Source organism: Cinclus cinclus, chromosome 28 (genome assembly GCF_963662255.1).
Source record: "Cinclus cinclus chromosome 28, bCinCin1.1, whole genome shotgun sequence".
Lineage (NCBI taxonomy): Eukaryota > Metazoa > Chordata > Aves > Passeriformes > Cinclidae > Cinclus > Cinclus cinclus.
The window spans coordinates 3229399-3357669 of record NC_085073.1 but is presented as its reverse complement, the minus strand read 5'-3'; the positions used below and the strand labels follow the sequence as shown (position 1 = coordinate 3357669).

Here is a 128271-nt window from a genome sequence, read left to right as displayed (position 1 = left end):
AACAAAAATAGGCATTAGTGTCAGGAAATAACCCAGGAAGGAGAGGCTGGGGGTGAGCTGTGGGTCAGAACTGCTGTAGCCGGTGGCTGGGCTGGAAGCCGGTGCGGCCGTGCTGGGGGCAGTGATGTGGTGGCTGATGGAGAGCAGGGAGCCTGGCAGCAGGCAGTGCAAAACACAGCCGGGACTGCCAGAGGAGAGCAGCAGAAGCTGCAGGGAAGGATGGAGGATGGAGGGTGAGGAGGCTCGGGGGGCTGAAGGCCACATCTGTCTGGCTGTCTCACATCTGGGCCCTGCTCACCAGCCCCAGGTTGGGAATGGTGACAGTACTTCGGTTTTGTCAAGTTGAAAACTTTGATGCTGAATTAGAACAAAAATATTCTGACAAGGAATTAAATATTGCATCTGCCTCTGTGACACCCAAAACTCAAACTGCACGAAACCAGAAACTGGACCAAAAAAAAACTAATATGAGGCAGTGCTGCAGTTGGCCATGAAGAACTGGAATTTGCATCCTTCATCTTCAGGGTCTTTGACCTGCATGTGCAGAGAGATGCCCTCTGCCATTTTCACCCTGGCCAAAATTTGTATTTGCTCATGTAACCATAGAATTCTCCAGAAGGATCTGACAGTGTTTCCTGTTTCAACAGAAAAAAGCTGAGACTTCTGTCCTTAGGACATAAAGTGACCGGATCTCCATCCTCTGAGCCTTCTCACTGAGAAAATCACTTATCGGATTTGGTGTGGACGGAAGGAAGGGCAAGAAAGGAACTCTGTCAATCCATGACGTGAAATATTTTATATTAAGACATTTGGCAAAGGATTTTGTGTGACTCTAAACAGGATGAGATAATTTTCCAAGGTCAGCTCTCCTGTACTCTCAGCTTTAGGTTTAGTCACTGAGAAGTCAATCCTGTAAACCTTTGCAGCAACATCCTGCCAGTGATGCAGAGACTTGGCTGTTGTTGGCTTCAACAGCAGCTCTGCTGCATCTTCAAAGGGCAGGAGGCTGAAAACGTGCAAATTGCCTGGGGAGAAATGTGTGAGCAGGAAAGAGTGCCTGGCAAATTAATAAAAACAGCGCAATCCTGTAGCTCTGGGTAAGGTAAGAGGTAACTCTTTACCCACTCTTGTTCACAACAACTCTTGTTAAGAGAGGGCCACAGTGAACTGGTGGAGCAGAAAGTGGGAATTCTGACCTCAGCTCAGCCTCCACGCTGCTGTGTGGCTTTGGCTCCTGAACTGGTTTTCAAGCAGTTTAGTTCTTAAAACAGAATTTACCAATGGAACTTCTTGGTGAGTCAAGTGCTCCAAAGCTCCTTTTGGGCACAAAATTTGTGTTCCTTGACTATTCCCAGGCTGGTTAATTAGTGAGGAGCTTTAATTTGTATGGCTAAAGATACACAGCTTAATACCCACCCGTGTGTTCCAGTGTAGAGAGAAAAGGATGTATTTGTTTTTCAAGGTGTGAAGTTTTCAGCAAGCTCCATGTGTTGGTGTTTGGGAGCTAAGCTGGGTTCTCTCTCCACAGACACTTGTGACAGTTCAAGGATGTCACTGCTGCAACATTCAAGCTGCTTTACAAAGTCATTGTCCCTACCTGTTTGTGCAAACGTGGTTCCTGCTCCAGGGATGGTCTTCCAAGGACTTCAGTATGAGCAGCATTGATCTGGAGGAGGGATCTGTTGGGAAATTGGCACTCTTTGGTTGGTTTGATATGGAGGGATCTGTAGGACAGAATAAGAGACCTTGGACAAGGGATGGAGGGACAGGACACAGGGATTGGCTTCCACTGCCAGAGGGCAGGGCTGGATGGGATATTGAGAATTAGGAATTGTTCCCTGGGAGGGTGGGCAGGCCCTGGCACAGGGTGCCCAGAGCAGCTGTGGCTGCCCCTGGATCCCTGGCAGTGCCCAAGGCCAGGTTGGACACTGGGGCTTGGAGCAGCCTGGGACAGTGGAAGGTGTCCCTGCCATGGCAGGGGTGGCACTGGATGGGCTTTGTGGCCCCTTCCAACCCAAACAATTCCATAATTTAAGTAAGGAATGGATCAAACCAAAATAAATAAGTCTTTGTAGGGTCAAACAGATTGATACACTCTGTTGCAAGTCTCTCTGTACTTATTTTCATAGGAGGATTCAGATCTGACCCCCCATGGTCTGTGACTGTCACAGTTCATAGCAGACCCTTGTCCCTGCTTATTTCCAAGTTCTTTTAACTGAACCATAAAAAATCTACAGTGGAGAGAAAGAAATGTGACTGTTGCCAATATTTAATATATCAAAATGGTGATTTTAGTAGCTTCTTGAATCAGGAGTTAAAGAAGAGCCTGCATTGCAGCTATTAGGAAAAAAAAAGAGTAAGCAGGTGTTGGCTTAGTTTCTAAGCACCCACATTGCTTCTGTTGGTTTATCTGATTGCAAACCAAGTGCACTGTAGCATGATGAATATGTAGCAGTGAATGTATGGGAAAGATGCTGGAAAGGTTGCACCCTGATGTTCTTAGTAAGTAATTAGAAACTAAAAATAGTATTTTAAGGAAAGATAATAAATCTCTAGCCTTTAATCCTCATGTGCCAATGTGTAAGCTGATATCATTATTGCATGAAAGCCAATGAGAACATAAGTGAGTAAGCAAGAGCAGGTTGCTGATACAGTCACAGTATAAATTCCACATAGCCCGAGCTGTCCAGGTGATGTTTGACTCTGTCTGTTTTATGCAAAGGCCCCAGTCATAAAGCAGGTTAATTTGCAAGCAGAGAACACATACTTTTGTTGTTCATTTCCATTCCTTGACTGTCCTTACTTCCTGAAGGAGTGTGGAATAAGTGGGGCTCCAAGTCTCTCTGCACTTGTCAGCTCAAGGCAGCAGTGTGAGTTTGGGAAAAAGGGACAGAAATGGGGGAAATGCCTTCCCATGACTGTGGTTCTGAGGCACCAGTGGGCTGAATTAAGAGCTCCTGTGCTGTGCAGACACACATCTGCTGAGCTGATGACAGAGAAAGCATCCCCACTTAAGCAGAGCCTTTCATCTCAGCATTTAAATAGTCTGCAAATGCCAAGATGCAGTTATTGTTGCACAGGTACCATCCCAGCTAATCCTGCTTACGCTGGTGGAATCAGGCCACCAGCCTTACCCTGTCCTGAGGGAAACCTCAAACAGCGTCGGGGGGTGAATCCCAGCAGCAGAGCCCTGATTTCACTGACCAGCCCTCCTCTCATTCACACTGTCTCATGTCCCTGGGACAACTGCAGTAATTCTTTACCTGGAAAAGCAATGAAAAGAATTTTAAATAAGGTAAACTCATAGTGCAATTCAGTGTCCAGACAAAGGGGCTGAGGCACAGTGACCTGCTGGTCACCACTGCCTGCCCAGGGGCCCTTAATGTCATGTAGAAGTAAGAGATCTGTTGTAAGCTAAAGATGGTGGGATGAAAATTTTAAAGAATGTCTATTTGCCAAGCATTTTTGAATTAAAAAAGGCTTTATTCCAGCAGTTTATAACTCATTTGTCTCGCAGAAATGGCTGAAAGCAAGAGCCAGATAAAATTACTGGAAGTTGCCAGGAAACGTACTGTCATGGCTTAACACGAGTGCAGCGCAGAGATGATTAAAAAAAGGCACCAAACGGTGAATCCCACTGGAAAAAAGAATCATCAATCTGCAATGGCTCTTTGGGCTCTGTGATACTGAAAGCAGTGGTAGATGTTATCCTCATGCCAAGCTCTGTCTAGCTCCACAGCAATTCATCCTTTCCAAGAGGAGGAGGAGGGACACGGGCACAGCCAGGGCAGCGGCCCTGCTGCCAGCACTGGGGAGACAGAATCCCAGAATGGTTTGGGTTGGGAGGGGCCCTTGGGGACCATCTCGTTCTACCACCTTCCACTGTCCCAGGTGCTCCCAGCCCCAATGTCCAACCTGGCCTTGGACACTGCCAGGGATCCAGGGGCATCAACAGCTGCAATGGGCACCCTGTGCCAGGGCCTCACCACCCTCCCAGTAAAAACATTTTCCCTAATCGCTAACCTAACCCTAGTCTCCTTCCATTTGAACCCACAGAGAGGTGAGCCTGCTCAACTCATGCGTTTTACTCGCTGAACGCTACCGAGGCCGCAGCGGCTCCTCGGGCAGCGCCAGCAGGGCTGACAGGGGGCCGGATGGGTGGGTGGGTGGGCGGACGGACAGAAGGATGGAGGACAGACGGACGGACGGACAGAAGGATGGACGGACAGACGGACAGAAGGATGACGGGCGGCTGGGTGCCGCCGCTCCTCCCCCGGCCCGGCCCGTCCCGTCCCGTGCCCGCGCTCCGCGCCGCCTCTTGCGGCCGCCCCGCTCGGCTCCCAGCTGACGGGGGCAGCCCCTTGTTTACCGGCCGGGCGCCGCCGCCAGCCCGGCCTGCGCTGGAAGGGGCCGCCGGGCCGGGGCCGACACCGCGGGCAGGGAGGGGCCCGGCGCTATAAAGGGGCTCGGCGGGGGCTCCGCCGGCGATGCTCGGCCGGGCCCGGCCCCCGCGCCCGCCCCGCGGGCTCTGATTCGCGCCGGGCGGCGGCGGCCGCGGCAGCGGCGCGGGATGGGACCGAGAGCGGCGGCGGCGGCGGCGGCGCTGGCCGTGGCCGTGGTGCTGGGAGCCTGGTGCGGCCGCGGCGAGAGTGAGTGGGGGGGGCCCGGCCGGGAGGGCTTGGGGGGTGGGGGGCGGCGGAGGCGGCGCGGGCCCTGCCCCGGCCCCGGCCCCGCCGTGCCCTTTGTACCTGCGCGGGGCCCGCGGGCAGCGCGGCCGCGGCCCGGAGCGCTCCCGGGTCACCTTCACCCCCGGCCCGGGGCCGTAGGGGAGGGCCCGGCGGCGGCCGAGATTGGAGCGGGCGCAGCCGCGGGGAGGGCAGCGGCTGCCCCGGAGCGTCCCGGCCCGCGGGGTCCCGAGCGGGGCAGGCGCCGGGCCGGGGTCAGCGGGGGCCGCGCACGGGGCAGGGCACGGGGCAGGGCACGGGCCCCTCTCCGGTGCCGCTCCCGAATCCTTCCAGGGACGCTTCCCCCGTCCCTTCGCGCGGCCCTTCCTCGATTCCTCCCCGGGTCCCCAGCCCAGTCCCCTCCCCGGGCCCTGCCCGGGTCTCTTCCTCGCTCTCGTCCCCGGTCCCTGTCTCGGACCGCTTTCCGGCCCCTTCCCCGCGTCCCCTCTCCCGATCCGCTCCCCGATTCTTTCCCGTGTCCCTTTCCCAGGTCCCTTCTCGTGTCCCTTTCTTTCTCAGGTTCCTTTCCCGAGTCCCTTCCCCGGTGCCCTCCCCAGCCCTGTGCCCCCGCCGCTCCTCGGCTGCCTCAGAACCGGCTCCGGTTTCAGGAGGGTTTAGTGTGGCCAGACGCGGAGGTTTTGTCTTTAACCGCTTTTAGGTAGTGTGCCAAATCCACAGGTATTACGATGGGAGAGCTCCGGGGGGAGGCTCTGTACACAGGGCCTTGTAAAATACAAGACAGGGGTATAAAGATGTTGTGTTGGAGGTCACAAGCTTGTTAAACCCACGGCTGGCTCGAGGTTAAGCCTTACGAGCTGTTTTGATGGGTGGTAACATTAAAGAGAGTTGCTCAGGAAGTCTTTTTAATGAGAGGTTCTTCAGTTTAGGGTGATCCTTACAAATTTTTTTGACAAAAGGAAAATATTTATTTAAAGACAGCTAACTGGATCCCTGGGTCATGTCTCCCATAGACAATCTGCCTGGTGGCTTCCCCATCAGAAAAAGCAAGAGTGAGAGAATCAGTACAAGTACAGACAACACAGTGATGGACATTACTGGGATATGTATGGGTTTCAGGAAATAAAGCAGGATTCCTGTGAGGCAGCCTCTTTTCCCAGCAATAGGACAAGTCACGTATTTCACAAATAACCCAGTTTCTTCCCTCGTAGGGATTTTTTACATTTGAAACCCTACAGGAGGCCGGTGACACTGTGTTACCTTGGGAGGGCCAGTCCCAGCTGCTGTGGGCAAACCTGCCCACCTCCAACAGAGATGGAAAAGGGAGTTGACATGTAGCACTAATAATAAATAAATACGTGTGCAACTGGAGTCCAGCAGTTCCTAATTTGAAAACACTATTATTACTGCCACAGCGCAGCTGGTGATTTGGTTATTTATTTAAATCATATTTGTTTTTTGGGGTTCAAGCATGTTTATGTTCTAAACTCCTAATCTTTGCTGTGTTTAAACAGCGTGGTAGGGAAATGCACTCTTGAGTTCATGGATGGAGGAACAGGGACACAACACTGCAAAGCAAAGCCTGGGCTGGAACATTTCCGTATTGTTTTTACGGTGCAAGTACCTAATGAAGTATTCTGCACACAATTTGGACCATCAGAGCCCTGATTTGAAAGGTTTTCAGCTGCTGTGGTGTTTGATTCTATTTTCGGGGGGCTTGGCTCTGTTTCCTGGGAATGGTGAGGCCGTGGAGCGGTGGGGATGGAAAACAATGTGGGACAGGCACTGCCTGGCTGGGGAGAAATGCACGGACCAGAACTGCAAAAGGAAACAGCTTTCTGAGCTGTCTGATGGAGGCAGCTTTCTTGGAGATCAGTTCCCACAGACAGGCCCCCAGGTAATGCCACTTTCCAGGACAATATTCCCCCCATCCGTGGTTTTCCTTGTGCCCCACAAATTTCTCTCCCCTTTGGTGCCTTTAGGCAGCGTTGGGGAAAAGCAGCAGGTACATGGAGGTGGTTCAGGAGGCAGATGGGGTGACATGGTAAGGTTCACGTTTACATCCAGATTGAGGTTTTCCTCATCAGTCCATCCCATTTTCCTAAATATTTTAGGAATACATCATGTGAGCACTCTTCTTCTCTTACATGTGGTTGAAGGTAGTTGCTGAGCTCAGAAATTGCTGACAGGAGTAGAAGAAAGGGTTAAGGAAAGAAGGCCTGACCTGTGCATAAAATGAAGATCCATATATCTTGTTTTGGGAAGAAAGACAGGTTTGCGTATTTTTTTTTTTACCACTGTGTAAACATAACGCGAGGTCTTGAAATAAATCTTGCACATGACTCATGCCTGTCAGTTCATTAGCTCTGGTATTTGGGGTGGGATTTACCTCACCTAGTTTTAGGCATCTGCTAACGGAGCACTTACTTTGGGCTCCTTTTCTGGTTAATAGAAAACTGATCAATGCAGTCATGGGAGTTTAGAGTGCTCTTCTCCCCTTCTGAACTCTTCCCCTAAATTTGGGAAGTGCTCATGTGCTCCAGTGCCTGCTGCTGATGTGGGAGTTGGGGATGCAGTTGAGAGATCTCTACCTAAGTCATCCTGTGGGACAAATTTCACTGTGTATTGCTGTAGTAGGTTGCTTCTTAGTTGGTATCCTATCTGGCTGACAGAGATATTTTTGTGCTTGTAAACTCATTAAGAAACTGTTCCCTTGTCTCACCTCAAGCCTCTCTTAATTTTTTTATGTTGAAAGACTTGGTGTAGAATGAAATTTTGCTCCTGGGAGAATAAAAGTAGGAAAAGTGAGTGCAGAAGGGCAGGGCTGTCCCAAACCCAGGCCCCAGCGTGTCCTGTCCCTTTCTTTGGGGAGAGGCAGCACAGTGGCTGCCTCTGTAAAGCCCCAGAGCTTTCTGGAGGTCAGTTTTGGGGTGACTGCCTTGTGGGATATAAGTGATGCTGATATGGGCAGGGTGTAGAAGCTGTTCCTGCTGCCTTTGGAGCAGGGGGGATCCTCAGGTGTGTCAGCACTGAGTGATCCCAGTGCTCCCAGGGTGCTGTCACCCCAGCTCTGGTTATCTCTGCATGGAAATGGGGCAGGACGAGTTTGGGTTTTTGCTGTTTGGGTTTTGAATCAAATGAGGGGAGCATAAAGACAGCCCAAAACAAGCTTTAAAGGCCAGACTTTGAGGGGTTTGCCCTCGGCTCGGTGGCACCAGCTGGAGCACCTGGGATGTTCCCTGGGGCTGGGGGTTTGTAGGGGCTCATTTTGGAGTCCATATCCAGTTTGCTCAGCTCGAGGTATGTGAGGTGCAGAACTGAAGTATAAAAATCCGTATTACACAGTTAGATGGTTTTTGTGTTTATTAAACAATTGCTGCAGTTGGCTAGACACTGTGTCACAGTCCTTCCCTCTGAGCTGTTACCAGGAACTTTTCCTGTCTCAGCAGTTATCCCAAGAAACACCCAAAAATCCTTTTCGAGTTTCCTAAAGCCACTTCTCAAAATCAGCCTTATGTGGAATCGCAGTGCTTTTGACCCAACCCAAGCAAGTGTAATTTTTCTGCAATAGTTTGTTTATTCAGGAGGCAGCAAACACTACAAAAAAAGGGCAGAATTAACTAATAGTTACCTCAAATGGTTTGCAATCCTTCTGTGCCAGGTTACACTGGCCTTGATTGTTAAAGGCCAGAGCTCTGAAGCAGTGAATCATTAAGGTTTGGTATCCACATGATTTACTATAAACAAGGTTTAAGTTCCAGCTATTTCCCTGGTTAGACTCTATCTTGAACACTTAACCTCTAGCATCAGATCTGGTTTCTTCATTCAGGACTTGAAGGTTGTTACCAAACCAGTTTGTCCAAGAGGCTTTGGCATCTTGGGGTTTGTTTGTTTGTTTGTTTTTTAAAAAAGCGTGGCTTCAGCTTGGTTTTCTGGGGGGCTGATGGAACATGTCTAGGATGATTTAGTAGTTTTTTCAGTGAGTAGCTTGGTAGCAGGGATGGAGCAGTGCTTCCTCTGGCAGCTCAGAGCTCTGCTGCTGTTTCTGCTGAAATTTAGGAATTTATGTGTAGTGGAGGTTTTGCCAGTAGTTCACACAGGAGCAGCTTTGGGCCTACTACTGGAGAATCAATTTGTGATTTTTTTATTTCCCTGAAAGCTGATTTATGTGTTTTTTTGAAACCAGGTTGTCTGTGTTATAATTGATGGCTCAACTTTGCTCTCCTTCTTCTGGGATCAAACCTGCCTTGCCTTCCTACTGAATGGTTGATTAATTCCCCTGTCCCTGCAGAAGAAATACTATTGAGAGAAGCTGTGGAAAAACACTTATTACTTTGCTTAACACTGCTTCTTGTTGTCTTGGTAACAATAAATTTATGGGGTGACTTAAGCTGCTACTGCATGAACAGGAGATATAAACTGCTGAAAATTCAAAGGCATGAAAAGATGGAGAAACCTCTGACTAAAAAGCATATTTTGTTTCAGATGTTCTTAATTCCTTATTACTCTCTTTGATCTTTGAGATCTTAAAAAGAAGGAGCTTAGATACCATTTATCTCTTAAAAACTAAATTGAAGTAGAACCTGAAAAATAAATCTGATTTTTCTCTGAATGTGAGGAAAAGTAGCTGATGAATGATGGGCGTTATACTTCCAGCTCTGGTAGATTTATATTTTTAACTCTTCAGAAGCTTCACTCCTCTCTTTTTAGATTCACCTTTAGCTAACCTTTGTTCTTAACACATCTTTTCAAACTATTTGGAGTTGTTAGCCTTTGGTCACCTTTCCTGCAGCATCCAGTGGAGAATCTGTGTCAGGATGGGGAGAGCTGGGAGGGAGGGAGGTTTGTACCCTGTGGGGGTGTTTAGATGGCTTTGGTGTTTTTTGTGGAGGTTGGAAGATCTTACAGCAGCTTTTGGGCTGTTTGGACCAGGAGCAGCATGGTTCATGTTAGTGGTGATCTCCAGAAGCTTGAAAGGTTCAGGAGAAGAGTAATTTGACTGGGTTTGAGTGTTTAAGGAAAGGGGTGAGTGCTGTGAACTCCAGGAGTGCCAGGACACAGGGAATGGCTTCCACTGCCAGAGGGCAGGGCTGGATGGGATATTGGGAATTAGGAATTGTTCCCTGGGAGGTGGGCAGGCCCTGGCACAGGGTGCCCAGAGCAGCTCCTGGATCCCTGGCAGTGCCCAAGGCCAGGTTGGACACTGGGGTTTGGAGCAGCCTGGGACAGTGGAAGGTGTCCCTGCCATGGCAGGGGTGGCACTGGGTGGGCTTTGAGCTCCTTCCCACCCAGCCAATGTGGGATTGAGATCATCCTCTCTGAATCCTTGCTGGCTGTGGATCTGTGGATCCATTCCTCTGCCAGACTGGACTGTGACTTTCCTCAGTGCTGGGCACTGTGTGAAGCAGCAGCTGCCCACCCAGGGTAACTCCTCCAGACCAAGCTCCTTAGCTCTGTTCCTGCAGAAAAGGAAGATTTCCACAGCCTGAAAATACAGCCACAGCACTCCTGTGGCTTTGTCCTGACTTACCTGACTGCAGATGTTTCCCCCCCTGCTCAAGGTGCCCTGTCCAGGCAGCACACCTGGGATAGTGTGGGTGCAGGGCTTGTGTCCAGCCCCTGGTGACTCACCTCATTCTACCCAAAATGATGAAAGACAGAGGCAATTGTGCTCAGGGTATTCATGCATCTCGTGGCCTTCAGCCACAGCAATAGCCTGGAGCTCTGACTCTCAGAAGTAATTCCTGGTCTGTATTTTTTGACCTTTCCTTTTCCTTGAGGTCAGCTGTCCACTGCAGCAGGCAGTACATTATCCTGTGGTGGGCACCACCCCAGCACTGCCTGTGTGCCCCACAGTCATGAGAACCAAGAATAAATAACAACCAAGATGTTGGAGTTTGAGTTTATCTGGTAATTTTGGCTGCACTGGTGGCTTGTACGTTGAATTCCATCTTTCATTTCCTTATGTGTCCTTCTGTTACTTCTCCTTTCACTGTCCTGACCTGCCATGCACTTGCTTCTTTAGAAATACCCATGTTATTTATTGCAAATAAATATCCAGAGCATTTAAACTTAATCTGTTGCTCTCCCAGGTCTTTTGTCCCAGGTTGGGATGTGCAGCAGTACAGGTTGCTGCTGGGTCATCAGGTTCCTTTTCCCACTTTTTCCAAGTACATCCTTAATCCTTGAGGCACTGTGTGCATTAGCTTTTTTCTTCCAGAAAGCAATTTATGAAACTACTTGGATATACTGCCAAAAAATCACATTGGGCAATAGCATTGCTTCAAATCCCATATTAGTATTGCCAATTTCTTTTTGTCTTGTAGTCAGTAGAGCAAATTTTTGAATAATCATTAAGATATTTGCATAGAATTTGGTTTTAGCCTCTACAGCAGTGGTCTGTGTTAAACCAGGAGGAGTCAGACAATCCTAATGATGAAATATTTGTGTTCACATCAGTTTTGTAAGGCTGGGTGATCCCTTGGAACTGTGATGTGGTGGTTTTATAGTTGGTGAACTTTACATATAGTGAGGAAAAAAAAAAAAGAGGAAAGAGCCTGGTTTTTTTTTGCTCTTAAATGCAGAGGGAAGACACTGGCCCAGCTGTAGACAAAAGAGAGAACCCTTTGAGTGGATGCAGTCTTCAAAAAGGAAAAATTCAGGAGGAATCCGCCTGGATTTGAGTATTAAGGCCTGCCTGATGTTTCTATGGAGTTGGTTTCAAAAGGGTTGTCACAGGGAGTTTTATTGTGCTGTAGAGGGTGGGGCTGCAAATTTTCTTGATTTCTTACCTGTGCTTAGAGTTGAAAAAATATTTCCCTATTCATTCTGTTTCGTTTTGCTGGGGCCTGGATTCTTCTTATTCAGTTTATCTTCTAATTTATGCTTCATGTATTTGTTCACTTTGCCAGTTCTTTGGTTACTGGTTCTATGAAATAATCTGCCCAGATAGTCAGGACAAGGAGATTTGCACCCTTGAAAAAATAATAACAAAAAAAGCCCCAACACCTCATCTGAGAAGAATGCTCAGGGCAAAAATTACTAATTCAGTAAATTACTCCTGTCAGCAGAGTCTGGGCAGGAGCGTGGGCTGTGCTCCTGTGCATTTCCAGGTTTTCCTGCTTTCTTCCCAAGAACTACCATCTCTGGCCATTATTCTTTTCCTATCTTCCCCTCCCTGCAACCATTCAAAATGACTCCCTCTAATCCCTGGCATTAATTGCACAATCTGAGATGAGGTAGGTGTGTTGCTGGCAGCTACCTAGAGAAAACAGCACAGACACCTCTGCGCTTTGTGAGTGCCAAGTGATGTTCCAGAACTGGTGTTACCACTGCAGTCGTGATAGAGGCAACAGGCAGGGACTCAAGATGGCAGAAAAAATTATGAAATGCTTTTGTTTTGTAACCATATACCAGGGAATGTTCCCCACACTGGATTTCTTAACACTTGATGCCTGCCTTGCTGAGGGGGCCACGTGTCCTGAGCGGAGCTCAGTACGGTTGGACAAAACTGAGCATTTAGAAAACGACAGCAATTAACCTTCTGTTAAATAAATAAACTGTCCTTTGCCTCCCAGTTTGCAGGAGCATGGATATCCGCAACAACCTGACCAGGCTGAACATGCTGGAGAACTGCACTGTGATCGAGGGCCACTTGCAGATCCTGCTCATGTTCAAAACCAAGCCCGAAGATTTCCGTGAGCTCAGCTTCCCCAAGCTGACCATGATCACAGACTACCTGCTGCTGTTCCGTGTGTACGGCCTGGAGAGCTTGAAGGGCCTCTTCCCCAACCTCACTGTGATCAGAGGGACTCACCTGTTCTTCAACTACGCCCTGGTGATCTTTGAGATGGTTCACCTGAAGGAGATTGGCCTCTACAACCTGATGAACATCACCCGGGGCGCCGTGCGCATTGAGAAGAACAACGAGCTCTGCTACCTGTCCACAATCGACTGGTCCAGGATTTTGGATTCTGTAGAAGACAATTACATTGTGGCCAACAAGGATGACAAAGAAGAGTGTGGAGATGTGTGCCCAGGCACCGTGAAAGGGAAGAGCAACTGTCCCCCCACGGTGATAAATGGGATTTTCATCGAGCGCTGCTGGACACATGATCGCTGCCAGAGAGGTGAGTGCACACTGAGGGGTCTCAGCTGGGGCTTTGCTGTCAGATTTTGACCTGTGAGGTCCTGGCAAAGGGTGCCCAGAGCAGCTGTGGCTGTCCCTGGATCCCTGGGATTGTCCAAGGGCAGGTTGGACATTGGGGCTGGGAGCAGCCTGGGACACTGGAAGGTGTCTGTGCCCATGGCAGGGGTGGCAGTGGATGAGCTTTGAGGTCCCACCAACCCAAACCATTCTGTGATTCTTTGAGGCCTGATAGGTGCCTACTGATTGCTATCGGTGAGCACAGATTCCTAAAATCAGAGCTGAAAATTGATATTAGAAGGTAAAGAGAGAGCCTTTGGGGTGGGTTTGAGCAGTTCCTTCACCTGTGTTTATAAGGCATCCAGAATTCTGCGTTTGGTTCTTCTGCAGAGTCAGGAACTGCCCAGAGTTCACCATTTTAGTGGACTGTGAGTGTCCTGTACAACAGTTGATACTCAGAGTGTGTTTATTGGGGTTTGGATAGGCAGTGAAAGTCCAGACTGACTGAGAGGCTGCAGCAGGTGGAAGCACAGCAGTGGGGAAAAGTCTCAGTGCAATAAACCCCATTCTGGAAAAGTGTAATTTCATCTGTACCAAAACCTTCCTGCCATAAAAGGTCTGTGGATGAGTGAGCAGGATTTGCACAGAGAAGAAGCTGGAAGACAAGTCATACCTGGAGGGGAAGGAAGAAGGAGGAGAGAAGACCTGGATGGGCTAGAGGGAGAAATTACAGGGCTTTGAGTCCGGGGCTTTGATTCAGGGGAGAAGCTGTGCTCAAAAAGCTCACTGCTGCTGCCACCCCAGTCCTCAAATGTATTAGAGTTGCTTTTAATTTCATACAGATTTGTTTTTTTCCTAACTTGGAACTGACCTTAAGCTTAGCTTTAATTATATATTGGCTTTGATTTATGTTAAATCTGACCTGACGGGGAGCAAAGTGAATTGAGGTGAGAGTGACACATTTAGGGTTGTCTGCCTTTCTGGAGGTCATGCATCCAAACGAGCCAGTGTGCCCTGAGACGAAATTAGGAAACTTGTGGGCTGGAGAGAAATTCTTGCCAAGCTTTAAAGGGCAGCTCTGAGTGCTAAGTGCCAAATTTGAGGAGGAATTCCTACCAGTATGCACAAACTAATGCAATTAATGTGGTTTCTCCTCTGCTACTCCTCACCCCAAAATCGTCCAGCTTCCTTTTAAAGAAAGTGGTTATTTTTTGTGGCCAGAATAACAGGGTATGAGCAAGAAGATGCAAGTGTGTATGTGTGTTCCTTTTTTAAAATGAAAAATAAGATTGTAAAGCATTTTATTTATAAACTTTCAGGTATGCAGTTACATCAGCACTGAAACCTGGTTTCTTACACATTTCATATGCTATATTTTCTGTTGTTTCTTAAGGTTAAAAGTCTAATTGGCACTTTTTTAGTGCCTAGACCATAATGCCTCAAAATTCCTGTGAATTTTCTGGGGCTGTGTTGCAGCAGACTGGAATGGATGGTTTTCTCTCCTTTAAAAATTGCCTGTTTCCATAAAACCTGGAGAAATGTAATATTTTAATGATAATATTTTACCATTGGGACAGAAATCTGAGCTCCTGAGCCTCTTGTGCAAGAGTTTATTGGAGGGCACCTGTCCAGTACCTGCCTCAGCTCAGTCTGTTTGACCCAGAAATTGAGATTTTAATCAGAAGATGCTTTCAAAAGGCACTAAACACAGATGCTCTGGTTTTGTGTGTCCCTTGCAGAAGGACCAGTTGGGAAGCTGTGCTCCTGCATATTTTGTGCAGTGACTGGAATGCACTTCCCAAACCACTTAACAAGCTGAGCTTATCTTTGTTTTGAACGTTTGGATTTGGACTTTAATTTTTTGGTAGCCGCTGTTTTGCCCAAGCTGGGATCTGTGTGATCCCGTGCCTTGTGACACCTGCCCCTGTGCTTCTGCAGTTGTTTTGACAGCCTGAGAGGTTTTTTTAGACTTTTTTTTGGTCTGTTTGTGAGGAGCCTTTAGACTCTGAGCACACGCTGATGGTGGAGGTGAAGTGACATTTATTTAGGAGCCTGCCGGTGCAATCGCTGCCTCCTCTGTTCTCGTGCCAGCACTTATGTATCCTTAGCATGTGTAATTGTTTTGTCAAGATTATTAAAAGCTTGTGTGAATTGTATTTTGGCTTTCCTTAGCCTGAAGAGCCTCGCAGCAGCTCCCAGTACCCAGGGTATTAATGTCATGAAATCTTTCCCTCTGCCTTTCTGCAGCTTATCTGGGAATCTTCAGCAGCTAATACAGTGCTGAGGTCTCTTGGCTCTCTGGATTTAAATGTATTCTCTTTTATTTCTTCTCTTTATCTTCTGACCAGAATGAAATGTAGCAATTTCGGTATCATTTTCACAGGGAAGTTTGGTTTTGTGTGGAGTTTTTAACCTAGGTTATTTGTACCCTTGGTTTGTTTAATGAAACTTGTGTAGAATCTCCTGGTTCTGTTTTTTTTTTTTTTTTTTTTTTTTTATTCATTTTTTTGCATTTCAGGATGAGAAGTTGTTGCTGTCTAAACTGCTGCCCTGGGACTGGGAAAAACCCTTAAAGGATATGTAAATATTGATTGTTTTGATTTGACAGAGTGGGTGTCAATTGACAGAGACAAGTCCCAAGCTGACTGGCTTTTCCAGCCTGCTCAGCTTGGAGTCTGGCTGGAAAATATTGGGAGATGGGCAAGAAATGTGGGAGAGCACCTGTGGGAAGGCTTGAAGATGTCACAGAAAATGAACCCCCTGACAGGAGGGGACAGCCTGGGGTCTCTTCTCCCAGGAACAAGGGACAGGATGAGAGGAAATGGCCTCAAGTTGCCCCAGGAGAGGTTTAGATGGGAGATTGGGGAAAACCTCTGCTTGGGAAGGTTGTGAAGCATTGGAATCACTATCCCTGGTGCTCAGAGGCAGTGAGGGTGTGGCACTTGGGGACAGGGGTTAGAGATGAACACAGTGGTGGTGCTGATGGTTGGACTTGGTCTCAAAGGTATCTTCCAGCCTTAAGGACTCTGTGATTCTCTGGAAGGTCTTGAGTGTGTGGGAAGTGGCAAAGTTGGGGCTGGAGTGTCCCCCATCCCTTCCACACCATTCCCTGCCTTTCCCCTGCCAGCTCTCTGTGGTTGCTCCGTGTTATCCCTTCTTTATTTAATTATTGCTTATTTAATCACTGTAAGTATCCCAGTTGACTCCAAAACTAACTTTTCAGTTACAGCATGGAATTATCTCCAAGGCACACATCCAAGCCTTTGAATCATCCCTGTAGCTACAATTCCAGCCTGGAATTTATTTTTTTTTTTCAGTTGGTGATAACGTGTTCAGGACAACAAAATAAAGGATCTTCTTACAGACATTGGAGCAAAGGTTGGGGATGGAACCAGTGGGGAGCAACTGAAACCATTTGTGGGCAGCTGCACCCTTGGAAAAACCAGGGGAGTATTGAGGACTCTGTGTCTGAGTGCAGGGATGTGTAGGTGGATGCACAATGGATTGAGATCTGTCAGGATGTGCTTCCTCAGAATTTTCTCTTTTTTTTCCCTAAATCATTCTTGTTGGTGTGAAAACCAAGTCGGTTCAGTTAAGGCCAACTCATGTTATATTTTGGGTAGGCAGGGAGGGAAATGTGTAGTCTGTTTGGAATTTGGGTCTAGCCTGATGCTGTTTATGGCAGCCAAGTGCTGTTCCTGTTCTGGGGGTTTTGTACCTCTTCACTGACATTTTTAACAGGGTTTTTTTTTTGCACATACACAGTTATTTTATTGCCATCAAAATGTACTTCTTGGCTTCTTGGTCCTGCACTGCAGAGACCGCCTTTGCTGAAGAATGCAGACAACAAAAATGCTGGAAATGCCACGTCCTAGACCTCAGTCTGGATCTGCCAAACATGATTTTCATATTTTGCATTTTTTCCACGTCCTTTTTTTTTTTTTCTATACGTCTGTCACTCCTCTTGCGGAAGGAACAATTCCCTCTGAAATAGGATTTCCTGCCAATTCTCCCTGCAGCCAGACTGCTCTGTCCATACAGAACTTGCAGCAGCGTGATGGGTTTGACAGTCTAATTATAAAGACAGGTTCAGCCTTTTATTGCATGTCAGGTCATGTGGAAGTGGAGTAAGGCAATAGGAAGGAAAAGTGGAAAGGCCAAATAAAAGTTACCAGCAAAATGATCTGCAGTATCAGACTAGTCCCTTGGTGAACACTGAAGGGCCACATTCCTGGAATATAAGGATGGATATCTGAAATAGTTTTTACAAGGCCAAGCAGTGATAGGAAAAAGGGAAATGGTTTTAAACTAAAAGAGGAAATATTTAGGCCAGATGTTAGGGAGAAATTCTCTACTCAGAGGGTGGGCAGGCCCTGGCACAGGGTGCCCAGAGCAGCTGTGGCTGCCCCTGGATCCCTGGCAGTGTCCCAGGCCAGGTTGGACATTGGGACTTGGAGCAGCCTGGGACAGTGGAAGGTGTCCCTGCCATGGCAGGGGTGGCACTGGATGAGCTTTGAGGTCCTTTCCAACCTAAACCATCCTGAGATAAACTCTGTAATTCTGTGAACTATAGGCTTCATTCATTAGAAGGTAAGATAGAATTCAAGTTCCCTTGCTCATCCTGAATGAGACCTTTGTAGGAATCTGTTATCCTCTTGATCTCTTCTTGCTACCAGGAAATTTGAGTTACTATGCATGTGGGCCATTTCAGGTCTGTCAGCAGGCTCCTTTTTTCCATCTGTTGTCTCATTTTCTATGATAAAAACAAAAGTTGTTCCTCCATTAGCGCAGTTTAGAATTTGTGGCAAAATAATGATTGGTGGAAAGTAGATGACACAGTCTGTGTCCATTGAAGAGGATGTACATCAGCAGATGGAAAGGATGAGAGTCTAGAATAATTAACATGCGAGGAGTTGCTAAAGAAAGGTGCTGTGTGAAAATAAGAATGTTTTTCCTGGTTTTGGTGGGATTTTTGGGGTTGTCCTGTGCAGAGCCAGGAGCTGGACTCGATGATCTTCGTGGGTCCCTTCCAAATCAGGACATTCTGTGATTTTTTTTTTTTTTTCTATCATGTTGGGAAACAAATCTAGAGACAAAGGGATACAACAGGATCTCTCTTTAATTTCCCTGTGATTTATCTGGGGAAAATTCTGGGACAGATATGGGACAGGTAAGGAACTGAGGAGTTGCTTTGTTCCCAGGTACAAGCAGCACAACAAAGCCCTGAGAAAAACATTGCTCAGTCTGAAATGTCTTTCAACTGCTGTGAAACAGCACTGAGCACTCTCAGCAAGCCCAGTGCCAGCAGAAATTCTGCCACTCTGAACATCTTCAAGGCAGCTTTGAATAACAAAGTTCAGAGGTGTGTGTGGGAAACGCTTTGTGATGTTTACTTAGGTAGAAATATTACTTAGCAACAGCTTCCTGTAATTTTTATGTGCTGGGAATTTCTGTAACCATGAGCTTGGTTTTATTACCTTTGTATGGGAAAGGGGTCTCAAAGTGCTGAGCAGACTCAGCCAACCTCAAGGGCAAAGATATTTTTAAAGCTTCAAACACAAAGGAAATTTTTCCAGTTGCTACTACATGAAGTGGAAGTGCTTCTTTTATTTGGAGATCTGATAAGGGCTGCCTTTTCTTCTTTTCTCTTGCTCTGACAAATGCCAGATGGAAGCTGACACCGGATAATCTGACTGGGGTGTCTGTGCTGACCCTGCCAAGCTCCAGCTTTATTGAGGGCCCATAGCTGGGGCAGTGGTGACACTTTGCCAACGCTGAGACATCCTAAACTAATTCACTTGAGCTTATTAAGAGTAGTTAAGAGATTTATGGTGCTTGGGGTTGTGATACAGCCCAGAATTGGGGGAGAAGGGGTGGAAACAATCCCTCCATACAAATGACTATTTAAGGCTATGCTCCTTAGGAAACACCAAACAAAACTGGGGAAGAAGCATCTGGAGCAGCTTTTCCCCACTGAGCTGGGGTGATGCAAGGCTGTAGGATTTCCATACAAAGGGTCTCAACTTGCTGAGAAATCCCCACATGTGCAGCTGAGCTGATGTTTCATGAGGTTCTTCACTGCTGCACCTTTACTTAAATTGGGGGTTGGGAAGTGAGGATTTTCTGCTCCTGTCCCACTTCCCAAGCAGCACTTCAGAAGCAACTGTCATCTGTAGAAATGTAAATACACAGTAAATACAGAGAATTCCTCCCCATAGTTAACAGATATGAATTCCTGTACAAAAGTCTTGTCAAGGCAAAGAGGTATTTTGCTGCTGCTGAGGTAAAAACTGGAGAAGTTTTCACCTTGTTTGGTTCAAGCTGATATTTTAATTCTTTCACCTTTCTCCAAAACCCTTATTTGTGTCAGAGTCTGGGCCCCTGGGGAGGCTGAAAGGAGTTCAGTGTGTGGTGTGCAGTGGTTCAGCACTGAGGATACTCAAGGTGTTCTTAAATCTCTGATCCTCAGTGCTGACTCCTTGGGAGTTCCAAGAGTGTTTCAGGTGGAACTTTTCCCCCTTCAAGAACGGTTCCAAATTACCTTTTTTTTTTTTTTTTTTTTTTTTTTTTTTTTTTTTTTTTTTGTTAAACAAGGGAACCTGCACTACCCCTTGTTAGATAAAAAAGCAGGGGAGCTGGTAGACACATTCTTTGGAAAATGCTGCTGTCTGGGTGTGCAAGGGGGAGGTCAGCATGTGAAAAAACATAATAATAGTGAGTGACAGAGTTAATGTGTGTTGGTAATGCATGAATGGGAGAGCAGGAAATGGTTCACCTGATGTGATGTGTTTGCTCAGGGAGGAGGAGATTTGTTTCATTCAGAGCAAATCCTGCTGGATCTTCAGGGTGCTTTGGTGCTGTAAGCAAGGATGGGGAATTAGCCAGCTTGTTTATTCTGTATGTTTTCTTCCCTTTACACCTCTTTCATGAAGGCAGGGCAATGAAATTCTGCATTTTAAATATTTTAATTATTGTAAAAATATTCTAAATCGAGTGCAATTCTGATGCTCCTTCCCAGATTTAGGCAAAATGAGACAAATAAATGTAAGCTGTGTGATGGGACAACAGTCTGATTTTACAGGGAAGGGACTGGAAATCTTTGTTCAAGGCTGTGAAGGGATTGTGAACTATTGGGTCTGTACAAAGAAGTGCATTCAGAGTGTGTGAGCAGACCAACTGAAATATGTCACTTGGCAAAGCACTCCTAAACATCTTTCCCTATCAGGAATTGGATTTGACAGGGGTTGCCTCTGTAAATAATGGCTGTGCTTAAAAAAAATCCCAACAAAACACAAAATCTCCAAAAAAAAAGGTCAAAACCTCCCAGGTGTGACCAGCAGAAAGATTGTTTCTGACTGAAAGGTTGAGGATTTCAGGACCTTTTGATTAATTACAGAGCTGGGGAATAACCAGCCATGTCCTGGAGGAAGCAGCACTCACCCTCCTCTCAGCTTGTAACAATAGTTGGGTACAAGTTCAATGATTAGGCTTCCCAATTATATCCTATAATTGTCTGCAAATTCCCATTGAGGGATGTGAATGAACTTGCTGGGATGTTTATGCTGCTTAATTAAGACTGTTGGTTAGGTGGGAAAGAAAAAAACCCTTGTGTCAGGGGAAGTTGTGGGGGTCCTGACTGGGATTGCCTGCTTGGAATGAGCCTGTAGTTATTTCAGTTCCTGCTTTGACCCCAGATTTTGTCTGGCATTGCATAAGTGTGCAGGGAGATATGGATCACAGCCATTGCCTTGTCTTTATCTCAGTTTTTTAGATGAGGGTACTGGGGGGCACTGGGCTGACTTCTCTTTTGGCTTGTGACGTGGAAAACAAACAGAGAATTAACTTTGGCTCCGTGCAGTGCTTCAATGCTGGCTGAGTGCTTTAATGGTTTTGTGTGAAGAGTCTGGATTCCTTGTGAATCTGGGTTTAAAGTGACAAAAAAGGGCAGGATGCTCAGCACCCGTTTTTGTCCACACAGTTTTATAGTTGGAATTGGATGCTCTGTACTAAGAAGGAGCTTCTGTACCCTCAGTAGGAATTCCTTAATTTGAGGTTGTGTTTATTTTCCTGCCTCCTGGGCACCTTCAGGGCTGAAGGCTCTGAGGAAGATGATGTTTTGAAGGAAATCCCACCAAAGGGTTGGAAAGTCCAGTTAGAATAGCATTCAGCAGAATATTGGGATTGATTCTCTTCAGTGAGATTTTAAAGAAGCCAGGGTGTGCGTGGTTTTGGTGCACTCCAGAAACAAAAATGTGATTTTAATCTTGTTTATTAGGTCAGAGGTTCCTTTTTCCAAAGATGCCAAGAACTACTGCTCCATTTGGGCAGTTTCACCTTTTGCAGAGCTCAGCTCTCACACTGCAGTTGCTGATGCACTGGCAGGTGCTGGACAGGTGAACTGTCAGGAATTGTGACCCTTCTCAGGAATTATGCCTTGTTCATAAGCATAAGAGGGTGGCAGGTATTTAGCAAGATTGGTCTGATGAAGAGTGCATAGCTTGCAAGGTTTTTAGGCTGTTTTCAGTGCAATTTGGAGGTTTCTGGAGCTGTATGCATCAAACGCTGGTCACTTAGGACTCCACGGGATCAGTGCTGGTGTGTGGCCACTCTGGAATTTCAGGGCCCTGATGTGATGCGCTGAGCCTGAGCTCAGCTTACAGCATAAGACTGATGGTTTTTAAGTCAGGGTTAAGGGAGCTTAGGGAGCAGGTTTGCCAGAGATCAGAACAAACACCTGCGAGCTGAGCAGCGACGTCTGCGGTTCTGCCTTTCTCCTCCCTCGTGCTCCTCTCAGCTCACTTGGGTCTGACCCCTGGGCATGATTGCTCATTTAATGGTTTTTTGAAATGTGAGTTGTGGGGAGCAGGGAGGGAGGAGGTTGGTCACAGTGCGTTCATCAAAACAAAGCCTGTTGGACTGTAGAGTGTGAGGAAAGGAAAGTTCATAGGGTAGGGGAGCAGGCAGGTTTGAAGTTGTGAAGCCATAATTCCCAGCCCAATTTTTGATGTTTTTCTCTGGTTTTGTAGCTGCGGGAATTGAATTGTGCTGAGAGCTCACAGCATTATTGCACTGCAAGGCTCTAACCTCATGAGCAGGGGTCCCAGGGCAGGAGCTTGGGCTCTCCACAGTGTTCCAGAGGTGCAGGAGCAGATGCTCCTTCCCTGCAGAGAGGAAGGAGTTGAGTGCTGGGATGTGACATTCTCCCATGGCACTTTGATGACACAACATGAGGCTGATTTTTTTTTTTTTTTTCTCTTGGCTGATTTTCCCCCGTGGATGTGAAGAGCCCAAGTCTGACACTGGGTGTTCCAGGGATGGATTATTTGGGGTCTGTGGCAGAGCTTCTGGACTTGGCAGTGTCACTTCCAATAACGTGAGTGAGACGCTGTCAGCTTCTGAGTTGTTTGCTCTGAAATATCTGCAGTAACTGAGAGTTCACTCAGCAATCTGCAGCAAAAAAGTCAAGTTCCAGCTATTGCACTGATCTGGGCACTGGGAAATCCCTCACACAGAGGCTCCAGACAAACTCTGTCATATCAGCAGCATTTTATGATGGATAAAGTACATAAAGAGTGTTTGCACATGAAGGTGGGCTTGATTAGAAAATCTCAGGAATTGTGCAGGAAGCCCTATCCCTGTGTTTTAGTTTCCCAGGAGCATGTGCAATTCCACAGACATCACAGGATAACAAAGCATTTTTCTGTTTCCATTTTCAACTTCATTAAGCACATCCATGTTGCGTTACGGCACTGCAAGGATTTTAATACTTCATGAGCAATGAAAGGATTCATTAAATTTGAGTATCAGACAAATGTTCTTCTTGTCTTTTCTACGAAGACAATCCAATTATATACTCTGGGTAGTACAAATACAGAACAGTGGTTTAATGAAATGAACAGGACTGCTTTTTTTCTGGTCTTCAGTCTTTTCTGGATGTCATCTTTCTGAAGTCAGGCTGATCACACTGATGTGTTTACACAGCTTCAGTTTGGGATGGAGGAGCCCAAGAGCTCCCTCTAAGTACCCCTCAAAAGCTCCCAAAAGCCAGAGAGGAAATGGAGCTCCTCAGTGTGATGTCTTGAGTGTCTGAGAGTCTCGCCCAGTGGAGCCTTAACAGGGCTTAAAGGAATAAGGCTATTGTTTTAAAACAGTACTTGAAGCAAAGCCTTTAAAGCTCAATAAACCTGTTCTCTCATGATTCAGTTCTGTGGATTTTAGGCTCTGGGAATCTGAACACTGTTTCTGGGAAGGGGGAGCACATAGTACACAGGACACAGTCTTACCTGGAGACTTAAGGATAAAGCAATTTATGTAGAAACTAGTGCTTTATCTGAAACAACTTCTCATCAGCATCTCTACAATTATTAAATTAACAAAAGAAATGCATTGTGTAGATCTCCTTAAGCTTCTCTTCCACACTCCAATAACCTTATCTCCAGAGCTGCTTCAATAATTCATGTAGTGTTTGGCTGCTCTCTCAGTGCTTGGATATCGAGTTTCTAGTCCGCAAAACCAGTCCACTTGAACTGGGTATCTGCATCGAGCATCAGTTTTTGTTCTGGGAAATATGAAATGTTGTGCTTCGAGCCTGTACAGTGTGTGAATTTGGTGGGTGTGATAAGAAAAACGTTCCCGTGTTTTGCATGGCAGAAGGAGGAGCGGCCCCGTGACGCTGCTCGCTCATCAGCACCAGGGAAGAGCCTGTTGTTTTTCCACATGCTTTAATCTTTGATAACAAAAAGAACTCCAGATTGTGTTTTTCAAACGTGCTGTGGGTCTCTCGGTGCTCAGATTTGCCGGTGACTCTCTCTGCTGTGGGAACACGTCCTTCCACCCAGAGCCTGATTTGAAGTGGCTCTGGTTCAAATCCTCGCCTTGTTTTGGTGCTGGAGGAGGCTGAGCAGGACTCAGCAATCAGCTGGAGCCAAGTGTTTTGCTTTGCTCTGGGTGTTTGCAGAGGGTCAAGTGCTGGATGGGCACTGGGGTGCTGCCAGTCTCTTCCTGGCACTGACAGGTTTTGGGCCCTGCTTTGTGACTTCCATAAACTTCAGCTGGTGCGAGAAGTGCTTCGAGGCAAAATTTAGTTTTAGGATGGATTTACACAAGCAACCATGAAAAATGTCCAGGTAGAGTATTTGAGGTGGTCTCAGACAGGTGGATGGGCTGGGTGGCATCTCCAGAACTCCTTGGGCTCCCTTCCATCAGCAGATTGATTCTGGTGCCAGCAGCTCTGAGCTGGGACTTGAAACTTCTGGAGTTTGGTGAAGAAAAAGACTCTTTGTCCCCGGAGAAACCAGCTGTGGCTTCAGGTTACTTGTAGAGGAGAATTCTATCTCTTTTTCTTGTTAGGTAATGCTGATTTGTGTCATTTTTTTACCCCAGAGGGCTCTCTCCATTGTGAGGTGATTTCCACCCTTTCCCCAGTAACTACCCCATGAGGCTGTGGCATCAATTAGAGAGCTCTGAATAATCCTAATTGCTCTGCAGTGGACAATGCTGATGGCAGCTGCTGATTAGACCATATCTGAGTCCTGTGCTGATAAAGTGAAGGTTTTTAGCACCGTGGCACACGCCTGCAGGGGTGGGGGATGTCAGCAGATCCTGTTTGTCCCGATGGCCCAGCACAGCCTCACCAATGGATAATGGGATTTTCACTACTCCTGCACTTCCCCGTGACCTCAGTGGCAGTCAGTTTTATTTTAAGAGCTTACCATGGTGTGAAATAAAGCAGAATTTTCACATTTCTGACCATTGACAGTTGGAGCCATCAACTGTTCTGGAAGGAGGATTGAGAATCAAAGATCTCCCCTGAGTTCAGTGTAACTTTGGGTGATTCTGTTCCCCTGTTGTTGGCTTTGTTGAGATGGCACAACTGGTTTGGCATTAAATGCCTTCAGATTACAACTTTCTCTTGCATAATTTACAAGGAGAGACAGATTAATGGCTTGTGCAATTTAGTTAATGGTTTTTGTGCTCATCTCCAGTCGTTTGGTTTTCCTCAGGGTTGTTATTGTGTGACTTTGGGTCATTTTTATCATTTCTCATTTGGCATCTAGGTTAGAACAGCAGAGGGATGTAGCACAGTCACAAAAAAACTCCAGGGACCGGTGTGTTTGTAAGGAGAAGCTGTTAAGTCAGTGGATATCTGGGAAGAGCCAAGCTGGATAATTTGTGCAGTGCCACATATTCGTATACAGTGAATTACTTGAAAATGGGCATTGCTGGTATGCCAAGGATGATGAGGGTGAGTAGTAAATAAAAATACATTGCACATTGCTTGGCTCTGCAGGCAAACAGTATCTATTTCAGTCCTGCTAAGGAAATTCTTATGCCTTGAAATAAACTGTGGCAAGCATGTGTAGAGCTTTGGGCAAACAGGGGAGGGTGAGGAGAGGAATGGGCAGGAGCTGAGGAGGCCACAACGACTCAAAGAGTTGAGAGAATGTTATACTGGATTTGATACTGGTTAACAACATACTGCATCCATTTTTCCTTTCCACTTTGCTTTGGAAAAACTTACTGTATGCTCAGGGAAAACTGAAGTGACACCTGTGAAGCGTATGAAGGCACAGTACAGCATGGAGCACGGTGCTGGGGATCAGTGGAGGATGGATCAGTGCTCCTGCTCCTGGTGAGCCTGGATTAGGGCAGCTTGCTTCATGACTGTGCACTGAACAGTTTGTACACCCTGGTAATTTCAGAAAAAAAAAAAAAAAATCTGTTTGGTGGGCCAGTTAGCTCTGCCCCCCAGAAAAATCCACTTTTCTTTGCACAACTGGCCTTCAGGTGATGCTTTGCCTTTCTCTCTCTCCTCATCCTTTCTGGAAGGTGAGGCTGGAAGGAGGATCTGGAGTGAGTCCCCTTCCTTTTCCTTCTCAGTTTTCAGTCTCGTCACCCACAAGCACAAATTTAGTTTCAGTATCGATGTTTACAATTCATGACTGTGCCATGAATTCTGCCCAGATTAAAATCTTAACCTCTGCCTGACATTTCTGTGTAGATCATTAGTTATCAGCATAATCTCCTTGTGGTTAATCTTATACTTCCTCCCATTCCATTACCTTTCTCACTCATGGACAGCTCAATTTGTGCTATAAACTGTGCGTCTGTTTTGGTGTAGATTTGTTGTTTTCTGTGTCAGGATTATGTTTATATAACGTATCTAAAATTCCATCTTTCCTCATGCCCACGTGTCAGCATAGCTTTCGTTCTTTCATGCCTTGTTTACTACAACATCCTTCCCCGTGGCCTTGAGGAGAGGAATCTTGTCCCTCCCTTATCTCTGCAGAAAGCAGAACTTGGATGTTTTGCCTCGTGCCTTGATCATATCATTGTTCCTCATTTTCAGGATGGGCTTCGTAGGTAAAAGTAATAATCTGTGTTTAGAAAAATCAGGTGGACCTTGTTCTTAAACTATCCCCAAGTCCTTGTGTGTATCTCCATTTGTCTCAGTTTCTCACATATCAGCTCCTAGAATCATTGCATTGTGGAGTGTCCTGAGCTGGGAGGGACCCTCAAGGACCATCACTTATTTTTGGGACGTGCCTGGACCACTTTCCTGTGATTTGGGGTTGCAGTGAGTGAGCAGGTTTGGCAGGAGCAGGTTAAAGGGAACAGGGATGTTTACAAGATGCTGTACATTGGAGAGTAATAAATAGTTAAATATTAACAGGAAACTTTTGTGAGGCTCCCAGGTGGCATCAACCGTTGGATGATAACACCAAATCCTTGGGTTGTAATAAAGATTGAAATTTAACAAACCATAACAACAAAATAACAGCTTTATTGTTGTGAGTAAAATTACAATCAAAGCTTTACAGGGAGATGCCCCAAATTAACGTTAAAGATTCCAGTCTTGGTCTAAATTACAAGTTGTCTCTTCTGCTGTACAGAATGAAATACAATGTTTTGCTTGGAGATGTGGAGTCAGTTTTGGGGCTGGCATATTAGAAAAACCCATCTGCCAAGCAGAGGTGGGTGGTTATTTCTGATCCCTTACACTAAGCTGCCATGTAATTTTGAACACAAAGTACAAGGAGCAGGCTTGACCTGCTTGCCAGAGAATGGCACAACAGCACTGTTGTAGACACTGGGTGAAGTATTTACAGCTCCTGGTTGCTATCCTGGTGTGCCCTTTGTGACACTTGTCCCACCTTTAACAGTTGCTGCTGTGTTTTCAAATCAAACTCTGTATTTTGGTAGTTTGGCCAACAGCTTTGCTTTATTTCCTCAAGTTGTTTTTATCTGCATGGGGAATCAGCTCGACTGAAAGGTGCCAAGAGAATGCAAACAGACCTAGTCTTGGGTTTTAGTTTCTTTATTACTTCTTTTTTTTTTTTCAGTGTGAGGTGCTTTGCTCTGTAAGTCCTGTTTACAGGGGTTTGCAGCCATGGTGTGAGCACAAATGCTTAAAATGCACAAAAGGAAATTGTTTCTTTGATCTTTGTTCTGTCTGGGCAATAGTAGGGATACTTGGATGGGAAACATTCAGTTCTCTGTGTGAATAGTTGAGGTGACAGAGGAGAGCAGGAGTGAAAACCTTGAAGGGAGAGAAGCAGAAAGGTCCATGAAAATGAGAGCCTGTCCTGAGAGTTCAGTGGAAGATGAGGACCTTCCATAGCTGAGGTTTGTAGCCCAAGAAGTCCTGTCCCCAGAAATCAGAGATGATATTGGGCTGTCAGACCCCATCCACGGGGTTTGAATTTGCACAGGACTTTGCACACCTGAGCCCTGCCTTGTGCCTTGGTGTGGAGCTGGAGAAGCTCATTTGCAAAGGCTGTCACTTCTAAGGAGATGAAGAATGAGTGACCAAAGGCATTGTGGGTCCATTGAGGTTGGTAACTCATGTTGAGATGACCTACATATACTTCATATATTATATAAGTGAAATGTGTGAGCTGCTCTTAGCACATTTCCCATACTGCTTGTCACAATTCACATAGGAGTAAATATGTATTTCCAGAGAATGCCCCACCAGCAGGTGTAGTGCAGAAGATAATGAATTACTCCTCAGTTTAAACAGCAGAAGGATGGCACAGAGGAAGCTGTTTCTGGAGAGATCTCCTGTTATCTGCCCCTTTCTTCTGTAAACAGCCAAGCTCAACCTTTCCCGTATCTCCCATTCAACAACTTCTTCCACAGACCTCCACTATCGTGGCAGGACAAGGTGGCACACGGCTCCAAACTCCTTTATCTTGTTTAAACTCACATTTGCTGATCCTCGCAGGTCCAGCATCCCCATGGGCTTCGTCTGTTCCTGGCGGGAAGCGGCCGAACCCCAACTTGGAATATCTGAGACATTCCGTGTAGCTCCAGTTGAGCACGTAATTTGTGGAAGGGTTGGGAGGAGAAACAGGTTTTTTTTTTCTTGTCCTTTCTGATAGATGAGATAAGAGGTGTAATGTTGTCCTGAGAAATGTCAATGGGAAGAGTTTCCTTGACGTTGTAGTAAGTGTGTTGTTTTTGGAAGTCACTGTCCATGGGAAGGGAGGCACCTGCAGTTAATTTTATCTGTTCCTGTGTAAATACAGACCTCCTAACGTTCCCAGCTCACAGTTCAGAGGGGTCATGGCATTATGTACTGTAATATCTTATTTTATAAATAACACTTTATTTTAGTGCTGATTGTAAAATCTGGGATTTATTTGGCACTTGCTCCTTCCCGAGCTGGTGCTGAGAACTGCACCCTTTGTTGTGGGTTACAGCACTTGAGTCGATGCATTTTGGAAGGGTTGCTCCTTGGTTGTTTTTGGGGAAAAGGGAGGGATGAGTGTTGTTAGAGCAGCTGAGCTCTGGGAATAATTTACATCAAATTTGCTTGAGCATCTCGTGATTATTTCCTGAATTTTGCTTGACCACTGCGGCCAACGCCAGGCGTTGCCGGCAGGATTTTGGTATCACCGTGTTAACTTCTTATTTTTTGTTCTCTTCTAGTTACTCCATTTATTTTGTAGGTTCAGGAAGGGCTGGGGGAGCTGCTGTTGTTTGTCACCAAGGCGATCAAAAGTCCTTGTGCTTTTTACAGTCCACTGGAGCTCTCCAGCCCTGTCCCTCCCAGGCACGTTTCTGCTGCTGGTGGGGTTTGGGGTTTAGGTTTCTGCCTCTTTGGCCTCCGTGATGTGAAGAAATAATTGAAGGAATAAGGCAGTGCAGTGGGGTTTGCAGTACGTTGGTTTTCTTGCAGCAATCCTCTGGTTTAGATTTATTTTTTACTTAGTCTTCACCAGATACAGTTTTGCTTAATTAAATAGCTATTTTCAGCCTTACGATACATTAATGCACTGGGATTGGATGTTGTCTTGATGTGTTCAGATCAAATAAATCGTCACAAGAAAGTAAATGACCATGAGTGAAAAAATTAAAAATTGGCTTAGGGATAAAAATTACATTTATAGGACAAATGGTGCTTAACAACTGCCTAAATTAGGAGTCTTCTTGACTGGAAGAGAATGAGTGAAAGAGCAAGAGCGATCAAGTAAAAAACACTGTGTGTGTACAACAGGATTTCATACATGATTTTATAAGGAGTAAGACCCATATGGATTTCCATAGCAGCAGTGCTGCTCAGCACTTGCAGCAGGAAACAAGCCCAGGCTCTGTAGTACTAAATTAAGATCACATGCTTGCAACACACTGAGGAGTTACTGCCGCGGGTGATTAGTCCTTGGGTTTCCTTTTTTTTGCCTTTTTTTTTTTTTTCTTCTTTTTCTTTCCTTGTTGGTTTTATTTTTATTTAGAACCACAAGAACCCAGTGCTGAGGAGGTCGTTGTACCGTTAGGAAATGAAATTCCAGTTCCCTCTGCAGCCGTAACTCAAGCAGGACTCTGTGCGTGTGGGGATAAATTTATATATCACATCTCGCAGCCATTTACAGTAAGAGGGGAAAAAGCCACGGGGACGTGCGGAGAGCTGCGATCCTGTTTCTGTGGGGCTCTGGCTTTGGGTTCTGTCATCCAGCATGGCACCAGCCCAGCCCTGGCACCAGGGCAGCCGTGTCACGGCCACAAAGAGCCATTTCCAGCCGTGGCAACGCCGGCACTCCTCTCCACTTACAAACACCCCACGCCAAGGAAACGCTGCAAAACCCAGGGCGGCCCTTCAGCTGCATTAAATGGCATTAGCAGTGAGGTTTTTGGGGGGTGGTGGTGGTGGTGGGAGCTGGCAGGGTTAAGGCTGTTTGCCTTGTGCAGATAGCGGGCGGTTGGCTTGGATGCCTCCCCTGCACAGGCAGCAAATGCATTGGCTGAGGTTGAGGGCGGTTCTCCTGCCGCAGTTGTTTTGTGTCCTGGACTCCCTTGGATCTGGAGCCTCCTAATTGCCTTGTCTGTAATCAAAATAAGAGTTTGTGTATGCCAGGGGAGAGGAGCTGGTGGTGCGAGGAGAGTTTGCTGGACACTGGACACCCATGGTGGCCCAGGTTGCCTTCACTGAACCCCCACCCACATATACTATAACATATACATAACATAAGAGTGTTGCAGCACTCTTTAAAGATCACCTTTATTCACAAAAAATCAGTCCCAAACCCATGTGCTGCCTGAACAGCATCTTGATGTTCGTATGTGTGGTTTAGAATTTGTCCTTAATGCTCCGTGTTCCTCTTACCCAACCCAAACCTGTGTGAGCACCCGGTGCAGCTCACCCAGGATGTTGCTATTTAAACCCACCCAGTGGCAGAGAATACCAAAGAAACAGCAAAACTTATCCTGAGTGGTACTTTCCCCCTCTTTTTTGGACAATTCACCATTTTATTAACAGAAAACAAGAAAAAAAGACCTAACGCCAAAGTTTTTAACAGCTTAATGCTTAATTGACCTGCCTGTTAAATACCAATCTCCAGGTTACCTGTGCTGGCTGGGGAATGTGTTTACAATCTCAGTGTGTTTTGTTTCTACCTGGAGCACGGGGAAGTGAAACACGGGAGCGATCCCGATCCGAGGTAGAAATTCCTTTGCGCTGACTCCGTGGCCGCCTGTCCCCCCCAGCTGGGCCTCAGCAGCACGAAGAAATGTCCATTTGAATCTCTAATCAGAAAGCTTTGGAAGAGGCATTGTTTCCTCAGTCTCGGGAGCCACGCTAGCAGCAAGTTAAATATTTATTCACCCCTGGAATAACAGGTTTGAGCCTCCGGTGTCACTGCGTTGCTCCCCAGGTTTGCTCGTGTCAGGTTCTTTGTCAGCTTTGGGACAGGGATTTGGAGCACCAGTTGTCACAGATGTGGTGAAGAGGTGTGCTGGCTGTGCTGGGCAGCCTTGTCCTGGTGCTGAACCCATGGCCCCAGAGCAGCTTTTATGGTGCAGCATGGTGGCTTCTGCCTCTATCCAGAAGAGCTGTTCTTTGTCCCCTTGCTTGGGTTTGTGGAGTTCCCCTTGGACTTTCTGTGAAGAATGGGGGGAGTTGATTTTTTTTCCCTGTGGTGATTGTTCAAAGCCTCCTACAGCCTTAACCAGAGGCTGGGGGTTGTGGGTGTCATGTCTGAGCCTCCCCTCATGCCAGAGCTCCCAAAAGGGTCACCTGGGAGTCACAGAATATCCTGAGTTGGGAGGGACCCACAAAGATCACAGAGTGCAGACACCCCAACAATCCCACCCTGAGCATCCCTGAGAGCGGTGTCCAAACGCTCCTGGAGCTCTGGCAGCCTTGGGGCTGGGACCATTCCCTGGGAAATCAATTTTTTTTGTGCAAAAAAGCAAATATCTGTGGGCTGTGGCAGTTATTGGGGTCTGTAGACCTCAGTGGAGAAGGGTAATGAGGTGCCCAAACTTATTCAGTGTTGACCTGCAGCAAAAAACCCAAACAAACCCCCACATTTCTGGCCCATCTGAGTCACATAACCTGGAGTAACTGTTGTAAAAAGCCATAGTGAAGATACTCTGGAGAGGTTTTACACAACTTGAGATGTGTTCTCCAGCATGCAGACTTTGATAATGTCATGACATCTGTTCAGGATCTTGAGTAATGAGGATTTGCACAAAATGGTGATTGACAATTTCTGGTCTTGAGTACTTAATGGAAAAAGAGCTGTTGCCTTGGGTGCTTTGCTTTCTTTGAGCTGTCTTTGAGACATCAAAACCTGGCGGAACAGGAAAAAGAGAAACGTTAAGAACAGTTTTAAAATAGTTCAATTGTATCTTCTGAAAACCTTCAGAGTGGAGACTTTAGGCAGTTTCTGCCCTGTGAATACTTGCAGCTGAGTTCAAAATGTGTAAATAAGCACAGGGCTTTGAAGATTAGTTTCCATAACAAATTAAATAAAAATATTGTGTGACAGAATGTTAAGTAGGTGCCATGTGTCACCGGGTGCTTTGCATGAGGGCTGGCTTTTCCCATTACCTGTCTGCTCCTTGGAAAACAAAACCTGTCTTTTGGATGCTTTAAACTTTGTAGTTCTTGAGCATGAAAGAGACAGGGGAAAACTTCCTTGTGGAGAAAATGCTGGTGAGGAACATTGGGAATTGTGCTGGCATCTCTTCCAGCTCCCACAAACCATTCCTGCATTTGCTTTAGTGCTTTGCTTTCCAGCTGGAAGCTGACCCTGCTCCGGGGAGGAACCAACCAGTTTCTCCAGAACCAACCAGAACCTGCAGGATTCCTTGCTGGACATCTCTGTCTCAGGAGAGTATGGGAGAAACAGCCCAGACTTTCCCCCTGCTCATAAACCCTGATATTCCAGGCTGGAATTAGTAAATTTGATAGTGGTTCGGACTAAATCCCTTAATTTTCTGTTGCAAATATTTCTACTAAACTACAGCCAGGACACCTGTTGCTAGCCTGTGCTCATCAATGGCCTGGTAAGGAATGTATAACCATTTAAAACCTCCGTGTATAACCTGGCTTTTAAAACAAGCTTCCCATTTTATATTTAGTCTAATGCAAGGTGTTACCTGCAGGTTGCTGCTGTCTGGCTGTTGCATTTCAATCTATTTGTGACAGGTTCACAAAATAATATCTGTTGCTAGAAAAGGGCAAAAAGTTGGTCAGCCTGAAAGGAAATTAATTTAAAACACATTCCTGTGCTTTTTGTAATGGATGAGTGATGCACAGAGAAAACACCTGCAGTGAAGGACTGACATGGAAGCAGTAAGATATTTGAGATTAAATTGTCCTTGTGGTAAAATTTCAGCTTTTTAAGTTTCATATTTCTTCAAGGGAATTATCAGGCTAGAGCAGACCAGAGGTTGCTCATCTTTTCTACCTCATCTTCTGCTGCTTATTCCAAGAGTGGCATTAACAGCTTTAACACACTTAATTCTACAATCTCCTAACATGAGGCAGAGGGGGATTTTCTTCCTAACGCAGCCGGGGACTGGACCATCCAAACACGTTGTGCTGTGGATCCCACATGCTGCTCCTTTGGCTGGATAAAACCAGACCACATTCCACTGCTGGTCTGCTCAGGTTTAACCAGAAATTAGAGATAACATTTCATCTCTGGACGTTGCTGTGTCAGGACCTCCCCAGATAAAGCCCCTCCTGCCTGGACACTGAGTATTGGACAGAAAGCTGGGGAAATGGTGAGGCAGATGGTGTTAATTCAGGATTTATTGCTGCTTCTCAGGCAGAACAAGAGGAGCTGCTCAGGTGTTCCCTGACAGAACACTCTGGTTTGGTGAGGACAAGGGGGTGTCTTGATCTGCATCTTGGCAATTCACAGCTGGATCTTAAAGGCTCTGAGGATAAATCCTGTCCCCCATCTAAAGCCTTTCTTCCTGCTTCTGAAGCCCTGGTGTTGGTGTTGGCTCTTGGAGTGCTGATTTCAGCTCTCTTCTCTTTCCTGTCATGGAGTTGCATGGTGTGTTCTGGATTACAGAGTTGGATTTAATAATTTCAGCCTCATTTGAACCTCTCAGACTGAGTGTGGGGATGCTGAGGGGCAGGACTGACCTTCCCCCTGGAGCTTCCCTGGCTTTTTTCTTCCTGCCCTCCTGCTCCTCCCCAGGTTACTCACAGTGTTTGTTCTGCTTGGTTTCCAGTTCAAAGCCCAAACCACTCGTTAAAGGTGTTGTGGGGCACTAAGTAATAAGGAATTAAAAAGAAAACCATAAAAACCTCAAGCAATAACACTCGTTGGTGCCCTTCTTTGTGGACTTGTGAGAGTCACTGAAGAACTCGTGTTGGTACCAGGGCTTCCTCCAGGAAACCAGGGACAGGGTGATAGACAGATGGGAAGCAAATCCTGAAAAAGCTGAAGACTTGTGTGAAAGTCCTGTTGGACATGTGTTATTTGTAGTACTGCTGTAGGAAGCTTCAGTTTTTTAAACTGAGAAACAAGAATCTTCTGGCTGAAACTGGCTGTGCCAGGCTGAGGAGCTCTTCACTCCTCATCACTCCTGAGCTTCAAAAATAACACCAGAGACACCAAGGCTCTCCTGGAGCCTCTTAGTGCCCAGACAGAGGGAACAGGAAATCTCAGATCTCTTCTTTTGAAGATGAGCATTGATGAGGTGTGAGGATGAATGATAAGACTCCTCAAAAACATTCTTAAAATGTGGAATTTACATTGAAAGGTGGAGATGAGGCAGATTTGCACTCAAAGGTCACTACCTTAGGGTGGGGATGGGGCAGAATTTACACTGAAAGGTGGAAATTAGGTAAAACTTACCCTGAAAGGTGGAAATTAGGTAAAACTTACCCTGAAAGGTGGAGATGGGGCAGAATTGACATTGGAAGGTGGAGGTGGGGCAGAATTTGCACTGACAGGTGGAGGTGGGGCAGAATTTGCACTGACAGGTAGAGATGGGGCAGAATTGACATTGGAAGGTGGAGGTGGGGCAGAATTTGCACTGACAGGTAGAGATGGGGCAGAATTTGCACTGACAGGTAGAGATGGGGCAGAATTGACATTGGAAAGTAGAGATGGGGCAGAATTTGCACTGACAGGTAGAGATGGGGCAGAATTGACATTGGAAAGTAGAGATGGGGCAGAATTTGCACTGACAGATGGAGATGGGGCAGAATTTGCACGGACAGGTAGAGATGGGGCAGAATTGACATTGGAAGGTGGAGATGGGGCAGAATTTACACTGACAGGTGGAGGCGGGGCAGAATTTGCACTGATGGGACAGACCCCTGCTCACCATGGTTGCCCTTGGCAGAGGAAGCTCCCAAGGCAGGCAGGAGCTGCTGTCCCAGCCGTGAGCTCACAGGTGACCCGTGACCAGGCTCCCCCGTGGCACTCACCTGTGTTTTCCTTGCAGTGTGCCCCCCCGCCTGCAAGTCCCAGGGCTGCACCTCTGACGGGCAGTGCTGTCACAGCGAGTGCCTGGGTGACTGCACGGAGCCCAACGACCCCGGGCGCTGCGTGGCCTGCCGGAACTTCTACCTGGATGGGAGGTGTGTGGAGACCTGCCCCCCCGGGCACTACCGCTTCGAGGGCTGGCGCTGCGTCACCTTCAGCTTCTGCCAGGAGCTGCACAACAAGTGCAAGAACGCCCGGGAGTCGGGGTGCCACGTCATCCACAACAACGAGTGTGTGCACGAGTGCCCCTCGGGATACATCATGAACTCCAGCAAGTGAGTACCTGGGCTGCAGGGCACAAAACTGGCTGGGCTGGGTTTTTCTCCGCCTTGGACGTGGGGTTTGAGTGCCGTGTGGACGCCAGGAGGAGTTTCTGGCGTTGGAGCATCTGTGGCAATCACCTGGTTTGCTTTAATATGATTTACAAACTAATACCTTGCTAATTGAAGCTCTCCCTGCCGTGGGCTGCTAGTTTGTTCTTCCCCGTGGTTTCCCCTGTTTCCTCTCAAGATTGGAAAAAGTGGGAAGGGGAGATGGAGAGAAGAAGAGCATCCTCAAGCTGGAAGGGTCTCTAATAGCGTGGGAGGAGGGATGTGGGCAGTGGAGAGGCTTCAGCAGCCCTGCTTCCCTCCCCTCTGGAGCAGCCTCAGGCCACGGAGCTGGGCTGGAAAAGCACAACGGGGAGAGGTCGTGGCTAATGAAGAGAGCGGAGCGTCCTGGCAGTGCTCTTTCTCAGAATATCTGTCCCTCATCCCTGTAATTACTTTCATTGAGCAGGTTCAAGCTGTGCCAGACATAAATGCACGATGTAACAAACAAGTGTAGCACGAATCAAAGCAGGGAACAGTCATTCTGTTTATTCCCAGGGAGTTTTGACAAAGGAATTAAATAATTTATGTTGCTGAGCTGTTTATCACTAAAAACTTGGTTGTTTGTCCCACAATACCATTCTGTATTGTGGTGAGTCAGATTTCCTATGAATATTGGTCACTTTGTGCTTGCATGTATTTGCTCCTGCCATAATAATTTCAGGGAATTCGCTCTTAACAGGACTTTTTATGCCATTTCCTGTTTTGTTTTTCCAAAGAATGAACAAGCAGCCACCAAAGTAGCTGTGTTGCTTGTGCAACAGCCCCTTGGGCTCTCCTGTGCTGTTCCAGGCTGCTGCCAGTGGGACCTCACAGCTCTGCTCCCTGCTTTTCCTAGAGCTTTTCTTTCTCTGAACTAGCTGGGAACATGTTCTTGTGGTAGTGTGACCAGGGCAAGCCATCAGCTCATGCTATTCAAGCAGTATTTCCCCAGAGCACCAAGCACATTCTTGCCTTTTTTAAAGAAACATTGTGTGCAGTCCTCAGAGGGTTCTCAGATGAAGGAGCAGCTCTCCACTCATCAATTACACGTTTGGTTAATGATCTTGAGATGAATACTGGGCTGGGGTTTGTTATTTGAGAGCACTGGGCAGCATCATGGCCAGCTTCCTCTTCACAATAATTCAGGTAATTTCATTTTGTTACTTAGGAAGGGATGGAATGATTCATGTTTGAAGTGTGGAAGTGACAGTTTAAGCCCATTTAAATTTATCAGCAGTTATTTTCAAGGCCAGGTTGGATGGGGCTTGGAGCAACCTGGTCCAGTGGAAGGTGTGGAAAGGGGTTGGAACAGGATAAACTTTAAGGTCCCTTCCAACCCAAACCATTCCATGGTGCTGTGACTTTTTTTTTTTGTTTTGTTTTTTGGAGTTCCTAAGCGCTGCTCACTGTAAGTGAGCCCCGTGGTATATACTCACTTCAGATTGATCACTCTGCTCTTGGGGGCATTGCTGGGCCATCCTGGCTCACCTCTGCCGTGCTGTTTTGCAGCCTGCACTGCACGCCCTGTGCAGGGCCCTGCCCCAAGGTGTGTGACTTTGGCAAGGAGAAGACGATTGACTCGGTGACGTCGGCGCAGGAGCTGCGGGGCTGCACGGTGGTGAACGGCAGCCTGGTCATCAACATCCGAGGGGGAAGTAAGTGAGCATGGCTGGGGTGAGCCAGGGACACGGGCACTGCCCTCGGCTGGGGCTCTTCCCTTGGTGTGCCCACCCTCAGCCTTAGAGGGACCCGGAGAAATCAGCACAAAGCGGAGGCTTTTCACTTGATGGTTTTTGTCAATTGATTTTTGTGAGTTCTCATGAATTAACGTAAAGCAGTTGTTTAGCATGTTTGGGCTCCAGTGTGGGTGTTTCTCTCTGTGATACCAGAAAACTTCCCAACCTTTTCCTCTCTGTAGATAACATAGCAGCTGAGCTGGAAGCAAACCTTGGCTTGATAGAAGAAATCTCAGGTTACCTGAAAATTCGCCGCTCTTATGCCTTGGTTTCTCTCTCTTTTTTTCGGAAACTCCATCTGATTAGAGGAGAGACACTTGAAGCTGGGTGAGTTCTCTCAAAAGATGCTTTATTTGAAGTCCAAGGAGTACCAGTTCTGTCAAGGTGATTTGTACTGGGAAACAATTCTCAAGTTATTTTTAAATGTTCCTCTGCCCGTGGCTTGTTCCCTGCCAGGGCAGACAATTTACATTCATTTTTCTTTGGTGTCTGGATTAGTGCTGAAGGAGTTTTTCATGCATCCCCTCCCAACCCGTGTTTTCATTCTTCTGCTTTCAGGAATTATTCTTTTTATGCCTTGGACAACCAGAATCTTCGCCAGCTCTGGGATTGGAGCAAACACAACCTCACTATTGCACGGGGCAAACTCTTCTTCCATTACAATCCCAAGCTGTGCTTGTCAGAAATCCACAAGATGGAAGAGATCTCCGGGACTAAGGGGCGTCAGGAGAGGAATGACATAGCCCTGAAGACCAACGGGGACCAAGCCTCGTGTAAGAGTCTCAGAACACAGCCCTGCTTCCCTTTCCTCTCCCTCTGCCTTGCTGTCCTCATACTCCTCTTGCTCCCAGCCCAGCTCAGGATGTTTTTCCATGGCCTGTTCTCTTTGGTAAAGCAGCAGATGAGCCCCTTGCCTGTGCACTGAGTGACACTGTCACTGTGCCACGAGGAAAAGTCCCCACGGGATCTCCCTCTGGCAACCTTGGTCCCACAAAGCCCTGGGAGGTTTTTGGGGCTGGGACTGTATTTATTGCGTCGTTTTGAAGAGTTTAGCACAACGTAACCTCGGCCCAGGCTGGGACTTTGTGTTACTGCTGAGTACCTGATTAATAGTCATAATCTGCTTTTCCCATGTCATGAGGCAACAGGGAATAAACACAGGAGAAACGGGATTTCCACCCATCCCTGCAGCCACGTGAGGCAATTGCCATGACAACAGGCAGAGAAAATTTTCCAACAATTTTTGCAATGCCTCTCTGAGGTTTTTCACCCAACAGTTTTCTTCAGGAACAACAATCAGACAGCACCTGTGTCAGCAAACAGCACGGGGTTGGCTTTATGCTCTCGCTGAAGTTGTGCTACTGAAGACGGGATTCTGCAGACACTTTGGCAGCAATACTACAATAAATACAGTATTTACACTGAATTCTACACCCCCAGTCCTGCTGTTTGTTCCTTTTCTGTGCCACCAACAGTCCCCTTTCCCTGTTTGTACCAGGGCTGTGTGGTGAACCAGATTGTGGAAGTAATCAAGGGCAGGAAAAATCCAGCTTTGTTCTGAGCTGGTGGTGTGTTTCTGCTCTGATTCATTGCTCAGTCCCACAGAAGGACACACAGGAACAGGAGCACGTGCAGGTGGTCATGGGCCCCTTGCAACTCAGGATATTCTGTGAAGGACAGGTGGCATGGGGACAGAGGCAGTGACCCATCCATGCAGTATTCCAGCAGTTGTGTTGAGAAACTGGGAGATGCTTGGGCAGGTATTGCCACCAAAAAACCCAGCATTGACTGAAGTGGGATTTCAGATTCTGGCTCACAACCTGCAGGGCAACTTAGGTCATCCTGTGACTTCACTGTCCCTCTGCTTTTGGGGACAGCACTGCCAGAAGAGCCCAAGCTTATTTCCCACCCAAAACATTCCAGGATTCTGTAATCTCTGGTCCTATCCTTGTTGCCCCTCGCTGATGTAGCTGTTTGTGAACAGACCTAAAATGTGAAGATCTTCCAGCTGACTCAGTTTCCTGGTCTGGTTTCCCACATATCAACACAGGCAGTCAGGCCAGCACAGTGGGAGAAGGGAATGCAATGACTGTTCTTCACTGGCAGGACCAGTGAAAAACACACCCAGAGCCTCTGGGGCACCACAGCTCCAGTCTGGGCAGAGGGAAGGAGCACAAGGAATCAGCTGTCTGTAAAGTTCATCTCCTCCCATGGGACACTAAAAAACTCTTCCCACTTTGGGGATGAACCTGGATTTGGGCAGACCCAGCTCTGCCTGTGGCTATGAGCAGCTCCTGGGCTGGTGTTTGGTGTGAAGGCAACTGGAGGAGACAGTTGCATTTCTCTTTGCCAGCTTTACCCTCACCCTGCTAACCTGGTGTCTGTGCCACCCCCACCTCAAACCACAGCTTGCCAGGCTGTTTGGCTTTTTGTTTGCTTTTACATTTCATGCCAAGCTTTCACATTGGCAGCATCCTGTTTACTGAAAAAAAAAATAGAAAGGGGTAAAAAAAAAAGCCCCTGTTTGTTCTGAATGTGGTCCCAGTGAAATGAATGCTCTTCCTCCTGTTGCAGTTGCTTCAGGAATAGCAAATTCAGTCAGAGACACTTGGACTGGGGTCACAAAACGTGTCCCTTGAGTCCCTGTCCCTTGAGCTCCATCTTCCTGCGAACACCCTCCTGTTTGCAGAGGGACCTCGCTACTCCTGGGCAAGGCTGGAAATTCTTCTGCTTCATTTTTGTGGCCTCTTGCCTTCTGTGCAAACCATATTGCTGGGTTCAGCTGTGCAGATCATCATAAATGGTGAAATGTGTCACCTTTAGATTTCCCATTTTTTAGAATATAGTTCAGCTCTTCTACAGAGTCATTTTCATGAAATCATAGAAAAATTTAACCTTAGGAGGGCATTGATACTGATCCACTGATTTGAGGTAGGAATGGCTGCCAGGTAAGATAAGGTTTTACTGGGCAACTCTTCTCAGTGCCAACATCCTCACATTTATCTTAAAACTTCTAAGATGATTAAAAACAAAACATTTTTCAGCATTAATGAAGCTGTTGTCACTTCTCACTTGTTGCAGGTGAAAACGAACTGCTGAAATTTTCTTCCATTAGGACTTCTCATGACAAGATCCTGCTGAAGTGGGAGCCCTACTGGCCCCCAGATTTCCGTGACCTCCTGGGCTTTATGCTGTTCTACAAGGAGGCGTAAGTGATCCCCTCAGGTCACAGAGCAGTGGCCTTGTTGGGCTGCCACGAGCAGCAGCTGGCATTGAAAGGTGGATGTTAAACCTGCTGGATGTTTTTGCTGTAGGCAAAGCTGTTCAGTCTCTGATTTTGTGGGTCCTACAGTAAAGTTTCCAGTTATATCCTTTATAAAAGTGTTCATTAATATCCCTGCCTTGTGCACATTCACAATTCCTTGTTTAGGAGAAATCCAAACTTTAGTTATTCCTGCTGTTCTAGACACACATACTCGAACCATGGAGTTCCTCACCTCCCCACTATCTCTGTGGGATGCTGAGGGTTTTATCCCCTTTGAGGTGGGAGAGATCCTTGTAGAATCAAGGTAACGAAGCTGATTTTCATGAAGTAGACAATAATCAGTCTGGATTTAGTTGTTGGGGTCATGAGTGGCGCAGATCCTGCTCTGTGATGCTGTTGGAGGCCCAGGTAAAAAAGTTCCCAGTGCCTCCCTTTCAGAATAAATTCACTGAGTTAATTTTACTTTCTCTGAAGGGTAAAGGGCAATAACTTCCAGTGTGCTTTTAGAAACGTTTTTAAGAGCTTGATTGAAGATTCTGTTAATTGGATCCTTCTTTCCTCAAGTCCCTACCAAAATGTGACGGAATTCGATGGCCAGGACGCCTGTGGCTCCAACAGCTGGACAGTTGTGGATGTTGACCCCCCACCACGCTCAAACGAGCCCAAAGCCCAGGCCCAGCCAGGGTGGCTCCTGAGGGGCCTGAAGCCCTGGACACAGTATGCAGTGTTTGTGAAAACCCTGGTCACCTTCTCGGACGAGCGGCGGACGTACGGCGCCAAGAGCGAGATCATCTACGTGCAGACCAACGCCACGGGTCAGTGCAGCACACTCCTGGGCTGGGAACAGCCCTAAGTAATTCTGCCTGGGGGTTGTGCTAGTCCCATATCCAGGAAACTTCCCACTGCCCCGCTTTGGTAGGAAGGAATTCCTAAACCAGGGGTGTGATTCCAGATGGTGCCGATGGCGCCTCTTCTCTCCAGTTGGTGTGGCCTCGTGTAAGAATCATTAAGGCTGGAAGAGATCTCCAGGATCATCCAGCCCAGCCTGGAGGAGCCCTCTGGGTGCCAGGGAATGCTTGATTCCCAGAGAAATGGAAATCTGCCTGTGTTGGTCCCTGCTTTGCCAGGCTCTGCAGGGCAGTGCAGTGACCTGTGTCTCTTCCCCACCCTCGCAGTTCCGTCGGTCCCGTTGGATCCAATATCTGTCTCCAACTCCTCCTCCCAAATCATCCTCAAGTGGAAGCCCCCCTCGGAGCCCAACGGGAACATCACACACTACCTGGTGTACTGGCAGGAGCAGGCAGAGGACAGTGAGCTCTATGAACTCGATTACTGCCTGAAAGGTGAGTGGGTGCTTCTCCCTCCAGGCCCTTCCTTCAGTCTCTCCCAGAACTGCCTGGGGTTTTTGCCTTGGAGGTACTCTGGGGTGCTCTGCTGGATTCAGGACTGTTCTGAATCAGCTTTGTCCCTCCCTGTTCTGTTACATTAGGTGCTACTGCCAAGATATATGCAAAAGGTCTAAAAACGTTGCTTACAAAGTAATCACATGTTTTTTCCTTTGGGGATCTCCCTTCTGCCCTTGCTCCTTTTGAACTGGATTATAAGTTTAACAGCAACAATGGAGATAGTAAAGTTAAAAATTTCGGTGCTGCTAGAGCTCGGGGCAAAGTTAATTTTTGAAGGCAGCTGGTGCCTGGTTTGGAATTCACTGCGAACACAGAATTTCACTGAGGACTTCCAAAAATCTCACCTGCTGCTCTGTGTTACCTGAACTGGGATAAAGCAGCTTCCAACCTCCATTTCAAAAATAGCATTTTTGAATTAAAGGCCTGCCAGAAAAGAGGGAACTTCTCAGCCCTGGATGTGAAATATGGGATGCCCAAATGTGCCGTGAATCCTGTGTACACTGTTTTGGGATCTTTTTGTAGGATTAAGCATCTTCTGCCATGACAGGTACGAGTGACACTGAAACTGTTTGTCCCCAGGATTAAAGCTGCCCTCAAGGACGTGGTCTCCTCCTTTTGAATCTGAAGACCCTCAGAAGTATAATCAGAGTGAAGCTGAGGATGTCAGTGGGGAATGTTGTTCCTGTCCTAAAACAGACTCCCAGATCCAGAAGGAACTGGAGGAGTCTGCTTTCCGCAAGACCTTCGAGAATTATCTCCACAATGAGGTTTTTGTGCCCAGGTGAGAACATCAGACAGGACTGTTCAGGGGTCAGGGGGAGGGAAATGTAATTGGGGATTAAAGAAAAATACCAGGTTGGGCACAGCCACATTGCCAGGCTTCCATTGGCCTGTCTAGTCCAGCTGGATATGGGTATTGGAATGGGGAGAGCTGAGCACCTACCATGGATGTTCCTGCAGATCTGGGAGATCCTGCTTTCATTTCCTGTCCCTGAATTCTCCTTAGCTCAAGAATAAAGTGAGAATCCTTAACAAACAGCCTGCAGCTCATCTGGCATCAGATGATGCCAAAAATAGCGATTTTCTTTTCCTGTCTTGAAATTTTGTGGTCAAGTTTTTCATTGAGTTGAAAAGAAAGGAAAAGGGCAGTTTACCAGACCACAGCCTCGTCCTTCAGCATGGTATTTGTGGTCTCCCTTCACTTAGTGTGGGAAATACCTCCAATACCATGAGGAATGTGAGTGCTGTGGGAGGTGAATGTCCTGTTTTGAGTGGCACACGTGGTGTCACTTTAAGTGGTGGTGAATGTCTTCACACTTCATCTGCAGCTTGGGGAGGAAGTGCTGGGGAGCAGGGTAGAATCTCTGGTGGTTTACCCTCTTCCCTGTCACATGTGTTGTGTTCCAAAGGTATTCTCTGCTTGCTACCCTCAGCCAAAATCCTGCATTTGCAGCTGCCTGACAAAAGCTGGGTCTCTGCACTGAGCATTTTCCCTGTTAAAGCATCCCTGGTGTTCCCTTCCCTGGTGCCTGCAGTCCTCACCTGGAAGCTTGGGCAGAGCCCCTCCTTTTGCTATTCCCTGGCTCTTGGTGCCTGCCAGGATGAGCTTCAGTGTGCCAGAGGATGCCAGGACATCACATATACCAAAGCAGAGGAGAGCCAAGCCATGTGCAAAAGCCAAACTCCTCCTGACGTAGGCAGACAGTTTTTTTCCTTTTCTCTCCCCCCAGTTCTATTGTGCAGCCAGCCCAGGATGCTTCTCAGGCCAGTTTCTGGGCTATGTATTTTAGAAAGAACTCAATCACCAGGATGTGCCACCTTGTCAGCCTCCTGAGGAAGAAATCCCCACATCCCATGGCCAACTAATCCTCTAAAATAAGCCAGTGCTGAAGAGACCTCCCTGCTGCCACGTGGCCTGCTTGTCTTCCCTGGCAGGCTCCAGGCTGTCACCACATTAATCAGAATTCTTTTTCCTGTGAATATTGTGCTATCACCTGCTCACAGAGCCTGGCAGAGAGCAGGGAGTGTGGTTTACTTCAGGTGCTTTTTTCGTGGCTTCTGAGAGTTCAGTGACCTCTCCCGAGGTGCTGTGTGGCCTCTCCTGGAGAGAAGGAACTTGCCAGTCATGGGAGGAATCTCAGGGATGAGGCCAGCAGGGAACATGAGATGCCAGGGGAGCAGAATTACAGCAGTTTCTCCCTGATGTCTCCTTGTTTTCCATGTGCCATTTCTCCCCTCCTGCCCTGTTCCCAGTGATCTGATCCCTGGGCAGGATCCAGCCTTAGTCCAGGGCTGATCTCACCTCTCTGGAAATCACAGATCCTTCCCCCTGGGCATGTTGAGTACCCACTCTAGGAGCCACTGTCACAACTCCTGGTGGTCAGTTTTCTCTCTGGCAGTGACAAAAACCCAAACTAGAAGTTCAGGAATGTTCCTCTGCGCAGGCAGAGCTGGCAGTGTCTCACACCAGGTCCCCTTTGGAGCTGAACAAAGTGGCCATCAGAAGCTGATTTTGTTACTTCTCTCATTTTGGAGGAGTTCTGCACGGGTTGGAGCTCAGGGCTGGTTACCCCTTTGCACAGGGTGCCCAGGGACGTGTGGAGTCTCCATCCCTTGAGATGGCCCAGCCTGGCCCTGAGCCACCTGCTCCAGGTGCCCCTGCTTTGGGCCAGGGGCTCAGATCAGACAATCCCCAGAGCTGCCTTCCAGCCTCACCCCTCCATGGTTCTGTGGGAAGCAGGAAAAGATTGCAGAAAAAGTCCTGAGAGGCAGAGGGGAGCTGAGTGGCTGCTGTTCAAGGTGTCCTTCCAGGTATTCCCTCCATCACCGCTACAAGAGCAGGAACAGCCCCAGTTCTCTGTCTCTGTCCTCTGTCACACACATTAGTGCCATTCCCAATATTCTTGGGGAGCAAGATCTGAGGAATGACTCACTTTAAAAGTAATTGCTTTCCCCTGTGTTTTCCCAGTTCAGTTAATTGTACAGACAAATCTGAAATGCTTTTGCCAGGCCAGCTGACCTGGGGTAATTTCAGGGGTGTGGAAAAGCTTGTCTTAAGGTACCAAAGGCATTTTTACTGTCCCCCAGCACAGGCCATACTGTGTGTGCTGAGGGGTCACTTCCAGCCCTCTCACACCCCCTGGTCACCTGTGAGAACAGGAGGAACCTGGACCTGAGGGTTTCACAGGGAACTCCCTGGAGCTGCTGAAATGTCCTCAATGCAAATTACACTGCAACAACTCTGAGAAGAATCAGATGTTTGAAAATACAGAAAATTTGGCAAGAAAATTGCTGCAAATCCAGGATAATAAATATGGGAAGACTGGGGATTTACAGCTTCAAAAGCTTTTGTTAACTTGCTGTGACTTGAGAATGAAGGAATTCTTGCATTTTACTCTGTTGCAGCAGTGGTCAAAGTACTGTTTTACTTGTGAAAAACAAAATTCCCTTGAACACGAGGATCAGCTGAATTCACACTTGATAAACAGAGGGTGTAGCTTTGCTTTTATGCAAACCAGGTCCTGTTTGACCATAAGGAGTCCTTCCAAAGGAGGAAGGTGGCATGACCCAGAGCTGGGTCCCTGAACTCTGCCCCGTTCTGAGGGGACACTGCTCAGACCACCACACAGGCAGAGGGAACAGCAGCTCCAAAAGGAGTTAATTAGTAATTAAGAAAGAGAAAACTGGAATGTGCTTGCTGAGCCTGCCCTTTGCAGTCCTGCTTTGTCATCAGGTGGATGAATATTCTGCAGGAAGGAATTGTTCCCTGGGAGGGTGGGCAGGCCCTGGCACAGGGTGCCCAGAGCAGCTGTGGCTGCCCCTGGATCCCTGGCAATGTCCAAGGCCAGGTTGGACATTGGGGCTTGGAGCAGCCTGGGACAGTGGGAGGTGTCCCTGCCATGGCAGGGGTGGCACTGGATGGGCTTTGAGGTCCCTCCAACCCAAACCATTCTGTGATGATGACAACTCCACGAATATTTGTGTTGTGTTGTGTGCAGCCCAGTGTTTAGTCGGAGGACATCTCAAATTCTGCTTTCTGCCTGGTGACTTCTGCTGCAGGAGGAGAAACAGCTCCAGGGGAAGGTGGCAGAGACCTGTCAGAGCAGTCCCTGCTGGGGCTGGGCCTGGGGCTGGCCATGGCCTGGTAGTCAGAGGTGGCAGTGGAAAGTTCAGTTCAGCAGCAAAGATTTGCTTCAACAGCTTGTTACATTTTTAGAGCCTGGAGATGCCTCAAGTGTGGGTTCAGATCAGGTCACTCTTTGTACCCTTTAATAGCTGCACACACATGCACACACACACAAAAAGATCATCACCCCCTTAAAATACATGGTCTGGATTTCAAGTGGCATTAATTCCTTTTGTGTAACTGAATACAGTTACTGATTCACCACCTTGGTTAGTTCCCGACCTGGAATACCCCATGGCAAACGTATGGCAGCACATAAAAGTGTTAGATTGAGCACTTTTGGTTTGGTACTGATTTTTTTTTTTTAACCATGAAAATGAAAATTTTGAATACTTCATAATTCTGTTGAATTTATTCTGCTTATTTGCTAACAAAACCTGGCATTAAAGCTGGCTGGTGGGACTCAGGGAAGGTGACATGGTCACACTGCAGGTGCTGGTTTTAAAAGTGAAAAAAATCAGATTTCCAGACTGAAATGTAGTAACTCAAGGAGAAACATTTGGTTAACAAAACCACACAATGAATATCTAATCAGAATCATGAGCTCTAAATGCCTGCCTTGAAAAGGACTTAATAGATTTGATCTCTCGGGAGAAGGTTAAAATGCTTTGTGTGTGAACCATCCAGGTTCAGCCGTAGGGGTGAGAGTGGCAAATGTATTCCAGAGAGCTGGGAGAGTGGCCTTTTGCTTTAAAAATGCAAGTTGGTGACACTTGGGATATGTGGCACATGTGAGGTCAGCGAGTCGGGGCCGCGGCGTGACCTCGTGTGCTCGGAGCTGCAGCGGGTGGGAGCTGGACTCCAAAGCATTGCAACCCTGCCCCAGGCATCCGTGAGGCAACCTGGTAAAGTTAGACTCAGCTGAGACATCCAGGGGAACTTGGATTCTCAAGCAAATACTTGAAGCTTGGATTGGTTTATTTTTGTTTTATCTCCCTGCGTGCAGTTCTGCGGGATACAGGATTTTGTAAAGACGCGTGTCTTGGTTTAGGAAAAAAAAAAAAATCCTGACTTTCTTTGTTGCATTGAAAATATCAGGGCAGTTTGAGTTTTTAGTGGCACTCTGAGCTCTCCCATTTTAACTCTTTCTTTTCAGCTGGATGTGTTGACATTGACTATAACAACTAAAGTGGTGATCCGTGTTGTTTAACAGGCCATCAAGAAAACGAAGAGACCTCGGCTCTGTGGCAAACTCCACCGTGGTGTTGCCCACCATCCCATCCTCTCCCAACAATTCAGCAGCAGCTGAGGGTGCAGAGGAGCAGAAACCTTTTGAGAAAGTGATGTTCAAGGAGTCCCTGGTGATCTCAGGGCTGCGACACTTCACTGGGTACCGCATCGAGCTGCATGCCTGCAACCACGATGCCCAGGAGTCCCGCTGCAGCGTGGCAGCTTATGTCAGTGCCAGGACCATGCCAGAAGGTGATTCTCTCCCTGAGCACTGCTGTGGCTTCTAGGCTGCTCCCAAAATGCTGCTTTTCCCATGGGAGGCAGCTACAGTATGTAAGACCAGTGCTGTCCTTATGTCCTGGTGGGAAAGGAGGATGGATGAGATACTGGCAGGTGTGAATTTTGTCCAAAGACATGAAACTAAACCTGATCTTGAACTTGGTTCTAGCTAAGGCTGATGACATCGTTGGCCCAGTTTCCCATGAGCTGGTGGAAAAGAACACTGTGCATCTGAAGTGGCAGGAGCCAAAGGAGCCCAACGGGCTCATCGTGCTCTACGAGGTGAACTACGGGCGGCTTGGGGAGACAGAGGTGAGAGGTTCTGCTTTCACAGCACCTTTGGAGAGGTGGCTCTGCCTGGGAGCCCAGGGCTCTTCAGGATTTGGCAGTCCTTGTGCATACAGTGCCCTTTCTAGTCAGGTTTCCTGGTGCAGAGCTAATGGAATACAAAACTTCACTGGTGAATTTGTCTCCTCTGGGATGACATCAGGAAATAATCTGCCTCTGTGGTGCCTGTTTGCTCAGCAAGTTTAGCTGATTTCCCAACTTTCTGCATGGAGCTTTTGTAGAAATGTTATTACACAGGACAGAAACCCCACATTGCTGTGTCTCAGATGAAAGGCCTTAAATTGCACCGGGGAGGTTCAGATTAGATACCAGAAAAAATTCCCTGCAGGAGTGCTCAGGCAGTGGAATGAGTTGTCCAACGACATGGTGGAGTCACCATCTCTGGAAGTGTTCAAGAGGTATCTGAATGTGGCACTTGGGGACACCTTTTAGGGCTGATGATGGTGGTGCTGGGTTGTTGTTGAGACTTGATGACCTTGAAGGTGTCTTCCAACCTTGATGTTTCTGTGATTCTGTGAAATTTAAGTCGCTTAGAGGAGTTAGGAAGGCGCTGAGCAGCCCACGAACTCTTGGGGACAGAGCTGGTGCCAGTGCCAGGGGGACAGAGGTGGTGCCAGTGCCACAGGGACAGTGGCACTCCCCAGTGCAGGCCCAGTGTCAGTGCTGAGAACCAGGGCAGCACATGGCACTTGCTCTCTGTAACCTAATCTACTGCCCTGCACAGCACAAATCCAGCATGAACCACTAACCTGGAGCAGACTGAGAACCCTTGGGTGTGTGTTTGCCAGCCAGGGAGGTGCTGCAAGAGCCCCAGGGAGCTGTCAGGGAGATCTGAGTGATGCAGGAGCCCTCAGGAGCTGTGAAGTTCTCAGGAGGTTCTGGGTGCTGCAGGATGAGCCTGGGAGCTCTCAGGGAGCGCTGGGTGCTGCAGGATGAGCCTGGGAGCTCTCGGGGAGCGCTGGGTGCTGCAGGATGAGCCTGGGAGCTCTCGGGGAGCGCTGGGTGCTGCAGGATGAGCCTGGGAGCTCTCAGGGAGCGCTGGGTGCTGCAGGATGAGCCTGGCACAGCCCCTGTCCCCACAGGAAGCCCATTTCTGTGTGTCCCGCAAGCACTTTGCCAGCGAGAGTGGCTGCAAGCTCCGGGGGCTCCAGCCTGGCAACTACAGCGTGCGGATCCGGGCCACCTCCCTGGCTGGAAACGGCTCCTGGACAGAACCCACCTACTTTTACGTGGCTGATTATTGTGAGTTCATTTTATTTTCAACATTTAATCCCTGACAGAAAGTCGGGTTATTTCTGGAGGATGAGATGTAGCAAGCAGAGAGCCACAGAGAGTCATTAAATATTTACCAAATACATCAGTTGTCAAGAACCTGAAATTACTTGGAAACGCATGGCTTTTGTTTATTAGTCCTCATTCTGACCAACCCCACATTTTGATCTGAAATAGCCTCTAGTTTTGTATTTGTTCAAATTTATTGAAAGGGGAGGTTTTATTGAGGAAAAGATTCGTATTTTGGACCTGTGTAATATGTCCAACTCTGTCTTTCTCTCCTAGTGAATGCTCAGCCAAATATTGCTGTTATCATTGTTCCAATTATTTTTGCCATAATAATTGCTGGAATTATTGGAGCTGCTTATGTGCTTGTGAAAAAGAGGTGAGTGCAATTTTGTCTCGTTTTCACCAGAAACTTACATCTAAAACTTATATTCAAAAGTTTTGCTGCTTTGTTGAGAGTCACTTTTTGTTTAGTTTCTAATTTCCATAGTGATTGCAGCATTAATTTTAAGTGCAGGAAATAGTTCATGCCATATGGGGACAGTTTATTTGCTGCATGCTTGGGGGATTAATCAAACTGCCCTCACCTCGAGGGAGTCAGAGGCTGCAAAGTGGAATTTGTGTCTCTTGCAGACAAACCGAAGGACCAACGGGACCCCTGTATGCATCCTCCAACCCTGAGTACATCAGTGCCAGTGATGGTGAGAGCAACCAGGGCTTATTTCTGGTGGAGTTGTGCAGTCGGTGCAGCAGGATGGGGTTGGAGTTGTCATGGTGGAGTTTTTTGTAGAACCCCTCCCGTCGTGTGGCAGCGCTAAGCGAGGCTGCTGCGGGAGCGCCTTTCAGAAGATGCTCAGCTCAGAACTGTTCCCTGTGCCCAACAGTTTATGTCCCTGACGAATGGGAGGTGCCACGGGACAAGATCACCCTCCTGAGGGAGCTGGGCCAGGGCTCCTTCGGGATGGTGTACGAGGGCATCGCCAAGGACATCGTGAAGGGAGAGCCCGAGACGCGCGTGGCCGTGAAGACGGTGAACGAGTCCGCCAGCCTGCGCGAGCGCATCGAGTTCCTCAACGAGGCCTCTGTGATGAAAGGCTTCAGCTGCCATCATGTGGTAAGCGCTGGGTGCCTCAGCACACAGCTCAGCTCTTCAGTGCCTTCGGAGCACAAAGCAGCCAGGCACGATCCATCAGAGCTGGGATCTTTCCCTGCTGGATTCCACAGAACACGTTCTGCCCGAGTTGTTTCGCTGCTGCTCTTTTTAAACCTCTCAGCCTGACAAGGCCTTGTGGGGCTGTTCTCAGCTCTGTTTCAGGGGCTGTTGGCTTTGCCCACTCTGTTTGGACACAGCCCCGAGGGAATTTCTCACTCGTTTTCCAGGTTCGCCTCCTCGGAGTGGTCTCCAAGGGACAGCCCACTCTGGTGGTCATGGAGCTGATGGCACATGGGGACCTGAAAAGTTACCTGCGCTCTTTGAGACCTGAAGCTGAGGTAAGACAGGAGAGGGGGAGTCTGTTGTGGAACAGAGTGACTTGATTTGGGGCTTAATACTTCTTTATTTAATGGCTTTAAGCTGAAAGAGGGTAGATTTGATTTGATGTTGGGAAGACATTCTTGGCAGGGAGGGCCTGGCACAGGTTGCCCAGAAAAGCTGGAAGTGTCCAAGGCCAGGTTGGAAGATGCCATTGCTCATGGCAGGGAGCTGGATGATCTTTAGGGTCGCATCTAAGCCAAAGCATTCTGTGACTGTGGTTTTTCCTGGCAGAATAACCCCGGGCGGCCGCCGCCGACGCTGAGGGAGATGATCCAGATGGCGGCGGAGATCGCCGATGGCATGGCCTACCTGAACGCCAAGAAGTTCGTGCACAGGGACCTGGCAGCTCGCAACTGCATGGTGGCAGAGGACTTCACTGTGAAAATCGGGGGTGGGTACTGCTGGTCCCTTCCAACCCCAGCCATTCTGTGATCAGGAGATGGTTCTGTCACACATCGTGTTTGTTGTAAAAGCAGTTTGATAAAATTTGATTCTCATGGTCTGCCTTCGGGAAATTGCAGCACTTCCCTGTGTTTCTTCCCTGTGATGGAATTGTGTGGAGTTCAGTAAGAACAACATCTCCTGTAGAACCAGAGCAGCTTTTCTCACCTTCTCTGTTCCCAAATCTCTGTCCTAAAAGTTCATTTCCTTTCCAGTCTGAACTGCCTGGGTTTGTCTCACTGGTCTTTGCTTCCATGGGGAATTAAAATGAAGGAGTTGGGTACAAAAAACCCAGTGCTGATAATCCTGTCAATGGGTCAGGTGGCTTTTAAAAGTAATTTAACCCAGTTTTTAAACCAAACCCTTTTAGAAATGAGTAAATACAACATTTAAAAATAACCTGGAACCCCACAGCATGGTGATTTTTCAGAGCTCTCTGGAGTTAAAGCCAGGGCAGTGGGATTTCAGGCAAAGGGAGCTCTGTTTTACTTACAGAAGATGAATAAAATAATGTTTAGAATAGAAGCTGTCACCAAAAAATTTAACTCTGGAGTTTCTGTTGTGACTCTGTAGAAAAAATGGAGGAAAAGGGAAATGTTTTGAATACTAATCACGAGGTGACAGATGACCACAGGCTGGGCTTTGGCAGTGGGGGGAAGGCAACATCCATCTGGAGATGGAAAAGCTGGATGGAGGGAGAGGCATTTAACACATCCCAATTGCTTCCCTCAGACTTTGGGATGACCAGGGACATCTACGAGACGGATTATTACCGCAAGGGAGGCAAAGGGCTGCTGCCCGTGCGCTGGATGGCCCCGGAGTCGCTGAAGGATGGGGTGTTCACCACCTACTCTGACGTCTGGTAAGTTGTCCTCTGCAATCCCAGATGGATTCCAGCTCAGGAGAGCTCCTTGTTTTAGCACACATAGTTTAAACTGACTTGCTCAGAGCACAGACAAAACAAAGCTGTTGTTTTGAAACACTTCCATAAAAATATAGTCATGTTCTTCTGAAGCGTGTGTTTTCCAAAATCGCTGTGTCACTGGGAGGGCTCCAGGATGTTTTGCTCTCACCAGGAGCCTTCTCTCTCCCTTAGGTCATTCGGTGTTGTCCTTTGGGAAATAAGCAGCTTGGCGGAGCAGCCGTACCAGGGACTCTCCAATGAACAGGTGCTAAAGTTTGTCATGGATGGAGGATACCTGGATCAGCCAGACAACTGCCCGGAGAGGCTGTAAGTGAGCAAGCAGGGACAACCAGCCCTGCTGCACCCCTTGCCTGAGGTGTGGCCAACAAAGATGGTCTGACCTGGGGCACCTCTCAACCCCTCCTTGACTGGGGAGCAGCAAAACAGATTTTAGTGAAGCAACGCCCACAGAAATTCCCCCAAAGCATCCTTAGTGGTCCAGGGAAGGGGCTGCCCAGGGACGTTTGGAATCTCCATCCCTGGAGGTGTCCAAGGAATGAGTGGACGTAGCACTCAGTGCTCTGGTCTGGGTAACAAGGTGGGGGTGGGTCAAAGGTTGGACTCCATCTTGGGCGATCTTTTCCAACCTCAGTGATCCTGGGATTCTGTGTGAGGAGTCACACTGGAGCAGTTGTGAGGGAAAGCAACTCTGGCTGGAAAAGTGAGCACAGATGGTAACTCTCTGGTTCTGGTAGCCTCTTCCCCCAGCTGCTTCTGGCCAAAACAGCACTTCCAGAATAATAAAATAAACATGTTTTGTGAGTATCCCTATGAAAAAAGCTTGCTGTGCTGGACATTTGTCTGATGGCCAGTTACAAACTCCAGTTTGAAGCTCTATTTGTATTTGTGAGTTCTTTCTCCATGGTGTCTGACAGCATGTGACCTCTTGCTGCAGCCTTACTTTTGGGTGGGATGTTTACAGGACCTCTGTCCTCTGCACAGACTCCCATTTTCCTTGAAGTTTTGGGAGTTTAGTTATCTTTCAGGCTGAGTTAAAATTAAAAGGGAATTTATTAAAAAAGGATGACCTGGCTGTAAGTGCGTGTGCACACACACACACACATAGAGTCTGAGAACCACAGCCTTGTTTCCTTCAGCAGCCAAGTTAAGAACAATTGAAGGAATCGGAAGGAATTTTTCATCTAGACAGAAATAGAGAAGAAGGAGTGTCAGGGTCTAGAGGCAGATGTGGAGGCTGGAAAGAGAACAAGCAACCTGGGGTATCAGAGGTGTAGAGCAAAGGTGGGAGGTCTGCCAGGGGTGCCAGCCTTGGTGTGCATGTGGGATTGTTTCTGCTGCCCCTGACTCTGCTCTGTGCTGCTGCAGGCACAACCTGATGCAGATGTGCTGGCAGTACAACCCGAAGATGCGCCCCACCTTCATTGAGATCATCGAGATGCTGAAGGAGGACTTGGACCCCAGCTTCCAGGAGGTCTCCTTCTTCTACAGCGAGGAGAACAAACCTCTGGAGACAGAGGAGTATGAGATGGACTTTGAGAACATGGAGAGCATTCCCCTCGACCCCTCCTCATACTCACAGAGGGACAAAGTGCTGGGGAGGGACAATGGACCCTCCATGGCCCTCAAGGGCAACTATGAGGAGCACATCCCTTACACTCACATGAACGGTGGCAAGAAAAACGGGCGGATTCTCTCCATGCCCAGGTCAAGTCCTTCCTAACACTTCCTGTTTGGCCCAAGGGTTGTGTCTGCTTTTTTCCCCCTCCACCAATCTCAGGACTCTTGTTATTGCTGCCACAGTGTATGACACACATCTACGAACTCTTCAGATTTTTAATCATCTTATGATTTTTTTATTTTTTTTGCCAAGTTGACTGGCTGTCAGTGGACTTATCTGTGAACATAAATGGAAGAGGTTTCCATGGCTGCTGTCCCTTCTGTAACCATGGTTTCACAACAGGAAGCAACCGTGTGAGTTCAACTGAAGGAGAAGCATCCGCCTTTGCCAGCAGAAGACGTGAAGTTTTCTGGTGCCTGAGCTCCAGCCCAGCAGAGCATTTCCAGTAGAATTCCAGGCTTTCAGGCAGGCTCTCCACTACAGCTGAAGGATTCAGCACATCAGTCGGACGCGCCAGATCCTCAGATTGACCAATAGCTGCTGCTTTCATACTTTGTTTTTGAGAGATGGAACCCCCGGAGTGCGTGGGGGTGTGTGCGTTTGTGTGTGTGTGTGTGTGTGTGTGTGTGTGTGTGTGTGTCTGCAGTATCAACATGTGGGGTACCCTAGAGCAAAAGAGACACTTCTGGTTTTGTACACAACTTACAGCGCTTTCAGGCACATGGTGGGATTCTCGGGGTGTCCTGCACAGGGCCAGGAGTTGGATTTGATGATCCTGGTGGGTCTCTTCCAACTCAGCATACTCTATGATTCTCTGTTCTCACAGGAGCTTTCCTCTTCTTGGAAGTGTGTACTTATCTTTTTTCCCCATTTCCCTGGAGGGACTGAGTCCTAAACAGATTATTTTTATACTGAGGACTCTTGGGAGCAGGTTTTCTCTCATTAACAAATGAAGAAAACTTGCTGGGAGCTACATGAGCAGAACTCTGAGATTTGTGGGTACTTTCAAGACCAAACGAAGTAGGAGTCCCCTGACCTGAGACACGGAGTTTTCTGTCCTTACAGCATTGAGTATATATATTGTTTGTTGTAACATATTTAAAGATGTCTTTAGTTTAAATTTTAACTTCATATAAATTATTGACTGTTTATGATCCTTTTGGGGCGGGGAGAGTTTTGGGGGATTGTTTGGTCTTAAAGTGGTCCAAAGATTTCAGAATGAACTAATTTTAGCCTTGCAGGAGCGATGAAGCACATGTCCAGTTCATACTTGACAAGGCTTTGTAAAAGTTTCATGATTTATACAACACAAGTCAGCTGGCTCCAGTTGAAGCCCCATCTTGGGTGTTGGGAGCTGAAGGACGCAGAACATCCTGAAGGACACAGCAGGACACAAGTCCTGCTCCTCCTCTGCCCCCATGTCCCTTGCTTTGCCTTCCGTGCTGCAGATGCAGCCAGCAAGAGAGGATGAGCATGAACTGGAGCTGAGGAAGGGGCGCTGAAGTGGAGAGCACAAAGCTCTGGGCTCTGCACACCAGAGGTGACTGTGCTTTGCTGCCTCTCTGCTGTTCCCAGGCCTGCAGCCTTGTGTTCCCCGGGATTCCTGCAGCAGAACTCCTGGGACGTGGCTCGTTGGGATGTCAGCGCTCGCTGTCAGGACTGTGCTTTGTTGTGCTGCTGTTTGCAAAGACAGAGCTGATGGGCACCTGATGTTGGAGAATTAATGGTGAAACTCCACCAGGGCTGGTAGCATGGAGCTGGTGGGAGCAGCACGGGAGCAGGAAGGAAGATGATGGATGTCACAGGCCTGTGTCATGCAGGAGGTGCTTGAACAGCAGGGAGAGATGCTCAGGTCTTCACTTCCTCCTGGAGAAGTCCAAGATGTGTTTTGTGCTCTCTGCCAAGAGAAGGCAAGGTGCCCTGTCTCAGCAGAGCTGGGCTGGGCTGTGACTCCAGCCCGGGTGGTGCTGCTGGGAGCGAGGCAGAGGGGCTGCAGTCTGTAAGGAAGAGCTCTCCGAGCCCACACCCGGGGTGCAGCTGGTGCTGGGAACCTCTGCCCCCAGCTGCTTCTGGCCAAAACAGCACTTCCAGAGTCATAAAAGGGGGGCAACAGACTCTGGGAAGCACCGGGAGCTGTTGGGCCCTTTGCTGCTGGAGGGGTCGGTTCAGCCCAGGTGGAGGGTACCAGGTTGCTCCACAAATTTGGGTGGAAAACACAGTCCAGACGTAGGTGAGAACCTTTGGATTTCAAAAGGCCTCGTTTACATTTCTTCTGCTTTACAATGTTGTAACTGTTTAGCAGCTCTATACTACACTGCAGGAAAGAAGACATATTCTCACACTTTTCTAAGAAAGAGAAGTTTTTCTTATTAGAATTTTTTTATTTATTTTAATATATAAAACACTGTAAAAAAAAAGCAACAACTTGTTTTCTTAAACACACAGAATGTGTAAATTTGTATCCGCAAAATCTTGGCAGGTGGATGTGGTGGGATTATTTTTGTCCTGTTCTGGTGCAGTCTACCTCAGTGTTTCTTAAGGATATTTTTTAATACTGCGCACCTCTAAACCTGTTTAAATATTCTGGTCTGGACCTATTGTGGATCAGGGAAAATCAGTATCAGCTGATTCCAATACCAGGGACCATTCATGAAGGGAATGGGAAGGAGAATGGCTCATCACTGTTGATCCCTAATCTGAACAGTAGTGGCCAATGAACCCATTTACAAATTTGGATCTGATCTCATCCCTTAGTTCTGTTGTGATTTAGAAAAAAAAAAAAGAAAGAAAAAACCAACAAAACAGCCATTTAAATGTTTGGACTTTAGTGAACTCATGACCTAAAAGGAGCAGGCTGCGTCCTCCTGGATCAGCATGTGCCAGCCTGGAGCAGGGTCTGGGACCAGCCCTTGCTGTGGGGTTGCATTGGGGTGGCTTGGTCACTGCTCTTCTTGCTGTGCACAGATGACCCAAGGTCCTGCCAGTGACCTCCTGAAACAAACCTTCCCCAGCACACCCTTGCTTTGATAACATTTCCAATGGCAGTGATCAGAACTGTGGTAATAGAAGATCTTTTACCTGAAGGAACATTGGAACCTCGTATTGGGTCTGGCTTTTCCACACGGTTGATACTGGTTGGCCCTGTGAGAACACATGGTTTGAACACTCGGATGGCCGAGCCAGGGAACTGCTCCATGGACAGGCAGTCCCCTCCCATGGCTCAGTGTCACCTTCACCCTGCACCAAACGGAGCAATTGTTTGTCCCCAGCACTGTGTGAAGGTTTTTCATCCTTCCTGCCTTGTGCCCAGGGGAAGGGAAGGTACCGGTGGGGAGGGTAAGGAGTTTCTCCTCTGTGAAACAAATAACACTAGTGGTTGCTGCTGTTACAGATCACACTTAGCTGTAGGATTGGGAAGAATAAATGAACATCACCCGTGAAGTCCAGCTCTCACTGCTGGAAAATCCTTCCTAGGCTCACAGCCGACACTTTGGTCTCTGCTGCTGGAAGATCCTCACCCTGGGGATGCCCAAATCCCTCACTCGGATCTCGCTGATTACTGCTCAGAGAATTCCTGCAAGTGGAGACTCAAGTGCTATTGAAATCTCTGGGGTGCTGCCTGGGCTGCTGTGCTGAGCCTTCCTTTGGGGGGGCTGCTGCTCTTTGCTCCTGCCACGTCCTTATGGGGCAGAATTCCTCAGCTGCAGTGGAAGCACAAAACTTGCTGCTGCTTAGGAGGAACCACTGGTGCAGGAGAGCAGGTGGGATGGCTGGAGGAGGGCAGCCAGCAGTGGGAAGCTCTTTCTTTCCTTGCATTACTACTTGTTGGAGGGTTGGCTCCTGTCCTTGGTGGGCAGAGAATGCCCTGCTCTCAGCATGGGGCAGAAGGACAGGACCCCTCAGCCTGTCCAGGAGCAGCTGGAGCCTCCTGGGCACAGTCTGGCACCACCACATAGCCAGAAATTCACTCTGGTGAATCAGGAGGAGCAAGAAGCTGAGCTTTCACAGAGAAAATGTCTGAAGTGTGAGGCTGGAAGGGTTTCTCAGAAAGGTTTCCTCATTAAACTCGATTGCCACTTCCTGAACGGATCTTGCCAATCTGGAACTTCTCTCCAGGGCCAGCACAGCGCTGCAAAGCTTGGCTGCTGGGTTAGGAACGTGTCTGTCTTGGCTGCTTGTAAATACTCTATTGTGTTGTAAAATAGAAGAGCTCAGACGTAAACTGTGTGCCAGCACTGGGTTGGGAAAGGTGATGGGAACTAGACCATGCTGCAGCGATGATGGTGAAGCAGCTGTGTGGCTATGAAAGAGGGTGCTTTTAGGTTGCTAAAGGGTACTCTTAATTTATGGGTAGTTTATCTCTTTCCTCCTAAATTTGTATTACAGTGATGGGACACTTTGCTTAACTTTAGTCTGTTGGCAGTAGTGTTGGTATCTCTTTGGAAAAAAAAAAATCTCAAAGTCGCTTCTTGTGTTACTGAGCTGACTTTGGTGAAGGCAAATAGGAAATGACAGGAGGGAGAAGGATGTTGAGAGGAGGAAGGGAGGGAGGCAGTCGAATTCCCTCTCAAAGCCACTGTGACATGAAGACGGACCCTGAGGTGTCCCAGGCCCTTCCTCCTACCAAGACTGGAACCTTGTTTTACAAGCCAGAATGTAAAATATCTTTGTGCCATAAAACCTTACTGTCAAGGCTGTGCCAGGTGCTCCTGTGATCCGTGTGGGATGGGCTCAGAGCCTGGAGGGAGCTCGGAACTGCAGATGAACCCTGTGATCCTCTGGGAGCTGGGGACTCGCAGGAACCCCAGCCCTGCCCAAAGAGCCACCGCCCCTCGGAGTGTCCTGTGGTCCAGGGAAAGGAACTGCTGAGTGGGTTGGAATCAAGAAATAGTTACTTTGTGAAATTCAACATAAGATTAGTTTGGTATTTGTATGAACTTAATGGAATTTGGTCTTTTTATTACCTTCTGCTTGGCTCTGTGTTCCCTCTGCTTGGATTCTGTCTGTGAGTGTCAGTGTAAAGCCTCGACGTGTTCAGCCTTGTTAGGAGCATCACAAGAGTGAAGCCAATCATCCAGCTGACTTTTGGAGGAACCTGACTGTTGAAAAGCAACTCTAAAGTTACCATTTTTAGAAAATCTGCTGTCATTAAATGTGTATTTCTTTTTAAAATTAACTTGCTTGTCCTTCTTGGAAGGAAGCACTTATTCTTGCAGTTTGGGTAAATTCACTGCAGCACAATGCAAGCTGTAAGGGGACAGGTAGAGAAACGACTTTTTAAATATTGTATAATAAAGTTAGTATTAACTCCTATGGTGTTGTTATTTTTTTGCCAACAGATTTGCAATCAGCCAGAAATTCTGTTCCTGGTAGTGGTTTTGTTCCCACTCCAGTGTTCCAACTGGTGGTGTTAAATAGTTGCCTTTCTCAGCCCAGAAAGATCCCTTGGGAACAGGGTCTGGTGGCTGGGAGGACCTGGAATAGTCCTGGCAGCTAAAGAGGAACCATCAGTGGAGGTTAAATGTGGGCTCTTGCTTAGCTGAGCCCCAGCCCCTGGTCAGTCCCAGCAGCACCAGTAAATCTTGAGCTGAGGGCTCTTTAGCTGAGAGCTCTGAGCTGGAAATCCAGACTGTCCCAGCAGCATTCCAACACTTCCACCATCCCATCTCCTGTCTTTTCCTGAAACTGAGTCCCATGGAAACTGATGGAGAATTTTAGAAAGGCCACTTCTAAATCTAGAGAGGCAGAGTGTTATTTAAGCAGGAAAAGCATTACCTTTTGCTTTAGTTAGAGGAATTATTCTATTCTGGGAGTATCAAAAGTGGTTTGTATTTGAAGACCCTCATGGATGGGGGATCTGGACATCAGCTTCATCCAACCCAGCCCAAAGCAAACGCTCTCTGCTTCACTTAAATAAACCACTGATAGTTTCACTTACATGTTAGGTGATGTTCTGTGAAGTCTTGGGGCTTTAATTTTTTTTTCCCCAGTTCATTCTTGCTGCTCCCACCTTTCCCTCTGCGTATCTAAGGTTCCAGAATACAAATAGTACTGCAGATACCTCTTGTTCCAAATAAAGGATCAAATGTGCCATGATTTTTTTAAAAAAGGAAGAGAAAAAAACCTCCCCCCCTTGATTTATTTTTCAATGTTGTCGTATCTAAGAGCCAAGCAGTGACATGTACAGAAAATCTTTAAATACTAAAAAAAAAAATCTTTGCTGTGTGTCAGAATATTGAACAATTAGCTGTTTATATTAAAATTCTGAATAAATTATCCAAGAATAACTGTCATTTTGTGTCTGCTGTCTGTGCAGCACCGAAGGCTGCTTTGCCATGGAGAAAGCACTAAATTCATACCCTGAAATAAGTTGCAAAATAAATGGTGTTAAGGAAAAAAACCACAACCCACAGCTCAACCAACTGTAGGCTTGTAGCGTGAAGCCAGTGGAACTCCTCTACCCGATGGCTCTGGTGATGCCTGTCCTCCCCTCGGGGCTCTGGGGCGATGCCTCTGATGCCATCGGGTGAACTTTGGTGCCAGGATTCCTTCTGGAGCTGTGGCTCTGTGATGTAATTCTGTTATTTCCTGGGCAGGGACGTGCTGTTTCCTCCGAGGGGGCAGACTCCTCCCTGCCAGTTTTAAAGCATCAGAGGCAGAGGATCAGCCCCAGCCCTGTCCTGTGGTGGAGCTGCTGTCCAGGTGTGCACCAGGAGCCTCCTGTCCTGTCCAGGCCCCTCTGGGGGGTTTCTAACTAAAACCTGGTTTCGTTTCTCCTGGTCCGCTGCACCAGTGAGGTTAGGGCTGTCCCCTCCTGTCAGGGAGTTGTGCAGAGCCCAGAGATCCCCCTGAGCCTCCTTCTCTCCAGGCTGAGCCCCTTTCCCAGCTCTCTCATAGGACTGACTCTCCAGCCCCTTCCCCAGCTCTGCTCCTTCTCTGGACACCCTCCAGCCCCTCAGCTTCTTTCTGCAGTGAGAGAACCAGAACTGGACACAGCACTCAAGGCCCCACCAGTGCCACTTTTTGTAAGCCTATCCAGAATTCTCTCACTGTGACAATGATCATAAACAAACTTGTATTTTAAGATGTTTTGGAGTTGCTTCTTCTGGCACAGGCTTGTTCTCTGGGGATCCTAAAATGCAAAAAATAAGCAAAGCCACAAAACTTGAACTTGCTGTCCCAGGAGGTTTGCATTCCCTCTCTGGAGGCTGCTGAGGCTGGGACAGTCCTTGTGCCATTATTCCTCATCACTCTTCACTCTCCAGGCTGCCGGCACAGCTCAGCTTCAGCAGCCCCCAAGCTGTGTCAGACACGTGGCAGGAGGAAAAGAACTCATCCTTGTTTGAGCCAAGGACAACTCACCATCCCATCAGCCAGAGCAGCTGCCTGGTGTTCAGGAGATGCCCTGATCTCTGATGCTAATCAAGCTCTTGTGGACTTCAGAGAAATTAAACCTTAATTCCTCTTTGCTCTTGTGGTTTCCTGGAGCACAGGGTAATTGCTGCTCTAAGTGCTGCCAAAGTTGCGGTCTCTTGAGTAATTGGAGTGTGAGTGGTTCTTGTTCTGATTAGGGCTTGGCTGGGGCTGGGGAGTGCTCGGGGCTCTGGGATGAGGAGCATGTGTGCCTCAGTCCACGGGGCTCGCTCATTGGGAAGGAGGGAATGGCTGTGCCAACAAAACCCTGGACCATGCCAGGGGCTCTGTCTGCTGGCCAAGGGCAGGGCAGGGGCACTGCCTTGGAGCTGAAGTCTTGGTCTCTCTCCCACACTGATGTGCTGGAGTGTGGCACTCACTGGTCCATGTGGGCCCTTCCCTCAGTGCCCCCTGGAGCAGGAACCTGCACAGTGACTTGGAGGGAATCCAAGGGGCTGCAAACCCCCCTCAGTCCTGCTGGGACCCTTCAGTGATCATGGTCAGTACAGGCATTTCTGGGCCGTGCTCTCACTTCAGACAGACCTGCTGAGCTTTGGGGTCCCTGTTTCTCCTCGAGTCAAGCAAACCACGACAGCAAAGACCAGGGGCTCGTTAGGAGGAGCCATGTGTAGGAGGCTAATGAGCCGTGGTGCAAGGAGCCCAGGGCTGGCCTGGGTGTGCTGGGCTCTCGGGGCACACGCAGCGGGTTTTCTCCGAAGGGAACAGGAAGCAGTTGCAGCAATAGCTGCTCCTCACAGCCATCGTGACTTGAGGGCTCCCAGGGCCCCTGCATAGCTGCCTCGGGCTCCACAGCCTTCCTGGTGGCTTTGCTGGACCCTTCCAGAGCCCAGAGCCCTGTGAGGGTGGGAGGGAGCAGCACTGGGGCACTGGGGCGGCAGCTGCAGAATGGGAGAGCGGGGTTTGTTTGTGCCTCAGGAAAGGGGAAGCGGTGAGAGGGCCGAGCCTGCGGTCCCCTGAGCGAACCGCCCTCATGGCCGCTGCTTCCCCGCCGAGGCTCCGCTTCTTGCTCTGCTCCAGCAGCTGGACAAGGAGCTGGGGCTGCCGGCTCTGAGCGAGCACGAGGAACCCTCCACAGAGATGCCTCCAGCCTTCAGGGTAAGTCGCTCTGCACAAGCTCTATCCCACAACAGCGGGGTTGTCACTCACCTTCCTCAAGGCCTTGTGAGGAAGCAGCTTGTCTTGAAGCCAAAAGTCCCAGCGCTGGGTTTGGTACAGCCTCCCTCCTGCACGAGCTTCAATGCAAAACATGGGCTGGGGAGGCTCAGCCTACACGGGGTTTTGCTCTGCTGTGAGTGAAGAGGAGGGGATGAGATCAGGATTTAACCCCCAGATGTCATCATGGTGGGCTCTGGGGCAGGGCTGGGCTGGCTGGGCACCCTTTGGGTGCTGCTCTTGGCTCCTGCTGCTCCTGTCCCACAGCTGAATGTTTGCAAAGACACCCTTGCACTGCCCACAGCTGGGCTTGGGCTGTGTGCACAAGAGGGGTCCATACCTGGGACCCCCAAATTGCACTCTGGACTGCCCACTCCAGGGCTGGTCCCCAGTGTTATCAGGGAAAGGGGATGTAGACAGGGCTGTACTGGGCAAGTAACACTTTGGGGTTTGTGGCCAAGCAGGAAAAATGCTTTTTGACTCCTGCATTTGTGTATCACCTGCCCAGCCTAGGCTTCAAGCTGTAGCGGTACCTGTGGTCATTCCCAAACTGGCTGGGCTCTGCTCAGCAAGGCCACAGGCATCAGCTGAACAGCAGGGAGGAGTTTTGGTCTAGCCCCAGAGCCCAGCAGCTGCACTGGGGTAAAACCTGGCTTCTTCAGCCTAATTGAGGGATTGGGAGCAAAGTTTGGAGCCTGTGTGGCCTGTGGGGCTAGTGCCAAATGGGAACAGTGGGCTTGGAGGGTAGGGAGTTGGGTCTCTTGGGGCAGTTTGAGATTACCCCCACCTGCCTCCCTGTGTGGGAGAGCTGAGGAGGGCTTGGAGAAACGCCCTTGCCAGGGGACTGGGACTTGCTGTGAGCTGCAGGATGATGCTGATGTTGTGGGTGGATGGGGTCTCCTGCTGTCCCTTGCAGAGGCTCTGCCACAGCACTTGAAAATGAGGAAAAAACTGTAAATAGTGAGCCTGCATAAATGTTGCAAAGACATCAAGCCCTGTAAGTATCAACTCTGACCCTTCAATGAAGGTGAAGGTGACTTAGCCAGGTGAGAAATAGTGCCTGAAAGGTGATGGTCTGTCATGCTCACAGCCATGAGTGGAGCAGGGAGGATTTGGCAGAGGGCCAAGGGGCTGTGGTGTGTTAACAGCTTGTTTTCTGTTTCTGTCTGCAAGCCTCAAGCAGCACTCGGGGGCTGTGTGTGCTCAGAGGCCACTAATCCCCAGGCCCAGCTGTAGGACCTGCCACACAGGTGGGAACACCAGGGACCAGGAATTTCTCTCTGGCTACAGCTTCCATCAGCTGATACTTCTGACAAAACACTTGGCTTCTCCACTCCCCCCTTGGCAGCCCCTGGGCTGCAGCCTGCAGTGCTGCCTTAGAGCGCGCTGAGCTCTGCTGTGCTCCGTGCTGGCGTCTCCTGCTTGGGGCTCAACCTTGCACGGGGCTCCCAAATGTCAGACTCGCTGCTCAACCACTCCTGGCCATCGTTTTCCAAGCGCTGGAAGAAGAGATGGTCCTTTAAGCGAGGTAATGGCCTGTGGGGACAGGGGGCTGAGCTGTGGTGGGAGCTGGGCTGTGGTAGGGACAGCTTGTCCTGGACTGAGCAGGTACGAGAGAACCCTGGGGGCTCAGGCAGAGCTTGTTTTGAGGTGCCCTCTGCTCCTCCCTGCAGGGGACACTGCCTTAAGTGGTGGTTAACACTTTTCCTTCCATTTAATCTTCTTTTTAAGGCATATAATTGCCTCCAGGAGCTTGGTAATGGGTTAAATATCAGCCTTTTGGTTTTGTAATAAGTTTGTTTCGTGGCTGGCAGTGAGCTGGAGTCCTGGTGCTTGCAGACAGCTGTCTCTGCACGCTGCCTGGCCACAGTTTGGTGTTTGAGCAGATGTGGGGGAAAAGATTCCTTCAGTCTTTCAGTGAGGGCTGATGAGCAGAGCCCCCATGTCCGGAGCCCTGGCGATTTGGGTGGCCCTGGCTGGGCTTCACTGTGTCCAGCACCAGGGGTGGGAAATGGCAGCAACTGGTGTGAACTGGCCTCATTTCTGCATGCAGTGCCGTGACTTGGAAAGAGGGAAGTGAGAGCCCTGGGAAGCAGGACATTAGCAGCCCTGGAGGAGCCAGCCACTTGTTGTGTCCTTGTGAGCAAACACTGCCTTCAGGCTGGTGCTTTTGGCTACCTTTAACTGCTGCATCAGAGCTCCTGCTCCTCTTTTTCCTTCATTATTCCCCTCCCAGTTCTCATGTGGTGTGGTTGTGCAGAAGACCAAGATTCAAACTGAACAGTGGAGGGAAGGTTAATTCAGAGCAGGAGACAGGGGGTCCTGCAGGCTGTGAGGTGTGGTAAGCACCAGCTGGACACCCTGCTCCAGCCTCCCCACTGCCATGCCTGTTGGGGGGTTGTGGGCTGACTGGGAAGGCTCAGGTGGGCTCATTTCCCTAACAAATGAATCAGACTCACGGTGCTGCCAAGCACTGACTGCTGTGGAGAGGGTCTGGGTACAGCAAGTACTCCCTTCAGCAGTATTTGTAGAGCAGCTTGTCCTCTTGGGGCTTGTGCTTGGGCAGAAAATGCTCGGGTCTCACTTAGCCCCTCTCCCACACTGATGTGCTGGAGTGTGGCACTCACTGGTCCATGTGGGCCCTTCCCTCAGTGCCCCCTGGAGCAGGAACCTGCACAGTGACTTGGAGGGAATCCAAGGGGCTGCAAACCCCTCTCAGCCCTGCTGAGACCCTTCAGCTGAGAGACAGCAGAGAACAGTCCTGGCTCCCTGCTCCTCTGCCCTCCGTACCCAGGAGCCTGGCCCCAGGCTGTGATAAGGAAGTGGCTCTGTACAGTGTGTTACAGTGTGGGACAGCTTATCTTCCCCTGTCCTGCCCAGAGCCAATCCCCACCACTGCCAGTGCTGGCCATGAGGGGCCCATGCCAGGCGAGGGATGGCACTTCAGCCCATCTTGGCACAGGGAGTTCAGCACTTGCTTTCCAGAGGTTTTTCCCTATAGCTCTGGACACCTTGCAACAGGATAAGTGAAGGGCAGTTGGTGTGGGGCCAGGAGGGCAGGGGTGGGTCAGGGGAAGATGGAATCATTTTTATTTCTTGTCTGTGATGCTCTCCATGGTTTCCCAACCATCTCTATTCCTGACTGCTGGGAAATGCCCAGATGTTCTTGTCTTTCCTTCCTCCTGAGATTGTTTCATGGAGCAGAGCTGCCCAGTGCCTTTGTTCTGCCACATTTGGTGTGGTCTTTCCCCAGTGGGAATGCAGACAGTGTTTGATGTTGGAGGATGTGACTGGTGTGGCCAGAGTTCACATCCATGTCTTCCTCTGACACGTCCCCTCCCAGCGCCAGCCTGGCTCCAGGGTCACTTGAGGACATGCATCATCCTGCACCAAGCCAAGGGACAGGCAGGTGAGGATGGGACACTGGTGGCAGGGCCTGTTCCAGTGCTGGCTGCTCTGGTGCTGTCACCTGCTGTGACACTTGTGGGTGCAGCTGTAGTGACCAGCCTGTCTGAGGGAAAACAGCACAGTAAGTTACAGGAGGGAGAGTTTGACTGGAGGTCTGGGTTGGAATTATGAAAATCTCTGTTGGGATCCCAGTGGCCTTGGGCACGGTTAGAACAGCATGAAGCCTTCTTCCTTGAGCCAGAGCAGCTCAGCCAGCTGATCCTGCTGTCCCCACAGCATCAAACACCCTGAGACCATCCCAGACTGTCACATGCTGTGGATGCCTGTCACTGCTTCCTTCCTCCCCACGCAGCAGTCCAGAGTCATCATGTTTCACCCGTGGGAAGCTCTGGCAAAGTGCAGGAACCATCCCAGCACAGTAAGCGATGCTTCCTCTCCAGCTCTGCCCTGGGAATTCCTCTGAGGAGGCTGCTCCCTGCAGCAATAACCTTTTATGGTTTCCAGCCAGAGACGAATTAAGCAACTGCAATACCTAATCTGCTTAATGTTCTCCTAAAGCAAACAGCATTTGTTCTTGAAAGTGTCATTTTGTTATCCCATCACCAGCTTCAGCTGAGGAAAGGTGACTGCTGCTGTCTGCCAGAGCCTGGGTCCTTCCAGACAGGCTCGAGGGCAGAACACGGAGACTCAAGCTGCTCCAGAGCTTGCCACACCTGCTGACACATTTGTGACCACCTTGATCATTGATATGGGGATGCTCACAGCCCCCCAGACCTGCCTCCTTCCTATGTGTGCTCCATGCTCGAACTTCCTCGCCCATCATCCCACAGCCTGAAACCTGAAGGCGTTTTTCCCCATGAGCTCCTCCATCACCCCCTTGCCCAAGCGCCTGCTCCATGCACGGTGCCAGCCCAGCGTCTGCAGTGGGAACCCATGGCTGGTGCTCACACATTGCCTAAAATGGTGTCCCCATGTGCTCCACGTGCCGCTGCCCCGACCCCGGGCTCGCGGCGCCTCTGATTTATCGCGTGTTGAACCGAGTGTCTGAAGCCTCTGAGGAGGATTTAAGTCCTTTGGTGGGTCTGGACTGGGTCTGTTGACTGCAGCCTATGCCTTGGCCAAATCCTGAGCCCTGTATGGCACAGGCAGAGCACAGGGAATATTTTCCAGGCCTCTGAGGAGCTGACTCTGTTCCAGAGATCCACTTTAAGGCTGCATGGAGCTTGGTGCAGGACCGGAGTAGCCTTGGTGTGATGGCTGGACACTGCTTGGGAGGAAAAAAATCCTTGTTTTAGCTAAACCTTCAGTCCAGGGCTCTGGCCTCTGTCAGGACACAGCCCCTGTCAGCTCCTGCTGCCTCCCAGGGCCCTGCTGCTTTCCTTGTGGACAGTTCACTGTTGAAGGGATGGCAAGAGCAGGAAATCTCCTTTTTCTTCCTTCCTTGGATTTATATGAGGGGAAGCACCATCTGTCCTGGCCTCTCTGGGATGCTCCCCACCTCCTGGTTGCTCCTCATGGGTCCATTCTACCTTAGCCATCATCCCAGCCTGTTTCAAGGCTTCAGTTGTTTTCACTGCCCGCCAAGAGCATTGGCTGCTGTTTCCTACAAGTTCATGCCGAAATCTGCGCTGGTTCAAGGGTGTATTCACTTCAAAATTATGATTTTTGATTGTAAGCTGAATCCAGGTGCACTGAGAAAAGCAAAAGGTGTTGTTTAATAGCTCACTAAATCTCTGCCAGTTGCAGATGCGGCTCAGGGACATCCTGGGTAAGAATTGGTCTATTCATTAAAAATGTCATGTGAAGTGAATTTTACAGCCTTGCTAAAAAGCCTGTTTCAAATTTTCCCTGGTCTTGTAGCTAGAAACCCCTTAATCAAAATAGTGCCTTCAGAAGTGTTTTCTTTCTATATTATTTATAGTCCTTCACTTGAAACCATCACAGACATTTGGACACACCAAATGCTCCTTAAAACAGAAAATCTGGCATCTGCAGTGTGCAGCAGGATCCAAGGAACAAACCTCCAAACTCTCCCTCACGTTTGCTGCCTTTTTTTAGTTGGCACCACACAAATCCTGGCTGAATTGTGTAGCTTTATAATCCACAGCAGGATGTGAGCTTTCCAAGAGTGTTTTTTTCTTTTTTTAAACAATGTCTTCCTTACATTAATGTTTTTATGCTTGATTTTTGCTGGAGTGTGATGGGTTTCTATCAGTTTCCTGCTGGTTCTTCCCATTGGATAGATATGGCTGCTTACAGTCTTGCTGTTCTCTGCATCTTCAGAGATCCACCACAGTGCTTCAGCCAGCAGCCTGGCTTTTTTCCCTTTGCCTCAGCTGTGTGTGTCTCGAAGGAATAAAAAGTCTCAGTGAGTCATGCCATGGTTCAGGAATTGTGGCTAAGGTTTACAATGTGTCTCTCTCCACAGGAATGTGCTTCAGTCAGCTGGACCATCTATTGTACCACAAAACACATCCAGACCTTTGGTTTCTCAATGAGTTATCAGATGGTATAAGCACATTCAGGTTCACACTCCTGCCTGGGGAAAATCCAGAGGAGTGATCTGGAGCCAGGAGAATTATGTGCTCCTGGTATTGCTCTGCATATTGCTTTGCATATTCAGTGTTGTCTGTAGCCACCAGTTTGCCTCCCAGTATCCTTTATTATCCACCCACCCAGGTGTACTTTATTCCTCATGGATGAAAATAAAAGTACCATCAGTATTTTTATTCCTGGATTTCTGATTCAAAGGTCCATAATGTCAATAACAGACATAAAAATGTGCTTAATCCTTGTACTGTGGAAAAGCCTCTGCAGCATAGAACACCCTATGAGGGTCTGGCTAGGACAGTGCAAACCTGGTCTGTCCCTTTGCACGTGCTATAGGGATGAGGTTTCTGCTGGCAGGAAATCCCTGCACCAGGTTTCTACAGGATCATGGCTGCTGTGGTCTGGAGATTGCCTGGCGCTGCCTGTCTGTGAAGGAGCAGAGGGCATGTGGAGCATTTCAGTGCTGCCTGATGTTACCTGTAGGTGTGCAGCTGGTTTTCCATCCTCCCATATGGCTTGTTACCTGCTGAGACCTTCTCTGTCTTGCAGGATCCGACTGCAAGCCATGCTTACAGGAATTCACTGATCACCACAGCCCTTCCTTGGAGTATCCCACCCCCAAAAGCTTCCTCCCATCCCTGATCGCTGAGGATGATTCCTTCTGCAGCAGCATGGCTGAGGAGAAGGCAAGTGTCCTCTTTCCTTCTGCTACCACTTTGCAAGGCAGAGGTCAGGGACAGCAAACTGGGTGGTCAGCACCATATCCAGAGGGGTTTGTGGTGGAGTAGAAATGGGGGAAAATGGTACTGATCCAGATTGTCAAGGAATGCAAGGTTATGTTGCTGTGAGGGACAGCAGGGGAGGGTGATTATTAGAAAGTCACTTGCAAGTCTGGCCCTGCTCTGCACCCCAATTTCTGCACAGGAGCCATCCCCTTTGCAGGGCTGGTGTGAGGCTCTGACAGGATTTGTGCTGCCTTTGCAGGAGGACTCATCTTCCACAGAGCTGGATGTGCCAGCAGCAGACTTGCACAGCAGCACGGAGGATCTCCTCTCAGACTCTGCTCTCCACGGCACGGAGTATTACAAAGATCTGGGACTCCTGAGCCTGCCGTCTGCCAAAACAGCACCAGACATGGCAGCACAGCCAGAGCAAGGATCCCAGACTGTGTCTGCCCTTCACTCATTGGAAGAGAGACCAAGGGCTCTAAGCAAACTGTCTGTGGATGTTGCTTTTTCCAATCCTGTTTCCTGCTCAGAACGTTATGGCGAGGCTGACTGTCGTTTTCTGAACAAAGGCCATCTGTGCTCTTGTGCAGCGGTGCCAGGTGATGGTCCCAGCACTTCTGAGCATCCTGCAGAGGCAGACAACGACCTGGACCTGCAGGAGGCCCAGGATTCCTTCCCCACACTGGTGAGATCTATGTCCACGTCCCGGAGGCACAGCTGGGAGAGCCCTCTGTCACCCATGGACTGCAGGCGCAGGTATGGCAGGACTGTGAGTGGTATTTGATGTACACAATGCACTGGAGGTGTGAGGCTGAAGATCACACTGCCTGCAGCTCCAGATGCTGCTGGGTGGTCTCCCTCGCCTGTCAACATCTGCCAGAGCAGCTGGACACCCACTGCTCATGTTGGGTGGGATGTGGAATAGGAAGTGCTAGGGCAGCAAGAGGCTTTAATGTCTCCTTGGAAGTAGGAAGATCCTCTTTTCCTGGTGTTGGGGCCGGGAAGAGGATCACCCTTTTCTGTCTGGAGAGAATCTTGAGCAGTATCAGTTGCCCTGATGACCTCCATCCTCTGGCTGAAAGGGAATTTTTCCCATCAAAGAGGGATTAAGAGAGCTCTGTCAAATCCTTTTTTCTTCTGGTCTGTGAGTTGACTTGGTGAGGCCTGTGCCTGCAAGCACTGTGCTGTCCTCCAGCTCTCTGCCCTCCATGTGGCTGCAGAGGAGGTTGTGTTTGTAGCACAGTGCTGAGCTCTGGCTGGGAGCAGAGTCAGGCCTAGCATTCCTGAGATCCTCTGCTCCTGCCACATGAATGCCTTGAGCTCCAGGTTCCTCCAGGAATGCTTTCCCTGCTGACAAATGTATTGATCTCCCAGCTGACTGGGATTTAGGTGCAAGCCAGCAAGGACTATTTCTATCTCTCCTCCTTATACGGTACCCTACAATTATCTCAGCCTGAAATCTTGGCAGTCCTTTATCAAGCTCAGACTTTGTTTCTCAGACCTATTGTTGTCCCATGTGCCATGGATCATTCACAGTTTGTGCCGTAACAGGCACATGAGTAACGGTGGCACAGAGTGGCCGTTGGTGTCAGGGACACGTTCTGTACCCTCACTGGGTGATGAAGCACGTGTGAGCAGGAGGCCAGGGAAGGGGAATACACCCCACTGTTCCCTAAGCAAACACTTCCTGAAGCCTGCCTGTGGCAGCAGGAATGAAGTGACAGTGATCTGCAGACGCAACCCATACAGAGACTAAGATTTTCCACTGAGCTTTATCCATCATTTTGCTCCTGTGTTGTTGTCACTGCAACAGTGCTTGGTGTGCAGGACAGTGTGAGGCACTGAGGGAGCTGGTCCACCTCTCATTTCCTAGAAAATAATTTTTTTCCTTCCTCAAATCTGGGCCCTGGTGGGAGCAGGATTTATGGCATGATGCCACAGTGGTGTTGTGATAAACAACATCATCTGCCACTTCTAAATGCCCAGAGGGACTTTCCTGGATGGCAGCTGACAGGGCAGCACCTCTGTGGCTGGCAGGATAGGCTGCTGACAGGGTGGCTGCAAAGTCTCAAGGGTTGCTAAGAGATCAGTGTGAGCCATCCAGCACTAAACATCCCGGGTGACCAGGGAGCTGGGGACTCACTGGTGGCAGCCAGAGAAGCTGTTTTTAACAGGCTCAGGACTTGGTGTCCAGGCTGATGCCTCCTGTCATTTCCTCTCCCACATGCCTGCTGTGGGGACCCTCCTTGTCCCATCTGCATGAGCTTGTTAGGACCACCCAGCCAGGGACATTGCAAGGGCTATGCCATGCCGGGCACAGTGTGTCAGGTCTGCTCTGAGAATTCTTCCTGTCCCCTGCTTAGGTTCAGCCTGGATGTCACAGAGCTGGGCAGTGACCCAGAGCAGGATGATGTGGAGAAGAGGAGCCAGTCCTGCCTCCAGCCTCACATGTCCCTTCAGCTGCCCAAAGGGGAACGGGGAACCTGGAGCAGCAGCCAGGGTGGCACAGTGATCAAAGTGGAGATAGAGCCACTGCACCCAGATCTTGTGACCAGCCCCAGCTTGCAGGAGGTGGTGAGTGTGGAGGGTTGGGCATGGGGGCAGCAGGGCAAGCTGGAGGTGCAGAAAGCAGCATAAAGAGGTGTCAGCTGCAGGCTGGACTCCTTCAATGCCAGCATGGAACCAGGAGGTCTGCAGAAATCTCAGCAAGGATGGGCTTTTTCAGATAAACTGCCCCATCCTGTGGGATAAAGGCCCTGGGAGCTGCCTGTAGTACAGCCAGCCCTCTTTTCCCATATATTTAGCTGGAATTTCCCTTCCCTTGTGCCTGTTGGCTCTTGTCCTGTCACTGCAGCTCTAAGAAGAGTCTGGTCCTATCCTCTCTCTAATCCTCTGTCAGGTAGTTGAAGACAGCAGTGTCACACATCCCAACCCCCCCCGCCACACACACTGCTCTGCTCTGGGGAATGACTTTAGACTCAATTAATATTAAAAGGACAATTACATCATGGTGCTACATGTCCAGTAAAAGTGAGAAGTGCATAAGAGGGTTTCAGGCACAAGTGTCACTTGCTCCAGCCTTCCTGCAGCCAACAAACAGCTGGGCCTAATGCTGTCCTGCATCACAACCCTGACAAAACAAGAGGGAAAGGGGGAGGAATCAACCATGATGGAGGCTTCCTTGGTGCACAAAGCACCAAAGATTTATGTGACTTTTTACCTCTCCAGAAATGTGTCAGCAACGGGAAGAGACTGAGGTCCAAGTCTGTCCCATCAGCCTGTGAGACCATTGCCTCCCCCCAGATACCTCACAGTTTCAACACTGCTCTTCCAGCTGTGGAAGGTTGGTAAGACTTTATGCCATTACATGGGTTCAAGGTGCAATTAAGAAGATAAAAAACTGGAGCTATAGCCTCCAGAAGAATGGACAGCCTCTGTTTTCCCTTCCACATGGTCCCAAGAGCTCCTGAAATACAAAGCCAAGCTGGTTCTGAGTCTGGCCCTGGCTAGCTGTGCAGTGTCAGCTCAGACATGCCCATCCCCAGTGACACATTGACCCATAACCTCCCTGGGGCTGGTGCACTGATCATTCCCTAATCAAGTCCCACCTGTGAGGATTACCCCAGAGAGAAATGTATTTCAGAGGCTGGGAAGCAGAGGGGAAGCAGGCTGTCATGAGGAAGGGTTCTGGGGTGGTACTAGCTCCTACCCTACTGCAAGCAGGACCCTCAGCAGCAAATATAATACAGACTGGGGAGGGGAGGGGTAACAGAAAGGTGATGTAGCCTTCACTTTCCTCACAGAAATGTAGAACAGAATCTCCTTCTCTAACTGCTCCTGGCATTTCTTCCTTGCCAATAAAGATGGACTGGGAGCCTAGCAAGATTAACAGGGTCCAGTTGCCTAGATTGCAAGGTGGTGCTCTGCAAAGGCAAGCCAGGATCCCTGCTGAGAGTGTTTTGTGTTCCAGGTGTTGAACCCCCTGCCCTGGAGATGCTGGAGAAGGACCACGTGTCCCCAGACCATGTGTAGGTATTGTCAGTCCTGGCTGGTTTCAGATGAGGGAGAATTTTGAGTGTATCTGAGCTACTGGGGATGCAACAACAAAGGAGATCCCACCCTGTGCTGGGGCACAGCTGAGCAGTTGGTTATAAACCAGCACCTGAGGCTTTGTGGGATGCAGAATGTCTGTGAAAGGATATTTTCTAATCCCTTGCTTTTCTCTTGCCCCATCCTTGGTAGGTTAATTGTCCAGAAGGTACTTCAGGAGCTGAAACATTACCATGGGTAAGTGTGTCTGGGAGACAGGGATGTGTGGGGAGGTCACAGGTCTGCCTAAGACATACCTGGCAAAGGACACTTGGTTCCCTTGAGGGGCAAATCCCCAGGACAGCAGAAACACTGATTTATTCCAATGAAACCAGGGTAGAATTGCAAGGAGGGGCTTTTCACGTACCTTCTTGGTAACTCTAAAACTGTTCCTGCCCCATCTAGAAAATGAGAGTTTCAGCTGACCCAGAAGTTCTGCTCTTGTGTTCTTTGCTGTGTCTGATGCCTTTTCCCTGCCCAGGGTGAAGCAGAGAGCTTGTGTGCAAGAGGGCAGCGATTCTTCCCAGCAGAACCTCACTTGGTTTGAGTTCCTGTCTAATGAGTAAGTGAGACAGTGGGTGACACTTTGTGTTCTGAGAGCAAACTGATTTTGACTCCCCTTCATCTGAGACCTGCTGCCCCACTAATCCTGTGTTCAGGACACTGGTATCTGCAGGGGTTCAGCCAGGAGTTTGGCACTGAACAATACCTGCACACATGAAAGTTCAGTTCCTTATTTCCAGGTGTCTCATTAATAAATGGCTGATGCAAAAACAGATCCTTCAGGAGATGGAAAGCTCACACTTGGGGTCCTAAAGTAATGCTTCAATGAACTTCATCAGTGATCTCCCTAAGATGGGCTTGCTCAGTGAATTCTCCCTTTTTTAAGATATTTTGGTCTCCTTTTAGAAATGAGGACAGTGGGAAGAGTGATAAAGCAGAGAAAGGCACAAAGGTGATGCGACGTCTGAGTTCCCTGCGGAGCCGAGTCACTGGATCCTGGCAGAAGGATAAGGTGTGAGAGAGATGCTGAATTTGTGGAAGGAATTGTTGAATTCTTCAAGTAGGAAAGGGGATCTGACCATAGGGAACAGTTAGCTGGATTGTTTTTGGATGGCTGAGGCCTCTATGTTGGTCAGCAGATGTCCTGTGACTCCTAAAGTAGTAGTAGTTCGTGGGACTGAGTGATCCCTGAATTCCAACCCTCCTTGCTCCAGGGCACGTTCTGGATGCTCTTATGCTGCCTTGTGCACAGCAGCTAGAGTGCCTTGGTTGGGTGACTGCCTGAATGACTCTGTGGCAGGAGGAGCCTGCAGAGGGACAACCAAGTGTGACCTGCCCTTCACCACAATGGACTTAGATTAGAGGCACTGGCCCAAGCCTTTGGAAGGCATTTGGGAAAAGCACTGCCATCCCACTGTACCTGCTGCCCAGCAGCTCTCTGCTCCTTTGTACCAGTGGGGAAAGGAATGTGTGGGCAGGGCAAAGCTTGTAACTGAACTGTGTTCTTCTCTCCTTCCAGGGTAAGAACAAAGAACAAGTCAAGGAGAGAGAGAAGGAGAAAGAGACAAAGGAGACAAAAGAGAGGTGTAAAGATATCAATGGGCACCAGCTTGTGCCAGGGGTTTTCTCCAGTTGCACCAGCTGCTCACTGTGTGCCAAACCTCTTGGGAATAAAAGTGGTCTGCAGTGCCTGAGTGAGTATGGCTGTCACTGCCTGGCTCTGCCCCAGCCTGTGCTCCCTGCCTGCTCTCCAGCCCAGGCCGTTCTCCTGCCTAAACCAGCCCCTGGACTGCTTCACTTCTCTGCCTGGCTCGACTCTACCCCACCACTCTGCTTGGCCTGCCTTGGTTGTTTCTCCAAATAGTCTGAATGATCTCTGAATCCTGCCTGGCAATAATTTATCCTCATTTTCTTTGGCCACTTGACCACTTCCTGCCCCTTTCCCCCAAGGAGGGTTCTAGGTCAACTTCTCTTTTACTAATTTTTTTTTTTTATCATTAAGTTCTGCTTTGCCTGAACAAATACCCCAACTGCTTGAGTGTAGCTGGATCTTTTAGGTTGTTTTTCACAGCTGCAGTGATATCTCAGCTCAGCATCTGCCCTGTGGATGGGCATTTCTAGGGGTTTCTAGAGCACCAAAATTTTATTAACTAACAAAAAGTCAAATGTTGCCTCCCAGGACGTGCATGGGTGAGGCTGTTGCTTTTCAGCTCTAAGTAGTGCCAGCATGCATGGGCCTCTCTTCTCCCACTGCATCCTTTGTGGCATGACTTTGGCTGACAAACCCTGTCCCTCCTCTTTGGGGCAGGTACTCAGGGCACTGAAGAATGTTTTAATTCCCAAGGGATTGTCTGTGGGCAGAGAAAATTTTCTGGAAATGAAAGGATTGCACTCTTTCTCCACCCTGTACCCTCAAGCAATGCTCACTCTCTCAGAGGCTCTTAAGGTCAGTAAAACCTTTCTGGGGCATAAAGGGACTGATTGCCCTCGGACATGTGTGGTGAGAAATATATTTTCCCTTCAGGGCAGCTGGAGGGAAATTGAAAAGGGGCACAGAGCTGGCTATTAGTGAGCATTTTTCAGGCATCACAGCAAAAGGTAGGAAGCAGGGAGCTGAATAAGAGCTTTGCAGATATTTAGAGAGAACCTAGATAACACAGGAGGAGGCAGAGTTGTGCCTTGTCATTCCTGTGACATTCCTTTGTGAGGACTCTTCCAGCCAGAGGCTCTGTTTGCAGTCCTGCACGCTGCTTTACAAAAATACATTAATCTGGGAGGATAAAGACAGCTCTTGATACCCATGAGCATGGAGCCACGCTCCATATGGTCTTGGGAACTCTGAGAACATTTAGTGTGAGTGATTATCCTCTGGACAACCCTATGGAGATCTGTGATCTGGAGTTGGAGCTAGCTGTTGAAGCGAGAGTGTGGCTCAGCATGGTTTGTCCATCATAAATACACAGGGACTGGACATGAGTTATGGTAACTTTCACCTCGTTTCCCAGTCCTTCCTTGAGGAATCTCTGTTTTGTCTTGTGAACATTCAGGAGAAAAACTCCAAGGTGGCTGAGGCACTGGTTTGTGTTTGGGACTCTGTCACATCTCCTTTGGCTCTTGGCTGCACAGGCCAATGCAGGTGGTAGAACAGCACAGCTTGTTTTGTAATGTTCCCTTCGCAGTGGCTTGAACCGAGGCTGAACAATCGGGCGGGGTCCATTCAAATTAACGGCCTGTCTGTGGTGAGAGCTGGGCTGGGACTTGTGGTGTGACAGATGATGGTCTGAGAGTGCCTATATTTGGATGATGCTGGGCTGAAATCTTTGCGAGATGCTGCTGAACTGGTAGTTGATACCAGCAGCTCCCATTACCGCAGCTCGGAGCAGTGTGTGGTCTCTTGGTTAGTCCCTGATAGAGCTCTGGAACAGCAAGCTCCGGGGCCACCGGGAAGCAGGAGCAGCAGACCTACTTTTCAGAAGTGTGAGCAGTTCTGTCAGGCTCAGCCTGAGCCGTGGCTGCTGCCAGGATGTGAGGACATTTGGCTGCGCCTCTTGTTTTCTCCTCGTGAACTCACATTTGACCATCCCCTTGCCTTGGTCCCCGGCCAGCCCTCGGCCCATCGCTGGTCAGGTGCTGCTGTTGCTGTTGTCGTCCCCGTGGTATTTTTTAACTGCAGCACCACCACGTGGTCCAAGGCAAAACGGGCTCGTGGAAAACACAGGAAAAGATGGTGGTTAAAGAAAGGAATAAGCTGAAGGGGGAGGAAGGATGGAAGAATGATTGCAACCCTGAGGTCTTTTCACTGTCCAGTCGACACAAAAGCTCTGGTGACTTCCATGGCTATGATGAGCTGGAGGAGCGAGAGCTCTTCTTATTAGCAATGCTAGCAGCAGGAGGAATTCTGCATTTAAGTCAGAACAAAAAAACATTGTTCTGCTAGAAACATGAGTGTGAGCTGTGAAGAAAGTGGGCAGCTTGGATAGCCTGGTACATGGTAACTCCTTTCTCTCTCCCACTGAGTCCTCCCATCTATCCTCACCCCACACAACACAGTCTCCTAGGGGAGAAGAATGCTGTGCTGTGTGGCGAGAGCAGAGATTCAGGAGAGTCTCTGCAGCTCACAGATGTGCAGTTAGGAGCCTGGTAGGGAAGAAAAACAAAGAGCAATGATTGCAGTCACAGGGATCTCAACAACAGTGGCCACCCAAACTCTGCTGTTACGTAAACTATGAGCTGTGAGTCTCTGGGTTTATAGTTCACCTGGAAATGAGAAAGCTCCTCTTGAGCCTTTGCTATCATGGGTGGAGAAGGTTCTGTGCCTAAATTAATCCTCTCTTATAAACATGCTTCCAGAGTTTATGCAACAAGAGTTAGATGAGTCCCAGGGAAGCCCTGACAGGAGGAGAGCTCTCCAAGCAGGCTGTGCCGTGGAGGCGAGCCAGGGATATGCTGTGGAATACAGATGGAAGGAGGATTGCTTCCCTTGAGCACTGGGATAAAGGTGGGTCTTCCACACCTTTAGTTGACAGTCAATCTCTATCAATTCATGGGAAAGACAGAGCCCAGGCCCCCACAGGGGTGTCAGATTGACCATCCTCTTCCAAGGAAACCTATAGCTGCAACCAAAGTTTAGCAGGCTTTAGACAAACTCCTCTTCTTCAAGACAAGGTGCTCAGTTTTATGAATCTGAACAATGCAGACTGTGCTGGACTGTCCACCTGCCCTAGGCCAACCCTTGCTGGCTGCTTCAGTGCACTGGCTGATCTCTAACTGGTTGCTGTAACAACTGGTCTCTAGGATTTATTTAAGACTCATTGTGAAAGAGGTTTGGAAAACCATTTCATTTCTCACAACAAGAAAGGGAGAGGATGCAGATTTCTACATTTTGTCAGGCAAACATCCTCCACCCATGGCCAAGGAGACGCCAGAATAGCTTTTGCTTTAGACTTGACATTTGGTGTGAAATTCACCTTTCACTCAGCACTTGTGCCTGCAGGGCTTTGCTTTTGGATTCCCAGTGCAGTACCAATAAGCTAATAGGTGAAGGATAGTTTTGGCTTATGATAAGGAGGAATTACTTGATTTTCTATCCTGAAATTTCTGTTCACAGCCCACACAAAGTTCTGAGGAATCCAAAATGCAGGAAGCAACCTGGAACTTTGCATTTCCATAGAGAGGCAGAGCTGCCAAAAATCTTCTGTTTTTTGGGGGGGGGGGGGGGGGGGGGGGGGGGTTGAAAAGAGGTTTGGCTGCTGTAACATGATGACAGTGATAAATGGACTGGGAGTCCCACTTGGAATAAACTATTACTGACAGGAGTCCAAACAAACAGAGGAAAAACCATGGTGGCTGCATCGGGCTGTGGGTTAAGATGGTTCTGAGCCAATGGAACAGGATCTGAAGCAAATGTGAAAGCGGCTGCAGCGCTGTTTGCAGAGAAAACACTGACTGAGCTGCGTGTCCTGACAGAGAGCTGGCTCAGCCAGCTCGAGAGGGCTTAGAAAAGGAAACCAAAGTACATCCTATCCTCAGTGCTTCCCCTTTTCTGCTTTTTACCTTCTTTTTGTGTCTGGGAAGTACTACCTTGAACTGGAACATCTCCAAATGCTGCTCCTTCCTTTCCCTGATAAAACTTCAAGATCTTGTACACTCGGGCTGACAAATGCATAAGGACAGTAATCAACCCAAGACATTCAGCAAGAAATCTTTGGCTGTTACAGAATTACACAGGATTAGACAGCTGCTACTCTTTTCTTCTTTGCAATCCAAGCCTTAGCTCTAAGCTATGGAGTCTTGGAGCTGGCTGCTGTGCCAGGTTTTGCACTGATTTTGTGGCAGTGCCCTGAGGCCGCACAAGCACAGCACGTTCTCTCCATGAGCTGCAGTTGGGCAATCTGCAATGCTTTGCTTTTATATTGCAGCAAAGCACGAAGTTTGAAGTCCCTAAGGATTAATCAGTCAAGTGACAGCCAGCTGTTTACCCCCAAACCCCTTTATGTAATGATCATTTCTCTGTAGTGCTGACAGGCCCCAATAAACAACTTGGACCTCAGTGTACTCAGTCCTGTAGAGAAGCTGCACAAAAGGGAACATTTTAGAAAAGCTTGCAACTATGAAACAAAGATAAAAATAAAATCGATTAAAAAGGTGGCAACGTGGAAACCAGAGATCACATTGGCCCCATGGCAGGATTTCATCACATATCTAGCCCAAACAGTGGCAGCACGGGAAAGCTGTAGGGTGGATTTTGAGACCGAAGTTTGTTTTGTAATCATGTACGTTGTGTTTTCAAGCTCAACAGGCAAGTAGGTTATGTGTGATTTAAAATATGGCAAACTTTCGATCAGTATTGTAAATCCTCAGAGCAAAATCGGGAGGGGAAGTTGGGTGGTGAGCTCTTCCGTTTTCATGCCTGCACCGAGTACTCCAGCAGCCCTGTGCTAGTACATCAAACCTTATTGGTGGTGTCAGGGAAAAGGTGTTTTTTCCAGCAAGCAGTTTGGTTCTATGAGTCAGTGCGTGGATCTCCTGCTAGGGAAGATAATTCCCCTTTGACCTCATGGTTTGTCTGTGCAGGGGTCACTGACAGAGGCCTGGGCAGGCACTTGCTGTTGAGCGGCAGATAGGGAAGCCAGCACCTGCCAGCCCTCTGGGCGCTGCAGCCTTGCCTTGGCAGGGTGTTCATAAACACTCCACCACGCTGGGTTGGCAAATCCCACTGGGCTTTCAATAACAAATTATGTATTTAAAGTCCCAGGCGATGTGCAAACACACATGAAGTGCCCTGCTGAAGATGTCACTGCGGTGACACATCCCATCTGTTAGGGGCCTCTTTAGCCTGGGAGGAACCATGTGTGCTCCCTGAGGAGAAACCAGGATTGGGGGGCCATGTGTCTTCCCTCAGAGAAGTCATGGGTTCTGGGCAGCCGTGTATCCTCCCTGAGGGGAAAGTGCAGGCTGAGGATGCTCGTGGTGTCCCTGAGGGGGACGTGCAGGTTGGGGGCCATGTGCCCTTCCTGAGGGAAAGTGCAGGCTATGGGTGGCCATGCCCTCCCTGCAGGAGGAAGGAGCAGGCAAGGGATGGTTGTGTGCCCTCCCTGAGGATGAAGCACAGGCTGAGGATGCTCATGCCCTCTGTGAGGGAGATGTGCTGGGGGCCCTGTGCCCTCCCTGCAGGAGGAAGGAGCAGGCTATGGGTGGCCATGTACCCTCGCTGAAGGACACTGAGAATTGTGAGTGGCTCTGCTTGCCCTGATGGAAAGGGCAGGGCTGGAAGGACCATGCGCCCTCCCTGAGGGAAAAGGACAGGTCAGGGGAGACATCTACCCTCTCTGAGGGGAAAGCAAGAGCTATGAAAGGGGGCTCTGAGGGTCAGGAGCAGCTGGAGTGGCTGTCTCCTCCATGACAGGAATGAGGAAGTCAAGGGATGATGTGGAGGGCACTCCTGAGGAACCCTCCCTCAAAGAACAGGGAGGCTGTGGGTAGTCTTATCCTTCCTAAAGGAAAAGGCAGGCTAAGGGTGGCCATGTGCCCACCCTGAAGGGAAAGCGTGGGTCAGGGCTGCATGTGCTCTTCCCGAGGGAAGAAGCAGGCTAAGGGTGGCCATGTGCTCTCCCTGGGGAGCAGGCATGGCTGCAGGTGCTCAGGGAAAACACGGGCTAAGGGTGTCCCTGTGCCCTCTCTGAGGGGAAAACACGGGCCAAGGGTGTCCCTGTGCCCTCTCTGAGGGGAAAACACGGGCCAAGCGTGTCCCTGTGTCCTGTCCGAGGGGAAAACACGGGCCAAGCGTGTCCCTGTGCCCTCTCCGAGGGGAAAACACGGGCCAAGCGTGTCCCTGTGCCCTCTCTGAGGGGAAAGCTCAGGCTGTGTCCGTGAGCCCTCCCTGAGGGGAAAGCGCAGACCAATGGTGTCCGTGAACCCTCCCTGGGTCGCCGCCTGTGGCCGCGCTGTCCCTGAGGGGCCCGGACCCTGCCCGGCCGTGCCGAGGCGCGCAGGCGCACCCGGTCCCCATTTTTCCTTCCGGGACACGGGGGCGTTTCCTGTTGCTGTGGCGGCGGCTCCCGGGACCAAGAGGGAACCGGCGGCTCCCCGGGGAGTCCGGTAAGAGACCGGGCTGTCAGCGTGCCCGCCGGCCCCTGGCTCCGCTCCCCCCGGCCCTAGCGAGCCCCCGGGCACCGGCACCCCCTCCCCGGGCCGCGGCGAGGGGACCGCTCTGCCCCGGTCCCTGTGCGGGCAGCGGGGGCTCAGAGGGCTCCAGGGGTTCCCAGCGTATGGCCGAGGCAGTGGGTTGATCTTCACTTTGCCCCAGTCCCTCAGATTTACAGCCGTCCCGACCTTTGCAGCTCAGGGCTTCAGCTGCGGGACGGGACGCAGCTTGAAAGATGCAGTGTTTACAATAGAACGCTCTTTCATGGGCTACGGAAGGAGTGAAAATTGTTGCTGTGTGCGGTCGGGCGGCGAGCGGCTGTAGCCTGTGTGAAACCCTCTCTCTTTATGCCACAGCTTGAGTCCGAGCATCCTTGTGTTCATTAAATCTACACCTCGGTCATTACACACATTGTATGTACTGGTGCTGCAACACCGAGAAAAGTCTGGGTTGTGTGTGAAGAGACTTTAAATGTCTTAGGGAAAAAGTGGTGAAAATGTTGGTGCACTGTTGGTGAAGACTGACCCATTTTAAATATTCCACGGCTCTGGCTCCTTGGGGAGAGGAGCGGGAGATGGTATCAGTTTAGCCTGTGTGTGCTGAAAGGAAACGCCAGCAGGAGCTAGGAATGGTGATGGATTTTGGAGGAGGAGCAAGGAAGCAGGCAGTGATTCAAACAAACAGCTTTCTAAATGTTTCTGGTACTATATTTGGTTTTGCTGCTCTAATAAATAAGTGTAATTTCTGAATATTATTGAAGATTTGGTGTGTCACCAAGAGAAAAAAGGCTGCTTCTTAGTTCTTTTTCACTCCCTTCTTAATGGAATTTTATGGGAGGCTTTTTTATTTGGCCCTTACTGTTTAAAGTTATGAAAGTAATAGTTTCTTTTTGGCATGGTAAAATAAAAAAAACCCATGAGCCATGAAACATGGCTCTCAAACAGGAGCCATCAGACATTGTGTGGCGTAGTTCCACCTACTGTTTACCTATGAAATATTTTAAATACCTTTTATGATTGTCATAGTTGCTCCTTCAGTTCTGTAGCGTAGACTGGGGGAAGGGTTCAGCCTGAGAGAATTGAATTTGGACTCCAGTTTCTTCTAGGATAACATGCAGATTTTACTTGGCATTGTTTAAAAAAACAGAACTATCAGTTGTTTATGTGTTTCTGTGCCTAAAGACAACCCTGTGGCCATTGGAATTTTCACTGTTGGGAATCACACAACTCCTCTCTCTGCTTCATCCAACTCATATTTTGACAATAAAACCAGATAGAGTGAGCAAGTAATTATATGTTGTTTTGGAGACAAAGAGGAATGCTTTAACAGGGAGGCTGAAATTTGATAATTTAGTGCTGTTGCTCTCTGGTGTGGACTGTCTCTGTTTCAGAATGTGAAGTATCTCGTCTGCCTGTACCCTTCCAGTTTTTGGTTTCTGCCTCTGTGTAATTAGACAAATGAGAAAACAAGTAAACACTGACCACTGGAGCCACTAGGACCAAGTTAAACCTACTCTGAGTTCCTCAAGATACCTGACCTGGATTTACCCAATACAGAAACTTCCTGGTGTTCCACTGAAACTCCTCCTCTTTCCTGAGAAGTTTTATCATAGTCACTCTGCTTTTTCTGGAATGCTGTGGTGGTTTGACATGTTTATTGGCTGTTGTGTTGTGCATCTCTGTGTATAGATGCAGAGTTTATGTTCAGTGTTAATCATTCATATATGAGAGTTGTTCCCTTTGCCTGTTCAAGAGGGAGGAGTTCTCTGTATGGTGTAAGGGTAAGGAAGGAGGGAAGAGATTCTCTTTGATCCCTGGAGCATTGGACAATTCAAAACAGGAAAAAAAAATAAAATTACTAATTTCACAAGGTGGCTATTTTGTCCTTGGCTTTCTTCAGCTGGTTGGATTTCATAGGTGGTGAATGTACCCTTGAACTGCTTGTATCATTAGAACCACTGTTAAGATCTGTCCCTGTTTGAACTTAGCTGCTTTAAAGTGTTTGTTTTTTTTAATCTTCATTTAAAAAATAAACAATCTTTTAGATAAAGAAAGTCAGTAGTTGAATTTTATATTAATCACAGCATTTTTTTCCTGTGAATTGTTGTTTGCAAATAGCTTTTTAAGAATTATTTTATTGGGCAGTACTGTTCCAGACCAAAGGTCAGGGTCATAGTACTCATAATGTCTGATGAGTCATAGATTTGTCCTGAAATCTAATTCTGGAAGACATTTATAGGACATTGGCAGTGTCTGATCCCCTGGAAGGTATTCCAGCTGAGGGAAAAAAATTTGCCTGTCCCTTTCCAGCCAGGTTTGTTGCCCTCTCATACTGTGAACAGGGTGATGCTTTTGGGTGTTGTAATGTGCTGCCCAGTAAAGTGCTCCTAGGCTGTTAATTACTTTCTGGGAGCCATTGGGAAAGCATCTCATTAATAAGGAAAGATTTTTTAATATACCAGATAGTAAATTCATTACCCTCAGTCATGAACAGGATCTTTTCTGATATTTTATGAGCCTTTTAAATATTTATTTGCTAGTTGAGGTCTTTGCTTTAGTCACTCATTAGGTCATCTTTGGCACAGACCCCTGCAAAATGCTTCAAGTGAGTGACAGTCCCTGTCACTCGCAGCAGATCCGGGATAAAGTGATACAAAATTCTCAGCCTTAATTCCAAACCTATTGATAAAAGCCCAGGAACAACCCTGGTGGGTTTGCTCAGTTTCCATGCTGTGTGGCTCAGTTGCTCTGGTACCCTCAGCTGTAGTAGTGGTGCTCCTGTCCCCATCCACTCAAGGTGACTCAAATCCTTGGACCTTTTTGGTGTGTTGGCATTTTGTCTGACACTGTCAGCAGTGGCCAGAGCTGCAGCCCTTCTGCATAGTCTGTATCAAGATGAAATCCTTTGGAGGGTCTGTTTTTCCCTGCCAAATTAATCTTCTTGATGTTCAGTGAGTGACTGAGGGAGGAGAAGGCAAGGAAGAGCCTGGCTGCAGTCCTCTCAGTTTTTCTCTCTGCCTTTCTCAGGAATATCTTCTGTGCCTCTTCAGCAGTATGGAAAGAACTTGCTGATTGAACTGGGTTTTTTTTGGTTTTTTTTTTTGGGACCTGCTATATTCTTGATCTGAGTAAGACCAAATGCTGCTGCTGATAAATGCAGAAATAATTTTTTGTCATTTTGAGTTCACACCTGTTAGACATCTGTTATTTCTCTACACCTGTAAACAACCTTTCATGTGTATCTCTGCTCTTAAACACCAGCCTTCATGTGTGCAGGTTCCTGTCCCTTCTTTGCTGTCCCTCATGTCCCTCATTCTTCTCTTTGCTGTTTTTTCCACCCCTGCAGTTCTCTGATACCATTTTCAGAGAAACTTAATAAGAATGCAGAGTAATAAGAATAAATTCAGAAATCCGCATAAATGCATAAAATGAATAAAAATGAAACCACAGTCACTAGTATTCAAAATCTCCTTCTAATCCTGAATTAGAGTTGCCTTCCTTCAGCACTGCAGAAGTGTTAAATAGAGGAAGCAGGAGCACATTTTATAAAACAAAGTATGCTTGTAAAACAGTCTTCTGGCAGGTTTCAGATTTCTCTTATGTGGGCAAAAATAATGCCACTTCAAAATGATTAAGTAAATGCATTTCAAATAGTCTCATGGAGAATCAGATCCTTGGATTCAGCTGCAGTTTCCTGCAGCTTTTCTGTAGTATTTTCCTGTTTTCTAGTATGTTCTCCAGTGCTGTGTAAAGAACCTTTCAGCAGTGGAGGGAAGTCATACACAGCACTATTAGATATGTCAGCTGATTAAGTGAAAAATGCCTACTGAGAGTGCCACAAGCTGTTATCTTTAACAGAGCAAGGGCATGATTTAAAATTGAAATATGTTTTTAAGTGAAATCCCTTTTACAGTTCTCTTAACAAGGAACCCAAGCTTTTCAAGTACAATTGGTCCTACTAATCATTGTTAGGGAAACAATTACTGAATGTAATCGTTGAAATGGGTGAAAGTCAGGGAATATGAATATCTAGTTGAAATTTGATGTTGCTAGATGACTATATTACAGAATTCTAGAGGAGTTCCGTGCATTTCAGGACTGTATGGGAAGGCAGTGGCTGTAGGAACGTGGGGCATCCATCAGGCTGCCTGTTCTGCCCTGAGGGAAACCCATCTGAGAGCAGGACTTGAAGCCAACCCAGCCTGACATCATGGAGAATTTTCTCTGTTTCCTATTGTGTGGTGGTTTTTGTCCTACAGTTTGTTTCTTTGTCTCAGGAGAAAAGGGATTTCCATTGTCAATTACTTGTTTGTTGTTGAGGCATGTCTTTTAACAAGCTCTTCCTTCCCTCCTGGTAGGTGGAGGCTTTATCATTGCTGAAATAATGAATGTATTTCTTTTTCTCTACACAGTTTTAATAGGTGATAATTTTGATACATATTTCTCATGCATTTGCAGAGGCACATAACATTTGAAATTAGATGTGGTGCCTTTCGGTTTGTGGTGTGTGGTGTGGTGGTGGTAAGAATATCCCAAATAAGAGAAGTTGTGGGAGGTGATAGTTTTTGTGGAGGTTTTGGGGTTTTTTTTGTGTGTGGCAGGCACTTGGGAACAGAACTCTGCACTTCATTTCCCACACTTGGGGAAGTTGTATAACATGTGAGCATCTTGCAGGTCTGTGCACTCAGTTTTTCTCTCAGTCTTGTTTTTAAATATCTTAATTAATTTACTTGTGTTTAAAGCCAAGTAAGTGTTTTGGTTCTGTTCTCTGTTTTTTACTGAAAATATGGAAAACACAAGTGAGCATCTCTGGGTTATCCAGGAGCCTTAAAGCAGATCTACAGTCCTGGCGCCAGGCGGGGGTGGTTCTGAAGAGACTTTAAATAGTTTTTCCTCTGTGCTTTAAACATAAACTGGCTTTTCTCTAGCAGATACGGTGTTCTTCTTTTCCAGTTTTGTTATATTTCTCTTTTAACAGGTGTGTCTGGCAAAAGGCAAATAAATCCTGGCGTCCTTTACTGAGTTTTTGGTGTCCTGCTTGCTTTTGATGGAAGATCTTATTTTATAGCTGGGCAGAAAGGTTGCAGGAAATTTTTGGCACTAACACTTCCCCTCTTGTTTTCTCAATAAGTAATTATCAGGAGGGAAAAAAAATAAAAGATAGTGGATTTTATTATACTATTAATAGTTTTATGGCTTTTGGGTGAGAGGGTTGCTTTGGTTCCTGTATCTGTGAACAATTCCTTTGTGCAGCTGGAAGGGTGGTAACGCTGTGGTGCTGGTAATGCTCTGATGATTCTGGAGAGTGTTTTGATCTTTAATTTACTGTAGTTACTGCAGCTCCCAGCAATAGTCCGTGCAGAAAGGCAGCTATTCCTGTGGAGCCAAAGAATTGCTGCCCTCTTGATTGGTGTCAGGTTTGGATGGAGAGACATGGTAATGGCCTTTGCAAAGATGAGGAAAACTGTGCTCCACTGAGTGGAGGTTGGGCAGAAAACTGCTCGTGCATTCCAGGCTGGCTCTTGGTTCCTGTATGTGTGAATTGCACTCGGTGGTGCAGTCTTACTGAACAAACTCGAGGGTTTGCTGTAAAATCAAGACCAGAACATGCACAACCAGGATGCTTGCCACAACACCTGAGCTTACTCTGCACCTCTCCCAAAATTAAGATCCTCTGTGTGCCATCATTCCTAGCTCTTCCTAGACAGGAAAGAAGAATAATTAAGACTTTTTTATGTGTGTGCATTTCAGATTGTGCAGTGAATGTCCACAAGAACTGCAAGAGTTTGCTGACTGAATGCAGCAGCAGCAGACCCAAGGTGGGCTTTAATATTTGTTCTTCCTTTATAATAAGGCTTGACATAGTAAGTTTAATTTATGCGAGTGGTTTAATTTACATCAGTACAGAATCTTGCCCTACATCTTCAAGGCATCGAGTAGTTATTAACTTGTTATTACAGTAATTAGTGATGATGTGTGAAGGGAAAATAAAGCGTTTTACTGCTGTACTATGAATTACTTAGCCTGTGTGCCAGAACTGTGACTAGCACTAAGAGTCCTCAAACCTATCACTTTTTTGGGGGAATATAATTGAATTATATGGTACCTTTGAATGTTGTACCATCTCAAAGCTAATGGAAGAGCATGAGGGGTGGAGGATAATTTAGTTTTAACAGTTGCATGTTATTTCTAAATTGAAAAATGCAGTATAAGTGATTTCATTTGTGAACTGTGATGAACTTGGTCTTGCTATGCTTATGTTTATTTTTTATCTCTGTCACCGTGGTGCCTGTGATTGCATGTAAGGTCACAGGTTGTATAATAGATGTCTATCTGTTGGGGTTTTTTGTTCTGGTATTGGTTTTGAAAATCATTTCCTACTCCTTATAACTAATAATACTTGAGGGAGTTTTAGTTTGTTTTAACCTGCAAGTGCTGATGGTTTCAGAGACTGATAGCAGATTAGGGAGTACTGTGAGGGGGAAAAGAGGAAGCAGAGCAGCTCAGACCCGAGCAATTAGGGGTTAGAGGAAGTGTGTTCAGCCCTTGATGATACAGAATGTAACTCTTCTGAGGGCAGAAATGTTCTTGTGGAGGTTTTGATATATAATTTTAAGCATCTCAGGGCATTGTGAATTTTTATTTGGAACCAAAAAATTCACTTGCACTGATGCTTTCATTTGCACTCTTCACCACCACCCAAAACTTCATGGTTGAATCAGCTGTGGCAAACCACTCCAGAAGAGAGCAGAGAGGGAGTGGGGGCACAAAATGGAGTGAAGAATTCAGTCAGAAATGGGAACCCCGAAGGGAAGCTCCCCAAAAGTAGTTTGTTACAGCCTGTATTATTAATTTATTTTCTTTTGATCTTTGATAACGTGTATCTTAATGGTTTTTAATACCCTAGTGTTGCAAGAAGCAGGAAGTTTAGCAAATATTACCAAAGATGCAATTTGAAATGGACAGTTTGAATTTTGGATGAAAGTGGCTGGATTAATTTAGTTAGTATTGCTAGGAACTAAACAGCAGCAAAGTGTCAGTGAAGACTGTGAACATGAAGGGGTTGCTTTCATCTCATAAATTAATTATCATAGCTTTAATTCAGCTGTAGTTCCAGTTTTGGTTCTATTTCTGCCTGATTTATACTTTGTGGAATTTAATACAAAGTGTTAATGTCTATATGTCATTTGTCTGGCACATGAAAAAATCAAAGCTGTTATTGTGTTAAATCTTTTATATTCTCAGTGAACATCTTCACTTACAGTTAATGCTGTAGGATAGGAAAAATCTGATTCATTTTGGACTGAAAGTTTGGTCTGGATGTGTAAGAATATTGTATGTTTTTCCTGTAGCAGAAAGATTTGCAGCACAGACCTTCTGGATCTCCACAAAGTTCGCCCCAGTGCATTTCCCCAGGTTTGTACTAAAGAATGATTTCTGTGCTCAAGGCTTATCTGTTCGATTGCATTTTTTTTCTTTAATATGTTTTAAAGGCTATACACGGTGTGTTATTGAAGTATAGAGAAGGTCTCTTTTAATAAGATGGTTTCATTTTTTTTTCTATTGGGAATGGCTTAGAGGCTCCTAGCAATCTCCTGTGTGTTTTTATCTTTTTATCTTTTTATTTTTCTTTATACCTTCTTGCTGTGTAACCTCAAAATATCATGGTGAAAAGGGATCAATAAGCTCGTTTTTCATTGATTGTCTATTCTCTGGCCTCTGAAAAGACTAGAACTGTGAACTTTGTTTTACATCAGATTTTCATAATTGTCTATTTAAAACTTGCCTGCAGCTAGTGGTTGCTAGAAATCTCTAAGACAAGCTAGCACTAATGGTCTGAACATAAATCTTTGTTGAAACAAAGTGAGGAAAAAAGGATCTGAGAGGAAAAAAAGCAAGAATAAAGAACATCTGTATTGCAGCATAGGCTTTAAAATATCTTTTTGCTCCTGTAAAAGACCATCCCAGTCACATGTGTATTAAATGGCATTTTAATGTTACAAGATGTTTACAAGGTCTGCATTAGCAGAGCAGGAGAGTGTCAAACACAGCTGACTTGGATGTCTGAGCATCACTCTGGGTGTTTCAGGTGCTTTCAGGTACCATTTGCATTGCAAGGTGTCCTCTTCATGAAATGATTCTTCCCAAGAGGCAGCACAGGGGATAATTGTTATAAGGAGATGAGTGGCTGTTTGTATTACCCAGAATGGGTCTGTGCATTTAGGAGAAAGTGCAGAGACTAAAATAGGAAGCAAGGGCTGATGAAAATGGGAGCAGTAGTCAGTAGGGCTGGTCGGTGAGGAGCTCTGTGGTACCTGGGCTGGTCTGTGTGAGGGGAGCAGAGATCGATGTGGGGCACAGCAGTGTGCAGACAGTGCTAATTGAACTCAGAAAATGGCTTGTGGGCCGTGCAGGCTCTGCTAGGCACACAGTACTCATTTTCCTTAGTCAAAAGCAGAAGCTGGAAATTAAAGGAACAGCTAATAACCTGGGCATTGTATGTTGTTAGCCACAGCATAACCCTGCAGACTGCAGTGCCCAGCAAAAAAACCCAAAGATATTGTCTCAATGTAAAAGAAAAATTAATTTTAAGAGAGATATAAACTGTGTTGTGTGTCCCCCATCCCTCTCCCCATGTTTTGCCTCTGGAGATTTTTTGGTCTGGCCTATCCTTGTGTAACAGAACTTTATGTTCCTGGCTTGTAGAGCACAAAAAGTGAATTTGATGGCCAAGAATTTCAATACTTCCCCAAATGGAAGCACAGGGACATTGGTTATTAAGCCGTTGTTTAAGAAATCTGACTGGGCAAATCTTTCAGATATTTGTCTCCTTTTGGGGCTTGGAGGGGATGGAAAGGACTCAGTTTATCCAGTTTGTTGTAGAGTGACAGCGTACTGTGTATATAGCCAGGAGGTTTCAAACCCAAACAAGTTTTGGGAAAGGTATTTCCAGCAGGAAAAGGTGTGGTGATATAATTTTTATTAAATGTCATTGATAAAACTTCCCCTGCAGCCCCAAAACAATTCTTTTGTCAATGAAGATGAAATGAGAGACAAGCAGGTATAGAGCATGGGATATGAAAAAATGTGGAAAAACCTGTTTCATGACAAGAGCTGCAAATACCTTGATTTAACTCTGCTTCACTGAGCGAGGCAGAGGTGGGAGAGAGAATTGTTAGTGAAGGTACATTAAGGAGGGCAGGCTGAAAAGGGGAACTTTTAGGGCTGCGTGGACACCAGTGTTTTTATTAGAAAAATGATTCATAAGCCTCATCTGGGAGCTGGAGACCCCCTTGAACTGCTACAGCAGCAGCCCCCTGGTCCTGGAGCAGCCTCCTGGACATGGGACTAGGAGAGGAGCTGGGTCTCTCCCTGCAGTGACAGAGCCTTGGGCTCAGTGATCCATGAGATCCCACTCCCATGTCCTTAAAAGCTCTTTGAAACAGGGCAGCTACCTTGTCAGAGATCAATTCTAAAGATTGTCTGGCTGAGTCTTTGTCTTTGACTTCCCTGAAGTTCCTTTTTTAAAAGGATGTATTTTGTCTCCCGTTCCTTACCATTTATTACAGACATTAGTACTAAATAATTGTATCCATTTTTTATAAGTCTATTACAGGCTTCCACGTATTGTGTAATAGTGATTAAAGTTTCAAATATATTTCCAGTTCACCGTCTGTCTAGATTTAAAAAGCTTTAAAAAGCTGCAGTATTAAAATTAAATTTAGCTCTGGTATCTATTATGTGCAGTGTGTGTGCATGCAGATATGAATCGCTGTGAGCAATAAACATTGCAAAGAACTTGTGGGTTTTTTTCTGTGATCTCTGATTTTTCTTGTTTGCCATGAAATGTTCTGTGCCCTTATACAGTGGGGTGTGAATAATTGCGTGTAGGTTCTGGTGTTTTACTAAAGGAGAAGATACTTTGCAATTTCCACACTAAATGGGCACAGTAGGGACCAATTTCCTGCACTTCAGACCTGCTGATTTAGCCAATACAGTAAGTTAAGTGGCAGCTTTACATTTCTAGAAGGATCACAGGTAGTATAAAAACAGAGCATCTCTGGGGCCACTTTACTGTGCCAGGTCTGAGGGCAGCCAGTGGTGAGCATGGGGAATACAAATTCAAAAAGCAGCGGCAGAAGCAATGCGATTCCTGCTCACCCCGAGCTGTCTTTTTGTGGTTCCTTTTCAAGAAAATGGAATGAGAATGTTTTTTTGGACAATGAGCTCCTGACATCCAAGATCCTGTCAGTTCTCCGTCCGCATTCCGAGCGAGGGCTGAGAGCAGGCGAGCTGCAGTGCACGCCTCATTTTCTGAGTACCAATTCCATTTTTGCCTCTTTAGCCACTTCTCTGAAGGAGCAGCCCCGAAGTCTTCTCCTGGGACCGGATGGCACCCCAGCACTGTCCCGGAACCTCGGGATGACTATCACCCAAAGAGGACATTCCCAGCCTTCACTGAACACTGCTGGAGCTGTTAATAAATTTGGGTGAGTGAAATGCTTCTCTTCTAATCCACTGGCTTCAGCTTCCCCCCACCTCCCCAGTGTGAAAAGAAAAACGAGAACTCAATGTCATGTTTTCAAGCTCAAAAGAGTTTTATTGAGCTTTTAATTCTAAAAGTTGTTTCCCTGAGCAGTGTTTTGGTTTTTTTACCTTTTTGTCTTTAGACCCTCTGTCCTGCGTCACAAAAGATATTATATAAAATAATGCAGTATTTGAGTGTTTCTATCTAGATCATGGTTTTCATGGATGTATTTGTCTTGAGAACTGCTGTGAAATTCTGTGATCTCGTTTGAGTTCAACTATTCTAGGTTGGGCTGGTGCTGACTGATGTAGGAGGCAGCAGTGTTTTAAATTGCTGAATACCTTCATTGAAATAGTAGGCAAACTCAAGGCTATCTGCTGTTTTAAGTAGCTATTTACTTTTGATGTGCCTCAGTTATCCTCCCTTCCCAGAGAAAGTGCCCTTTGTACTCCAAACTGGCTGAGGCTTGTCACCAGGTGATGTCCTTGTAAACTGTCATAGCAGAAGTTACAAGCTTTGCTCATGCTGCTCTAATTAAACTGCAGTATTTTCAGCGTTGGAGTTGCTAAGTTGATTTAACTGTTAAAAGAGCACAGTGATATTTATTTATTTATTGTAAGATAATTGTGCTATAGTTTAGAAAAGATGCTTGTTAAAGGAGTTGGATTTTATCTTTAATTTTAATTGCTCTGGTCTAATTTCTTTGGCCATTTAGGCTAATTTCAGGAGACATGGATGAAGGGGATTCAGGCTTTATAAAATTTAAGCAGACTTCCGATGACGTTGTCTCACTTGCACCTTCAACAGCAGACTCCATTTTTCTGGAAGGTATGGAATTTCTGTGCTTTTCAGGATTGTTATGCGACTTTTCCCACGGGTTTGAAAGCAGCATCGAGGTGTTTGCTTTTGTTGCTGTTTCTGATGGTAAAGAGAGATATGGTGAAAAACAATTTAATAATAATTGAAATTGAATGTGCTTTTGGTCTAGATGCATATTCTGTGTCCCTCCGGAGTGAAATAGAAACAGATGCTCATGAGTTTGAGGCAGAGTCTTGGAGTGTTGCAGTGGAACAGCCTTATGCAAAAAGGCAAAGGAAAGATGTTATAAAAAGGCAAGATGTCATTTATGGTAAGAGTATTTGTTATTTTTAAAACTTCTTCTATTTCATAGTGCCACTGTTGTGAAACAAAGCAGAAATCATTTTTGTTGGTTGCCATTTTGACTTGTGCTTGAAAACTAAAACTGAATGAAGGTTTTCAAGTCTGTTACCTGCATTAATGTGTGTAATTCCTTGTGTGAATTTGCCTTTAAGTATCCCGTGGGTTTCAGTAGGGCTCTTTTGCTGCTTTGTAAGCAGCAAAGTCCAGCTGTACAATTAGGGAACAGCTCAACTGCCACTGGGAGATGTCCTTAAATAAGTAGGGTCAGTCACAGCTGGGCTGGGATATTAGCAAGGCAAATTTAAGAGCTTCCCATGAGTGATGCAAAGACTGCAGTGAAGATGATGATCATGACTTTCAGAGCCTGCTCTTATGTCTCACTGCTCACTGCACAGCATATAAATGACTTTTGATTTTGTTTCTGTATTTCCCCTTGCCCAGAACTAATGCAGACTGAAATGCACCATGTTAGGACACTGAAAATAATGCTGAAGGTGTACTCCAAAGCCATGAGAGAGGAGCTGCAGTTCTCAAATGCAGTCATCAACAAGCTCTTCCCCTGTGTGGATGAGCTGCTGGAGATGCACGGGCAATTCCTGCTCCAGCTGAAGGAGAGACGAAAGGAATCCTTGGAAGAAGGCAGTGACCGAAATTATATAATCCAGAACATTGGAGACCTTTTGGTAAAACAGGTGTGAATTAAATTCTACCAATGGTGTTGACACTATAAAGCATTTAAAAAGCTACCTGTGAGGGTAAATTTATGTGGTGCAAAGATTGATTTCATTTTGGGTTTGTTGTTCTCTTCCCAGGCAATGTTGGGAGCGTGACTCCCAGAAGTATATCTAGTTACAAATAACATGAAATGGTCATTAAATATTCTTTGGGCACGCACATATACACATTATGAAATATGTGACTTATTTGGTTCTATTTTTCAGCTGTTCCAAGAGTAAAGTAATATATTCCTAGTCCATTCCAGACTTGGCTCTCTTTCAGATAAAGCCAAACTTCTTCATTCTGGTCTTTTAAAAATACAGTCAGGATCCTTTGAAATCATGGCAGCTTTAGCACCATTCTGGCATGGAGTGGATGCAACAACTTCATATATCATGACCATTTTTTTTGCCCTTCATCTTTTACAGTTCACAGACTTTTTGAGTGCAGAGGTCCAGAAATCCTTTTTTAAAATTACAACCATCGTTTAATATTTGGTTATCTTGCGGTATTCCAATCCCTCACGTATCGTACTGCATAAATCTCTCATTTCTGGTTCAGAAGAAATTGAAATACAGCAGAAATGTCTCAGAAACCATGTTAAACCTGGGTTTATAGTGGAGGTAGGTTTAGTCTGAATGATTCATGTCTTTCATTCTTCTGTTTCCAATTAGTTTTCAGGTGAAAATGGGGAGAGAATGAAAGAAAAATACGGTGTGTTCTGTTGTGGACACAATGAAGCTGTTAGCCATTACAAAGACCTGCTCCAAAGCAATAAGAAGTTCCAAAATTTAATAAAGGTAAACAGTAACTAGAAATCTCTTATTCTGTGCAAAGTATACTTCACTGCACTGGTCTTTGTTTCATACTTGAAGATCCATCAAATGTGAATGAGCAGGGTTAGAGGCATATTCTCATTATTTGGTGGGCTGTGAGCTTCTTGTATTTTAGACCTCTTGAGTTATTTGGAGACAAAACCTCAATTAGCAAGTGTAACATTTGAGGCAGGCTCTTGAGAGCACCTAGGACTGGGGAATAGAGTATTTGTTCTATTCAGGGCTCTGTCCTGCTGTGTGGCCATCAGGGTAGATTGGTTTGTTAATAAATTAAATCAATGATAAATGCTGTTGATGAGCTGCTGTAGAAAAAGCAGGGACTCTTAGCCAGGTTTGCTCACTCCATCATCTTTCCAAACCCAGAAGATTGGCTCCAGGGTGGTTTGCTGCACATTAACATGCAGTTAACAGGAAGGGCTGAAGAGACACGGCCCAAGTGGAAGTTGTAACCTGAATCTCAGATGGCTTTGCAGAGGCCTAAATATTCTCATTTTCCAGTCACCAGTAAGTGATACTGTGTGAACTTTCCAGCCTAGCTCTGTACTTATAGCTGGTTTTAGCCAGGTGCCTCTGAAGTGAGAGCCCTTCACTTCCAAGGACCTAAATAAGTGACCAGAGTATTAAAACATGTAGCTTCAGTCCTTGTAGAGAAAGATCTTGGTTCTGTGTTCCTCTGCTGCCACGTGTGTGCTGTACCTGCAGTCAGATTAACTGGTGCTTTACAGTCCTCCCTTTCTAAACAGGAATGTGTTTCTGTAGGTCAGGCTATTGGTGAGCATACAGTGGTAAAATAAGCACTTAATTTCTTCATTATTGATCTGATTTGACTGGTAGGTGGTTGGGTCTGGTTTTAAAACCACAGAACATTTCTGTGTATGTAAGCTCTGACCCTGTTATAAAGGGCGATCAGTTAGCAGCAGACAGTCAGACAGTTCATATTTGGAAGTTTCCCTGATTGGCTCCACATTTAGTTAACAGTAGTTGAAAACAATACCTGAGATATTTTCCAGTAATAAAGGCAATTTTTGGAATGCTATCAGGCATTTTGCTTTAGTAGAAAAGTGCAGCTAATTTCATGGTGCTGTGTCCAATGTGCAGAAGTGTTTTGGGGCAGAAAGCACATGAATGGAGAGGGAGTTAGAAGAGCACCATGCACAGTGGGTGTGATGAGTTTGTCTTTTTTTCTAGAAAATTGGGAACTGTTCCATTGTGAGGAGGTTGGGTGTTCAGGAGTGCATCCTCCTGGTCACCCAGCGCATCACCAAGTACCCGGTCCTGGTGGAACGGATCATTCAGAACACTGAAGGTGGGATGGTTCCTGGTTCCTCACAGTTCTCTGTTGGTCCTTTTTCTGCCATGTTTTGCATGTTCTTACCTCAGACAGGCTGTTACCTGCTTTCTCATTTCTCTGTTGGCTGATGATGCCAGATCAGTCTCACCTCAGAGAGACAAGAGAATCACAGAATGGTTTGAGTTGGAAGGGACTTTAAAGTTCATCTCGTTCCACCCCCTGCCATGGGCAGGGACACCTTCCACTGCCCAAGGCTGCTCCAAGCCCCATCCAGCCTGGCCTGGGACACTTCCAGGGATCCAGGGGCAGCCACAGCTGCTCTAGGCACCCTGTGCCAGGGCCTGTCCACCCTCACAGTGGGGAATTTCTTCCCAATATCCCATCCAGCCCTGCCCTTCTTCAGCTTAAAGCCATTCTCCTTTGTCCTGTCACTCCATGCCCTTGTTAAATTGTCTCTCTCCATCTTTCCTGTAGGCTCCCTTCAGGCCACACTTATCACTCTGAAATTTCTCCAGGCTGAACAATCCCAATTCTCCCAGCCTCTCCTCAGAGGAGAAAGCATTTAAAGTCTTCAACCACAAACCCACATTAGTAAAATCTGTTGGTTCATTAGCTTTTCAGAGCTTTAGGTTATTATATTTTAGTTTTAAACTTAAACTCTTGGAAAATACTGTTAGATGTCAAGTATGGAGCCCTTATGCTAAAATACATTTGGATGGCTCATGTCTTGTATTCCAGAGTGGCTGACTGCTTCTCTTTTCCCTTAGCTGGAACTAGAGATTACGAAGAGCTGACCCAGGCCCTTGGTTTAATTAAGGACACCATCACCCATGTAGATGCCATGGTAAATGAGTGTGAGAAGGGACAGCGACTCAGAGAGATCATGCACAAAATGGAGCTGAAATCATCAGGGAAATGCAAGAATGGGCTTTTGTTCCGAAAGGATGACATGGGCCAGAGGCGGCTCCTCCTGGATGGGATGCTGTACTGGAAAGCTGCATCAGGGAGGCTCAAAGGTACAGCACCAGCAAGGGCAAAACACAACTGGGAAGCAAGATTTATGTGGGTTTTTTTTGGTGTTGTTTTTTTTTTTTTAGTAACTGTTTATTACTGATCGATTTGGTATAAAACAAGATGAAAATAACCAGCTTGTTTAATAGGATATTGGAGGAAATAGCACTTGTTCTATTCTTGGCTTGTCCAATAAGCATCTCTGTAATGGTGCATGATAAGTTCCTTATGCTGCTTGCTTATTATCTGGCTGATCTGCTTCCCAATTCAAGAGGAAATTCTTCAGATGGATGACAAAGCTTTGAGTCATCCTGACTTAGTCTCCTGTGGAAAAGCATTATCTTGTTCGAGCTCTGCTTCACACTTTGTAAAACCTGTGTCATGTCAGCTGCATGACACTTAATTCTGCATTTGCCAGAAAATCAAAGCAGTGGCCATCAGGGAATATTTGAGCAGCTTCATTGCTCAAGTGTTTAAGGAGAAGCTTCAGTGGCACAGAAGGTGCAGCCAGGAGTAGGTTGGATCCTGAATGGCTGCAGTGCCAGAAGAATTTGCTGTTGGGAGAGACATGTTCCCTCTGTAGTCCATGTGTAGGATGTCTGTGTGGGTTTTCTCAAGCTTTAAGTGAGCTCTGTTTAAATCAGCTGGTTCTGCACGGTACAAACCAAGTGGAAGGCTGTAACAGACCCAATATTGCAAATGGTGACATGCTATTCCCTGGCTTGCAGGAAATATAAGTTAAGTGATTTTTGAGTCTGGACTGGTCTTTCTGCTTTAATATATGACTCTCTTTCCTTTTTATTTGTCTCTTTCATTACTATAGATATTCTGGCTGTCCTGCTCACTGATGTACTGTTGCTCTTACAAGAAAAGGACCAAAAATACACATTTGCATCTGTGGTAGGTATTGTTTTCTTTATTTAATACATGCACTTAGAAGATTTATGAATGACAGTAACTACAGAAGAAACACAATTAGGGATGGTAGATACTTGTTATAGGAGGTTCAGGAAAAATTAAGTGAATAAATCAGCCAATTGCAGAATCACTTTGTCTGAAGCAGTTCTAGTACTTGTTGAATCCTTTCTCCACTCTCCCAGTGCAAAGCAGTATTTTCTTGCACTGGCCAGTGGTAGCTGCCACATCTCCCTCCCATGGTTTTCACTCTTTCTGTTCTTGTGCCATGACTTTCCTTTTCACTGAGTTTTGTTAGGCTGAGATTTTGTACAAGTTGTGGACATTGCACATGCTAGAAGCATGCTTTGAAAAACACTTGCAAATAAATCCTGCTTCTGTTTAGTGTGCAAGGAAAGAATCTGCCATCTCAGTTAGGGACGTGGTAGCTGTGGTCCTAGCACCCTGAGATTTACTAGGGGCAGAGAACTTTCCTGAAATACATGGAATAAGCACTAAATGCAGATGTTATTACTGCAGCACTCCAGAACATTCAGTGAATTCACTTGCTTTTCTAGGGCATTTCCACAGGTGTCCTCAGAGAAGTTAATTTGTACATTTTGTCCTCATATCTAGTTCACTGATGGCTGTTGTAGAACCTGTAAAAGAGAAACTCTTTCATGCAATGGTTTCTTGGATGTTTTTTTTCCAAGACATTAACATTAGAGCTGAGTTCTAATGGCAAAAGCTATTTAGGTGACCTCAGGGCTGTACAAACAGCTGCTTTTCAAATTACCCTTCTCTGAATGCACAGAACATGGTGCTGTGTGGTAGACTTTTTTTCTCCTCTGGAAACGTGCTCTATACTTAGAATCTGACCAATTTTTTTGCATCTTCGTGTGTATGCAGTTTATTTGAAATTTAATATCACTTCTCCATAAATAAATCAAGTGAGGGAGCAAATGGATCTGCTCAGTGATTCTGTTTTTCCAGTGACCTCTGTTCATGGCTGGAATTGCAGTACAGCTGCTCAGAGAAGCTGGCAGAAGCTTCCTGGTGTTCCTGGTGTTTGCTTCACAGTTCTCTTATCCTGGCTCTAGATTATTCTGTGAAGGTTCAGCAGTCACAAAATGCTGCTTTCTCCTGGGAAGGAACTTTCTAGGCTGCATATGTTGGAGCTATGCTGTAGGAAGCCTAGACAGGTTTTTAGTAACTAATATCCCTCCTGTAAATGTTTTCACTGCAAAGGCTGACAGCTAATCCAGTTAATCCTCATTATACAATACACTACCTGTCACCTGGTGTCATTTTTATCAGGGCCTGACACCCTCTAACACCTCTGATTTATTTCTTTTGTAGCCAGCTTAAAACCTCTAATGCTACCTCTTGTTCTCTCCTTTCACTTCACATTGTGTCATTTTTTTCTTTTTCAAATTTTGGGTTTGCCTCCTTTTGAGCAAAATTTTTGAGCCTGTTCTCGACTTCTGGCACTCAGTGGGGATCTTTAAATTGACACAGGCTTTGATGTTCAGTCAGGTATCAAGACCTCTTGTTTTTGACATGTACATTCTTCATTCCATGTTTTCAATGATGCAAAAAATGACAACATTGAAAGTGTCATGTGAAAAGGTCAGAGTTATCTCATGATGTTACAGCTCCTGGTGGCTCTGGATAAATAGGAAGAGGGGGCAGCTAGGAAACACAATTCCTAAAGAACACATCTAACGTACTGCAATAAATGGTATTTTATTTTACAGGACTCTAAGCCACCAGTTATCTCACTGCAAAAATTGATTGTGAGAGAGGTAGCTAATGAGGAAAAGGCAATGTTCTTAATTAGTGCTTCCTTAAAAGGACCAGAAATGTATGAAATTCACACCAGCTCCAAAGAGGAGAGGAATTCCTGGATGGCACACATCCGCAGGGCTGTGGAGAGGTAAGGCATGAGGGAAAGAGGGAGGGCCCAATTTCTTGCTTGTCTTCACAGCACTCGCAGGTGTAAATTTATCTTTTAAATCCATTTGACTCTACCTAAACTTTCCTTGTAAAAGCAAGTGTGCAGTTCTTCAGTATTCAATTCTGTTTGTGTTCATTGAGAAGAAACCACTCATAAAGATGAAATAAAAACTAGTCAAAGACTTCATCCTGCTTTTATTTAAAAAAAATAAAAGGCTTACTGATGTCAAATGCAACAGGACTTTGGAAAAGGGAGGAAGATTGACACCCAGGATAAACCACAACTGAGGCAACTGCAGGTTGAGTCCTGAGATGGTTTTAAATTATCTTACATGCAAATCAAACATAAATCTGTCTTTCCCTTTGGACAGCTGTCCTGATGAAGAAGGAGGAGCATTTAATGAACCTGAAGCAGACAGGAGGCAGGCTGAAGCAAGAGCTGCGAAGTTAAAGGATTTTCAAGGTAATGAGTTGTATATTCCACAAGCTGCTTTTCAGCATTATTTGTGATTCATGGCTGTCTAATTCTTTATCAGGATATGAAGTTTCTCCTTCATAAGTCTTTTGAGGTGGTGTAAGATTCTGTAGAAATAGTGGCTAAAGAAGTCTAATAAGCTTTGTGTGCTGCAAAAGTTTTCTCCTTAATTGTTAGTTAAATCTCTGCATTTGATGCTCTGGCCATGAAATGAATGATAATTTCCCAAATTGAACATGGTTCTGTGACAGTGATAAGGAAGGCAGGACTGAATTTGTTTCTTCCTTCAGAGCGTTTGAGCATGAAAGATGACCTGATTCTGCAAAGTCTCACTGGGAAGCAGCAGATTTATGTGGAAATGTCTGAGATGAATGGCTTTGAAGACCATTCCCAAGGATCCCGAGCCAGGCTGCTTCTTCGGGGGGATATCTCAGAGAATCTGCAGGGAGAGGCCATTCTGAAGTCTGCAGTGACTGAAGGTGAATGGAATGTGGGAATGTGGGGGCATTTACTCAGGTGCTGGTGTGGGGATAAGCACCCAGGATCTAAGTACAGGCCCTGAAAATCATCCTGTAATAACATAATGCTTTTATGTAACATGGTTCAGACTTCCTTTTTCTCAGAACCAATCTGCAAGAAAGGTGAAGTGCATTTGTGGGTTTAGGTAGAAGACCTGCACAGCTTGGATTGTTTTATTTTTAAGGATCAATGAGTGGAATCTTAGGACAAGTCTGTTCAGAAAGGGTAACAGAGTGCTCTAATAATACACAGTCCTGAAATGTAATATTATGGGAGGATTATCTATTAAAAACAGCCTGTCTAAAGATAGTATGTTTAGAAAGAAAATAATCCCTAACATAGTTTCTATTAAAAAAAAAAAAAGGAAAAAACCAAACGCTCAAGGTTTGATAATCTTGACTTGCAATTAAGGAACAGCTCATCTTCATATGAAGAGCCTGTCATGCAGAGCTACTCACAAAGGAAAATTCATCTGTACTGCAGGACATCTCAGACTGCCTGAACTTTTAGTGGATTTGATGGTTGAAATTGTTTTTTAGGCTCATTAGCATGAAAACTTGTATCGCTGCACAGACATGGCTGTTTACATGACATGTTCTCTTCCCCAGCTGAAAATCTGCAGGACTTTATCTTCACTCACTTTGGCAGTGCATCCTGTCAGCCTGAGGATGGCTCAGGACTCCCCCGGAGAGCAGAGACCTTTGGAGGATATGACAGTAGTCCCTCAGTTTCAAGCAAAAGTAAGAAAGGGGACATTCAGCATTTTTCTGATATTTTTACTGTGATTACTGTACAGAGAATAAGAACAAGGAATTGAGGCTCTCATACAGGGAAGCTTCACCAGGCTCTAAAAAGGCAGATCAGAGCAAACCTCCAGCATGTTGGATCTTTTGCTCCTGATACCAACACTAGAGAGCAGAGTAGGGCTCTCAGTGTTATGCTAAGGGCATTACTTTAACCCATTCTTTATAATCACCACAATTACACACAAAATTTCAATTTTGTTAAAAAAGAAATGGTTGACCTAGAAACCTAGAAAATTTGAATTCAGCTGTCTGCTTTCATTGTGTCATGAATACTTTTTTCCAATTTGTATCTGCACTGGAGTCATTGGAGCTTTGTTGAATCCTGATGATTTATCAATTAATTAATGAAATAAGAGGAAAGACCAGATACTATTTATCTCCATTTTTGCTTCTTGCATTAATTGAAAAAGTGAATGGCCCTTATTTCACTGGTTGTTAGTCTCTAGAACACTTTCTGATGTCTCTGGAAGGTTCTAAATCTGTCATGTACTTTTTTTAAGAGGGGTCCATCTCCCCTTACCTCTTTCCACACTCACAGTGGTGCTGCTGTGACTGCAATATTCCTGCTGACCAGTATTACATGTCATGAGCTGGCAGTTCTGGGAGCTGATTATTTTCATACAGACATTGTGTTTTCATGTTTTACTTAAAATAGTGTAATTTGAACTCACCCTCCCTATTTATCTTAACCTGTTCTTCTCAAGTTTTAAACTTTTTTAAGCAGCCGTATGTGTTGCTGTTGCCTGATCTTCCACTTGGGATCAGCATGGAGAAGCCATGCAGTTGCATTTTGGTTCAGAGTCACCATTTTTTTCTGCTTGCTCTGGCACTCACTGAGTTATCCCAGGCCCTGTGCTGGTGTGAGTTCCTCATACTCCTCTCCTCTTTCAGGTGGCAGGAAAAACAGTGGTGGTGACCAGAGGCAGTGGGACTGGAGAGGCTCTGCACTGAGTTCAGATGTGCAAGTCCATGAGCTCTCTTCAGATGCAGAAGAAGGATCTCAAACTGTATGTTGAGTTTATGAGGGTTTTAAATGCTTTTCCTTGTGTTCCTTATCATGATAATGGTGCAGAACAAACCTCACAAATTTAAAAGTTTTCATAGCTGGCAGGGCTGGACTGGAACAGCTTTGTGTGTAAAATTACTTGACTATTAAGGATGTTTTGTGGGGCTTCTTGGTAGCTCAGCACTTGAGAGGCAAGATAGTTCAGTTTTCCATTTGCTCGTTTGATGCTGTACCATTAACACAGGCTTTAACAGGCCACTTCTGTTTCAGCTTGGCTTATGAACTCAGTATTTTTGATGTATGTCCTTCAGTGCATGGGAGCAATCCCAGCTTTTTCTGGCAGCACTGCCAGTACCCAGCAAGTGTTCCTAGCAGAAATGTTGGTTTTGTCTCCCTTACAGAGCGATGGGACGAGGCTGGATGACAGCAGTGGCTTTCAGCCCACTGTAGAGTCTCAGGTATGATCTTTCTGCTGTTAAGAAATCCAATGGCAAATAGCCATAGTGTAATTATAGCATGTAAAATCAAACCAAACTACCTCCAAAACTCAGTGTTTGTAATGTCTGTGGAACCCAGCATGTTAACTGCTCACTGGCCAAACTTGCCTCTAAATCCCTGTGCGGGCTGGACCTGTGCCGTGATTCAGTGCTGGGGCATGGGAGGAAGTGATGGTTAAATAGTTCAGGTGAAGAGAAGATGATGAGGACTTCTCCATGGAATCCCAGGGAGATTTGCTGGGCACTGATTCGCATCTGAGCAAATATAATAAATTAAAATCCTTTGTGCCTGCATATTGGCCTTTGCTATGCTAGAGTACTCTGGTGGCCATGGTTCCATTGTGTGTGCTTTTGTACAGATACCATGGATTGTTTTCACTGCTAAAAATATTTTTAAAAAGTATAAAGCCTCAAAACAGAGCTCTGCTCAAGTGCCTAATGTTTTTTTCCTCCTCTTCAGCTTGTCCAAAGGATACAGACACTGTTACAGTTGCTCTTCAGTCTTCAGGTAAACCACCATTTACTATCCAAGAGATTTATTAGGCACTCAATGTAATAAAATTTATGCAGGTGTGGAGAGGAGCTACCTTGAAAATGTCCCCTAAAGCTGGACTGAAGTGCAGAATTTAGACCTGAGACTAAGGAAACTGTGCCTGGTGTTTTGGAGGAAGTGTTAGAGCTGTTGTCTTAAGTAATTATTTCCTTTTTCCTGCTCACTTGATTCTTTTCCTGCTTTGGGCTCTATCTGCTCTCTGTGCTCATTATTAGTACACGTGTGTATGGATTCTCTGTTTTTAGTGTTATCTTGTAATCAGCAATATTTTGACTGTTTTGATTCAGGGTAACAATTCTAGGGGCGAGAAATGTCCACTTTGACACACATAAGCATAATTTATTTGCCTGGCCATCTTCAGTGTTGTGTCAGTCACCGTGGGCTGTACGAGCTGGAATTAAGATATGCTCTGGAAGGAAAAGACTCTGTGACCCCACCTCGTAGATGCTGTCATCTCCTGCTTAGCCGGGTATGTTTTTTGAGCCTGGGTGCCTCATGCTGGAATTTTATCCCCTCCAGGCTGTGATATCTCAGCAGGACAGCTACATCGAGGTGCAGCGAGCCACCATGGCAGACCGGGAGAAGCAGTACCGGCTGCAGTCCACCCGAGGGAATCTGCTGCTGGAGCAGGAGAAGCAGCGGAACTTCGAAAAGCAGAGGGAAGAACTGATGAATGTCCAGAAGCTCCAGAGCCAGCTGAAGCTGGAGCAGCAGCGCCTGGAGCGGGAGCGGAGCCGGCAGCAGAGGGAATTCGAGCTCACGGAAGCGCGGATGCAGGAGCACGCGGAGGAGATGCGGCAGCTGCGGGAGAGGCTGAACCAGGACAGGGAAGAGCTGGAGAGGCAGAGGGAGGCCTATCAGCACGACCTGGAGAGGCTGCGGGAAGCCCAGAGAGCTGTTGAGAAGGAGAGAGAGCGCCTGGACCAGCTAAAGAAGCTGAAGAAGCAGAACACAGTGTCAGGCACCTTCTCCCCAGAAATGGGCCAGGTGAGGTATTGGTTTTCTCAGTTTTGTTCCTATTAAACCGCTTGCTTCTGGGTGAAGCTGCACTTACTGTACCACCAGCCTGTTTTTGCTTTTGAGTGGGCTCCTGGAACCATCACCTGAAGTAGCTGGTGATGGCTGCTCTCAGAGAGATCAGAGCTTGGCAGTTTCCCAGTGTCTGTGAAGTTCCACCCGGATGTCTGGCAATGAGAATATTTTTTAAAAAGATAGAAATGGAGAATAAGTTATTTTCCATTGTGCCTGACTGAATAGTTTTCAAATTCAGGAACTGTCTGTTGCAGGCAGGTTGACTGCAGAAACTGTGCTACCTCAACAGCATTTTGTGCAGTTGATTTCTAAAAACATTCCTTGTGTTTTAATAGAAATTTGGAGGTCTGATTAAATTTGGTTCATTGAACCTTTCTGAAAGTCCTGCTTTCTCTGCTCTGTCATCACCCCGTGCAGTCTGCTCTTTCCTAGGTGCACTGTTAAGCAGTTTGGAGCTGCTGAGGTTCTTTTCAGTGTCCGAGGACTTACAGTCTTACTCTTCTTTCTGTTCTCCAGGAACCTTTAGGCTTTGCCTACCCTGTTCTGCTTTGCACTAGGAAGTGCTTTGCGCTGTTGGGGCTGGGGTGGTCCCTCCTTGTGCTGGAGAGGATGAAAATCCCCATTTGACTTAGAATGCATTTTTCCTCATGCAGAGCCAGATCATCAGTCATTCCATCAGCTTCAACGGAGAAGGGGTGGAAGCCTCTGGAGCTGTCTCCAAATCCTCAGTGAGAGTGACCTCGGTGGCCGGGCTGGAGTACCTGGAGCGGCCGGAGCTGGTGCGCAGGGACAGCACCACCCTGGAGAGCCGGGCCTCCCTGAAGAACGAAGTGCCAATACATCTCCTGAGTGCAACCAACCAGATCCAGAAACCTGCTGCAGTCCAGCAGCAGATCCCCACCAAGCTGGCCACCTTCACAAAAGGAAGCAAGGAGAAAGGTGGCAAGAACAAAGCATCTCATAGGACAGACAGTTCGGGTATGTGTGATTTTAAGTCCGTTTAAATGCATTTCTGATCTCCACCAGGATCACAGGGAGACAGAACCCTGCAGTTAGACCTCTGTATGAAACCCAGAAATTAATATGCTGCATGTTATTAGTGAGTTTGCTGCAGTTAAAATCTCAACCTCCTAAAATCCTGTTAGGAGCTCCATGTCTATACTATTGGAATTGGAAATATAACCCAGAGGGATAATGCTGAAAATGGAGTTGTGTATTCCAACACAACAGAATGGTGGTGGGAGGTTGTAAACCTGGATGTAAAATCTTCTTGTCTATCTGTAGTGTTAAAGAAAAAGAGCAAAACAAAACAAAACAAAACAAAACAAAAAAAAAAGCTCTTGTGCATGAGTAAAATGTTTTGAGGTTGGCTTAGCCTTTTTGCTGTCTGTCTAGAGTTGTAGTGATATTGAATGCAATGCTTTTCTTAGCACGATTCATTCATTAAAAACAGATCTCCAGGCCAAAATTGAGATGCTGTGTAAGTTGAAAGGGGCTAATTTTGTCATAAATAGAAGCAAGTAAGAATGCAGTCACCCTGTCCTGTTGTAATTTCTGCTTCTAAGTGCTGGGTACTGGAGTAGTGATCTTTGCCAATGACAAACACAGTAAAAACCATTTTATCTCTACCACTTAAAGTAGCCCCACTGCCAGCTTATGGGAATAGTCTGTAATTTTAAGTTACGAAATTATCTTCTTAGCATTGTGGTGGATTCAGACTTGACAAACTTGTCCATCACTCTGCACTGCTGCAGAGGACTGGGAGCCAAACCTGACAGGGAGAGCAGGGGCAGGGGCTTGGCACATTGCAGAAACATCTGTCTCTGTCGTGCTTAAAGTTTAGTGCCTTTACAAACTTGCTTATGGTTTTGCACATAAATGAAGCCTGTATCCTCTTACCCTGCATACCAAATGCTGGTAATATAAAATTCTAATGCCACATCTCCCCTGTTTATTTTTAATAGCTCTTACATAATGGTCTCTGCAGTGGAAATGGACTTAATGGTGTTTTTCTGTAATTTATGTGAAAGATATAAACCACAAATATATTGATCTCTATTCTCTTGCGAACATTAGTGGGCTTCATGCTTGTTATGCCCATGTGTAGATCTTAGAATAAAATGGAACAAAACTTTCTGTACCAGAGGCAAAATGCTGTGTATTGAATTTGGGTTTTGTGACATCTGAGGAATGTGTACTGAAAGAGAGAGGTTCTTTAGATCCAGAATAACCATTTCATGAACTGCTTTCATTGTTGAAACTAAGAAACTGGGGAGCTGTTATGCCAGAATCAGTGGGCTGTGCTGCTGAGCAGCTGTGGGACAGATGGAGAGCAGAGACAAAAGTTGATCACAGCTCTGCGTGTTACAAGTAGCACAAATGGCCATTTGCTATTTGAATTCTACAGACAAAGATTTTTTTTCTCTCTCTCTCTGCTGTGCTTGATAATACGGGGTTTTAAATCTGAGATTGTCAGGGTCTGCCAGTAACTGAACTGGAAGTCTCAAGGAAAAGTATTCATAGTTTAAACAGCTGAAGAGAAAATTTAAGCAGGACCAGCTCTTTGTGGTTTTGCAGCTTTTTTGGGTGTGTTTAAAGGTGTCAGTACAGTGGCCCCAGCATGAAGAAGTGACATTTGTGAAGTGCTGCTCATCTCAAATACTAATTCACAAACTATTTTCTTCAGCCTCTGTTGATCAGAAGCAGCTGCTTCCCTCCAGGCTCGTTGGACGAGAGGAGGCTGTCCTGAGAGGCAGGCGGTCAGCAAGTCCGTCCCTGCCGAGCAGCCAGACCACTGCATTCCAGCCAGGTATGCCTTGGCCAGCTTGCCCATCCATGGGTGTGCCTCAGGCTCTCTCTGCAGCGTCATGAATATGTCTTCTCCCATTTTTTCCCTCTAGAACTGTATGGCCCTACAGATGCTCAGCCAGAAGCACTTTCATCTGCCTCAGCGACTCTCTTCAAGCCCAATAACGTTCAGGTTCAGCCCCTGGTGCCCTCTCAGCCCAATCTGTTGAATGTGCAAGATGATACCAGCAAAGAAGATGTCATTTTCTTCTAATTGTTTCCGTTTGAAGATGAATCACCTGACACACTGTTTCAAGAACTCAGGCCCCAGTGTGCACCGTGATGGAGGCCCGACAAGGATGTCTTCTGATCCCTGCCTAGTTACTACAAGCAAGGACCAAACCAGGATTACTGTCCTGCTTTGTTGGCTTCTCTGCCAGCAGCTCAGAATGAGGGCACAGTAGTAACAATTTGCTTTTAAATTCTCCAGTGTGTTGACACAAGGCATGGCTATATCAATTCAGAGCATGTTAAAATTCTGACATTTATTGTAATGTCCTCTTTTTGGAGAATATAGCTCTTCATGGGCACCATCTTGTAAATTGTTATTGGTGATGTTGAACCATCCTGATTTTTATGTAAAAAGTTTTAGAAGTAGGCCCCAGAATGGCTGCAAATTTTTAAATCTGTTTTCCCAGGTCCAGGTCAGTAATGGGTTGTGTGTTGGTAACCAGGTGACAGCAAGCCAGTCCCCTCCCAGCCAGGTGTGCCAGGCACTGTGAACCCAGTGGCACAAGCCCTGTGGCCAGGTACAGTGGAAGAGAAGGTAAGGTGAGCTTCTGACAGCATCTTCAAGAGGCAGGAGCTCCACCTGTTTGTGGAGGAGAAGGATTGGACGTGTGAGAATTCACAGTGATGATGAAGAATTGGACTGAATGCACATTTCATTGGCCACCAGCGTCACTGGGATCCTGTGTCCCTCTTGGGGACAGCAGTACAGGTTCCCAGGCAAACTCATGGGTTGGTTCAGAATGAACTTAAAGACTTGGATTTGTTCTTTGCTGAAGACATGTCTAAGAAGCGTTCAAATGCAGTAATTTATTGTCTTGTTTAATCCTGTTTTCTGCATCTTTTGTTTGTCTGTTAATTTGTTGGGACTTTACTCCCAGTACCAGAAGATATCAAAGCTGCTGTTACTGCAGAGACGTCTCTGCAGCATCGTGTTAGGAATGAAGGGAATAAGAACTGTTTGGTTTTAATTATAATAAAAAAATACTCTGAGCTAAACCTGTGTTTAGCTGCTTTCAGCTAAACCAGCTTTGATACCTCTTGTGAAATGGGTCAGTTCTTGCTCATGGAATGGTGGTGACATTAAGTGTTCTGCTGAAAAGGCATTATTTACCTTTGTAGTAATTTGCACAGTCATTTTGTGTGTTGTTTTTCACTCTGTGTCTCGGATTCTTTTCCCACCCTCACCCAAGGATGTGTGTTCTGTTGTGTGTTGAATGTGACTGGTCAGATAATGATGCACAGGAGAGATTCTTTAGGGGTATTGTTACAGAATTAAAGGAATCAGGATCTTGAAGTTTAAAATCATGGACTAATATCTTTCAGGACACAATTGATAATAGCTTATTTTTATATCTGTAACTGATTTAAAGTGATTTTAGCAGCAGTGGATGGAAGGCCTGGTCGGCTCCATCCAGTCTCATGGCAATGGATCCAGTGGTGTTTGCCTGTCTCCTCAAATCACTGAGCTGTCCCTGTGATTAGGCCCTGTGTGATGTTAGTGATGTCTTTAAGGCCATAACTTCTCTTTTCTTGGGAGTTTTAAAATTACTTCAGTAGTTACAGTACAAGAAACTTCATCAATTTTCAGCAGAAAACAGCAGTTTATATTTTTAAGTGGTGATCATTTGGGTTATTGCCTTCAGATGAGAAATTGAAAAACCCAAATTTACTGGTCAGGGGAAAGATAAGCTAGAAAATACTGAACAGGTCTTGGGGACAAGCACTCCTGATGGGACAGTTTTTGGATTTAAGGGTCTTTTTCTTAACTGAGTGGTTCTGGTACAAACCTGAGGCAGTGGCACTGAGTTCAGTGAGAGGAAACCCCAGACTGGCTCATTACTACATTGGGGATGCTCCCCCAACCCCCAAAAAGTGAAATTGGACACACTTGCCTTTAATAACAAGATTTAACAATGGTAAATCATCAGCATTGCAGAACCTGGTGTGATTGTCAGCAGGAAACAGAGTGGAACTGTTCCACTGATGGTTTGGTTTTGTTGGGGTGCCGTATCTTTGGTGATTAGAACAGAATCCCACTCCATATTCAGTTTTTGCATTCCAGAAAGTTAGTTTGGAATGGAGGGGAATTCCTAAAATCAGTGTAACTCCTGATCCATGCAGCAGTGTGGGATCTAGCAGCTCTGTAGGACTGGCACTGATTTTTCCACTGGATGATGTGCATACTCCAGTCACCTCTGGTCCCCTGTAATTTCCCCTGGAAGCACACAGAGAAGCAGCAGGAATGCACAGGATGTTCTCTCCTTCATGCTGTGGTTGGGCCACTCCCAGTGAAAACTCAATGCCCCCACTGCCTTAAATTACCAGGTTTTTAGGAGTTTTAGCCCAAAGCTAAGCTGCATCAGTGAAGTAAATCACCTCGGCCAAAAAGAGATGTCAGTTTGGGTGCTTGGAAGCAATTTTTGGAAGCGTTTATTTAGGTTTATTTTGTGCCTCTCCTAAAGTATGGGAGGGAATGTTGGAAGGGCTGGAGCAGCTCATTGGCTGTTCTCCTGTGCAATGGATGAATATAAATATAGAACAGTGACATGTGGAAAATAAAGTCTGCAGTGAGGTCCCATTTATTTTAATGTTTTAACTTAAATGTAACTTTTTTAATACTTCTTGTCAGCAGTGCTTGAAATAAGTTTTGGCTGTTAACAAATGGACCCAGGCCCGTGACAGGCCAAAGCTGTTGGTTCAAACTCCAAAAGCTCCTTGGAATATGTGTCTCCAATCTGTAACTGAGAAGTTACCTTAGAAGTCATTTTCTGTCCTCAGTGCACGTGTCTGGCTGCAGCTGCCCTTATGAAAGCTGTTTGTACCCTGAGCAGAGATGGTGTCTTCTGTCACTTGGGTCAGCCTGGAGAAGGTTTTGGAGTTAGCAGGTGCTGTGATACCTCATTGCTACCAGAGTTTGGGCAGGGGATCTGTAGAAGGCTGAGGGAAGCAAGTGAATTATTTTCTTTTAAAGAATATTAAAGAATATTCTTTAAATGAATCATGGGTCTCTTCACTTGTGCAAAACTGAATCTGTGAAATTGTTAACAAATCACTCCAGTTGAATGAACTGGTTTTGGACTCTTCACTCAAATCTTGTTCCTAGAAAAATAACTATTCTAGGTAAATTAGTTTGCAAAATACTGCTGTGTCCTGGGCTAAGTAACCTGCTATTGATTCTGAGTCACATCCTTCCTATTGGACTTTTTGGTCACTTCAGATAAAACTTTCATTTTAAGTGATTTCTGAGGATTAGACAGTTCAAAATTCTGTGCCTCCCAGGTGCCTTTTGGCTTCTTTCTGAGCTGGGGTGTGGAGGAAATGCCAGCACGAGCTTTGAACTGCCACCATGCTTTCTTGGTGTCACAGCCTTAAAATTATCAGCATGTTTGTCCTTCAGTATTGTGATGTTGCAATGTAGAGGCTGTTTCTATGGTTCTGATTTCAATTTGAGCTCTGGTGTTAAGGAGGCTTCCTCTTTCTCTTCCCATGTGGAATGTGGAGGTTCCATGTTCCAGGCTGAGGATGCCTCCGTGGCCACTAGTGCTGAGCACAGCTGCCCTGTGTGTGTTGTGGATGCTTCCCTAGTTTTTACCTGTGCTGTCTGTGGATTGTAGCTGTGGCATGTCCCACGAATTGAGATTGCTGATCATCCCCCAGCGTGAGGCAGAAGAATTGGTGTTCCTAGAGATGCTTGCTCATCCAGGTACTCGCCTTCCTGCACAGCTAGGAGTCATTCTAAATAATTTGCAGGCAGTTTTGTCTTTCTGAGTACTGGTCAAATGATTCTGCATACATGGAGCTTGGTGTTTGTCATTTGCGTTTACAATGAGAGTCGAAACTTAAACTAGGAAAGGGTTAAACATACTTATTTCATTTTACTTCTAACTCTGTGGAATGGGAGCTGAGGCTCCCCGGTGCTGCTCAGTGGAGTCCCTGTGTGTTGTGCCCCCCATGCAAGGGAATTTGGAGATTTTGTTGTCTTCCCCAGCAGTTCTCACATTTACCAGGAAACAGATCTGCATGCCAGGTTACACAAGTGCTGTAGGCAAAGCAAAGCCTTTCCCCTGCCCTCTCTTTGAGACCAGACCCAACATCTTTTTAACCACTGGTGACTTCCTCACCCACCATCAGCACATTCCTTTTCAAACAGCATCTGTGCGAGCTCTGGTTCATAACATTTGTGCCATGTTTATAAATCAGTTTTTTATATTTTTGTACTGAAAGAAATTGGAGCACTTTAGAAAAGTTGATTTCAAATTCCATTTCTGTCTGTAGCTGGAAGGAGATTTCTCATGGGTGTAGATCCTGTTGGCATAACTGCGTGCATCTCACTCAGAGCTGTGAACTCTCTTGATGCTCTTTAGTCTTAGGTCTGGTTTCTAGGGCCACCTTGCACTGTAAAGGTTTAATAAATAATCATGGTCCATGGTTAAATTGACCATTTTGTTGGGGAAGAGTTTGGTTTTGTTTTTTCGTTAGGGTGTAAACATTGTAAATATTTCCTTTACTGTTGGTACTGCAGTAGCAACATCTTTGTAGTCTTTATTTTATTTGTAAAGTTGATGGTTAAATATTAATATTCTGTTGAATTGTGCACTCTTGATTAATTGTAAACATGATCTTAGCACACCAAATGATGATTTTTACAATGATTGCAATGTTTCTCCACTGAAGGATTTCAGAGCTGCAATAGGACTGAAACCAACTTCTAGCAATAAAAAAAAAGAATATTTAAAACCTGCCTGCCTTTATATCTATATAATTATTTATTGTTTTCTATTTGAATGAAGATCAAAGCAGCTGCCACTTCTCATGTACTTCTCATTTTCTAGCCTGGACAGAAAGAATATGCCACAGGAACAAATCTGTGACGCTTTTCCAAAGGAGAGGATGGAGCATAGGGGGAGTTCAGTGCAGAATACAAATAGCTGCAGCCCTTGGCAGTGAGGTGAACACCTGAGGGAAAGATCAGCTGCTCCCAAACATCTGAACTCTGCTGGTGAGAGAGAGAACTTGATTAAGTTGCTTACATTAGCGTGGAGGTGCTTTGCATGGTGCCAGCCTGAGACATGCCTGGCTCTGTCCCAGGCAGTATCGGTTCCCACTTGGAACAAGGATAACAAAAATAGAAACTTTCTCCCTAGTGCTCGTGCCAGTTTGGCAGCCCTTGCTGCCAGCACCATCCCATAGCCTCTGGCTGGGGCTGCTCTTCCCAGCGCTGCAGCAGGCTGAGCTTCCTGGTGAAATCCCCACCGGTGGCACAGCTGGCAAGCAAATCCAAGAGCTGTAACCTCCAGTCATTTCTAGAGAGGAGAACAGATGCAAAACCAGGGAGACAGAGGGAGAAGTGAGCCTTGGATTGGTGCTGTCAAGGAAGAGGGAGGGGTTTATCATCGAATCCTGCGCTGCAGCCAGGGGCGAGGAAAGCCTGAGCCAGGGTTGGTGGCAGTGTGGTCTGCCTGTCACTGCCTTTGGGGCTTATCAAAGCAGCTTTGTGAGGACCCTGGGCCTTTGTGCACAGGAGTCAGTAAAACAAGCCAGCATTTGTCAGCCTCTGAAGTGCATGTGACATCTGGATTGTGACACAAACTGGAACGACATAATTTTTTCTACTTTTCCACATGCATAAATAATCAAAGACTTCTAGGCAGCCCAGTGTTTAAAATTTGGTCTTTATGGGAGGTAACAGGCTGTCATGTGAGAGAATGACGTCTCAAAGTCAGTGTGTGTAGAAGATTTTGCTTGTGCTTATTTTAGGAAAATATTTCTTCTCTCTGTGGAGCTCCCGGGAGCCGAGCCACAGTGCCCATTGGAGATCAGTCACTGCCTCCGTGCTTCCAGACCTCGTGTCTGTGTCACCACAGCAAGGCCAGTCACTCCATGTCCATTTCTAAATATTTTTTGGCAGCAATAAGTGGAATCAAAGTGGTTTTGTGGGGGACAGCAGGGAGGAGGAGAGTCTAGGAGAGAAGCTAAGAGGATCTGCACTGTGCTCTTCTGCAGCTGTTTTCATGTCAGACCTGTAGGAATGGTTTCCAAGAAGACGAGAAGAGCCTGGATCAGGCAGATCCAGGGTTAACATGGCCGAGAGGGATCCCTGCAGCACAGATTCCCACTGGGAACTGCCCAGCTGCAGCAGCCCAGAGCTCAGCAAAGGCAAGTTTAAATCCTGGGCAGAGTTTGCATCTGTTAGAAGTTCGGTGCTGCTGCAGCCATCCGTGTTCAAAGGTGTGTAGGTGTTGCTGCGTTCAGTTTATGCCACAGCAGCAGGGCAGACATTCCTTGGGCACTGCAAACACCTTGCCTGGCAGTGGCACTGATAATGCTGTCACTCCTCAGTGAGGCACAGAGGGAGCGATTTCAGGAAGGGTGTGACTTGAGGACACACTGGCGGTGCCTTCAGAGCTGGTAGCTTGCTCACACCGATATTCCAGCAGCTCCGCCCTGCCTTGTCTCTCTCTCCAATCTGTAGCTAATTAACCCGAAACCCAAACCACATTCTTTCTGTGGATGAATCATGCCGAGGCCATCGGCAATGACCAGCTTTATGCTAAACCTATCGCTTTCATGTGGGTGAGACAAGGCTGATGGTTCCCATACATGCATTTGAGATTCATCTGTGAGCCAGATGCTCGAGGACAAACATGCACAAAGGATACTGGCTCCACAGTGTGCTCCAGCAGTGGGAATGTGCTGCCTTTCCCTTTCCTCAGCCCTGTGACTCAAATCTGGTTTAATTTCTCATCCCAGCAATGGGGCCAACCCAAGGCTCAGCAGACAGGGATGTGGGGCCTGTCCTAGTAGTTGGCTGCTGCTGTGCCCATGGGATCTGGAAGAGGATAAAAGCCAAACCCTCCTGGAGCTGGCAGTACTGGAGCATGTGACACAGGGTCCCCAATTCTGGGACTGTCACAGGCACTGGAGGCTCAGACAGGGCAGCATCATTTTGTTCTGGGGCTCCTTGACTTTGCACGAGGGCCTGGAGTGCCAGGACACAGGGATTGGCTTCCCACTGCCAGAGGACAGGGCTGGATGGGATATTGGGAAGGAATTGTTCCCTGGGAGGGTGGGCAGGCCCTGGCACAGGGTGCCCAGAGCAGCTGTGGCTGCCCCTGGATCTCTGAGAGTGCCCAAGGCCAGGTTGGACATTGGGGCTTGGAGCACCCTGGGACAGTGGAAGGTGTCCTTGCCATGGCAGGGGTGGGAATAGGATGAGTTTTGAGATCACTCCCACCCAAACCATTCCAGAATTCCCTGTCCACAGGACCATGAAAACTCCTCGCTGACAGCACAGTGTGGATGTGCCTCTCCCATGTCAGAGCAGCAGCTGATGTCATTTTTCTGTGTGGAACCGTGTCTTGCTGGACCTGAAGCCATCTCAGATGAATACACGTAAAATGCAGACCTGCCAGGGAATTTCAAGTGTGCAATGTCCCTTTTCCTTTCTGGAACATTGGAAGTCACGAACAAAACCACACTGTCTGTAATTAAAACTTTCTCTTTCCTGAGCTGCCATGAATTACCATTGTAACAGTACCTTGCTAGATGTGAGGTGGGTGTGCTGAAGAACATTTTCATGATCCATATCCCATCTTAACCAGGAAGGGGAATTTCTCAGTTACTGCTGTGTTTGGGAGGGAGAAAGGCCACAATGCTGTCTTGATGCTCTGGTAGCAGGAGCTGCTGAGCAGAAGGCACCTACAAACCCAAGCGGTAATTCCCTTGATATGAACCCTGTCTGTCTGTCTTGTGGCCAGGAAGGAGCTGGATCAGTCTGATCCCAAACTTCTCTGGCTGTGGGGGCTTCTAAGCTTTGTGTGAGAAGGGGGACATCCCATGGGACAGTGATATCACAGCTTGGATTGTTTTGCCTTTGAGCCTAGTGATGCTCATGTGAGTTGCCTCTTCCAGATGTGACTTTGGGCTAGGGTCTAACTCCTGCAGCTGAAGGTGAAGATACAAAGTGGGGGTCTGGGCTAGGAGAGGTCTAGGTTCGAGCTATGCTGAGATTCTAAATTAATTATATTAATTCACGAGGTTTTCTACCCCAGCAACCAAATTCACTTCTAAACCAAATTCACCTACAGCTCAGTTGGCCTGAACCTTCTGGCCCTGGCACTGAAGCAGCAGAGTGGATCCACGGCATGGAAATGTCAAACTGGGAAAACAGGTCTGTTGGGAGGACTCAGGCACGCACCAGTGAAGCTCCCTCGCTTTCCCCAGGGTACTCCGGGAGCTGGGAGCTGGTTCTTACCAGGAGGAGGTGGAGCTGGAGGGACAGGGGGCTCTCTGCCAGGTGAAGGAGGATGAACCGATGCGTTGCAGCCCGGGCTGGCTTTGTAGCTGGCTTTGCTGCCGGCAGCGGGGAGCACCGCGGTGCAGCCCAGCCCAGCCCAGGCGCGCTTGGAGCACCGGTTTTCACTGACGGGGGGTTGGAGTGGAAGGAGGGAACAATGCCCAGCCCCTGCAAAGGCTGCAGCAGCAGCAGCAGCGCTGGGGCCCGTTCCCCGAGCTGAGAACACCCGAGCCTGGCTCAGGGAACGCCCGGCAGACGGACCCTGCTGCTGGAAGCTGCTCCACGCCGGGAGCGGGAGGCGGAGGTGGCGAGCAGCCAGCGTTTATTGCTTGGCAGCATAAACAAAACAGCTGCTGCAGCTCAAACGGCCGTGAATGAAACCTCTGCTCCTCTGGCTCGCTGAGCACAGGGCAGCCCTCAGGAGTAGCTGGAGATGTAACAAAGGCGAAGCAGCTCCTGGCTGGGTAACAGGGTTGGAGACACTTCCAGACAGCTGCTGGTCCCAGCAGAATCCTGTGCTGTGACTTTTCCTGCTTGCAAGGCACAGCCAGGCTGGGAGCTGCTGGATGGTTGGATCCCATGACCTTGACAGCCTTTTCTCATCAAAAGGAGTCTGTCCTGCTGCTGCCTGTGTGCTCCAGGCAGGCTCTGGGCTCCTCTCCCTGCAGCCTGAGCTCCCGTTGGGCTCAGCCAGTGATGGAGAGGAGGCACAACAAGGGTGCAGGGAAAAAGGCCCAGCCTGGGGGCTGAAAATGGCAAAAGCATCAGAAAAGGGGGTGGAAATGAAGCTGGTACATCTGCTCAGCCCCCAGCAGCAGGGCAGCTCCCTTCCTTCCCATCCTGCCAGCTCTTGCCTGTGCAAGCAGCTTGGAAGAGTTGTGACATTGATTTATTTAATTCTGAAATAATGGATCACACCCAAACCATGCTTCTCAGGTGAGACAGTTGTGCCTTTGGTGCCTGTTTCCTCTGACCATGCTGATTCATGTCTCACCTCCTCCCTTAACAGAGCTTTTCTTTCCCAGGCACTGCCTCCACTTACCTAGAACAGGGCCTGAAGCACTCAGCCCTTTGGGACAGAAGGGACAACACCTTCTCCCATTCGTTTGGATAGTGAGGAAACCCCACTCTGTGGAGAGTGACCAGGAAAGGGCAGAGAGTATCTTAATCCTTGAAGTTTTGAAGAGATTTGTGTCTTCTTCAAAGCTAGAAGGCAGTGTGAGATCTGAGCTTTCCTCAGTCCCAAGTTACAGAGATACAGGAAGATCTGAGACCTTGATTCAGACTGCAGCAGGGAATGCTCCTCACTGTTCTACCAGGCTGGGAAAACTTGCACCTTTAGCACACAGAACAGTCAAGGGACACGGTGGATTTTATTCAGATTTATTGAAGCAGCTCCAGGCTGAGTAATAAACACACAAAACTGCTGTATAAAAAAGAAGTAAAAGTACAGAGCCAGCCCATGGGCAAAGTACTGTCACATGTCCAGGCTACTGCTTGGGTGCTGCAAGTCCCAGCAGTGCAGTTCTGCAGCTGATCAGGAGTGTCCTTTCTTCTTTCTAGTGTCACTGAAACCAAAATAATCCCTCTGGTTATGGAGATCACATAAATTAAGAGAAAACTTGGAAATCTTTTACTGTCTCAAGGGACAGCACAAGCTGTCAGCCCAAGGAGGTCCCTCCATGCCTGCTTCCTCCCTGGCCTGACCAAGGGGATGGATTTGCAGAAGCAGTTCAAAGCCAAAGCCGAGTTGCTTGAGCCCTGCTGGTGCTGATGGGCTCCACGCTGGCACCCAGCTCACAGACTTGCCAGGTGGGAGGACGTGCTCCTGCTGCCTGTGTGCTCCATCTGGATCCTCAGTCAAGGGAGGCACTTGGCAAAATCAGGTGTGAAGCCTGTGATGCACAGCAGAGTATTGTGAGACCAGGGCACAGCAACCCCAGCCCCACTCCTCAGGCCTCAAATCCCAGAGAAATTCCAGCAATGCCTGACCATTTCCCTCTAGAGCCAGGAATTTTCTAAAGGTATCACTGGATATTTTATTACAGTAAATAATTTTATTTAGGCAGTACGACTCTTACAAGGAGAAAAGGAAAACCCTGCAGGGTCTGTGATTCACTGGCATAATTTCTGCCAAAAGCCTTTAGAAAGGTTTAATTCCAGTTGCAAATGTTGAAAGTCAATCTCTGTGTAGCAGAAACGCAATGGCATGAAAGGGACACCAGGGAATAATTAGAAGCAGAGAAACCCTGTGTTTATACATAGACAAGGCTTGTCTTATAAATGCAATTACCCACCATTCTGGGACTAAATCCCAGCCAGCTATAATCTTGTTCTGGCACCAGCTCACAGCCCTGGCGTCCCACAAGACATTTGGGTGCCACTGGCAGATTAAGCGTGGCACCAGGAGGAGGAGGAGGCTGTGCTAAAAGCAGCAGCCGGACCCTGTGGCACCACGGGGTCTGTCCCAGCTCCTGCAGACAGCCTGACTGCAAAAACATCGACTCCTCCAGCCTCCTGATCCAGGGACAACACCCAATCCTCACACACAGCATTCCCCAAAATCTTTGCACAGGCCAAGATGCCAGGTTAAGAGTCTTGCTATTTACACTGATCTTCTCCCTGCAGCGTTTCAGCACCTATGGAGACCTTCTCTCTCCTGCAGGGGTTTTACATCCCACACTACCAGCCTGGAAGTTTTGGAGCTGATGTTCACACAAGGCTGCTCTCTAGGACAACTCCAGTCCAGAGCCATGTGCATCTGCCCCTCAAGTTTTAACCTGACACAGAGGAGCTCTGGGTGACCCACAACTATTTACCTTCCAGGTCCCTCGGCACGCTCAGGCAGACAGGTACTTCCAGGTGCTGACGAAGGCGGTGGGGATGAGGGAATAAGGCACCGTGGTGACGCTGCTCCAGGTGTCGGACGAGGGGTCGTAGCAGTCCAGGGTTTTGCAGCGCTGAGCCCCACAGTAGCCCCCCACCACGTAGAGCCTGTTACCTGAGGTGACAGCACGGCAGCTGATGCACTTGGCGGTGACATCTCCGAACTTGGACCACTGGAAGGTGTCGCTGTGGAAGCGGTACGCGGAGCTGGCGGAGAACTCCGTGTCCCCGCCGATGACGATGACGTGGCTGCCCACCACGGCGGCCGCCGTGTAGCGCCAGGGCTGGGGGCAGCTGGCGGGCACCGTCCAGCGGTTCTGGCAGGGGTCGAAGCACTGCACCTTGGGCAGCTTGTTCTGGTTGGCGCTGGTGCCCCCGAAAACAAACAGCTTCATCTTGGCTCCCACCACAGCGGCGTTGCTCACGCCTTCCCGGAGAGGAGCCACCAGCGACCATTTGTCCAGCTGAGGGTCGTAGTGCTCCACTTGCTTGAGGGACACGGAGGGAGAGGCTGGGAAGGCCCCGCTCATGGCCGTGTGACCCCCCACCACGTACAGGCAGTGGTCCAGCTCGGCAGAGCCGTGGCCAAATCGCGCCACCAGCATGGGAGCAGCTTTGGCCCACTCGTCGTGGAGGGTGTCGTACACCCAGACGTCCCTGGAAGCGCCGTTCTCGGAGCCCTTGCCGCCGGTGATGTAGACCTTGCAGCCGATGGCGCAGGCACTGCACTCCTTGCGGGGGCTGGGGATGTCAGCACGAGGGATGATCTCGCTGGTTTTATGGTCCAGCATGTAAATCTTGTCGCACATGAAGGTCTGGCCCCCAAGCAGCAGCAGGGCCTGGCTGACCTTGCGGGGCCGGGCACAGCACCCCGTCACCAGGCCGTCGTTCTGCAGGATCTTCATTTTGCATCGCACGGCGTCGGCCACGATCTCCTCCCCCAGCTTGTGGCTGGTCACCAGCTTCTCACAGGCCACCTGCTTCCGCAGGTAGGACTCGGGCAGCAGGGCCAGGCGGACGGAGCGCAGCAGCTCGGGCAGAACTTCGTGGCGTCGGGGCAAATCATAGCGGATCCAGCCTATAACGGCTTCATAGACCAGCGTCTCATCCTCTACCTCCAGCTCCTCGCTCTCCACCAGCTCCAGCAGCTTGTCTTTGGGCAGTCGGAGGAAATCTTCAGTCTTGCAGAGCGAGGTGAAGTTGGCCAAGGCCATCCTCCAGGACAGCTCCAGCAGCCGCTCGCAGCAGTGGGCATCGGACAGCAGCAGCATATTCAGGCAATTCCCAGGGTACAGATTCTTCTCCAGAAAGTCAGCCGAAGCATCCCGGATATCCTGGAACTGTAGCATGTCCCCAGCCTCCAGCAAGGACTCGGCGTTCTCCTCGTTGATCAGCACCCGGGCTGAGTAAGCGTAGTCCAGCAGCAGCTCCAGCACCTCGGGGTGCAGCGAGTCGTGGAAGTTGACCTCGGCATCTCTGCTCTCTTTCAGGCCCCCGCTGAACATGGCGTTGAAGTAGCGGCTGCAGGCGGCCAGGACGGCGCGGTGGCAGGGGAAGCTCTGGTTCCCCGCCCGCAGCACCACGTCGGTGAAGAGGTTCTGCTGGCGGAGCAGGTTCAGCTGGGTGAGGAGGCTGTCGGCGTGGCCCGGTTTGTGGAAGAGATGGATGTTCATGGAGCCCGAGCTCGAGCGGGATTTCCGGTTCTCGTGGCTGCTGACGGACATAGTGCTGAGGCCGCTCTGCGGGGCAAAACCGGCGAGTCAGCACGGGCAGCGCGGCCCCGGGCCCGGCACGGCCGCGAAGCGGAGCCCGTAACGGGACCGCGGCGGGACCGCCCCGTAGCCGCGGGGCACCGACCGAACCGAGGCACGGGGAGCTCCCGGACCAAACACCCGTGCAGCGCACGAGTCCGCCGAACCTCCCGTAGTACCGGGGAGGGGGCGATGTGCGCTCCCGGTGATGCTCTCGCCCAGCCCGCCCCGCTGTCCCGCACCCACCTCAGGGGTCCCCCGACCCGGCTCCGCGGTTTCCCACCTAGCTCAAAGGTCCCGCACCCGGACCCGCAGTGTCCCAGCCGGCTCCGCTGTCCCGCGCCTGACTCAGTTATTCTGCACCCGGCCCCGTGTCCCACACCTGGTCCGGTTGTCCCGCACAGTCCGCCCTATCTCGTACCCGGTCCTGTACGCGACCCCGCACCTGGTCCCGCACGGTCACCCCTATCCCGTACCCAGTCCCACCCAATCCCCGCTATCCCGTACCCGGTTCCGCATCCGGTCCCGTAGCCGGACCCGTCCGATCCCGCTATGCCGTCCGTACCCGGTTCCGCACGTGGTCCCCACTATCCCGTACCCGGTTCCGTACCCGGTTCCGTACCCGGTTGCGTACCCGGTTCCGTACCCGGTCCCGCTCCGCTCCGGCTCTGCCGCCGCCCCGCCGCCGCCGCGTGGCCGCCCCGCGCTGGCCCCGCCCTCGCCCGCCCCGCAGCCAATCAGCGGCCGCAGCGCTCGGCTCTCGTTATTTGTGAATGGGAGGCGGGGCCGGCCGTGCGCATGCGCCGCCCGCTGACCCCGCCCTGCCCGCGGGCAGCGTGGCCGTGCCCGCTCCCCACGGGTGCGGTGTCCCCCGCTGTCCCCCCGCTGTCCCCCCGCTGTCCCCCATCCCAAAACATCGCCGGACGGCCGGAGCCAGCTGCGCCACGGAGCCGGGACGGCGGATCTGAGGCACCCGAGCGCGGCGGAGCTTTGCGGACGGACTCGCCCCGCCATAAAGGGCCATAAACGCGACAGCCGCGCCGGGAGCAGCAGCGCCTGCCCGCGGCCTTTGGATCCCGGCCTGCTGACAAAGGCAGGTCGCCGCCGAACAAACCAGCCCTGCTCAGCGAGTGTTTTCCTGCATAGAGCCCGCCTCGGAGAAGTGGAGCCCGGCCCATCATCCGCACCACCGAGACCAGCGCAGGAGACTTTCCTTACCAAGGGAAGGAATTATCAGCCTCTCTCAGGAGCAAGAAACGAGTTGGCCTGATGGTCACGACAGAAAAGAGGAAAAAAATCCACCAAGTTTTGGGAGGATTGGGTCTTCCTGCACAAGATCTCGTGCTAAAAATGAGCGAGTGGTGGTGCCCTGGAGAGGCAGCAGCAGCCACAACAGGTGTTTAAACACTCTGCCAGCAGGGATCAAAACCACCTCAAGAAATAAATACAAATTCCAGAAATTCGGAATTACCCAATTTTGATTTATCTGTGCCTGTTTCAGCTTTACCAGCTGCAAATTAAGGTCACTTGTTGAGGAATTGATGAAGCACATGCTCTTAGAGCAGTTTACAGTGTCCTTTCTTTACACTGAAATTAATGCATGATTAAGAGGTTTATTAATTTAGCATCAGAGGTTATGTGGGGTTTCTTGTTTTGCCTTTTTTTTTAAATTGGCAGAGCTACACTTGTCCTGTGCTGAGCAGTACTGTAAGTCCTTGAGGAATGATTCAGTGGGGTTAAGAATACAAAATAAATCTGATTTATTATTAAAAAACACTAAACTGCAGCAGGAACCATCACAGTGGGTGACAGGAGCAGGCAACAGTCAGAGGTGTCCCTAAGCAGCAGGACTTGGGTGCTGCCCCTGTTCAGTCACAGGACTGAGAAAAGGAAAAAAAAAATGAGTCTCCTCCAAGTAAGCTCTGAAAAAAAAACTGTCCATCTGGCAGCAAACCCCCAGCACAGCCACAAAGGCTTCCTCAGGGGAAGGTCCAGATAAACACCAAGGACAGGGCAAAGGATAAAGAATATCCAGGCTTCACTCTGCTCTTTGAACACAGGCAGGACACAATTCCCCTTGTGCAGGCCAAAAGCAACAACAAACCAAGGTCAAACCTGGAAGTGCAGCATGTGCCATGCTGGGGGCAGGGACACGCAGACTAAGCACAATTATTTTCAAAGGATGCATTTCCATGGCAGTCAGACAAAGGCTGAGAGTTATTTCAGCAGGAGGAAGGCTTGTGACACATGCAGAGCTGCAGCTCACACACCACTAATGTTTTCGAGCTTTCCAGAACCAAAGATAAAGGACTTCTCCCTCTTATAGGAGGAATGGTCAAGGCCATCTTTGAAGTATTTGTGTCGTTTATTATTGGCAACGCCCAGAACTGCAGCTGCAAACCCCACCTTGGCATAGGTTTGATTGCTTCTTTGAAAGGTGATTAATACATTTCCTTTTTTTTTTTTTTTAAAATAAAAACCCCCATCCGTTGGCAGCTGCCGGAGCCTGGTGGAACAGCTCCACCCGGTGGCATTCCACAAAGGCACAGCTGGAGCCTCAGCTTGGTTGGAAGTCTCGACTTCCAACATTTCTCCTTATACGGGCAAGGCAGGCTAGGAAGGTTGAGGCTGCTCCCAGTGGCAATCTCCTGCCCCTCTCCCCTCCGAGGAAACACATCTGTCACAAACAACACCCCTGCTCGCTCCTGACTGAACTCTGGGCATCAGCTCTGAGCCCAAACCCCAAAACACCCGAAGAACTCCCATCCCTGGCTCAGATGCAGCACCAAGCACTGAGCCCAGAGGGTGAATTCACAGGATTCATCCCTTACCAGCTCTCTGTGACAGAACCGTGGCCACTGTGCTCTTTTAAGTGGCAGAAAACACTGGGAGGTTGCATTTATCTTTTGGGACAGATGGAAACAACTCTTTTCCCTCAGTTTTACCCACTGTAGGGGATTCTTGATTTTCAGACGATTCACCTGAATTATTTCTCTGATTAAGAGTGATAAAAATTGTCAGCTGCAAACAATCCCCTCTTCAACAGGCATCTGGATTCTAGTCCCAATTCTGGGATATCTGGAGTGACAATCATCAACACAGGAAAGTTAAAATACACCCTGCCTCACTAAAGGCACTTTTACCATGTGAAAACTGGGCTTGTAAAGCTCAATTATGGCTTAAGCAGGTTCAGAATTTGCTCTTCTTGATGCCTGGTAGATTCCAATCAGGGAAGAGATGGTCCCCAGGAGTCCTACTAACCATGGAGGGAACCTTCCTGCCCAGAGGAATCCTGGAGGCAGCCAGTGGATTGCGTTGGAGAGATCTGCTGTGTCCCTGAGGATGCTCAGAACTTCAGTCTTCACCTGGGCCCTCAGTTTCTGCTGGCTCTGAGGTGAAGTGCTGCTGGAAAAGAAGGTGATATTAGTGACAGTCCAGAATGTCCTAATAACTGTGATGGCTACAGATGAGAACTGACAGATGTGGGTAAGTTACAGGAAGGATGGAGAGGGACTTCAGGCAAGGAAGGACAGGACACAGGGAATGGCTTCCACTGCCAGAGGGCAGGGCTGGATGGGATATTGGGAATTAGGAATTGTTCCCTGGGAGGGTGGGCAGGCCCTGGCACAGGGTGCCCAGAGCAGCTGTGGCTGTCCCTGGATCCCTGGAAGTGTCCAAGGCCAGGCTGGATGGGGCTTGGAGCACCCTGGGACAGTGGAAGGTGTCCCTTCCTGTGGCAAGGGGTGGCACTGGATGGACTTTAAGGTCCTTTTAACCTAAACGATTCTGAGTTTGCATTATCAGCTCCACGGGCACGGAGGGAAATCATACCCCTTGTGCTGGCTCAGTTTTCTTCTTAACTGGAACAAGATTCTCAGGGATCTGAAAAGAACAGAATTATTTCTCCTACAGCACCAAACAGGAGGGTTTGGGTTTTTTTTGGTTTGTTTTTTTTTCTTTTTGCATTAACTGCTTCTGCGAGAAAGAGCACCTCCCACAGCTTCGTTGTAGCCCGTGCCCATCCCGGCCGTACCGCAGGATGTCCAGGAGCAGAGTACAGCACCACAGCACCGTGCTCCGAGTCCACCACTTCTGGGAGCCGGCGCGGATGATACCGACATCCGCCGCCCACGCCAGGTGCTCGCAGGGGTAGTACAGCTGGTTGGCCACGTTGCAGAGCACCGAGAGCCCCCGCACCAGCGCGTCCTCGCCCTGCGGGGAGCGGCACATGGGGCACGGCCGCGGCGGGACCGGGGGGCTACCGGGGACCGCGGGGCCGCGCTCACCTTGGGGCCCAGCCCGTAGCTGTAGCTGTGCTGGAGCATGGCCAGATCGTCGAAGAGGCGCAGGGCGGTGCGGCAGGAGCTGAGCTGGGCAGAGGCGGTCAGGAGCCCCCCGGGCAGCCCCGCGGGCCCGGGCAGAGCTGCCCCCGCCAGCTGGCAGCCGTAGCACAGAGCCCGGACCTGCGGGCACGGAATCACCGGGCGCAGGGCCCACGGGACGGTGATGCTGGCACCAGAGCTACCGATCTCTTTTTTGCTCTTTCTCCTCTCTTTTTCTCCTTTACCTCATTCTTTCTCTCCTCCTTTCGCTAATTCACCTCTCCAACTTCTCTGACCTTTACGCAATCCCCATTGCCCTGTGCGCCGGGACTCCCATACCCGTTTTCCTCCCGTGCATCATTTACCGGTAAAACTTGGGTTGTTTGTGGACCCTCTGCTTTTGTCCTTCCTTTCCACCAATGTGGAAAGCACTTACGGATGTCCCAGGCGCTTCCTTCCCCTTAAGAGTGGGTAGCTACAGCAGAATCGGGTCCCGTCGTTCACCGCCCGGTATCGGCGGGCTCAGACTCCCCTCCCCACTCACCGCCCCGTACCGGAGGTCTCAGAACCCTCACTCACCGCCCAGTCGCGGCCCCGGTGCGTCTCCAGCGCGGCCACCAGCCCCCCAAGAGGGCCCGCCGCCATGGCAACACTTCCGGGTTCTACGCCACGTGAGGACGCGGGGCACGCCGGGAAGGAGGCGGAGCCGTCGCCATGGCAACGCGGCCTGGCTGCCCCGCGGCCCAGCTGGGCCCTGCTCGGGGATGGTGCCCGAAAGGGGTTGGGTCCCACCCGGGAATGGTGCCCGGCTGGGTCCCGCTGCCCCTCACGGCCTCCGCACCCCTTCAGCGAATCCTCCTTCAGCCCTTTTCTCAGCCCGATTTCCCCGTTCTGGGGGATTCTAGGCCGGCCCCGCCGCTGCGGTGATGCTGGGCCGGGCCGGGTCGGGGTTGATTCAGTGAAATCTGGGAAACCCGACTTTAAGAGGCCCTTGCGGACGGCGGTCCCCGTTGTGCCCCGACGTGCCTTGTTCATATGCGCACAGATCTGTCACCTGGGAGAGGGGGAGCTTGTCCCCTGTCCCACCTTTAGAGACCTCCCAGCCCCCGGCTGAGTGACGGGAGGGGAGCATTCTGTGTGGAGGCAGAAATCGGGCGCTCTCCATCCTCCTACACCTTCCCTGCTCAGCAAGCGGATCCCACCCGCTTCCTTAGGGGCTCCAGTGGGTCCAGTGCCTGGGCACAGAGTCACACTCACGCTGCTGTTAGTTAAAGCTGTAAGAACTACTTGGGTATTTTGTTTACACTTTTTATAGCCGAGTATCACAGAATTGCAGAATATCCAGAGCTGGAAGGGACCCACAGGGATCATCAGTGCAGCCCCTGTCCCTGCCCAGACACCCCAACAATCCCACCCTGAGCATCCCTGAGAGCGGTGTCCAAACGCTCCTGGAGCTCTGGCAGCCTTGGGGCCGGGACCATTCCCTGGGGAGCCTGGGCAGTGCCCAGCACCTTCGAGGGGGAAGAACCTTTTGAGTAAATCAAGCTTTTGACTAAACCATCATTTGAGCAAATCAATCTGATTTCATGAAACAGGTTCACTACCATTTCACTAAGCAAAGCCACTCCCAACCACTCTTTTGCTGCGCAGCGTCTCCAGTCTGGGAGCTGGACTTGAGATCCTTGTGGGTCCCTTCCCACTTGGGATATTCACTGATTCTGATTGTTCCACACTTGCTGTACCCTCAGATGCTACAGTTATCCCATCTGATGCACTACATCCTTGTCGCACAGTCTCATGACTCACCTCACTGCAATCTGGTGTCAACCCCTTTGCCACTTCATTACGTAAAATGAATAAAATGAATTATTTCTGGGACATGAACCAGTGTCTTGATCTTTCTCCATTGCTATGTTTGTTTTTAAAAGTTGTTTTACATTTATTTTTGGGAGGAAGGAAAGGATTTTGATCAAAAGCTGTGCTTATGCAACCTCAGGAAGGGATGTGGTTAGAGCTAGTCATGGAAGGCATTAAGAAAATCCTCCTCTGACACTGCCTTCTGTTTCCCAAGAAGTTAAGAGAGATGTCTCTTCATGCCATGGATCTGTGCTTAAGCTGTTTGATTTGCTAAATGTGGAACAGATCACAGTGAATTGGTCTTTTCCTTGGCCCTAAACTTCTGGAGCAGCTCCATAACTACCATATGGAGTGATATTCCCATAACTGCAGCGTGAATTTCTTCATTTGCCTCCTCACCCTGAGAGTTGTTTTCTGTTTGTGCGAAGGTTTTGAGCAAAGTGCTGACGGCAGAGCCATCCTTTTCCTGTCTTCAGGGGAAATGCACACAGGTGTCTGTGACTGTAGAGCTTTCCTAGTGCTGCCTCCTCATTTACTGCCTCGAATTAATTTTTATTTTGATTCCATCTGTCAGCACATGAAAGTTCTGTCAGAACTACGCCAGCCGTGCTGGTGCCACACAGGCGGCCAAGGGGCTCCCCAAAGACATGCTACAGCAAGCCCAGCCTTAACAGGCTTGGATTAACACAGGGGAAGTGGGTTTATACCCAGCAAGGCTCCAGCTTCCCCTTAATTCCCTTTGGGGTGTGCTCCTGACCTACTTGAGATGGACCAGTGAGCACCAAACCCTGTCTGCTCCAGCCTCAGATGGGAGCAGAACTGTAGATGAGAAATATTTTGAAGTGAAGAGGAAGGACAGGCAACCAAATCCCCAAGCCAGGGAATGTTGGAGGGAGATAGAAGGTGACTGAAGTCCCCCACAGAGGGTCAGAGGAGGAAAATTGTCATGGCTAGAGGTGTCCTGCCAGGGTAAATGTCTCTGCAGCACCAGCAGAGAAAGCTGAGGATCTGCCAGGTACCAGGGACAGAGGGTGCTGCAGCTGCCTGGGTGGGGTGACCCTTTAGGGAACAACACAGGGCTTAGATCTTGGGGCTGCTGGGTTCAGTGGTGCCACCTGCTCCTTTCTCAGCCCCATCCCAGTGAGATGAAAGCTGTTTGGTCTCCTCAGATGAAACGTTCATCCTGGGGGCTGCCCAGGAGGGCACAGAACCTCTGCAGGGCTGAGCAGAGGGGCGCATTCACACCCAAGCCCAGAAGCCCACTGAAATCCAAAAGGCAAACTCCCAAGTGATCTGTGTCCCCGTGGGGAGCCTGGAACAGCCCTGTCCCCAGAGGATGGTGATGTCCTCTCTTCTCCAGCGACTGCTGACGCACTCTGAGCTGCCTACACGGCGTGGGATCTCAGAGCCACCCTTGTGCTCTGCTCTTGGCCCATCTCTGTGTTGTCACAAGGAACATCTATTTCTCAGATTGAATGAGGACACAAGGAGGTGTTGTGACAGCAAGAATAAACACTAGGAGATTAGCCCAAAGGCGTGGGTGACACATCCCTCAGGATGGCAGGACCCACGGAATGCCTCCGGGCAGGCACCAGGGTGGAACGGAGCAGGTGGGGTAGGGGGAAGCAGAGAGGAAGGGCAGGAGATCAAACAGAGCAAGAGGCACCATCAGGGCTGTGTGGGGGATGGAA

General features: G+C 47.9%; 4 protein-coding genes across 10 annotated transcripts; 2 read left to right on the top strand and 2 right to left on the bottom strand.

Annotated features, from left to right (window-relative positions):
- Window positions 1-12270: 12270 nt before the first annotated feature.
- Window positions 12271-54662, top strand: INSR (insulin receptor). 2 transcript variants are annotated; one of them, XM_062510422.1, is made up of 21 exons: window positions 12271-12811; window positions 35026-35341; window positions 35754-35756; window positions 36926-37071; window positions 37335-37479; window positions 37711-37925; window positions 40234-40360; window positions 40982-41232; window positions 41593-41760; window positions 42403-42604; window positions 47163-47431; window positions 47628-47770; window positions 48889-49060; window positions 49382-49463; window positions 49718-49785; window positions 49969-50198; window positions 50465-50575; window positions 50850-51009; window positions 51792-51921; window positions 52156-52290; window positions 53350-54662. In XM_062510422.1, exons 1-21 carry the CDS (start codon window positions 12271-12273, stop codon window positions 53702-53704), a joined length of 3969 nt encoding a protein of 1322 aa, XP_062366406.1. In that variant the 3' UTR covers window positions 53705-54662. The 2 variants fall into 2 exon arrangements, with proteins under 2 accessions (XP_062366406.1, XP_062366405.1); XM_062510421.1 differs by lacking the exon at window positions 35754-35756 and having other exon boundaries at window positions 48889-49048; window positions 49364-49463; window positions 49942-50198.
- A 14894-nt stretch (window positions 54663-69556) lies between these two features.
- On the top strand, window positions 69557-109151 carry ARHGEF18 (Rho/Rac guanine nucleotide exchange factor 18). Its single transcript, XM_062509967.1, has 29 exons — window positions 69557-69630; window positions 71238-71448; window positions 72103-72217; window positions 72845-72902; window positions 73117-73161; window positions 73445-73525; window positions 73873-73978; window positions 74486-74660; window positions 86860-86927; window positions 88461-88524; window positions 91454-91598; window positions 92352-92464; window positions 92625-92765; window positions 93239-93489; window positions 94189-94314; window positions 95539-95656; window positions 96409-96657; window positions 97476-97552; window positions 99304-99482; window positions 99874-99965; window positions 100268-100456; window positions 101105-101236; window positions 102194-102309; window positions 102710-102766; window positions 103266-103313; window positions 103878-104345; window positions 105044-105388; window positions 107094-107199; window positions 107291-109151. Exons 1-29 carry the CDS (start codon window positions 69569-69571, stop codon window positions 107449-107451), a joined length of 4098 nt encoding a protein of 1365 aa, XP_062365951.1. The 5' UTR covers window positions 69557-69568; the 3' UTR covers window positions 107452-109151.
- A 7994-nt stretch (window positions 109152-117145) lies between these two features.
- On the bottom strand, window positions 117146-121044 carry LOC134054402 (ectoderm-neural cortex protein 1-like). 2 transcript variants are annotated; one of them, XM_062510141.1, is made up of 3 exons: window positions 120909-121044; window positions 118584-120389; window positions 117146-117659 (listed from the first exon to the last, which is right to left on the bottom strand). In XM_062510141.1, exons 1-2 carry the CDS (start codon window positions 120918-120920, stop codon window positions 118605-118607), a joined length of 1797 nt encoding a protein of 598 aa, XP_062366125.1. In that variant the 5' UTR covers window positions 120921-121044; the 3' UTR covers window positions 117146-117659; window positions 118584-118604. The 2 variants fall into 2 exon arrangements, with proteins under 2 accessions (XP_062366125.1, XP_062366126.1); XM_062510142.1 differs by having other exon boundaries at window positions 117146-120389.
- Window positions 121045-121263: 219 nt separating this feature from the next.
- PEX11G (peroxisomal biogenesis factor 11 gamma) lies at window positions 121264-125368 on the bottom strand. Of its 5 annotated transcripts, none has more exons than XM_062510111.1 (5): window positions 125303-125368; window positions 124688-124864; window positions 124393-124613; window positions 124233-124283; window positions 121264-123806 (listed from the first exon to the last, which is right to left on the bottom strand). In XM_062510111.1, the coding sequence occupies exons 1-5, from the start codon at window positions 125366-125368 to the stop codon at window positions 123581-123583; spliced, it is 741 nt and encodes a 246-aa protein (XP_062366095.1). In that variant the 3' UTR covers window positions 121264-123580. The 5 variants fall into 5 exon arrangements, with proteins under 5 accessions (XP_062366095.1, XP_062366096.1, XP_062366100.1 ...); XM_062510112.1 differs by having other exon boundaries at window positions 121264-123803; XM_062510116.1 differs by having other exon boundaries at window positions 121264-123803; window positions 124218-124283; window positions 124435-124613.
- Between the last annotated feature and the right edge of the window lie 2903 nt (window positions 125369-128271).

Coding starts and splice junctions, on each gene's coding strand:
- PEX11G (XM_062510111.1), bottom strand. CDS start 125,368: ATGGCGGCGGGCCCTCTTGGGGGGCTGGTGGCCGCGCTGGAGACGCAC. Junction 124,865..125,302: donor ACCGGGGCCGCGACTGGGCG/GTGAGTGAGGGT, acceptor CCGTGCCCGCAG/GTCCGGGCTCTGTGCTACGG. Junction 124,284..124,392: donor CTACAACGAAGCTGTGGGAG/GTGCTCTTTCTC, acceptor TGTTCTTTTCAG/ATCCCTGAGAATCTTGTTCC.
- ARHGEF18 (XM_062509967.1), top strand. CDS start 69,569: ATGTCCACGTCCCGGAGGCACAGCTGGGAGAGCCCTCTGTCACCCATG. Junction 99,966..100,267: donor GAAGTTAAAGGATTTTCAAG/GTAATGAGTTGT, acceptor TTCTTCCTTCAG/AGCGTTTGAGCATGAAAGAT. Junction 102,767..103,265: donor AGCCCACTGTAGAGTCTCAG/GTATGATCTTTC, acceptor CCTCCTCTTCAG/CTTGTCCAAAGGATACAGAC.
- INSR (XM_062510421.1), top strand. CDS start 12,271: ATGGATATCCGCAACAACCTGACCAGGCTGAACATGCTGGAGAACTGC. Junction 50,199..50,464: donor GCTTCAGCTGCCATCATGTG/GTAAGCGCTGGG, acceptor CTCGTTTTCCAG/GTTCGCCTCCTCGGAGTGGT. Junction 52,291..53,349: donor GACAACTGCCCGGAGAGGCT/GTAAGTGAGCAA, acceptor GTGCTGCTGCAG/GCACAACCTGATGCAGATGT.